Source organism: Solea solea, chromosome 6 (genome assembly GCF_958295425.1).
Source record: "Solea solea chromosome 6, fSolSol10.1, whole genome shotgun sequence".
Taxonomy (NCBI): domain Eukaryota; kingdom Metazoa; phylum Chordata; class Actinopteri; order Pleuronectiformes; family Soleidae; genus Solea; species Solea solea.
In genome coordinates, this window is record NC_081139.1 from 18,893,799 (window position 1) to 19,002,602 (window position 108,804).

At 40.0% G+C, this 108,804-nt stretch overlaps 3 protein-coding genes across 4 annotated transcripts; 2 read left to right on the plus strand and 1 right to left on the minus strand.

The window, feature by feature from the left end:
* The first annotated feature begins 11,979 nt into the window (after positions 1-11,979).
* On the plus strand, positions 11,980-39,861 carry LOC131460744 (uncharacterized protein KIAA1755-like). 2 transcript variants are annotated; one of them, XM_058631500.1, is made up of 24 exons: positions 11,980-12,284; positions 21,229-21,426; positions 21,665-23,219; positions 25,572-25,763; positions 25,991-26,114; positions 27,145-27,238; positions 27,335-27,421; positions 27,537-27,653; positions 30,161-30,259; positions 30,358-30,506; positions 31,276-31,414; positions 31,937-32,059; positions 32,263-32,460; positions 32,625-33,589; positions 34,147-34,396; positions 35,036-35,125; positions 35,679-35,903; positions 36,338-36,508; positions 37,052-37,229; positions 37,331-37,447; positions 37,531-37,770; positions 37,953-38,230; positions 38,399-38,457; positions 38,977-39,861. In XM_058631500.1, exons 1-23 carry the CDS (start codon positions 12,282-12,284, stop codon positions 38,435-38,437), a joined length of 5,631 nt encoding a protein of 1,876 aa, XP_058487483.1. In that variant the 5' UTR covers positions 11,980-12,281; the 3' UTR covers positions 38,438-38,457; positions 38,977-39,861. The 2 variants fall into 2 exon arrangements, with proteins under 2 accessions (XP_058487483.1, XP_058487485.1); XM_058631502.1 differs by lacking the exon at positions 35,036-35,125.
* Positions 39,862-42,031: 2,170 nt separating this feature from the next.
* tgm2b (transglutaminase 2b) lies at positions 42,032-53,322 on the plus strand. The gene is made up of 13 exons (XM_058632663.1): positions 42,032-42,135; positions 45,897-46,076; positions 47,090-47,308; positions 48,390-48,508; positions 48,938-49,066; positions 49,155-49,332; positions 49,452-49,584; positions 50,212-50,315; positions 50,416-50,655; positions 51,021-51,296; positions 51,377-51,537; positions 52,293-52,429; positions 52,826-53,322. Exons 1-13 carry the CDS (start codon positions 42,126-42,128, stop codon positions 52,974-52,976), a joined length of 2,037 nt encoding a protein of 678 aa, XP_058488646.1. The 5' UTR covers positions 42,032-42,125; the 3' UTR covers positions 52,977-53,322.
* Positions 53,323-55,574: 2,252 nt separating this feature from the next.
* Positions 55,575-71,782, minus strand: vstm2l (V-set and transmembrane domain containing 2 like). Its single transcript, XM_058631924.1, has 4 exons — positions 71,489-71,782; positions 58,994-59,154; positions 58,021-58,065; positions 55,575-57,303 (listed from the first exon to the last, which is right to left on the minus strand). Exons 1-4 carry the CDS (start codon positions 71,601-71,603, stop codon positions 57,016-57,018), a joined length of 609 nt encoding a protein of 202 aa, XP_058487907.1. The 5' UTR covers positions 71,604-71,782; the 3' UTR covers positions 55,575-57,015.
* Positions 71,783-108,804: the final 37,022 nt, after the last annotated feature.

Here is a 108,804-nt window from a genome sequence, read left to right on the forward strand (position 1 = left end):
AGCAGGTTCTCTTTGTGAAATGCTCTTTAAAAAGCTTTAATGTTAACCCTCTTATTGCAGGTATTACATAATCTTTCCTCCTGTAACTGCATTAGACTGAGCAGGTTTTCCTAGTTTTTTCTTTGTATCTTTTATCTGCATCCTTGAAAGTCCCTCTTAAGAAATACAGACTCAGTATAATGTGTGAGAAATCATGTGGTTGAAATTTGGTAGAAGCTTCCATTTTAGATACATATAGCTGGAAGATGTGACATTGAGCTGTTTCTGTTGGACATACAGACAAAAGGCAGTTTGACAAAGTAGGTCAACATAATTGTCAAGGTGGTGAAATCCATTCATTTGATCCTGTGGGTCACATTTCCTACCTGTGGGCCCGTTAGTCTTCAAAAAACCAAGTAGTTTCACTGACTTTTGGCCACTGACATTGACAAGAATGTCCGAATGTAAGGGTTGTTGTCTCTGTGGGTCTGTGGGATGTGTTGAGTCATGGAGACTAAAGGTGATGACCTTTTAATAGCTTCCCGTGGCCGTCGTGAGGGTCAGCTGCTTCTTCATAACGATGCCTGCTTCTTAACTTTGGTATGGGAACAGAGATAGATTTTTACAACTTTAGCAATATGACCTGGCTGAATGGATCATAGATGTAAGCAGTGTTGCTCCCTGTGTCCTTTCATAATTTGCAGTTGTTAAGCTGTCAAAGAGAGACACACATTCGTTTCTCTCTTTCCTGTTTTCACTGCTACTGAAACTAATCTGTGTCTAGGTGCTTCAAGGAAATGAGAGGTATAATTATATAAGTAGATCACATTTTATTTACAAAAAACCTCACAATGTTTTGCCTCTCCCTTGCTTACACTACTTTATTCAGCAGTTTTCCCCAAACCCACTTTCTAAAGATGACAAACTGTCATGACCAAATTCAAAATAGAAATTGTCCACAGTGTAGCATCTATTTTACAGCCATGTCTGTAACCCAGCATTTCCAAGAAGTGTTTGGTAAATGAATTAAAACTTCAATGCATAAATGTTTGAACCATTTGCACATAATTTGTTTGGGGACCCGCCCAAAAATAAAGTCTCCAGCAACACAACTGTGGGCCCCAACCCAGTCTCTGGGATTGACTCGTGTTTGATGTAGCAACTGTTTTAAACCTGGATTTTCTATTATTAGTTGGTTGTTTTTTTCCTTTCCAGCAGATGCATCGTCACATTTCCCACTTAAAAGCTTTTAATGTCTTCTTGAACGGAAAGCTTCTCAATCCTGGACAAACACAGGCACAGGTGTGTCAGTAAAAAAACATGAAAGGGAAGAAAAAAGGGGAACACAGACACATGCACCAGCTGTATGCAGTGTGTGTGTGTGTGTGTGTGTGTGCATTTTATGTGTTATTATTTAAAGTGATATTTTGGAATTTCAGACATGCAAATATGAGTTGTGTAGATACTGCTATGTGACACCTACTTAAAGTAAAATTAAACTCAGCCCAGGGACATTACATTTGCTGGATAAATTAATGTTACAAGTTAAAAAACTGATGGTTTTATTCCATCAGTATATTATGAACGTGTGTGTGTGTCTGTGTGCAAATGTGCAAATGTGCAAACATGTCTGTAAAGACCAGCCTCTGCTACTGATGTCTTTGTCAGGTCGATTGTTTACACAGCTGCAAGTACACACACACACACACACACACACACACACACACACACACACACACACACAAACAGAGCTACGTACATTTTAAATCTTAGTCCTGAAATTTACCACTTCCTCTGAAATGAGGTTATCCATCATTCGGGCCAAGTTTTGGTCTCAGAGTTTACGAAAAAAAAAGGTTTTAAACCAGGGGTGTCAAATGTACGGCCCGTGGACCAGAACCAGCCCACCAGAGGGTCCTATCCGTCCCGCAGAATGAATTTGTGAAAATTTCACATTATGATTAGAATCTTATGGCTGTGGCAAAATGTTTTGTGGCTTTGTAGATATACTGCGATCTGTAAATTGTAATGCACATGTGTAAATGGTAAACTTGGACAGGGGACCTGAAAATGTCCCCTGTTAGCATGGAGGTCCCCTGTTGGTGATTGTGTAACGACGCCGAGGTCCAGTTGGACAGGCGCGCACACACACAGACACACATATACACATACACACATATACGTGTTATTGCATTACCACATTACAAGATTGTGTTTTATTTGTCCTTCAGAGACAACCTCATAGTGACGTGTACACCTGGTTAAAAACAGTAAAACTAGGGAAAGACAAATGTTTTGATTTGAGAGTTTGCCATGTTTGGAGTTCTGTCGTTTGAGTCCTAATTTTTGTTGACTCAGTTGACTTTGCAATTGTTTTTTTTTTTTATATATAGTAATATACGTAATGCAACTTCTTCTGGCCTCCCTCAACATTGGTGTTAAACATCAACGTTGAGGGAGGGCAGTATACAAATTTTGATTTGTTACTTTTGATACCGAGCAATAAGTAAATGAGTATAATTTCTTAAAGGACTAATGTGTCATTATACTTATTAGACTTCCAAAGTAACTTGCCCAACACTGCCTATGTTAGACAACTTCTCTCGCTCTCTTTCTCTCACTCTGTGTGTGTGTGATGTTTTTTTATATCTTCAGACATTAATCTCTTTGATCTCCAGTGTTTTTGTTGGGCAGAAATACTGTGAAGCTCCCACAATGTGTTACATTATGTATTATATTTCTATCACTTTTGCAATTCATTGATTTCCTTTTCTGTCCACCTCCACATCAGCAGCTCAAACCAGATCCTTTATCATCCACAGACAGATGTGAAAGCGTTTAGGTCATCCAGATGTTCTTTTGGGTTGTGAGGATAATACCTTAGAAGGAGGCAGGTGAGGAGAGGGTCATGAGGCTGTTAGTCGCTTGTCAAAATGACATCTGGATCAATTTATACTGCAAATGGAAATGACTGCCTTCACCTGGCAGCAGGAAGGAAACACTTATCATTAGCCCTTGTTTGGTTTGGTCTCATTTCACGGCATCATCTTTGTCTTTTTTAGGAGACGTTGCTCATGAGCCTTATGTGTACTGTCAGCTCTTTTTCACTGCAGATGCTTTGAAGTCACGAGATGATGTTGATACAAAACAGAGCAGTGAGAGGACACATACTTTCTCTCTCTCTCTCTCTCTCTCTCTCTCTGCTCTCTTGCTGTGTAGCAGATTCTTCCAGTCTGCTTCTCAAGTTACAGTCACAAGTGAGACAGTTGATGTTAGCTGACATCTAGTGGTGAAACATGTACATTGCAGGTCTGCTGCTGAAGTTCTAACTGAGCATCAGAATGGGGAGAAAGGCTCATTCAAGTGACTTGGTATGGTTGTTAGTGTCAGACGGGCTGGTCTACTGGGATCACAAACATTTCTGCTTTACAGAGAATGGTCCGAAAAAGTGAGCAGCAATTCTCTGGATGGAAATGCCTTGTTTGAGGCCATAGCTGAGTGATTCAAAATGATATAAAGGCAACAGCAATTCAAACAGATGGGCTACAGCCACTCCTGACACTTGTCTAGTGGCTAGTGAATGTATATTCAAGTATGCTGTCTTATTTAAATGCTGTTTAAATGTACATTACAATGTGTTTTCCCTGTCCATTAAGGGACTGTGTGAAAGTTTCAGTGTAGTGAGAATTGTGAGAAGCTGAACCTCATGTTTCAATGTGGTTGCTTTGAACCCTCCATCCAAAAAAAGAAAAAGGGCTGCAACATACTCATAACATGCCAAAATGATATATCAGTATTTATTTGGGGTGGTTTGTTTCATCATGTACCCCTAAGCTAAACCTTTACAGACGTCCTAATATCCACAAGTAGACATTAATAACATCCTGATGTGTTTATGGACCCTAATGTAAGTGAAAGCCGAATCTTTGATGTCTGTTTGTTTCACAGTATTTATGATGTTATGTTAGCGGGCAAAGCTTTTTGACTCCCCTCCCCCTTCCACTAATTTTCATACAGTCCCTTAGCAGTGGCCTTTCTTCACTGATCTCTATCACAGGAACTGTAAATCATGGTCTTACTGAGCATTGGGCAGGACCTGAAAACTTTCAACCTATTACTTGTCTGACTTTATGGTCAACCAAAACATCTGCTGCACTCACAACCACAACAAAGAAGAGCAGCAGGCACTATTGGGACATGGAGAACTCAACACAACTGCCATAAAACCACAGTTTCACATCAGCAGACCGGCCTCGACAAAGTCAAGATGGTGTCAAAAAAAAGTGGGGAAAAGGCTGAAATAGTTTGGGAAACAAACTATTGTTTTTTTGAAATATGAACGCAGGAAATTACAAGAGGTGAAATCAGAGGGAGAGGATGAATTGTTGAAAAAGGACATAGTACAATAGGGGTTTTGTGTGTCTCAGGAAAGGATTATCTACTTTGACCAGTTCAAGTTCCAGACACCAAGTAATAAATCAGAGAGATTTGCTCCACTCAGACACTGTCACCTCCCAACAGCTGCATCTGCACTGCTTACTGCAGGGAAAAAACAAATAACAGATGGGATAAGGAATAAGGAATAAACAGAGGGCGAGGACTGGAGCACAAGGAATTCATATGAGAAGATGTGACAAGAGAAGAGAAGACACATTCAGACGAAAACAGGGGAAAGTAAATAGAGTTCATCAGAGCAAAAAAAAATGTGATCAGAGTAAAAGGATCCCAGTGGAAACTGAGGTGACATTTGACGAGACAGATGCTGCAATGAAAGAGGCGAACAGAAGTGGGGAAAGCTGACAGATCAAATTTAAACACTCATGTGCTGTGAAAAACAGAGTTAACTCTCCTGTTTACTCACACGTGAATCACCCCATGAATCAGTTGTTGTTATTCTCCTCCTACCACTTTGACTTTTGTTTGTTTATTGACACACCTAGTGACCACCAGCAACTTAAACCTCAGTTTGTGACTACAGTACACACCGGTCAGCCGCGATATTAAAACCTGGAACTAAAGTTTTAAAGCTGCAGTGAGTAACTTTTTGCTGTTTTTTTGTTTTCTCATTATTAGTATTCTGCGTCTTTCATCTAAAAACAGACTCTGTCAAGCAATACTATCAGACCAGGCTGAATGGGCGTTTATGTATATACACCAGCAGCAAAGGGCCAATCGGGGGTAAGAAGCATGTATTTTATAAGCAGTAGATTTCATACTCCAATCTGTTTGTAGCAGTCTGTCATAATTTGTCTTCCTGTGCTCAGTGTGACAATGTCACCGGGCGACACGAGATCTAAACACTGGTACTGCGAAACACACAGAGAGATTAAGTGATACGCTCAGTGATGGGAATAATGTTAAAATATACGGCACATTACTTTTCCCTCATTGAGATGAAAGGCAAGAATGTATATCAAAAGTTCTAAAACATCTGTTGTGTTTCATTGTTCATAGTGATGATAATATCAACATTAATGTGTCACATCGTCCCACGCCAACATTAAAATAGTCTGCATTAGTGTACAGTGTTTTCCGTTAATAATGTATTCTATTAGGTGTCCATTTCATTAATTTAACATATTTAGTATTCAGTTATATTATGAATAATTGAACATACAATTGAAAATTGAATTTAAAGTTTTCAAAATTCAAAAAAAGTAATCAAAATTCTTTGAACATCAAAAAAAAGTAAGAAAGTTACTTTCCCTGGCAACTAGTTACTTTTAAGATGTAGTAATTCAGTTACTAACTCTAACAGTTACTTTTTGGGGAGAAGTAACTATAACTAATTACTTTTTAAAATGAACACCAACACTGGATAAACTTAATCTCTCAGTGTGAACTCATTTGCTATTGTTTGAATTTAATTGATTTTTGTTCATACTTTCAGGTTCAGGTATTCCCCTTTAGAGCTTGAATAACTCAACATTGGTTTGGCTGATTGTTGCATGTACTGCACACTCCAGCAGTCAGAGTAAGAAACATCAGGATGTCTCCTCTAATCTGCTTTTTTCCCACACAGCCACACTCACACCTGTTCCTTAACTTCACCTGAAACAACATGGTCTGTGTATGTCTCTGACTCAGCTGCATGTTTGGATCTCCCCGTTTCCCATGGCCCAACAGCAGGCATTGTTTTTAAATACCACACTCCCAAAACACCACTGTGTCGACAGCTTTGCTTTGGCAAACAAGAAGAGTTGAGAGTTAACCATAAAAAAAAGAGAATTGTGTGACGCACAGTGTTTTGTCAAGGCTTTGGTAGAAAAGTGGTGTTGATTTGATCCATTTGTTGATGATGAATTTGAATACGATAATGTAGAGCTTAACATGAAAAGATGTCCTAATGTCTTGCATGGCAATAAATATTCTTAGAAAACATGTCAGAAAAATGGGAGAAAAAACAGCAACATCAAAAAACAAAATGAATAATCAAATGAAAATTATATTTAAAATTGGTCCCATGCAGTAAATAATTATAACCATATTTATCAGTAATTCATCACACTGCACCATCTTGACTTTTTTTTCCCACACTGATATTAATAATGGAATGTAATAAAAAAAATGACATGACATGAAACCTTGAAAGCAATATATGGGCAAAAGAAGAACCACTGCAACAGATGTTCTTGTCCTTCTGTACAGACTCTGCACAATGATATGTGAAGACGTAACAGTTACATTTTATAAATATCTTAAATCTTCATTCAAAGTACTCTAGAGTACAATGGGTGTACTGGAGTGATAGAGCGGATTCAAGAACAATCATCATTTTTAATTTTCAATCTAGAGATATTGGTGTGTGATGATCAGTAAATTGAAGTATGTGTGACTGAGTCCAGACATTGGAAAAGGATATTATAGTGCCTCAGTTTGCAGTCATTTTTCTTTTTGTATTGTGAATTTAACACCTGCTTCCAACACTCGACCAGCGCCCAGCAGTGACCAGCTGAGGTCAAATCCTCCCAGCACTGTGGCTCTCAGAAAACACATCAAAACAGAGAGGAACTAACCAAAACATATGGAACTACTCAGTGGCTCTACCACGAGAGTTTGACATATGATTGTAATCAATATTGCATCTAAATGCCTACTTGTTTCTGTGGACAAAATAAAAGAAGCTTTCAGAGCCAGAAAAGCTCTGTGAAATATTTAATTCAATTAAATGTTCCACAGAAAAATATTTCATTTGACACAACTGTCTCAGGAGGATACATTTCTCTTTAAATCTTTGCAGTCTTTACTTACTATGCCGCTGTAACTTGAAGTGATATCAGTAAACTTCTTCGTTGACAATTATCCACTTGCATGTCCAGCTGAAGTCTGCAGAAGGAATACAAAACAAATATGGTTTGTGAGTTTTTTTTCCCTGCTAGCTATGGCTGGGATGTTCCCAGTTTAGGATGCCTTGAATGTATCATTCCTCTCCTGCAGAGAATGCACGGTCCATTATTCCCAGCATTTGATCTACTAAGCTCTTACAGACTCAGGCTCTATCCTGGATTGCAGTGGAGACGGGTTCACTGGCAAAGCTTGCAGTTTTCCACAGGAGAGTGAGGATCATATTGTGGATATGGAATAAATGGGATTTTGTGATATGACAACATAATGATAGTATTATGTGGGACACATTGTGCAATTAACTGAGCGATTAGCTCTTCTTTGAACCACAATGTTGTCAGTGACACTGGCCATTATACTATATTCTACAAGAAGTGTCATTTTAAATAGATTTTCAGTAGTATGCCATTAACAACCCTCCCTTGTTCCACCGTTTAAATGTGTCTGTCTTAAAGGTGCAAAGTCTAATGTGACCGGTGTATTTTAACTTCTCTTAAATTAACTGTTAGGGCTTTAAACACAGCAAGGACGACTCAAATGATCAAGTCCAAAGTAGGATAAAAAAGGAATGTACATTATTCCACAAATAAAAGACATTCTCAAAATCTATACTTAAAAAAACTTAACTTTTACTTGGTGACATGGTTCTTGGACGACAGGACTGTGACGCAAGACATACAAAAACGAACTGACACAGGACAATGGAAACGAGGACTATTTATACATGAGGTAGGGGAACACAGGTGAAACCAATGAGGGGCAGGTCTGGCAATCTCAATGGAGGGAAAAATCACACAAAGAGAGGAAATCAGGATCTGAAAACAGAAGGAAAAGATGAATCCAAAATAAAACAGGAAGTGCATGACAGGACTGGACACGAGTGACTTTAACTAAACATGAAAACATGAACTAATCAAGACATGACAACACGTGAAACACGAAACATGATCACATTACAACATTAACTGGATATATGGGTGAGTCTATGTGTGTAATATTGTGTTACCCATTCATTTACTATGCCATGTTTCAGTTCCATGAAAGTGGTGATTGGCAATTTCATTTGTGCAAATACTTTTACCTTAAGATGTAAAACACAATGTTTCAAAATAGACCGAACACTGGACAAAATCTTGACATGTTTCGTACAAATTTACTGTGTTTTTTTTTAAGTCGTCTGTGAGAAGCCAGATGCGTTTACATAAATGTGAAACTGCACCGACAAAAGGACGTGATTGTATGCCAGCAAGCCCTCCTTTCTGTATTCAAATGTGATGTTTCATTATAAAATCTCAGTGGGAACAAAGCTGTTAAATTGGGACAGATGGAGAGCAAATTAAAGTGTTGGAGCCGTCTCTGTGCCGCCTTTTATTAGCCATAAAAAAACGGAGCAGGATAAGGAGAACCCAGACTGATGGATTAACATATTTAAGGAGGCAAATATTTTGGGAAGATGTCACGATGTATCATTCAACAGCACCTGAATGAGAAATGAACGACAAGCACACACATGCACGGGCGTTCCCCGCTGGAATGTACATTCAATGTCCTTGAATGTACGTCTTTTCTCCTCAAGACCCTCATTTTCTCCCTTTATTCACAAAGTGACACACCACTCAAAATATGCTTTAACTCCGCTCTTTAAAGAGACGCTGACACATCCCTCACAAAAAACACGTGTGGTGTAGACGAACGTCAGCAGGGAAGAAGCTTGGACATCTATCCCTTGTGTTTGCTGAAAGAAAAACCCAATGTGTAAATCACAATCCTGAACCCCGCCAATCTTGACTGACATCGGGCAGGAAAATGATGTCACAGTCACAGCAGCAGATCTCCAGACGCTGATAAGGTCACTCTCCCTGGGAAAGTGAAAGACGGGAGAGACAGATAAACCCATTGTCTTCTATTTCTTCCCTTCTTGTCCCATCAAGACAGGAGTGAACACAGCCAAAAGCTACTCACACATCCATCACCGAGACGGCAAACTTCAAAATGATGTCACTGAGACATGCTGTAGGTGTTTGGGTCAGGTCCAAGAGCAGTGTACACTCAGGGAATGAGCTTGGCTAAGATGACTCTCCTCCTGTTGTGTTAAATGAAAACAACCCATGACACATAAAGTTAATGAATATAAGCTCAGAGAGCAAATGTAGTCAGGTAATTGATCCAAGAAGTGATGCAGGAGGTAGATTGCCAGGGGCAGAGTTGCTGCGTTCCAATTGTGTAATTGACAGTTAGTGTGTACACTCACTGTGAGTCATGTTTTATAGACTGTAGGCTGCTGAGTCTAAGTGCACACGGGGGGTTATGTGGGCAAATGTTAGATTGAGGTAAATACTGATGAGGTTCTGCTCATTTGCCGTAAGGGTCTCCCACTCACAAGGAAGGAATTAGACACGGAGCAATCTGGGTCCAATCCTGCTGCGTTTGCGTGCAAGTGTGTGTGTGTGTGAACATATGTGTTTATTATCTATATTGACCAAATTGCTCATACATGTGCATGTTTATACGGTTGCTTAATGAACCCATGTGGGCGTGCGCGCCAGACTTCCTGGATTTGGCAGTATCTCCAGAACTCTCACTCCCTATCTCTGTGTATGTTTCCCTGTCTAGTTTTGTCTGGTACACATGCCTTTGTTCCTATGTGTGTTTATGTCTGCAAATGTGAGAGCATCCTATCAAATCTCCATGTTCACTGACTCACACAGAGCACAGGACTCCCTCCACCCCCTTCCACTGTCTCACTGTTGGTTCAGCCCATCTGGTTTTCATGAGGGACGGAGCTGTGGCCCGCTTTCATCCTGATCAGTTTCAGATTCACTGTAGAAAGATTAGCCTGGACTTGTCTGGACCTTCAATAATAACTTTAGAAAAAACTAGATTGCTTCCATTTCTAATAAATCAATGAGACTCAATGATATTTGAAAAAAAAAATACATATATATATGTATATATATATATATATGTATATATATATATATATATATATATATATATATATATATATATATATACCCACCCCCTGTACCAGAGTCCATAGAGAAAATCAGTGATTTTACATCACAGCACACAGGTGTTGTGAATCGACTGCTGCCTCCGTCAATGTGTTAGAGTTCACAGTGTATGAAAGTAATTTACTATCTAAGGAATATTACATTATATCAGTGTTACACTACATATTCTACACCATTTGAAATACAATTGAAATTGAATTGAATTTACAAAGTTAATTAGGCCAAAGTACATACAGTATATCCTTCTGTAAAGGTGGTAAATTTGGTCTTAGGTAGATTCTGTAGCTGTTGGATTGTTGTGTCAAGGAATAGGCTTATAAGTTTAAATATTTGTGATCGAGCAGATAAACCAGAGGTTGGTGTTTAAAGCAGTGCATCTGCTGCTTCTCTCTCTGTCCTCTTAATCCCTTCTAAAAACAGATGTCCACATCAAAGCTTCAATCCTTTCCCAAAGGGGAAGGTGAGAGTGAAACAAAGAGAATAAAACGGGGAAAAAAAGAAAAGAAACAGCACATTTTAAAGATCACCTACATGTTTTTGTGGTTTAAGAGTGAAAGACAAATTGGCATGGCTTTGGTTCCGCGAAAGAAAAACATGCGAGGAATGTTCAAGAGAATGCACTTTGTGCCGAGTGGGAGACCGCAGATACAGTGAGAGTCAGTCAGAGGAGGACGCTCACAGTTTATGCTTCAAGCTGAAACCTTACCTCATGAATAACGATGTCAGGCAACATATTCTGCCGTTTGGATTATGGAAGAGATGAATTTCAGGAATTCAAATAGACAGAGAGGTTGAAGCAAAAAAAAAGTTACCTGCTTGTCTAAACCATCTCGCGCCTATACTCATCTCTGGCCTTCAGCCGGCACAAATAAACGCTGACCTGTCAATCTTTTTTCATTGGAATGTCTCAGTGATGAGTCTCACGTCTTTGCAGCAGCAGCTCTTGGGTTTCATACTTTGTATATCTTCCCACTCCAGATGTAAAATGTAGTCCAGAGGGTGTAACCCTACATTCCTCTGGCCTAATGCACAGTTATAGCCACACACTCTTCACATGCTTGCTGCTGCTGCTTGGCTCGGACCTCTGCAGGGAAGCCCTTCCGCTTTGATATGAGTGAAAGACCGCGCAGTCTTCTGGAAGACAACTGCTAAAGAGAGGAAATGAGAAAGCCTGAAGCAGACATTGGAGGTCTGTAAAGGACGGGAAAGAGAGAGAGAGAGGAGAAAGACTGACTTAGCCTTATGAGAGCTCCCTGCGATTAAAATAGAAAGGAAGGGGCCACAGATGAGGGTCTGGATTTTCTGCAGCTCTGCTATAATGTGCCGTATGAAAGTGAACACATCCGTGTGTTTACAGACAGGACACGGATGTGGGAATGTGAAAAGTCTCACGCGACATAAAAGTAACACACGGATTCAGAGACTTTTTTTCTTTTGTTTGTCCAATTGTGAAATATATATCGAGTGTGTGGTTAGGTGTGTGATAAAGCCTGTGTGAGTCTGAGAGAGAGAGAAGAAACTGAAAAGACTTGAGGGGGATTTCCTCAGAAAGGGAAAACTTTTCTCCTCCCAGTCTCAGACTCTCTCTCTCTCTCTCTCTCTCTCTTGCCTCCTCCCCTCCCTCCCTCTCACCCAAACACTCTCAGAGAAGCCTGAGAAGTGAAAGAGGCGGATCAACAGGCAGCTTGACAATTTGCTGCATTCTGTGCTACACATTCTGACGTGTGGAGAGTCTGCGGAGGCTGGAAATGACTTTTTGCGTACTTTTCAACCCATACAACTCACTGTCATGTGGATGTACTTCAGCCACCTTCTGCTGCTGATACACTCGCCATGGCAGCTCTATCAGCACAGTGTGTAGGGAGGCTGTTTGAGCAGGAATATCAGGAACTAAAATGAAAACAACGTTCTGCCTGAGAGAACAGAAGAGAAACTCCAGCAAAGATGGTGAAGTAGCACCAAGTTTTATTCATGGTTGTCATTCTTGTCTGCTGTTACTTTCTGCTTTAAAAGTTGGACTGCTCCACTGACCCACTGACTGAGCGTGTGAGTGTGTGGTTGGGTCATGTGTCTCTGAAGTTCTGATAAGCCTGGTTTGCACCGAGCAAACAACACATCCCTGCAAAAGCTTTAACTTGTTTTTTTTTTTCCTCCCTCAGTTGTGTGATACTGTGCACTACAGCACAGATGCAGTCTCTTTGTTACCTTTTCACGAAACCTTATCTTTGTGGCATACAAAGGCAGCACAATGCTCATGTCACCATGCTCTTCGAACCCTTTTTTCTTGTCCTGAACACAGTTGGTGGTGGTTTGTTTTCACATCAACAAGCCTGCAGCATCTCAAGCATTGTAAGTGCATGCACGCTGACAAAGAGACACAGAGAGGCACATTGTCTTTTGTTTCAGTCCTTTAAGTCTTTTGATTAGTACTTAGTTCACTGAGGCAGACGGAACCCTTACTTCAGTTTAGAGAGGTCTGTTGTTCAAAATAGCGTTTTTGACAGCTTTGCATGTGCACATGATTGAATTCCTAACGTCAGTGTTGCGGGTCCCATAAAAAGTTCAACCACTCACTGGGCTTTAATGACTGGAGAGGAGAAGTCTAATCCTGGTAACAACAGGAGCAAATAATGACAGTGAAAGAGCCACATGATGGGAACATGTTGGACTCTGACGACGGGTTTGCGGGAGGATGTGGCCTTTTTGAACTTTTGTTTACTGCCTGTTGTCTCAGGGGAAATTGAAGATAAATAAAGATTATTATTGTATGAAGACCTTTGGTGAATATCCATCTGAATTCCTGGGGATGGAGGATTTATGTGCATTTACATGGAAGGTATTCAGACTCATAATACCTCTCTAAGTGTTGTGGATAAATCATAAGAAGGATGTTTAAAGAAATCCAGACTTGGCTGCTCTTCATGGCCATCACTGCACTTTGTCTTCCCTTCACCTTCACTGCAGCTCTTGTTTGACCAGCTTTTACAGGTTTGTTTTTCTTTTTGCATGACTGATGTTGTCACCCGTTACCACCCACCAACTTACAGTCATGACCCCTATTGTCTAAATTAGTAGATTTACTGTGCTAAACGCGACCAGGGGTTTCTATCTTGTGCAAACACTCAACAATCACACAAAAGCCAGAGTGCTGCAGTGCTGCCGTGCACTTTATTTGCATTTAGTTACTGTGTGATGGGGGAAACCAAGAGTCACTTATTCACCAGCAAGGTCAAGCACAGTCTTCTTAAGACCTTGGGGGTTGTTTTTTTCAGTGGACAATAAACTTGGTGACATGGTGCAGGACAGATCTGCAGTAGCATCTGTTGCTGTATTCAAAGTTTATTCAAGGTTAATGCAAATCATCAAAACCTGTGCGAGAGTTGTGCTTCTTTGTATAAGACATGTTTGGCGTAAGCTCAATAGACCATTAATTCATTCACTGTGTCACGCAAAATAGTGCAAAAGTCCAATAAGACAGATCTTTTTCAACCAGCATTCATTGTCACTTTGTTTGTTTCCTTCAATATTCACCTTATTTGCTGTAATGTCTGTAGGATTGCAAGTCCTAAATTCAATCTGCATGTGTCTCTTTCCTGGAATTAATTCCCTTTAAAGAGGCAGACTTTATCATTCAAAATTACAATTTGAACCAATACAATTACCAATTCACAAATTCTATGTTTGATTATCCTGTGTTCTGTGTGTCAATTAAAAAAGGCAATATAAGAATGTAGGAAACAATGCATATATTTTAGTTGAAATTAAGCATAGTAGTAGCTGGTATTTCGATTGTTTCGTATGTACTTGTTTTAAATCTATAACACAGCAAATATTCACCTGAAGCTGGACATATTGACTCAAATCACAGACGCAATTAGATACTTTTATGTAAAACCTCCATCTCTACAGGCTGCAGCAATGTTTGAGCTGTGAAACCAAAACAACAGCTGAAATATGCTTAAATGTCCCATAAGACATAAAACTAGATTAGGATTTTATTTCCACATCAATGGATCATGACTTCATGCTATTATCTCAGCAGACACAGTGGACATTTTAAGATACTTTAAATCCACCGTATGAATTTGAACTTGATATTTCAACTGTTGGAAACTGTTGCATGATGTTAGAGAGCATAGACACACAAGGCCACATCTGTGTCTCTCTGTCTTTGACAGTCCTGGGAAAGTCATCATTAGCTCTATTCCCTGCCTGTAACGAGTCATCGCATCTTTATATCATCTGTGCTCCAGTCATACTTTTTGCCCACCGCTCCACTTGCTGTGATTTTGCGCAATTGCTACAGAGCCAGACAGAGAGAGAAGATCTAAACATGGAACTGCTGTGATTTATAGAGAAAATAGGAATAATTGCAGACATGTGCTTCCCGGTGCTGTATGAGCCAAATTATTCCTAATTTTCTTAAGTCAGCAAGTAAAGGTTCGCAGAGTTGTCATAGCACTGAGCTGAGTTTTCACTGTGTTTATTGTCTATGTACCAGCAAAGTGGGTCAAACGCAATAGAGGCTGTGCAGTATATTTTCAAAACAGAAGCTTTGCCAAGTGTTCGGGGGAAAACGTCTGCGCAATAGGCTGCGTCTGAGTACATTGTCTCCAGAGAGTCACAGCAACATTATCATTTCCTTCTCAGACTGCTAGAGTGTTTGTTGTTGTGGCCTCCTCTGGAGCCATTTTTGTGAGGAAACAGTTGTATTTTAGCGACTTCAGTGGTTGTGACACACCAGTCCCTCAGACATAAAGATGAGTTTCTGCCTGCTCACGACCAAAACCAGTTGAACAGCTTCAATCGCATGTGTGAAGGAGACCATGACGTGGCACCTGGCATAAAAATACATTGTCACTGAGGTGCTCAATGATTAAACATCTTAGTTCAACCTCTTAGTGCCATAAGTAAGTGTAGTTTGCTTTAATGCTATAGGTAAAAAAAACAACCCAAAACATTTCCTGTTTCGCTTTCTTCCATATGTAGACTGCTCTTGCTTTGTTTGGAGATGTGCACTGTAGGGCTAAAACATGTAGAGCAAAACAGATGTTTCGTTTTGATTACACTTGCAATAAACACCATGTACGAAACAAATACCTTGTGTTACGGCTTTTACAAGGCATTCCATTACTTCCTGTACTATTAATGTTTTTCCAATTTCTTTTTTTTTTTTAACATAATGAGATAGTCTGGGAGCAATTACTGTGTGTTGCACTTTCCATCAACAAAACATCTGTAATAGTTTGCCAGATGCAAACTTTGGGAATGAACTTCGAGTCAGGAGACACTGTCAGCATGAACGTGCTGTACTTCCTTGTCTATTATACCACGGTATTTTGGTAATTTCTCAAATGTTACACCTGTCTCATCCTGTTGTGATTTTAGAAATATGCTGGGATTAGAGGAACAATGGGAATATTGCTGTGTCCTAAAAGCAACCTCAGGACTGAGCATAGAGCGGGCATTATTTTGAAAGACGTCTTTTGAAAGTTGCATTTCATAAAGTGTGGTTGCAGCTATGAGTCAGCGCCTGAGATTTCAAAGGAGATGACAGCAGAGATTTATGAAAGATTTACACACACGTGGTTCATTGTTTTACAAAGACAAATAATATTCCCAGAGTGACTGTGTACCACAGGGTTGTTTCAACAATTTCAGGTTTATTAAAATACACGTTCATTCTCTGTACTCCCATGTTGTAATTTAGTTTGAATAAACACTTCTGAGACGTTTTCTCAAATACTGCATACTATTGTACACTAAAATTGACAAAATATCCATGAGCCAAAATACTTTGAGATCTCCTGTACTACGAAATGAATATTTAGCAGCCCTGGCACATTATTTGCCTACCAGCGAACACACACTGTGTTTACTCCTGGCAGAAACAACTTTAAAAAGGAGCTTTTTTTTTTGTAACAGGTTAAAAGGATTTAGAAAGGTTTAGCTGAATGGAGGGCCCCTCTGCTGAGTTTAACAAGAGTGGATCTCACAAAGGCAGCACTGTCTTACTCTCTGCCAAACAGGAGATACTGAAGGTTCAAGAGGGGAAGAGGGGAGAAGAAGGGGGAGTAATTGAGACACCCATTACATGTTTTTGATCATAATAACACCATGACTATGATTGTGATAATGATCAACATCATCTCAACGTCTTTTAATTTTTTTGTTGTTGTGTAAAACCAACAATGGCAAAGCAAACACCGCAAGTCCATTTATTATGGAATTTTTAAATCCACAACTGAGAGAATGAAAATAAAATTTGCATATTCCCTTCCTCCCACATTTGTTGTGGGCTGGTGTCAGGTCCCATCAGCCCTGCATGTGTCACCACTCTGACTCTCTTTTGTTTTGGCTGAGTCGGTGATGACTGAGCCTCTGCTTGGACACATCTGCAGGTCCATACTCGCCAGACGGAGGCAGTTTTCAGGATTTACCAGAACATCTTAACTCAGCTGTCACTTCTGTTTAGTGCTTCCTTTTTTCAGCCCTGTGGGGGAGTGACAGTGACGTCCATGTCTTTATGAGGATTTCAGCAAAATGTCCGGTTCAAGTAAGAGACATCACATTAGGAGCTGGTGTCCAGTTTACAACAGTCACATTCCGTGCAGATTATCTTTGCTAATCTTTTGACGCATTGTGACCAAAAACACATGCACACTGTGCATTGCACAGCTTGACAATTTGTTTACACTGTGGCTCAAATCTGACTTTCTTTAGCCAAAGCCCAAGGCAATACAGGAAAACCTGTAATTACCTGCTTAATACTCAACACTGCAAATCCTGCCAGCCTTTGCTAAATGGCAGCCCAGACAATGGAGGAGTGAACTTTTATAACAAATGTCCTTTGTCCACATTAGAATGCCAGTTCAGGTCCAACAATGACTTTCTTTTAGAGACCGAGGCTCTTTCTAGAATTAAAGCATGCAGGGACACACTGGACAATAATCAGCAGAGGGAATCCCCTTGTCTTGAATGTTCAGAGGAGGCGGAGGTGGAATGAGCTCATCAGGCAGTTGGTGACCAAACCTCACAGTCTCTCTTGATCAAAGATAAACACTATGAATGAATGCATACTCCATGTTTTACAAACAGGAAGGAATGAGAACTAAATGATTGTGTTATCATAGCAATGTAGGGAAACTGACATACTGCAGACAAAACAGCAGCAGGTACTGTGGACAGACCTTCAAAGTCATTGAAATTTTACAATGTTAAAATTATTACATTTTATTACAGCAATAGTCATTAAAAGGAGGGTCAATTTTAGATTTTTGCCTACAGACATCTTGCAGTCAGACATCCTTCATCATCCAGAAATATTGTGATCAATGGCTTGTAGTACAGTTCTAATATGTTTGTGCAGTTTATTACACATTAATTACACCTTTTCAGCAACTATCTAATCAGCAAATCATATGGCAGCAACACAATGCATTTAGGCACGTTGTCAAGACAACAAGTGTGTCAGAATGGGAAATAAAGGTCATTTAAGTGACTTTGAAAGTGCTGTTGTTGTCTGTGTATCTCATAAAAGACTGATCTACAGACTGATTTGAAATGATGAAAAGCCAATAGTAATTATACAACCATAAAATCATGTCAAATCATGAAGCAGCAGAAGACCACACTAGATGCCAGGCCTACCCAACCTTTATTAGGTGTTGTGTATCTAATAAAGTTGCTGTGGGGTGAATACAGTATGTAGATTTGCTTGTTGACTGACTTGTGAAAGTGCATACAGTAGCTAGCATGTTTTAACTAGTACATGTATAATCTAGGGCCAAAAGTTCTACCATCACTTGTTTAAGACTGTATTTATGACAACACTTTTGATTATTACTATTGATTAAAGTCATCGTGGTCAAACGCCAAAGCAAAAGTACCAAACATTAACACTTTGTAAACCATTCACAGTTCAGGCAGTTGTCTGGCGGTTTGTCAGGAGAAATGAGATACAGAAGAGTTCTCAGCACTGGCAGGCCTCCCTCGCTGCCCTCAGTCAATTTGGCCGTCTGGCCTGTCTGAGCTGGATCCAGCTGAACGGTGCTTAGTAAAATCTCAAGAGGGTTTCACTCGTATGAATATCACTAGCCAAACCACCCACAGAGAGGACCTCCTGTCAGGGGAGGGGATGTCTCATCCTTTTAAACATCTTTGTTCTGAGAAGTTTCTTTCTGCCTTTGTGTTAAAGGAAAAAAAGGCTTAGATGTGAAAAGATTTTGTAATAATGTTATTATAATAAGTCACTGAAATTCCAGCTCATGGTTTTACTGTAAAGAACTGATTATTCCACAGAAGAGACGACATGCTCTAGTACACACGTCACTGCACAGTCGTGTGCACGCTGGGAAACTGCATTTCTTCTAGGCCTGTATGGTACCTTCACAGTGCTGTGTTCAATTATAGCCATGACCTCAGGTTTACACTCAGACATACAGTAGAACCCAGAGTTGAATAGCTGCAGTCAGTCTTAAAACAGCTGTGTTGCATTACCATTCAAGAGCCAGCCTCAAAGGTTCTCTATCGTCCACGTCCTAATCTATTGTGACAGATGTGCAATATCTGGAAAAGAAAAGCAGCGTTCCTTTCTGCTGAGGACATACAATATCTACAAGAGATACAAAGAGTCAGAAGACTGTACGCTGGTCGAATGAAATATGTTGATTTGTCATTAACTGCTGTTGGTTTTGTCCCTTTAGCTTATTTTGCAGACACTTGCCCTGCTACACAAGACCAAATATAGTTAACTTTCAATTCAAAGGCTGAATGATTTACTGAAATATTCTGTAAATCACGAACAGCAGTTAAAGTTTTACGACCTTTGTTTCTCGTGTTTCATGTCTAAAGCTCCTCACAGAAATATTCATAAGCCAAACACTCAGCACAGTCCCAGTGCTAACCAGTGTGAGGTCTTTGAAGCTGCAGCACTTGTGTTTACATTGGTCCAGGCTCTGGTCCAGGCCCTGGTCCTGCTCAGGCCATCAACCTAAATGAGGAAGGGGCTCCTTTGTGGGACTGGGATTTTTACACAGCAGGGTACTGTGAACTGATTGTATGAATAGCACGCCTGCTGTGGTTGGCAGCAGAGACCTGTCCAGATGCAAAGCAAGTGAAGTCCTTCCTTTTATCATATGACTCAACGTGAATATTATTCCTCTTCTTTTTTTGTATTACAAAGCGACACTTGTTTGACTGTGTGTGGATAAGAACACCAAGTCTACAGTAACCGTCAAAATGAAACAAAGTGCAAGACCCATATCCATCACCATCACCAGACAATTTAATATTAAATTGTAGATACATTGCATTTTAGGCCCCAAAGACATTAATCAGGGATGTGCTGATGATCCAGTCTGTGTAGAGAGCGAGAGGATTTAAATCCATCATCGCGCTAAAATACTAATGTTTAGTGATCATTAGCAAGTGTTCGCTTACATGCTAAAATGGTAAACAGTGTAAGTGGTAAGCGAAACTCAGATGCCACTACATCCTACACACCGGTCTTTACATTTTTGAAATTGCATTTGCAGTACTCACCATTTAGATACCATGGTTGGTTATTTTTATAAGCTCTGTTGGTCAACACAAGGTTTTCCTTCATCTGTATAATTAGCTGGACGGAACCCATAGCTGGTATTAGCAGCTGCAAATTTGTGTGCACAGTCAACACTTTGCCGAAATGTGCTGACATAAAACTGTCATTAACACAGTTGCTTTTTTATGGCCATCTGTGTCAGAACCATGTGCTTTTAAGAGCTTTGGGGCGTTTGTGTCACTCTTAATAAAGTTCTGACGTTGACCCTGGTCTGTTACAAATGTACCATCTCAAATGAAGCGTATTCTGGCCAGACATGAAACAAGTTGCACTCACACTGGCAGGACAGACTTAATCATCTCCAGATACAGATGAAAGGCTTTGGATGAGGCTCAGAAATACCCCCAGTTGTAAACAGTTTTTAATTCATCTCAGAGTCCTACATTGAGTTAATAGACTTCGTTGTTGTGATGTAGGTGAATCTGATGTTTTGCTGCAGGATTCATTTTCTTTCAGATTTGTGCTGCTCAAGCAGAAAAGCAGATAATTCCCTTGTTTGTTCTTGATGCTGAAGCTGGAAACTCTTTGAGGCATTTAAAAAAAAAAAAATCACAGCTAGGTGAGAAAGGCCAAGAAAAATATCTGTTCTGTCATTTTGCATTTGCAGAGCTTTTGTTCTCGCATATCTTAGCCATGGGGATCTTCTTCAAATAAATCCATGTACTAGTCAAACCCACACAGGCCTTTGAAATTCACTGACATTACACACATGTAGTATATAACCAGTACTTTTACAGCCATGGCTGAGACAAGTGCACTGCTTCTCTTAAACATAGCAATTACCACAAATTAACAAAAGTATAGGTATAAGGCTGACATATAGCGGTCATAAAAAGCAGGCTGCAGATGCCCTGATTTAATGGTAGGTGATGTGATTCCTTAACCACCATTAAGGAACCAAGTCTGGTAAACTTATTTAAAGGGTACTTTTCTTTGCTGCTCCAACTGTGACCAGATGCAATTGACGTGAATTTTCCAGTAATAACATACAGGCAAAGTTGTAATTAACCGGAATTACTACCTCACAGTTGTATATCTCCACCAGCCAGCCAACATGCAGAACATTACACCCCACTGTGACTTTGACTTTTGACCTTTTGGCCATATGTCAAAGGCTTTCTAATTTTACCTTTCTAATTTTAGTGATATTTTGAAATTATTTCAATCATCCTTGAGTCAATATTTGAAGTTCCTCCAAGATATTACCAATATACTGAATCTGTTATTTCTGAAATGCAGCACCCATGTAGAATCTCATCTCACAGCCATCCATCTCTTCTTCTCCTCTAGAACCCAGAATCACTGGACTCATCCATCCAGAGTGCCCTCTCTGCCCTCTTCCCACCTTTCGAGGCAACAGCACCCATCGTCCTCAGCCAGTTGTTTCGCACTATTGAGGAGCGTTACCATGGCGATGCACTGCAATGCCTGCTAGACTTCCTCATCCCCTCCAAACACCTGTTGGAGAGTGTCCAACAGGCAGCATGTGTAAGCATCTTGTATTCAAACTTCTAGCAGTTTGCTGAAGTATAACGCTTTAACCCATGTGTCTGGACAGCATCCTTTGTCTTAGTACTCGGAATTTTAAGCTGCTTACATGTTTAATACAAATGTTAAAATAAAGGCCTATGAAACAGGACAGAAAAACCCATAAAAACTGCAGTGAGAAATTATATTATGTCGTGAAATCTGATTGTAATGATTTAAAATTTTTATCTTTCTCCAGGCCGGATACTCGGATGTGGTTTTCCGCTGCGAGGGCTGGCCTCTTTGTCTCCATGACAAAACTGTCATCCAGTTAGCACCTGTAAACCCTTTGCTTCTGCGTCCTGGAGACTTCTATCTACAGGTGGAACCTTTTGGGGACCAAGCAGCTCGCATTGTCCTCAAAAGTCTTTTGGAAGAGGGTTGTCGAGAGGTGGAGGAGACCCCTGTGCCTGAAACGTCATACCCCTGCATTTTCACTGAAGAGTGGTTGCAAGACATCAATGAAGGACGCCATGGAACTCCTCTGTCACGTTGCTTGCTTTGCACAGATCAAGGAGTAATCAAGTTGCCTTGGGCCAAAATAGCTATTCCAGAGTTTTTGGACAAGCCCAAGATTATGCCCACTTATCGGGACACTCAGCCTGAGCCACAGATAATCTCAGCTCCCTTGCATTACAATTCCTCCACCCTGCCAGTGGAAGCCATGATTTTGCCTGTAAAAGACAGGTCGTCAGCGTCTTTGAGACCTGCAGGCTGTTCTTCCAAACTTGTCAAAATGGCCCATGATAGACAAATGCCCAAATCATGCCCCAAACCTTCAGTCAAACCTGTAGGTTGGGTTTCCCCAAATACCTGGGACAGTCGTAACTTTGGAGAAATTGAGGGTGATTATGTAGACCTGGTGGATATCCCCAAGGGAAAGGTCTCTGTGGAGACGCAGAGAGACAGCCATCCAAATCCACCTAATATGGCTTTGTTCAAACCTGTGAGACCACCTCCACCTGTACCCCTTGGGCACAGTGTTCCCTGTGGACGCACACTTCAGTGTACAGACAGAGTTTGTGTGCCATGCAGCCAGACCAATCTGGGTCAGGAGCTCACTGATCAAGACTTGAGGTGTAGGTACAGAGACTCGTACCTAGCAGCACTGAGAAACCCGGTCCCTTTTGAGAGAGGGAGCAGAGATCTCCTGTCTTCTCTGGAAGAAGCTGGCCTATGTGCAGAGGCGGACCTAATGTCCAAGGGCACATTTGAAGCTCCAATCGATGAACTGGGAAGCATTTATAACCACTCTAAAGAGGCTGTGATTCGTGATAAGCTCTGCCAGTACAAACCCTGCTGTGAATCATCACCAGAATCTCAGCTTAAAAACCTTCCTACAAGTTCTGAGTCTGAAAACCTTATGAAGGAATCGCCCACTATTTTGAAATCAACGCCAGGTTTGAGCCAGAGTCAGAGAATTCAGACAAAACTTGTTTCACAACAATTAGGACATCATGTCCGCTTGCATTCAGGATCAGACGTGTTCCTGGAGACCCGTGATCGCGACATGAAACCACAGCAAAAGGTGGAGGTGGTAAAACCATCAGGGAAACACAAAGTCAAGCAGAGATCTTTGTCCACTGTGTCAGAGACGCCTAAAGGGAGTCCACTTCTCTATAAACTCAACAACAGGAGCCAAAGTGATATTTGCCCTGAAGCAATCACCAGCGTGATCCAGTGTAAAGGGGGTGAAATGTTGGATCACATCATTCCGAGACTGGAAAGGCTGACTGGAAAGAGTCCAAAGAAAGGTAAGCAGAGTCAGCCAATTAAGACTCTTGAGGTGCCACATAGTTCACTAGGTGAAGTTAGTGTCAGTGAGGCTATGGACAACTGCAGCAGTTTGTGTTTGGTTCCAGTCTGCAGATGTTTGCTGTGTCTTCCTCTCTTTTCTTCCTGTTTCATGCTTATGCTGTGCAATCTAGGTTCAGTGTTTAAGAATAAGTGGCATCTTAAGGCAAGACTGCAGATTTTAACAAACAGAGGACTCCTAATGTTTAGTGATCATTAGCGTGACTCCTTAGCGTGACTAAGATCATTAGCGTGACTAAGTGGAGTGACTCCTCCACGTACCTTTCCCATTCCCAAGCACATCAGGTAACTACGGTGGCCTTTGTATACCAAAAAGGATGTTGTCCTTCTTTGTTTGCATAGGAAGCTTCTGCTTCAAAACAGTTAGCTGGTTCGTCCATATATATATACATATATATATATATATATATATATATATATATATATATATATATATATATGTATGTATATATAGGTATTATATTAAATTCCTGCTGATAAACCCTCCTAATGTTACAGACTGGACCTTTAAAGCCCCAAAAATATCTTGGAAATGGGTTTTTAATTCTCTACATATTTCCTTCATATGCTTGCCCGCACATACTGTTTGTACATTGTTATTATTTCAAACAAAGCCATGTATTGTGTTGCTGAACGATGAATGATAGACGAGCCTCTGGACATTCACACCAAACAGCCTGAACCGATTGAATCTCAGCTGTGACCTTGTGTGCCCGAGGGAGTGCACTACACTCAGAGTTGCAGTTCAGAGGGACTTTCTGGAAAGAGGGTTCAAAGTTTAAAGGTCAGGCAGGACCAAGAATGATCTTCCTCCTGAGATCCTCCCACTGCCGTCTGGGTCCTTTGGCAGAATGGCTGCATTCACGTCATTCCCTTTACTGAGGGAGTGAGCGGAAATAGCACGCTGCACCCTACTGACAGAGAGGGCCTGAAAGAGCAGAGAATTCCTCTAATGTAGATAGACAGCGTAACATGCAAGAAGGAGGTTTCTGTGTCCCCTGCACCCACTGACATGCACCCTCATGCCCTCACAGGGCCATGTTGAGATCTTGACTGGAGACATGCTTGTCATGAACTATTAAAATGGCAAAGAGAGAGGGAGCACAGGCGAGGCTTTGTTGGCTGTAAGGAGAAGCTAATTAGGATGTGTGTAATCAAAGCCAGGCTTAGTAGCCAGGCCAACGCAGTGTTTTGTTACAGAGTTACTATGTCCCATGTTAAATCTTTGTCTGCGCACACTTGTGCAGCTGTGTGGAGTGGGTCTGTGTTGATGCGAAGCTATTAAGAGTTGCAGAAATTCATCTGAATGTTTCCGTGCACATGTATTTAGACTAGTGTCCTTGTCCCAGTATGCAGGCACAAGAGGGTGAATCAATATATTGAATGAATTGTGTCTGCCTCTAGACAGGTGGTGAGAGGCACTCTTTGAGGTTGGAAGTATCAGGCATTTTCTTGTTGACTTACTGTATTTCGTCACAGACTAAAGCAAATTTAGCTGGCAGTAGTCATATTGATTGCTATTCCATTTCCTTCTAACGTTCATTAACTTTGAGATATATACTCATTTAAGTCTCCTTGTCAGTCCAAACATGCAGCTCTCTGGATTTCACCATGTTCTTCTTCTTCTGTGTATACATGCAGAAGAAATTTGAGTCCAACTGAGAAATTCAATTTAGTGCCATTTTAAATTAAAAGTACTTACACTTACGAGAGGACACACGTCAGCGGGCTGAATATAAAGTTGGTGCTCTATAACAAATCTTAATTCTATGTGGTTGAAGAATGCCCTCAAGATAAAGACAGATGGATTTAAATTAAATCAAGGTACAGACTGGAGAAGCTCTCAGAAACTCTGCCAAGGCAGCTCAGTTTCCCACAGTGTCAGTACAGGTCAAGATCCAGATTTCAGCCAAACTACATCGTGACATAGATCCACATGAGTAACAGGTTCATGTTTTTTTGCCAAGCTATAATGACATTTTTAGAAAAGTTAATGTTGAAAGAAAATGTTGAAAACTTGGAATACATTGGATCTATATCCAGATCACTACTGAAACCTAATCATGTCTTTCTTGGGCCATAACCTACATCCCCAGACTATTTAACCAGAATCAGTCATTTACTTTTTAAGATATGCTGCTCACTATCAGAGACTTGACCAAAAACATAACCTATATGCGAGAGATAACACATGAAGTACAATTTTCTTACAACTTTTTCTTCTTTTCAAGCTTTCAATTGCTTTTGTGGGAAAACGCATATTGTTGCATTGTTTTTGTGTCTGCTCACAGACTCCCAGCCAAGTCGGAGTGAAGCTCTCTCCGCCACAGATGGAGCTGATTCCAGAAACCACAACACAAAGATAGAAAAGCCATCTTCTCTGCAAGCTCAGATTCCTGACACTCCTCAGTCTCCACAAAGAGAAGAAGCCAAATTCAGAGGCATCTGTGGCCTGCTTGAACTGGGCATTATTTCTTTACCAGGTACGTCACACTAATGTGTCTGACATCCCATAATTAAAAGTGGCTGGTCATAGAGTGCAAATCATCTTTTCCTGTATAGTGTAATATAGTGTATAGTGTTATTATTGTTCATTTATTTTCAATGTGTTGTTGCTTATTTGAATGAACTCGTAGTAGATCCTTGTTTTCTTTTTACTGTAAAAATATTTTACATGGCACTATTTTGTCTCTGTCCTGGTTGTCCTTAGGCAGCAGGGACAGGACAGGCAGAGCGGTTGTCGAGGTTCATGGTGACCGGAGGGAGTGGAAGTCTCCTCTTGTTTCTGCTCAGAATTTGTGCGAATTGCTGCTCTACCTACACTCCATACCAAGGTATGATTTATGAATTAAAACCAACATCAGATGCGTGGAAGCAAACTGACATTGTCATCTAAGCTGACTGTGCATCTCCAATTGTAGTGTTGTAATAAAATATATGACCAGGAGAGGGCAGCAAATCTTTGCTTACTTCCAAAAATGTACTTTCTGTACAACCCATGGTCCTTAATCCAAAAGAGTTTCCTGATGTTTTACAACTAATAAAACGAACATTTGTAATCATTCTGTCTTGACGTATGCTGAGCCTTTGCCAAAAACGTGCCACTCCTCACCCTCAGGTCTTCAAACAAGCACTTCAACAGCGTTGTTGTTTACACTGGGTTTAATGGAGTCTTTGAACTCCAAAAAGATATCCTACCACATGGCTTGGCATTCTTTTGTCCCCCTCTAAAGCGTCAGACTCAACAGGTCTGTATTCAGGCGGACTGCCAACTGTCTGGCATGCAGAGCCTTGCTAGAATTAGCAGCCAAGTCTGAGATAGATTCAAACAGCAGTAACCCAAGAAGAGGGCATTAAAAGGGGGCAGCTGTGAAGGTGTTGAGGAAGTCGATCAAGATATGTGAAGAAGAGGTTGATAAGTGAATAAAAGGTGGTTGGATTTAGGGTCAGGTCCAGGCCTCAGCCCACAAACTGAGGTCAGCTGACTACCTCACTACAGTATACTGCATGTGCAGGTTTTTCAAGAATATTCGAACATTACAATATCACGATTCATCAAACTGTGAGTTCAGGGAGCATGAGTTGTCATTTTCACATGACCCTAAGAAACCTTGCTGGAGAAGACTTAACACGGTGGAACCAACTCTGCTATCATAAATACAAGATCTTGGCGAAAAATGAATGCAACTGTGGTTTGAAATAAATAGGATTTCATAAGCTATGCCACAGTGAATAGCATAATCAAGCTTAAGAGGCGCGAGTCAGTTTGTTCGGGCAGTGTATAAGAATGTTTCTGAATTATGCATTTATCACATCAAGACCAAGACCACTGTGATGAATGACATGAATGGATGTTCTTCATAGAAAAGATGTCCGGGAGCTGGGAATGACTCTGGTCATCAATGCCAAGAAGAAGCCTCCTCCACTTCACCTCTACAAAGCTCTGCTGATGGCTCAGGTTAAAGCAGCACACGTGCATGCACACACAGTCAACCCTAACAGTTTTATATAGATATAGATATAATTTCTTTCTTTAATATGCTTCTTTCTGCAGGAACAAGCTCTTCACGCAGTGCACTGTATCGTGATACTGATGGATAAAGACACTTTTCCACGCCCTGAAAAACAGCCCGGGCTGCAGGTCAGAAATAAAAAGAACATCTTTCATGTCGTCTTTATTTTAGTCGGATCTGACACCAGAGATGAGTGCTATTTTATACTTCCTTCCCGACCAAGCCCTTTTCTTTATTTGTCAGATGGACCTGGTGACGTCTATGAAAGCTCTAAACAAGACAGTGGAAGCCGCCCAGCTGACACCCGACCTGGGCGGCACCTTCACGTACAGCCATAAAGACTGGATGCAGTTCCATCAGGTACTGACTGTTCACCACGTGTCTACATTTTTGCTGCAACTGCGGCATCACATCCCACAGTCACATTGATGAAGGGTTTCCTGAAGATTCAGCGCAGTTTATAAACACAGCTCCCCAACTGGAGATGATTTGTGATCCACGCACCCACACTGCAGCATCCATCATCTCTGCTGCGTGTAGCTTTAGCCTTTGAGTGGAGGGAGGACATGGACCATGGATAAGAGTCTTATCTAAATGATGAATGTGATTATTAAATATCGCAACATAAATGAGAGAAAAAGACAGGCACTGGTTTCTATTTATGTAAGACTGTTCTGCACAGACTGGTGGAAAATCAGGAGATGAGCAACCGCTGTTATCACTCTGTAATTCCACGGTGTTCTCGATGGTTATTAAAATATCAACCTTTATTTAATGAGGTAGTCTGACTGAGATTAGAATATCTCTTTTGCAAGAGAGGCCTGGCAGAAGGCAGCACATTTAAGGTGTTTACAAACCAAATAAGAAATTACAGTCAAATTTACATTGAAGTCATACTGTGTAAGGTTTAAATCTAAACAAAGGTCTGTTAAATTTATACTGCTGTTTAAAAGTCAGTCATCTTCACACAACTCTGTATTTCTCAGTACAGTGGTGGTCTCATCTTGTGTCGTCCAGCAAGATTCCCGCGCTGCTCAAAAAAAGTGATTTATTTTATGTTAAGACAGTATGAGGGAATAAATGGCTCTTACCCCCACCTGCCCCAGTAGTGCTGTTGTATAAACACAAATGCTCCCTCAGTCAGGTCTGATAGTCGTGCTCTACAGTTTTCAGATTAAGCACGCAGGATAGAAATACTGTTAAATTGTTTTTTTTTCTTAAAACCAAGACACACCCATATAAAATAAAATAATAATCCTAGAATATTCATACAAAAGAATCCATAAACATCATAAAATTGCCAGCATTCCGTGATTATACAGGACAGTGGGAATCTGTTAAAACATCTGCCAGACTTGCGTGACTCCCAAGTTATTCAGACTTCCCCTAAGAACATCCAGTGAGACCAGCTTCATACGATTCAACTGTATTTGCAAATAATTCCAAACTGATGAACAAAGTGGAACGCCCTTTTTTTCCTCAATTTACTTGGGACATTTAAAGAATAAATAAATCCTGAGAGCAAATGGCATCATTTTCACCAATTTAATGTAGAATGTAGTTGTGAGTTCTAACCTTTGCAGGGTGCATTTAAAACCAATTATTCTCACTTGTCACACCCTAGATCCCAATTATCACTGTTCCAGTAGCAGAGCCTAACTGGCCAAGACAAACACAGAGGAACTGGCTGTTGATGGCTTATCACTCATCTCACTTGTCAACAACTATTTATAATCTAAGACATTTTAACGGGACCTGTGTATGACAGAATGGCTCATTTCTCTGTGGAGACTCCGAAAGGTCTATTTAGTTGGTTGTAATATGCCTTCTCACCACTAGATGGCAGTGAACCTAGAAACAAAACTTTTTTTAACTGATAAATGTTCAATGTTTTGTATGTCAAGTGTCAGGAGATGTATACCTTCTCAAGACATCAAGCTAACAACATAAACAATACAACATGCACAGGGTAAAGGTCCTACAACTGCATTTCTCTATACTGATATAAGAATAAATAATTCTAAACTGAGTTTTCACCTTTTTAGCTGTTAGTTACTCAGCAAAAAAACTGCTTTTGGAACATTATTCCTGTCATAGTGCAGTTTTCTAAAAATTGCATGTGGGTCACCGACTCCACTAAAGAACTTCAAGCATTTGTCACACTATTGTCACTATGGATTTTAAAACCACCAGCACAACAGCAGTAAAAATACATGTACATGTGCTAATTTCACCCCGACAATTCCCCGATCACATACAAACACGGGTCCACCATGTTAGTGTCCTGTTGATACATACAGTATAATCTTGTAAAAGATTGTCACAGGAACTGTGTCTTCTGCTGTATACAACCTTGAGGCTGACCTTTTACTGCCTCTGTAAAAGGTCCAGTGTGTAAGAATTAAAAATGTCTAATGGTGAGACTGTAGACCGTTGTATATTAATTGTAGCAGTCACTCAGACCATCCGAGAATTGCAAAGAGCCGCTGTAAAGCAAGGCCTTTGCCTAATGTGCACATAAAAAGCTGATTCAAAGACACATTTTTAATTTAAAGTGATTATACACGTATTCAAACAGTCTTAATGTAATGTAATGTAATCTGGATCAATCAAAAAAGGCTGAGAGAAAGTGTGGTTGGAAACAGTGCCAAGGAGCAGGTTTATGCAGAAAAATGTGAACATGTGTTCTTACAAGCTGAGAGCTTAAGCTTATAAAGACACCTCAGGGCAACTGTGAATGCCCTCTGGATGCTGCCGCCTGTGGTGCTCCCTGTAGGCCACTTATGGCAGATATGTAGTTAGTTGCTCACCTCGAAGAAGCTCACGACTTCATTGCAATCTAATATATGTTTGTTAATCTCTTTCAGAAACTGGTTTCCTTCATGGGTGACTTACGTGGGGCAGACAGCTTGTTGCAAAAGGCCATTAGTAAAGTGGATGGCAGCAAACAGACGGACTCTGCCCAGGTAAAATCTCCACATTCATATTATGATATACTGCATTTACAGTATTTGTATCTAAATGTGTGCATTTGTGTTGATGGTGACTTTGCTAATGTTGACAGGATGTGCAGCAATGCATTCAGGAACAGAAAGCTTCGATGAAAGAGGTACTGGAGGACACGCGACTGGTCACTCTGCAAAGAGAAGGAGGAGCTGCACTGGCCCGGATGAGGAGAGAGGAGTTCAGGTTTCCTCACTCTGAAGACTATAGGTATCAGATAATAATTAAGAATACTTATACTCTGCCTCTGAATCAGTACAGTATGCAGTAAAATACACAGAAACAGCATTTAAATATCACTCCATCAGCCTTGTTTACACTGATCCTGAGGGTTTTTCATGTCGTGGAATTGCTTCCATTTATTTGACAGCTATAGCCACTAGTTTACTGATTAGTGTAACTAGTTTACTGATTACAATTATTAGGTGTTGGTAATATTTTCTCATCGGATTAGACGTCAGGTGTAGACGTCAAAATGTACGCATAAAACTAATATCAGCATAACAAAACCAATACTATGAGGGTGCAGAGGCATTGGAATCTAAACATTTTTGTAAAGATTATGCATTATCATTGATACATTACATAATAACATATCATAAAATCCTTCTTGAATACACATCTTTCTGCACAATGAAACACCTGTCATACTGCTTAATAAGGTCATCTGCACATTCATGCCCCCGCTGTAGAAAACAGATGCTTCTATTTCACAGCTGTGTTTCAAATTATAGTTAAGGACATAACATATACATTGTATACATCATACATCATATATACATTTTAATTGATCATTATGTAATTAAATAATTCTGGATACTGGACCTTTCTGCCATTCCAAAAATATGGTACAGGCTTATCAGTGAGTTGAGAGACTACAACATTTGCCCAAAAATACAGTCTAAATTATGACTGATATCCCAACATGTGTGTCCTTGTTTGCTGTTGTTTTATAATATGTGTGTGTCTTTCCCTGCAGAGATGGTCTGGACTCAGTTACTAGTCTGTATAATCAGGTGGAGGAGAAGCTCCACGTGCTGGTGATGAGATCGAATGAGTCACTGCAGCACCTCGAGTTCCTCTTCAGGCTCAGAGAGATGGAGGCCAAAATCACCACGGTACGAGCAGCTCTTTCAGTCTGTGCACAATCCTGGATCCTGGATATAAGAAATGGATGTCCTCCAGTTGCATTTCCATTTTGAAAGGTTTTTGAGAATTGCAATCTCCTTGGTGCCATGTCAGTTTTTTAAATGGGGGTGTCACCTGCAACCAGCCTACTTATTAGGTGATACCAGCTGTCAATCACATGGAGTCTATTTTCCTCTCAAAGGCAGCCTTATTCCAAAAACAGGTATTATGGTCTGTTGAAGAAAAACTGAAACTAGTGATTGAGACCATTAACTCTTTAGGAAAATGTTTGCTGACATTATAAATCAAGGGAGAAGCAGACTTTTCAAACTGGAAGGCTGCATCCATTCACAGTCTATGTCTACAATATGTAACAAAGCAACTGGAATTCATTAATAATGGTGTTGCAGCATGAATTTTTCCATACAGTGTGACTGTTAACAAGGAAATTCCCCCCGACAGTTTGCTAAACTCTAAATCAGCATTGCACAATTCTGCATCACATCCTACAGGCTGGGGTGTGGTTCAATACAGACGGAGAGCAGGGACTGGTGGACTCTTACACAACAGATGATACCCTGGTATGCTCTGAAAAGGCCTTGCAACACTTTGAAGAGTTTCTCGCTCAGTCTAAGGTATGACTCCGATCTATAAAAGTGGGTTCCACAGAAGCGAATGCTGTCCTTATTTAGCCCGTTGTATCTCTCTTCACATACCAACATGTTTCTGTTTTTCTCTCACAGCTGTAATATTTGAACGAGTGCCGTGATAACATTAAATTGTAGATTAGGAAATTGCTCAAAGGGAGTTCCACATGACATCTCATTGTTTATCTCAGGACAAACAACAGCATGCCTTAACCCTAGTGATGGATGCAGAGGGAATCGTTGCCACCAGTGACTCCAGTCCTGCAACAGATGTTTTTCGCACGCTGATCAGTACATTCAAATCCAATATCGACGGTTTTATGATGCGGGCTGAAATGAAGTTCAAAGAAGTGAAGACAGTGGTGCAACTGCAACGTTTCTGTCATCAGGTTTGTGTGTTGTTTTTTTCCCCACTTTTCGTGTTTTTAAGCATACTTTAAGATATATCTTCCTTCTCTGCCTGCACTTGCCTCATGTCAGCATATTTCTAACTGATTTGTTGACCTTTAAATATAAAATGCTATATTCACTTCTTCTTTCTGTCTCTCTATAGGCATCCATCCTAGCCAAGGAATGCAGGGATATTTTGGAGCAGGTAGAGCAGGGGTGTTACTCAGCTCAGACCTTAAGCACACTCCAGATGTATGAAAGGAGATTAGGTGGCGAATTCTCCACCTTGCACTTCCAGGCTCTGAAAGTGAAGGCCTGTGGATCAGGGGCCTCTGGGGTGCTAAAGGTGTGGAATGCTGCATGGGTCCAGTGCCAAGATGTCAGGCAGCGTCTGGAGGAGATGCAAAAGCAGCACCGGGTAGATATGAAGCAGTCCCAGCAGATCACAGCTGCAGATTCTCAAATGAAAGATGGGGTAGCAGAGAGGGAGGAAAGGGATGAGACGGGGGAGGATTACTACCCCATGGCAAAGCAGCCAACTTCTCCTAAGAGAGTAAGCTCCTCAGAAAATGTGAGAGAAAACATCACACCAGGTTTCAGCCACGATTTAAAATCAGACACAGATGAATACGTGAAAGGAGAATCCCAAGTGAAGAAATCGCCTGATTCAACAGCAACGAATGAGAACATTGTTCCTGTGGTTCCACAAAACTGTGACGTTCACCCAGAAAACACATGGAGGCCAAGAGAACACTACAGTGAGGCAGATCTGAGGAGAGCAGATCCTACTGAAGTGTGCAAGGGTTTGCAATCGCACAAAGGCCTCGGTCGGTCCTTGAGCGAGGGATCATGCGTTAGATCTCACTTGATGATCTTTTCACCTTTGAATGTAAGGCACAAACACTGTCAGGGCAAGACACAGGTGCTGGAGCAAAATCTACAGCCTTTCCAAAATCTGTTCATTTCCCGCAAAAAGAGTTTACAGACAGAAAACTTGAGCTGCAAGTCTTTTAGAGACAGTAACGAGGTGAAGGGAGAAGGATGCACAGTCTCCACTCAGAGCCTCAAAGAACTAAAGACCCCGGAGACGTTACTCACACCAACAGAACACAACGGCAGCAGTGTTTTGTAAGTAACTGCCCTCCTTCATATATGATTTAAAGCTCAGTGAGATACTGTCCAGGACTTACCTAACCCTCATGCTTTTTCATATTTTATTATTTTTAAATAATTTCCAATTTTGTTCCTATGACGTGTCCATAATACTGTAAGCTGTTACAAAGTTACATTCATTACCTTAAGTACATAAAATGTACCCATTGAAACCCATTATACCCATTGTCCTGCCCCTCATTAGAATATAAACATAACATGCATTCCACATTAATATACTCCTTGCCTCAAAGTTATGCTTTATATATTATATTTGTTTAACGACATACTGACCCATAATAATGCAAAGGAAATTATGAAATATATGGAAAACATGGTATCATGTGTGTTTTAAACTAGTAGTTGAAGAGTCAAAATATTTGTATATAAGTGATCAGGTGATGATGAATGACGCTTAAGTTATATCCACTAACAACATCATACATCCAGCACACAAATTACATGAAACATCACTTAGTTTAAGTTATGCACTTTAATAAAATCAGTAATCTTACATTTTTCATGTGGTACAGGAAGCTGAAGAAGATCATGGAGGAGCTGCTGACCACAGAGAAGGAATATGTGAAGGCTCTGGGTTATGTCCGAGAGCACTACATGCCCGAGCTGGAGAGGGCCGATGTCCCTCAGGACCTCAGGGGCCAGAGGGGGAGCATCTTCGGTAATCTAGAAAAACTGCACGACTTCCACCAGCATCATTTCCTCAACGAGTTGGAGAGCTGCATGAATGAACCCTTCAGAGTGGGACGCTGCTTCCTACGACATGTAAGTGCCTCTACATGAGTTACTGTGAACACATTTTAAACTTTGCTCCTGGAGTGTGGTTTATTGGAACTGTTGTTGTTGTTGTTTTTTTCAAACATTCAAACCAATGTGTGTGTTCATTTCCATGACTCCATGAGTTGGGTTTTGGCAGATTTTTGTCTGTGTAATGTTAAGTAGCCGTCCATGGTTTCCTGGTTTGCGCCACAACCGCGATAATTCAGCATAAGCTATTGGTAAACAAAAGCTCTTCCAGATGTGTCCTGTTTGTGCACAACTGCTCATTTAGCTTCCAGAGAATCTTTTGATAATATCAAAATCCATTTGTTACGTACAAAAAACAGTGCTACTGTTACGGGAAAAAATGTTGTTGAAGACTAGGAGACAAGATCTCAAGTTAAGACAACAGTTTTAACCTTGTAACAGAGTTACAAAGAAGTGCTGGAAGTGTCATGTGTCAATAGCTAATTTGGAGAAGTTAAACAGTCCACAAGGAAGTACGACAGCATATGAAGAAGTTCAACAGTTCATGTAGTAAAACAAATCTATATGTCAGTGGAACAGTTACACACACATTACACCACACAAGTGGTGATGATTATGACAACTGATGATGATTTAAATGTATCCCTTTTATTTTAGAGAGAGAGCTTTGCTTTGTATGCCCTGTACAGCAAGAACAAACCACAGTCTGATAGTCTTCTCGTCAATCATGGTCAGGCTTTCTTTAAGGTAAGTACCACAGCCAGCCTCTGCTTTTCATTTCTCTACTAAAACGACATCTGGAGTTTTCTTACGCTTACGCTACTGGACCCAACAATGCAAACACAGACACTCAAAATCAAAGTGGCGCTACATACGGCAGTCCACACCTCGAATTCAAAAGCATCAATGATGTGTCACCTGTGACCACAAGAGAATGGATCAGTCTTTGCATGCCCGGTATTTAAACACAGTACCTGCTGATGTCATGGCTGTTTGCCCGGACACAATTATGTGACGTGCCCAATGTCGACATGTTGGTGTCTATTTCCGTGTGTGTGTCCTTATGTGTCTCTGTGAGTGACAGAGAGAGTGAAGGGGGGAGTGAGTCAATGTACATTCACACTGCTGTAACATGAAATCATACATGTTAGTCACGTAATAATACATTGAAACACAATTTCCAAACATATCAATTCCCCCTTAAGGGATAATTAAAGTATCCTGATTGTGAAACTGCAGCTTGACACTCTCTCTCTCTCTCTCTCTCTCTCTCTCTCCTTCTGTTCTGCTTGTACACCAGCAAAAACAGCTAAGGCTGGGGGATAAAATGGACCTGTGGTCGTACCTGCTGAAGCCGGTGCAGCGCATCAGTAAGTACAGTTTGCTGCTCCAGGACATGATGAGAGAGTGTGGTCCAGGACAAAGCAGAGAGATGGCTGAAGTCAAGGCTGCACTGGAAGTCATCCACTTCCAACTCCGCCATGGCAACGACCTACTGGCGATGGACGCCATCCACAACTGTGACGTAGGTTTCCTGTCATTTTGTGAACCCTATATCAGACAATAAATTAATAAAAATAAAACAATCAGGGCGTATATATTATATATATATATATATATATATATGTATATACACATATTCAAGGATATATACTGCAGGTTTAGTGTTTGATGTGAAAAGAACGACTTATCAGCAACGTAATTGGAATTGGCAGAGGAGGGAAACAGGTACAGGCAGGAGTATGGCATCCACTAAGGGTAAGTGTTATTTGATGTTGTCAGGAAATTCCAGCCCCATTCCCGCAAATTCACCCCTCCACATAACAGAGTTCCCGGCCAACATCCAACACACTTTCCATTGAATCCCATACAGATGATGATAACATTGTTATTTTTCCTGAGCAGTAGCATGAGCAATGCAGACGTCATACAATGAGTGTGTTTTTTTGTGTGCTGCAGGTTAATCTGAAGGAGCAGGGGCAGCTGATACGACAAGATGAGTTCCTTATAACATTCAGAAAGAAAAGGTGTTGCCGCCACATCTTCCTTTTTCAAGATCTCATCCTCTTCAGCAAAACTCGGAAGACGGATGTAGGAAATGACACATATGTGTACAAGCAGTCATTCAAGGTACTCATAATGTACACACACACAGTTGTGAGTAGGTATATTTAAGCAATATCTCATGACATGTTATGATGTCATGGAGTGTTGTTTGGTGTGACTGATTATTATCATCATCATTGTTATTATAATTATTGTTGTTTTTTGTTCTATGTTAACAGTGTAAGCTCAGTGGACATGTATTACAGCTTTAATGTGCGCCTCTACTTGTGCACATGTGCACAAGTGTTAAATTGAATTTCCATTACTCAGCCAAACTTCCAAAATTCCAAGTAACTCACTGGCCGAGGAGACTGCACATGAGAATTGGCACTGGACTTCCCATAACACTCATCAGCATTAACCTTGAATAATCCTTTTTGTCAGGCTGAATGATGATCTACTGCCATAAGAATCTATCAGTAGTTTCAAACCACAACCGTGTGCACAAGTGCACAAAAAGCAGTTTATTGGGCCCTCTGACACTTTGTATAACCCTCAACAATTACATCGCTTGGCTGCAGTTGAAAGAGGAAAACATTTTCAAGGTTTTTCTTTGTTTGTATTTAGACATCAGACATAGGAATGACCCAAAACAGCGGTGACAGTGGCCTGTGTTTTGAGATCTGGTTCAGGAAGAGAAAAACCCAGGACACGTACATACTCCAGGCTGTCAGCAGCGAGGTGAAGGAGGCTTGGACCAAGGACCTGGAAAGGATTCTCTGGGAGCAGGCGGTGCACAACAGAGGTGAAAACAGGCACCACTGATGTTGACCTCAATGTGTATTGATTTGCATTCATTTTTAATGTGTTTCTTAAACAAATGGGCTAATTTGACATGTTTTTCAGAGGTCCGCATGCAGGAGAGAGTGTTCATGGGTATTGGAAACAAGCCTTTCATGGACATCCAACCCAGCGACGCAGCTATCAGTGACAGAGCTGTCAACTATGTACTGATGGGAAGAGGTACATCACTCACTCACTCACTTAAGTCTGGAGGTATTTTCACAAACCCTCTGATAAATTCTATTTTTATTTTGTCTCCGCAGAAAACAAAGTGCTGTGCTCTGTGGGATCAGGTGGGGGACAGGATGGACGGTCAGGGGGGCGTCCAGAATCGGTGGGCTCAGCTTCCTCCACTTCCTCTGGAGAGAGCCATGTTTCCCCTGTGGGATTCCAGTGTGGGCCAAAGCGGAGGGTAGACATGGGGGTGCTTGCGGGATATGTATCGCCCCCTGGAGCTCTGGAGGATGACCTCGACAATGAGAGTGGGAGTCAGAACTTAGTATGTAAGTAAAATTTACTGCATAAAATCAGAAAAAAACATAAAAACATCAAATCTGATATGTTTTTACATAACAGACTTTTTACATAACAGTTGCAACATTCACTTTTTTGAAATGGCAGTTGGTCGGTCTGATATCAGTATCAGTAGTGTCACATGTAGAGTGAAGTCTTCCCTCTGTTCCAGTGGACAGCTCTGAGTCGTCCGGAGAGAGCGTGAGTGGCTTCAGCAGCTGCAGTCACGGCTACCACTCTGCCATCGGAGGAGAAGTGGAGGACGCCTCCTCTGTCTGTGCCTCCATAATCACTGTGAAAGAGGCCGGGCTCGGTCAGCGAGCTGAGGCGACGTCAGCTCTCCACAAACCAAATGTCCTGGCAGGATCCCCAGACAAAACCCAAGCCCCAGATGCAACAAATCCTGAACTCAAACCACAGTACAAGACCAAGGACCTTTCTTGTGGCAAGGTGCATTTCAAATCTCTTAACCAGTACTTATTCATGTGATTAAAATCTTTAAGGACCGAATTTGACCTGAATGTAAATCACTGACGGTGATTAATCACTCTTTTCTGAATATAGGAAGTGAAGGTTGTGATTATTACTACATTAATAATGTTTTCCTGGATCTCTCAGGTTCAGAACACGAGTGTCGGGAAATCCACTGAGGTTTGACCTTTGACATCTGGTATAAGGTGAGTAAATATAAACAAATGTTACATATTTAAACCATTGTAAAATGAGTTCACACAATCCAGGTTAAGCCCATCAGCTCCGCACAATTATCTCCGTATGTCTCTGTAAAGCAGAGTTTAGATCTTATCTTGCGTGGTGACATTTCCGCGCTGCACACAGGAAGTGATTTGATAGACAAAGGCAACATTGTGCTAATAAAGTCAGACGGCTGCAAACAGGCTGGCGGATGACTGAAAACACAATGAAAAGTTCCAGAAGTGATTTCTACTGATAAAAAAAACCTGGTTGTTCAGCAGTTTGAGGGGATAAATACTTCTTGCCTCTCCCGTCCCTGTGCAGCTGGTGCATAAACACAAACACTCCCCTCAGTCTGGTCTAATACTGTTGCTGGACAGATAAGGTTCCTTTTCATGTAGACTTATCATAGGTTGAATAAAATAATCAAGCAACGATAGTAACTGTACTATGTGATAAGGAAATGTTTAGACTTTAAAATGTTTTTGTTTTTTTTGCTGCAGATCTTGAAGCGATCCAAGGAGAGCCACGAGAAGCTCGTCCGATGCCAGCACAGAAAATACAATTTAAACTGACCCTTTTGTTGTGTGATCTGTGACTGTAACACATTACTGCTCTGTAAATAATCCTTTTAATGTCACCACTAAAAAGAAAATGTCTGTGAATGCAAACAAACAGTGCCACATTCTTACCTGACATGGCTCTGCGTAGTAGATTGTAAATTCAGTGAATAGTTTCTTAGAGTCTGTGCTTACGTGTCATTTATAAAAACAAAACACCAAATTATACTGCAATTTGATAATGTTGAGGTAAAAGCAGCACATAACGTCTGTTTTGCTTTTTGTACAGTTTCATTATTTAGACACTTTCACTCTGTCTCTCCTCTTAACGGTTTTGTATAAACCTATGTTGCTCTGAAGATAAAGATCTGTGTAACAGTTGAAATACAGAATATTTGCAGTAATTTATGCTTGTGTTGTACGACATCATTTTATTGCAATAAACCTAACCAACTGCACTTACAGATGGACTGAAAATCCTGAGCTTAGCAATAGTTTCTGGAACTTTTCTAGATTTGTCAACATGCTTGGCACACGATGGCATTTGTATCATAAGGAAAATCAAAGGCTAATTCACTCTCAACATTGTGACTTCTGTTGCTGCAGTATGAAAAAAAAAACAACTTGTCCCCAATTTATGAAAGTTTAGTTTGGAAATCATTGAGTCAGTCAAAGTAATACCACAGTCAGCTTTGTGAATCATGGTTAACTTATCTTTAACCATTGTTATAATCATGCTTGCCCGTGTTACTGTAGTCACCTTTTTTATATTGCATAGTGTTTTTTTTGTTAATTTAATCACATTTTAAAATGTCAATTCTCTCTTGATTTGTTGTCTTTTCTTTGTTCACTTGATTACGTCAACTTCTATCTAACGCCCCCACCCCTTCCTTGGAAGTGAGTTGAGGTGATAGATGGCACAGCCTCTCTGAAATATTCAAGCCTCTCTTGGCAAAGGCACCGAGTCATTTCCACAGTGTGGGTTTTGGACAGCGCTCTGGCTTTGGTTTCTCTTCTCTTATTCACTGAATTCATTTTCCTGACATAATGTCCGACTGTGGAGCCAAGACTCATGTTTGTAGTTAAAACCACATGACTGCCTTCACCCTTAACTTGTATTGCCAATTAAAATGCCAAAATTATTACCGACATAAGCATTTTTGGTGCATAGTTGTAGTAGTTGTCATATGTTATAGTGAAGACACACGATAACAACTTCAGCAGGTTGAATTAGCCTTTACTCTTATATATATATTTTTTTTTATATATAGTATTTATTATCATTGCACACAGGAGAAGGAAAAAGAAATGTGAACATGGATGCATATTTAGATAGGAGCGGGGGGATTGGGTAGGAAACCCAGCCCTTCCCAGGATTTGAACCAGCTACCTTCTCATTCATTTTGTCTTGGCCATAGCCAGAGTACGTGCAAAAGGGAATAAAAGGTAATTGAGGGAAAATACTAGCGACAAAAAGGGTTCATCATGTGGACCCCAATGCAATCAATTATAGCAGAAAAAAACTTCCCCTCATGCAAAATCACTTTGTGATGCTACCTCCCTAAAATAAGGCTTGAAGAGTTTAGGCAGCATCCTGTGGAATAAAACCCCTATTAAAGGTGATGATTGTTCAATAAAAACTAAAGTTCTCAAAGTTAAACTTGAACTTAAAATAAAATAAAATGCTGTAAATTTCTGTTGTTGCATTATGGTTAAATAAACATGTTCCTGTTTAAGAAAGTTGAGTGAGGGAAATCAAATTAAAAATCAACAAAAAGCTAACAGACAAAAGTGTACTATTTAAAATGACTCAGTGTCAATAGACAGCTGCACTGTAGTTAATAATAGATGTTACTCAAACAGGAGCAATTAATATATTCACCAATGGATTAATATCAGTGGTTTAGTGTTACAGTAAATAGATGCACATGTTGGAAAATTCTTCACCTTTAATCTGCAATTAGAGTATAATCTCTTTGGCTTTGCACCCAGGATGTAATGAAAACCTACAAACTGTGAGGTGATAATCTTTTATTCAAACAAAGGCTAAAATATTTAAATATTTATTTCGATTTTTATCGTATAATTAAAATGTTTTATCAACTTGTTACTGATCACAACGATAACCACAACCTATGTATAGGCTTGTTCTAATAATGATAATAATAATAATAATAATAATAATAATAATAATAGCAATAATAAATCCATGTCTGGATCGCTACTAAAGTCTATTATCTTCTTTCTTGGGTCACAGACTTTAGTCAATCAAAATACCAAACTTTTTGAGTTATGTTGCACACAATTAGATACACAAACCTGGATAAAGCATAAACGTCGCTAAAGAGCAAAAAAGTGAAACACTTAATTTGCTAGGAAAATAAATTCTAAATCACCTGCATTATTCATTCACTACAGCCTCATATTGATAACATTCCTACATTTAAAGGTGTAAAATTGAGGTGAAATCATTTCCATTTGACAGAAATTGAAGATAAAAAGATTCTACTCTAAAAAAAAATAATTGCCTGATGGTTGTGCAAATTGTTGTTTTGCATTATTTCAGAATTAGTCTATTATATTAATATGAGGAGTTGGGCCAGCTCCACCATGTTATTAGATTAGCCCAGGACAAACTAAATATCTTATTTTAAGTTTTTTATAATAAGTGAAGGAGAACTGCATAGGTTTGGAACGTCATCTGCAACACCCAACATCATCAATAAATTGTACACACTGTGCCTTTAACTGAAACAAAACCACAACTGTGACCTCGCTGTGAACTACACTGTTTTATTAATTCATCAGTAAAACACTTTTGCAACAATTAAAGACTGTTCAGTGACGTCATAGCTGAGCTAGCGTTGTCTGCAGTGATGAATCACTGATGATACACATGTGTGCCCTCCCTCGCCCCATGAGTTGCTTTTTTCACCCCCCACCCCTCTGGAGGGGAGGGTCGTGTCACGCCCACAATCAGCCTGACTGCAGTGGAGGACCATAAATAAAACCCAGATAACGACAGGGTGAGAGACATTAGTCCCAGTCTGAGCTGGACACTCACTGAAGACACAGTCAAAGACACAGCAGTCATGACTCAAGGTAAGAGAACATTAAGTTTTCATTCATTTGTAAAAAAAAAAAATAAGGTTTTATTTTTACTTTTTCTGAAGCTTTACAAGAACTAAAACTGCTCACTGTTACAGGGATAGTTCAGTTTGTGGGGTTGTATGATACATACTTACTGTATGCATAGTCAGTGTGTTACTGTATGTACAATAGACAGCATTCAGTGTGCTGCCTGTTTACAGAGGGAGATGAGAGAAACTTAACTTAACTTAAGTACATTTTATATCAGAAAACTGCTTTTGATATTTAAGTACAGCAAGTGTCAAAAAATAATCCATATTTATTCACTGTGTGTTGAATACATGGAGCTTTTTGAACGTTCTCACAGGTTTACTATGCTGTCAGACGGCAATTTTCTTTGGGAAAATATTTTCTCAACACATTCCTACAGTATGTGCACAAGCACAACAATATAGACGCAGCATTGATGATGAAGATGATGATAATGCAAATCAGCTGTTTTGGTTATAACTTCAAATAGTGAATTCACAGCATGGTAAATCAATTGAAGGATTCCAAATGTCATTGACACTTTTAATGTGTTATTATTTAACAGGTGGGGCCTTGTACAACAAGTTATGTCTGCTTTTCCTCTTAATCATGAATCACTACACCTTTAATGCCTTTTATTGACGTGTGCAGTTTTGTTGTTCCTCTCCGTGTAAAATAAGTGAAAGTCATGTTGGGCTTTCACTGTGTGAGAATAACAAAGGTGACAAATGTGAGGTGACGACATCTGTTCACCTCATGCTGCTCTTTCAAGCAAACATTCAGAGATCTAAAGACCAGAGCATCTGAAAAATCTTTCACCCCGATGTTTCAGCGGAGGGCTGTTGCCTTGGGACTTAAATGCCTGTGATAGCAGCTGAGAGCCTCCACCAGCTAGCTGCAGTTATCTTTACACACACACACACACACACACACACACAACAAATAGTTTGCTTTAAGTCCTTGCAAACTCATTCAAACATCCCAAACCTGCAGTTTCACTCATCATTGTCATCAGACGTCACATTATAGCTGTCATATTTAAAATATTTTTGACATTTTATGGACCCAGGCAACTAATCAATTTATCAAGACAAATATGACGGATTGATCAATCATTAGGCAAGACAGCTTTATTTATATTAACAATGGTACAAGGGCAAATCAATGTGCTTTACATTATAAACAAATTTCAAATTTTGGAAACATTAAAATGTACAATTTCAACCAAACCCAATTATAACTGGAGCAATGGAGCACAAACTATGATTGTGCAGCATGAAACAACAATTTAAGTGCTGATAAAAATGCTTTAAAAGAGCTCAATCATAAACATATGAGAAAAAGCAGTGTTTTTAACCTGGATTTAAAAATATTCACATTTGGTGTTGATTTCGCTTCCAATGGGAGTTTGTTCCACTTTTGTGCAGCAAAACAACTAAATGCTGCTTCACCATGTTTGATTTAAACTCTGTGGTCAACTATCTGACCTGAGTCAGTTGATCTCAGAGCTCTACAAGGTGTAACTTCTTTTAATATGTCATTATTATATGTATTCTGGACCTAAACCATTTTGGGATTTGTTGACGAACAGCAGCAGAACTTTAAAGTCTATTCTAAGTGACTGGAAGCCAGTGTAAAGACTCTAAAACTGGAGCAATGTGCTCTGATCTTTTCGTTCTAGTTAAAACTCGAGCTGCAGCGTTCTGAACGAGTTGCAGCTGTTTAAAGCTTCGTTGCAGCCGACATTGGTTTAATCTTTCATAGAGACTTTAATTTTATTCATTAAGAAATACGAATGTGGAAAATAAATGTGTCTTTTTTTAACACCTTTGCAGAATGTGTATATATAGATGAATAGACAGTAGAAGTGTCTGTGATGAAGTCCATGAATCAGCATGGGTGTTACCTGCAGGAATGAAAAGTTCTTTTTCTTATGTTGGTTGTTTTTGTATTTATTTTTCCAGGATTTAAAGTCGACCCATGTTGACACCAATGACATTTAGTTTTACTTGCCTTATTAGGCTCATGCTGGCGTCATTGCTGCCAGAGTCGGCTGCTTTGTGGGAGTTAGTGGGAGCGAGGAGTGGGCATGCGAATTATGTAAAGCTGAGTGAAGGAGTCAAGGTCACGGCTGAGGAATCTCTGCCTTCTGCTTTTTATATCAGATCGTTGAGCTGCTGCAAGTTATGTGACCCTATAGAATACACTGGCGGCTAATGAAATGTATTCACTTTGGCTTCGCACCACTTATGCACACCATCTGGAACAGAGCACAACGGCTTCACCTCAAAAGACTTATACTGTAACTGTGAAGTTTGGAAGCAAATCAAACTGAAGTTCCTTTACACCGCTCATGAAACCACAGTAAGGCTGTAAGGCAAATCATTACAGAGGGGATGAGGTCATTCATCTCATTGCATCATCAGGTTCTGGGTCACAGTCTTTCATATGTTATTCATCATTGTTTTTACATTGTGGACAGCTGAGCATCTGTTTCAATGGATATATTACCTTGTGTTTTGGGGTGTGATTAAAAGCTCACTGCTCCAAAAGAAAAAGAAAACAACATAATCTTAATAACTTGAATACATACCAAGTATTTATCTAATTAGTATATTGTTCAACGCAAACCCTGTGCCATCAAATGTAAACACCAAAGTCTTCTGCCTCCAAACCTCCAGCTGACTTTGGATAGGTATAGCATTATAGTCATCTTGAAAGCATTTATCACAATTGGAAACACAAACAAGACCCTCATGGTTAGTGGCCCAAGGTTAAGATTAGTAAAATCTTAGAGCCTTGAGAAGTAGAGGAATGACCCCCCACGGAATTCATGTAAAACAGCAGGAAGTGTTTGCAGCTTTGTCTTTGTTTACTTAAGTCAAGCCCAGCCGTGACTCCACCACTTCCTGCCCGTTTCCAGGACTTTTCTTTTCTGAACTAAGGTACGACTTTTGGGAGAGACACTGACCTGTGGATTATTCAGTAGTGTTTCTTGTAGTTTTCCTACAAACAAGAAGTCCAATGAAGGGATTCACTAAGTCACACTTAGTGCAGTGGAGAGAGGGAGGGGATTTATGTTGGCACGTTTCATTGGAAGTAACTGTCTGTGTGTCTATTCTCCTCCTGTCACAGTAAGTTCATAGAAAACCTTGTGTGACACATTTTACCATAAATGACTGCATGCGTAAGTCCACATAATTTGCTGCGGTTGTTAACCACCTTTACAAATATTTAACCAAGGAAGGAAAGAAGCACACTTTTAGAAAATGTAAAAAAAAAAACATATTCAGTGATGCTGCATCATCATCAACAACAAACAAACAAACCACCTTTTACTGTCAGGTGAGGTGAAGGATGAAGAGGCCAACTGACATAACAAACAACATAAGGAAATCTAAACTCTCATTAAATGTAGTTTATAGTTCTCCACAAGTCTGTTGTGAAAGTCCAAGCGTCTCTGTCCCACACCTGCTAAACATTTTACAGCTCCATGAAGACTTTACTGTGGCCATTGAAATACTCCATAAACTTATATCCTCCTATTGGAATAAGGAAGCATGGGCGAGCAGAAAACAGATGTAGTGCATATGTTTTACACAGTGTAAAACAATTCAAGAATATGAAATTGAAAATGTTCCTCTCCAACACTTGAATAAGGCTGCAAGAATAAAGTATATATGATAGTGCATGAAAGCGGCATTTGTTTTAATGTTTTCTTCTTCTTTATTCCTTCAATGAAGTTCTGGATATCGAACGCTGTGACCTGGAGAGTGAATTCAACAACACTGACCATCGCACTGATCTCAACGGTGTAGATCGTCTGATCGTGAGAAGAGGCCAAGTGTTCACAATCAGCCTGTATCTTCGCTCCGGGAATTATCAGCCAGGACTCAGCTCACTTGACTTTGTTGCAGAAACAGGTATAACTCCTTCAGTAACTCTATACTTATCATAATCTCTAATCATCATATTCTAATATCTGCCAATGACAATCTGTGTTTGAGTTACTGAAACAAATGTTAAAGGAGAAAGTTGGAAAAGGGACCTGGAGTTGTTATTTCACAAAGCTATGCAGGCTCACCTGAGTGGCTTAGTGGAAGCCACACGAGCACTATGTAACAAGGAGTTACACAGTGGAGCTTTACAAACAAGAGGAATTTCTGACCTTTTACTGTTGGGTTCAAAGTTATGTTTATAATGACCTTGCAATGAGGGGGAAATATGGAAAACACTGTTTGCATCATGTCCTTGCACTGAGAAAAAGGAAGGAAGGGAAAGAGGGAATTTTCCCTTTTCTCTCATCAGTTGCACTGCTACTGCCTTTTACTTTGAAAGCACTTCCATTACTTGCAAGAGGTTCTGTTGTTGTTTCCATTGTTAAGCTCAACCTCTCCCTCAAAGCTGTGCGGGTAGATTTTGCTGTTATTGTTGGGAGCCCCAGATACTTTGATTCCGAGAATATGAAAAAAAAAATACACTGCAAAAAAATCTCTTCTCTTCTCACTCCTCTCCACTCTTAATATTTGGATAAAGTTGTCATGTAGCGTTTGATAAGACAGTGGTTGCTCGCCATGCACAACAGGAAACCATGTGAATAATCACAGATAACATTATCAGCCTTTTTAAAGTCAAGTACATTTTAATGGGTTGGAGAGGAATCATCAGGCCCACCCATTGAGAAGGACATCAGACATCATTCCTGTCCTTTATGAATGATTTTAAATTCATGTATTTTTTTTTTACACAATGTACCTTTAAAAGAATTCAAAGATCTAATGTGGGAGACATGACACTTAATTAGGTACCATTATATAGTTATTCTGTCCGTACATGAGAACATTCCTCAGATGTTTGCTCTAAATTTAACATGGTTTGGGAAAAGTCCCATTCCCACACATGCAGGATTCTAATATCTTCTGTCGCTGTTGTGCAGGTCCTCAGCCACATGAGCAGTATGGCACCAGGGCTGTATTTGGTCTGTCTGCCAACGTTGACACTTCCCGCTGGAGCGCCGCTATCATCAGTCCTCCTGGGGACACGGTGGCCGTGTCCATCTGCTGCGCCCCCGATGCCCCTATAGGCCGCTACACACTGACCCTGGGTCATTCAGCGCGGATCGAGTTCATTCTGCTCTTTAACCCCTGGTGCCCAGGTGAGTGAACAGACCATATGTCATGTTGTCATGCCATGAATCCTGTGTTCTTCTCCAAAGTGCTTTGTTGATCATGTTTCATGCCAGAATGGGATCATGACGGCAGATATTCAGGAGCCGTGGTGACATGATTTTACTGGAGGTACAAGGCTGCAAGTTCACCATGATTTCAAAAGGAGTAGTTTGACATTTTGGGAATCGTTTACATGAGACAAATCACTCCAGTCTTGTTTCTTTTTCATAAATGTAAAGTCACTTAAGCAGCTGTTGGCTTGGCATAGCGTTAAGACCTGAATTTAGAAGGGTACCAGGTAGTCTGGCTCTTTCTTTCTAGTTAAAAAACCTTTGTGCAAGCATCCTAAAAAGGTCCAGTGTGTATGGACAAATGACACCTAATGATGAGACAGTTCCTCCACTTACCCAGTCCTTTCATCAGGGAACTGTTAGGGCCTTCACCTACCCAAAAGAATTTAAACACTCACAACACTCCATTCTTCCTTTCTCTCTCTCTCTCTCTCTCTGCTGCTTCCTCTTCCTCCTTTATTTGTTTAGGAATTGTGTTTATGTGGGCAGAGCCATCTGTTCATTTATGCTGCCATAGATGGTGTTGCAAGATGTTGGTCTTGATTAAAGCAAGCCTTTGCCTTAAGTACATATTAAAAGGCAAATTCTTAGGCTTTCATTCAAACAGATTGTACTTGCATACAAACTCAAGAGTTGTATATTAAATGCCTATATATAATAAACTCTAAACATATCTTGTTTTTTTTATACAAAAAAAGTGCAATTTTACTTTAGATACAAAAAGATAAGGCCACAATGTGTGGATTCCCCCTGATTCTACAGTGTTAGGAAAGCTAAAACTCATATAGAATGAACATGTATGAGACTATATGACCTTCTGATCTTTCCCAGCACGAAAGTGTCCTAAAGCAAGGAGCTATTCTTAAAGGAAACAATGCTGTAAATACGTATGTATTTTTGTCTCCAATGCTAAAGCCTACCAGCCTACTACATGTCCACCAGTTTGGACATGCAGGGGGACAGACGTTGTACTGATGGTAATGTGTCCTGGTCACAGGTGATGCAGTTTACATGGAGGATGAGCAGAGTTTGGCAGAATACGTCTTGTCTCAGGATGGGATCATTTTCCGAGGAAGTTACAAGCATCCCATAGCTACTCCCTGGAACTTTGGCCAGGTACGAACACCAACACCGATGCTGTTCTCCTCACACAACATCATCATGCATGCTAAGACAAGCAGGCAAGCCAACATCGTGCTGGAGTAATGAAGGAGTGTGTTGACTCTGATAACAGGGCAATAGCCACTTATCACATGACTAATGTGTTCCAGAACTGAAATGCCGAACTGTAACTCCCGATGAAATTAAATATGTATGTCTTACAGCAGGCAGTCTCATTTAGCCTCTGAAAAATTGTTATCTTTTTGTCCATGTTTTCTTATATAGCTGATACAGCTGAACTTAGCATTAATAGTGGGTTGCTTTCTCCCAAAACAACAAACACTATTTGCTGGGTTTTTACATTTGTTTCAAAACTTGACAAAAAGGGACATGCCTTCAAGTTGACTAAGAGCGAACGTAAAGTATATTTTCCTTTTTTTTCAGTTTGAAAGTGGGATTCTTGACATCTGTCTGAGGATTCTGGATATGAATCCTAAATGTCTGAAAAATCCTGGCAAAGACTGCTCAGGCAGGAGAAATCCTATCTATGTGTCCAGAGTGCTCAGCGCTATGGTGAGACATGTTTATTTTCTGATTCTTGTGCACTTTTCTGTTTAGAAATAATTTATTTAATATTAATAGTACACTCCTTTCCTTTCAGGTGAATTGCAATGATGACAAAGGGGTGTTGCTGGGAAAATGGACAGATGGTTATGAAGGAGGTGTGAGCCCGTTGTTCTGGAGAGGCAGTGTGGAGATTCTGCGCAACTGGGACACGCAAGCTTGTCAACCTGTGCGCTATGGACAGTGCTGGGTGTTTGCTGCAGTGGCCTGCTCAGGTAAGATAGAGCAGAGTGCAGTTTGGCAGTCTATCACTGAACAGCAAACTTGATTTGTATCAAACAGATGCAACATATCGTGTAATGTAAGGTTTTTGTTTTTTTTTATTCCCTGTCAGTTTTCAGAGCTCTTGGCATTCCCTGCCGAGTCGTCACCAACTACATGTCAGCCCACGACACCAACAGCAACCTGGTTATTGAACGCTTCATCAATGAAAATGGAGAACTCATTCAGTCCAGAGAAATGATCTGGTAAGTACGCAAACGGTATATGTATGTTGTACCACAGCATGGATTTGAGGCACATACATTACAGTAAGAAATTATGTAAAGTTAACAAATGTAGATTTATGCGTCATATTAATGCAAACCATATAAAAAATGATAATTCATTTTAATCCACTGCACCTTATGTAAATAGTTTGTGTTTGTGTTACTGTACAAGTGTTAAGTGAAATTAAAAAACAAACAAACTTTGAAATCTACTTCATTTTTGGCAATTGTAAATTAAATTAAATATTTCTTAGGGAATAAGGAGACATTTGTAAAATTCCCCTGATTTGACCATTAAAGCTCTAGTGTGTAACATTTAAAACTGGTACTTTGCCAAATTCGTTGACACAATGCTGATTTATTACCAGTTACTCTGATGTCCACAGGGGGCGACACTGGAGCTTTAACTGGAGATAAATACTGTATACTTAATGTTAACATCAACAGAAGAGATTTACACCATTGTGGGTTAGTTGTGCTTAAATCAGCTTTTTAGTTAATGACACCTGAAGAAGAGCAGGCAGGCAGTGTTATGATTAAATGGTCACAAAAGACAGATAAGTGTAAATACAGGAATCAAGTTGATGGTGTGTAATAAATCCATAGGAACTATCACTGCTGGGTGGAGAGCTGGATGACCAGGCCCGACCTTAAACCTGATTTTAATGGCTGGCAGGCCAGCGACCCTACACCTCAGGAGAAAAGTGAAGGTAACAAACTGCACCACGGCATTCATGTTGTTGTTTTCATTCAAAAGGGAAATGCTCATCAAATTTGATCATTTGTCTTTATTTGGGCATTTTCTCTCAGGAGTGTACTGCTGCGGCCCCGTCCCTCTGAGAGCCATCAAGGACGGAGAGCTCTTGTTTAAGTACGATGCCCCATTTGTCTTTGCGGAGGTCAACGCTGATGTCATCACCTCCATGAAGAAGAAAGATGGCAGCACTTCGAAGGTCACTACTACTACAGTAGTGGGCCAGAAAATCAGCACAAAGAGTGTTGGCAGTGACGCCAGAGAGGATATTACTCATCTTTACAAGTATCCCGAAGGTAGGGACACAAATCTAATTCCCAAAATGTCAAAACTATGGATTCATTCCAACTCTTAAAAATACAGTGTGTAAACTTTAAATAAATCACATGCAATCCACACAATGCTGATTACATTCCTGGCATTCCCACGCTGATTTATTTTATGTCAAGACTGACCGAGGCAAAAGGGGGAAGCATGATCGCAGCATAGTGCTGCCGAAGTGAACCTGCAGCAACAGGTTGGAGTATGGTTGAAAGCAGCAAGAAGCACTCATTTAAAGTTTCAGAAGTGGATTCTACTGCTAAAAAACATGGATGTTCAGCAGTATGACGGTATAAACGCTTATGGCAGTTCGTTGTGTGATTTTGTTGCATCCGCATAGGTTCTGATGAAGAGCGGGAGGCTTTCAAGAAAGCCAACCACCAAAACAAGTTGCTCCACCAACAGCAGAATGAAGGGCTGCACCTCACCATCAAGGTGACGGCAGACATGAGGAAGGGCTGCGACTTCGACGTGTTTGCTGTGGTAACGAACAACACGCAAAGCGCGAAGAAGTGCCGCTTGGTGTTTGGCTCCTGCGCCGTGTCCTACAATGGCTTCCTGGGACAAAACTGTGGCTTTAAAGACCTGCTCAATGTTGAACTCTCACCAGGAGGAGGTGAGACCACCAAGCCGACCACGTCGGTGCTTTACATACTAAACTGGTGTTTTTAAACATGTTGTCCCCTGTTTTTCTAGAGAGGCGTGTTCCACTCAGACTGAACTACTCTAAATATGGAGGCCAAATCACTGAGGACAACTTGATTCGTTTGGCGGCTCTGTTGTTTGACTATGCCACCAAAGAGGCAACGCTGGCAGTGAGGAACATTGTGCTGGAGAATCCTGACATTAAAGTCAGAGTGAGTAGACAAAAAAAAACACTTAGGGCACTTTGGTTCAGCTTAGTATCTCCTGCAATTATTGCCCTTTCAATTGTGAAAACTCATTCAACTCACTCAAGCCTCATTTCTGTCAAGCAATACAGTCCAGTTCAGCTCACCATGGTGAGGTTTGGAATGGTAAACCCTGGTATTTCTTGCTATTCATCCTCCGCTATATATATATATATATATATATATATATATATATATATATATATATATATATATATATATATATATATATATAACACAAACGACATTCAATCCACTCTTAGACTGGCCAAGTAATCAACCTGTACCATCCAACGTTTTGGCACAGTTCCGTTGGGTCACGTAGTACGGGGGACAAAGGATGGAGATAGCGACACTGCAGTCCAATGATTAATCAACAGAGAATTGTCACACCAGGTCAACACTGAGAAAACGCTGCAAAACAAGTGTCCCCTGCTCCAATTCTGCCCCACACTTAGTGTTTATTCAGTTTATACTTGAGAGCCTTTGGACACTATTTATACAGTGTACTCTTTTCCGTGGTGAGCTGAACTGCACTAGTCCTGCTCGGTGGAAATGCAACAGGAAATAACACTGAAGCTCACATTCAGCTGTGAGTGATGTCTACAACATATTCTGGCTATAAAAGTTCTGTTTATCATTACAAGCACCTGAGCCCTAATAAACCTGCACTCTGCGGATACTTTGATTGACTAATATCTGGAGGTGGCTGTGCTCTGCAGATCCTGGGTGAACCAAAGATAAGTCGTAAACTGGCAGCAGAGATCACCCTCCACAATCCACTGCCCGAGCGGCTGGAGAACTGCTGCTTCAGCATCGAGGGGGCCAACCTCACCGGGGGCCGTGTGATTTCAGAGAGGTATGAGAGTCTCAATGTAGGAAGAAACTGTAAGTGTATGAAATGCTTGTGTTCTCCATCATGAAGCGGCTAATGTCCTGCACAAGCGCATCAGTCGACTTATCTCGCCCGTACCATTAATTGTATACTTTGGTCGGACCAAGTAGCCAGTCAAAAACGTTGCTTGAATGCAGCTTTGAACTGCATGAGCACGAGATTATATTCCGTACAGTTGTTGGCCAACAGCAGTCATGAAACTGTGAGCATGTTGTACCTCTTGTTTAGTTTAGTCTCCATAATAGTCATAAATGTGTCTGTCAGTGATAATCGATTGTCAAAATATTTATGCAATCGGAGGACTGTGATAAAGTCCTCCCTATGTGTCACAGAAGTAATGTTTAAATATTTATCCCACAGGCTGGGCTCCTCAGTGGGACCAGGGGAAGATGCTAAGGTGAAAATTTACTTCACTCCCAACCACTCTGGCCTGAGAAAGCTGGTGGTCGACTTCAACAGCAGCAAGTTGTGTCACGTCAAAGGCTACAGAAATGTCATCATTGGGAAATAGAGCGTTACAGCCTCTACTCACAGCAGCTTTTTTAATATATTTTTTAGCCATTAAGCAAAGCATGCTTTTGTGCACAGTTTTAATGCATGAAGAACTTTTCCTATTACTATAGGTTTTCATTTTTTTTATGCTGTACATCTGTTTTTATTGAGATTATTTGATTTAAAATGTAACCAGAGAACACTTTGTATTATAAATTTAGGCTGGCTAATATGTGCATGCAAATCTTTTTTTATCCAGAATCTGTACTGTTTCTTCTCACAGTCTGAAGTGAAAGGAATAGTATTTTAAGTACCATGTACCATTTTTTTTATACTTGTGCTGCAATTAAAAGGTCATATTATTATCCCACATTTCATTATTTTGTAGGAGCATTTTCTTCTATGTGTTATGTTTCAGGATTTTGGAAACTAACAAAATAACAAAATACAGCACAAACGCACCTTTATGCTTAAGAACTTAATTAAGGGAGAAACAACACTTGCACAAAAACAACCAACCTAGTATTAGTCAAAACAGAAACTGAAGATGTTTACCCTCTAGTCACAAAACCCCACTGAAGAAGGAGAACTCTCCAACCTGCCTTTATAACCTCCTGCTTGGGCTGATTGCCCTCAGCTGTGGGAGAACACAGGTGCAGCCAATGAATCCTGATTAACCAAGAAAGCTGTGACTTAGAGTCTGAGTCTCAGTCTGTCTGATAAGGAGGTCTCTGTTTTTAAACCATGGCTCCTGTACTGTATTAGCAAAATGAGCATATCTTTAAAGAACTTTCAGTTTCCTTGTCCAGTGTGATTCCCTTTTTCCTCACTGCATGTTCCTTAAAAATAATGTGGATAATATTGATTTTATTATTTTAAAATCCAAGTGTCATTGAGTGAAACACAACGTATAATCACTGAAATAAGACAAAACCAACACGAGAAAGCAGTTGTTTCTCGTTTTAAAACTGCAGTGTGTCATTTTAAAAAAATATATAGTCTTTTATCAAACCATTGTCAAAGTAGTTCATACAATGCTGATTAAGCTCCACACAACTCTCTCTCTGTGTTTGTCAGTAGAGCGGTGTTTGGGTCTTGTGTTGCCCGGCAACATTAACACACTGCACATAGGAAGTGATTTGTTTCATGTCAAGACAGATGGAGGCAACAGCAGCAGTAATGTAAGATGTCTGTATGACTGAAAACACAAAGATACGCCCATAAACCTGCTTAAACAAACGCACCCGTGCTGGTTGTGATTTTAAGAAGTCTTACAGTATGTTACGATTTAGTTATAAAGCTCTTACATTATTAAGTTTCCTTTCTTGAAGCTTTTGTGAAAAAAAGAACCTTACACACAGTACTGAAATATAAGTATGTGTTAATGTGTGTGTGAGTATAGACAGAAGATTGGAGGATGTGCTGCTCTCTGCTGGCCACAAATGATATCTGTAACTGTTGGAGCGGAAGATAAAAAAGCATCTGCAGAATGCATTGTTGGTTCTGTACAGTAGCTGGCAGCAACACGCAACTATTTAACAGTTAACACATGCGTGGTGGTGGTATACATGTGAAAATGACACCAACTCCCATGATAAACATGATAAACAGTTTTAGATTATATAATATGCAATATAACTTTAACACACTGTTAAAATGAAGGACACATAATGATACAAGAGCTTACGCTTGCGTTTTGCGTTTCCATAAAATAAGAAATAGTTTCCTGTGACATGCTTGTAACATGTATGTGACAATGGTTTATGGTTCAGTGTGGTACATTTAAGGGAGGTTAATGGCAATTAACCTTCCTTATTTATTATCACTTTATACTTTATATATAAAAATGGCTTGGTTTTTCCAGCCTTAGAAAAAGGCTTTTTATGAAGGTTGTACTTTGCTTTACACAGGCTGCCATCTTGCTCCAACACATTTCTACAGCAGCTAGAATGAACAAAGAAGCCAGAACATTGTTTGTTTTTTTTCTTCATTTTGAAGCAAGAGGCTAATTATGCAAATTAAGAATAACAACAAAAGGATGTTGTTATTCTTAATCTGTGTAGTAACTGAAGACTAAAGGCCACCATAGTTCCCTGATATGCTCTGCTTGTTGCAATCTGCAGTCTTACTCTTATGCTGTTAATTCTTCCATTCTTTAAGGACAGTAAGTTTGATACAGTTTGGCTTCAACTCGGCGACACATAACAGTCATTTTCTGGAACTTTGAGGTGCAGTGGAAATGCAAACCACACAGATAGTTGGGAATTCTCTTCTCCAGGTAAATAAGTTCCTTGTTATAACAGTTCCTGTAATTGTTGGTGGAAAAGGGGCTAATGTCACTTCATGAATATGTTTCATGAGGACATGAGACATTAAGAATACATTTTATTCTCTGACTAAAGCCCTAACTTCGTGTAGAATCTAGTGTTGTGCAAAGCAGTCAGACTAATAGTTAACTCATATTTTCATGCTCGTATTTTACCAAAAACAACCTTGTGAAATGCTGCTATTTATATTTATCTTGTACTAATCACAGGTCATATGTTCTTTTCTTAAAATACAAATGTTACTTAATATTAGAGAGAAAAGCAAAATCAGAAATAAAAAGTCATCCAAATTCATTTCAAATGAATATATTTAACAGAACAGATACCAAACAGCAGCACTGAGAACAAACACAGTCGAAATGTAAATGACAAATATGTAAACGTTTAGGTGAACATTAGCATTTATACTGCGGTTGTGAAAATAATGACAATCATTTGGAGAGATTAACTGTGTATCTGGACTCCTTTGGTGAAGTGGTGCAGAGTATTTTTTATTTTAGAGACAAGAAGTTCAAGTGTGAAAATGACACAAGAATGTGTATCATAATCTCGATGTGAGGAACGTGTACATTTGTGTTTTCGTAAACATACTCGCTAACCAAACAAAATGCATGTGAGTTCATGTTCAGACAAACATTACAGGAATGAATATTTTCAGAAAAATGAAAATTGCTCCATTTGTTCCCTTTTTCCCCCTTGAAAGCATTTACATGAAAATACTGCTGCTTTTGGTGTATGTTTTAGTAAAATCAGAAAAACTGGCACATCGCAAAAAAAAAAGGAAAAGAAAGAGTAGTGTTGCGGATCAGTGAATGCCGACTATTCATTATTTATGGCAGCAATAATAATCCTCTCTCCACAGCCTTACAGCCATTTACTGCACTTTGCTTTGTGTGCAAAAGTTAAAGGTGTTTGAACAATGAATAAGTCCTGATCAAACAACATTTACTGAACGTGTTGCTATAGCATTGCTGTCACATATAACTAAGCAAACATAAGAACATAATCATACATAGCTTTAATAAAACTGTGCCCTTTACTGGCATTCAACAGCAATATTGAAGCTGCAGTGCGTCACTTCTGCTGATTGTTTTATTTTTTTGGTGTGACACTGTTGCCTTTACACCAAGAAGACCAGGGTTTGCGACCCGCTCGGAACAAGGGCCTTTCTGTATGGAGTTGGCATGTTCTTCCCGTGTGTGCGTGGATTTTCTCCAGGTTCTCCGGCTTGTTCCCACAGTCTAAAAACATGGAGAGGTTGACTGGACACTCTCTGGACATTTCATTGACACCCATGAAATAGCTAAGCACTCTGGTATTTTGAGCACTAGAATTTAGTTCTTACAGCTGAAACTTCTCGTGGGCTCCTCTTTGTGTTTTCTGTAATACTCTGTTTAAAGCCATTTAGCTTCTCTAGATCAATGTCGCTTCCTAATGTTTCCAGGTGACACAGGAACAAAACAGCAATGTACTGAGAAACACAGTGTTGTGTGGAGTTTTTAAGCTGAATCAGCATCGTATGCATTATTTGACAATGGTTTGAATATAACAGTTAATAAAGTTACGCACTACAGCTTTAAAGATGGCGTAGATAAATGAACCATTAAACACAAAGGGTCCAGTTACGGCCAATGGCTCAGGTCTATGGGGATGTGTGTGCTGATGATCATTCCTTCACCATGCGGACAGACAGACAGACAGACAGACAGACAGACAGATGGGCTGGCCACTCTACAGCACACAGCTCTCATTACAGTCAGTGGTGCTGTCAGTTGATCTCCTCCTTAATTCCCTGCCCACTGTCTCGTGGTGGGAGTGTGACCGGTGCCCCTGCAGTTTAATGTCATCCTGTCCCTGACTGCTCTCTGGCTCCACCTGGAGGTAGGCCCGGACCCGGTGGTCCTGCGCCACAGGGCCGCTGAAGTCGATGACGCGACATTCATATGTGCCCTCGTCGGATGGCTTCACGCTGGAGAGACGAAGCTTGTGGGAGATGTTGCTGCCGGCCACTTTTACAACCTGATGGGAAGAAAGAGGGTGTGCACAAATTTAGAATGGTGGTTCTATGAGTGTATAAAACTAACTCATGTCAGTTTATTGTTAGCAGTAGATAGTAGGCTCCTTTCAGCTCGACTCAAACGATTTGCAGCCGTCTCACTTTCAGGAGCACAACATTGCTGTTGAGCTTCAGTCTTGCCTTTGTGAGTTGTGACATAAAACAAATCACTTGCTTTGTGTGAACTCATTTGTCAGTGATCTGAATGAAACCGATGGAACTGGCACTCTTTTAGTGATTATATCTGTTGCATTTTTATTTATATCTCTTGCCAAAGTCAGCACGGCACACTGGTGTCCTTAGTGAGCCAAGTGTGAAGCCTGTCAAGCGACCCATTGGACAGTAATATGATAGACGTTCCGTGCATTGATTGGTAGATTTAAAAGTTATGCACTTCAGTTTTGAGGGGCTAAATTATGTTCATCCTCCTGTCCTGCTGGAAGCCATGCTATTAGCGAATGTCCGTGTCCCAGGTGGGTTCACGGAACCAGCATTGAACGAAGCACAGTCAGTGTTGATAATGTGTCAGTACCTCATACAATGACACTTGAAAAAACTTCCCCTCATATGATTGTATGATGTCAACGATGCAATGATTCATGGATGTAAATGGTTAGTACATAAACCTGGATGTCTTTAATATTCATGAAAAGTCACAGTATACACCACATCAGACTTACGCTAATTTTGGTGGCATCTTTGGACTTCTCCTCCAGTGGAACAACCTGCAGAAATATAAAGGATATTTTAGCAGCGTGACATTTTTTGTTTTGTTTTCCGCATTTTGTAACAAGACTAAACTGCCTTGGATTGCATACCTATCATTTCTCTGCTACCTGAGCTATATATATACATATATGCATTAAGTTCAAACGTGTGTATGAGCTAGTACGCTCCGAGCAGCACCATGTCTGTGAAAGTGTATGCGGAGGCACAGAGGTATTCTTTTGGGCATACAGTAGGTATGAATTATGCATGGAGCAGATGGAGATTTTGAGAATCTATTTCTCTCTCAGTGCCAATTATAGTGTCTTGAGGCACAACAGGGGAGCCAGAGTTCTCCCACGATGGGAGAGAGTCAACCTGTTCCCCCAGTGCTGGAAAATGCTAATCAGCAATTATCCCTTCATTTCAGTGCAAGTTGTTTTCTGCCACAGCTAATGTTGTATTTCTCTCTCTGCTGGGTACACAGTGAGTGTCAGTGTCCAAAATATGAGGCAACTGAAAAAAAACGAAAAAGAAAGAAACCTTAAAGCTGCAGGAAGTTACTGGGATTTGTGTTGTTGTTGATGCTATTATTGGGCCTCTGTTTGATCTTCATGAACAAAAACAATATAACATGAGTTGTATGATCCATCCTTCTTCTGAAAATAGGCTTTGTCAGGCAATACTATCAGACCTGACTTTGTTTGAGTTTGTTTGTATACAGCAGTAGCACAGGGGTGGGTGTTTATCTTGTCAAACTGTTTTTTGTTTTCAGTCATACTCCAACCTGTTTACAACTGTCTCCCTGTACCAGCACATTGTTGTTGTTGCCTTCATTTGTCTTAACATTAAACAAATCACGTGCTGTGTGCCACACAGGAATGTTGCCGAGTGACACGATATCTAAATACCAATATACTTTTTTAGATTAGATAGATTGTGGCTCACATAATTAGTGATCTGCGCTGACTTCTCTCTCCAGTCCTTGATGTACCACCACTGGATCTCCAGGGCGTGGGAGGGAGAGCCCGCCCCTCGGAAGGAACAAGCCATCTCTACATCTTCGCCGCTCTGTTTCGTGATGTCGTGTGGTACCTCTGTGAAAAGAGCTGCAAGACGGGGGGGGAGGGGACATTGCAGTGAATGACGGACTTCAGACATCCCCAAAATGACAGAGACACAACATTTCACTAGTGCCATTTCTGCATTTCACTCCTGCTAGTGAAAAACTGCATGATATCACAGCCAAATAAGTATTGCAAGACATAATTTAAGACGTTATCACCTTATCAAACTAGCATGATATTTGTGGAAGTGTTGTTCAGATTACTTTGTGGCCACTTTTTAAAATGATAATTTTCCAATGAGCAAGGCAAGAAACCACAGTGCAGCTTCGGTTTTCTTAGGACAAAAACTATGACAAAAACAGAGGCTCTTAGAAGCACAGCACCAACATCCAACCATCTACATGTTCTCCAGATCAGTCTTCAGAACTCATCTTTGCATCACATTAACACAAAACCTCTGAGTCTGCAGAGAGAGGCTCAGCTAAAACAGGAGACAGCAACTGAGCAAAATACTATTTGTGAGAAACTCATTCAGCTTCCAGAAACTCCACTGCAGGAATTCACCGTGATGGTGATGGGTTTATAAATATAAAATCACTATATCATAAAGCTGAAATTACCAAGCATGATAATGAACTCAGTTACCAGTAAGAAATTACACAAAATGAAACTTTATCAAAGGCTGACACTTTTAATTCAATTAACTTAAAATCAATCCAAACACAAAACACAACACCATTATAGTCAGCTTATTGTTCTGCAGGGCAATAATCATAAAATATTGAACACTCTAATCATAATATAGTCAATATTATATACTCATGTCTTACTGCTTGCTTTAATTAAGTACATTACTGGACTAAAACAAAATAATAATAGGAAAACAATTTTTTTGTATAAACTGTGGGAAGCAGAAGCTACTTTTAGGTCACTATCAATTCAGTCATGAATAAAAAAGAGGTTTGTAGACTTTCAACAAGTGCACCAATGATCCCAGTGTTCATCAAACAAAATCTGTTAAACCAAGATCACATGCACTGAAACACACTGATGTTTTACTGGTGAAAGCAAACACTCAGTTGTTTAAGGTCCAGTCAGTGTGTAACAATTACAGGGGTTTAGTGGCAGAAAGTAAATATACTCCTCATCAGAATGTTGGCCTAAATGTATCATCACTTTAAAAACAATAATCGTTTGGATTTCATAGTTTTAGATAAACCCTGGAGAGTACTTTAGGCAGGGGCCTTGCTTTTCGAGGGCCACTGCAGTATAACTGGACACAGAAGCCAGACTCTGCATTTCCCTAAATCTTAATACACAAAGGGAGAAAAGAAAATGGCATTTCTTTGGACCTTTGAGAGCCACTGGCACAGCTGATAAATGCAACGCTGTGTATGAATCTGCTTATATTACAGTATTACTATAACCCATTATGTTTTTGCTTCTGGCCACCTGGTGAGCATAGGTGCTCTCCTGAGATAACAGATTCATCAGAGTCGGTCATACAGAAAGACTTCCAGCATAAAGCTTCTGGCCATGACTATCGCCTCAGATTACTGAGAATCTTTAGAGCAGGTGAGCAATGAGAAAAGTTAGTCACCGTGTCTGTATGTGACATTTGCTTGGCACAGTGCAAAACTGATCCCCGGCATGAGCAGGAGGATAGAAAGAATAGAGGAGCGATAGAGAGGGCTTTGGTGTCGTTTTACTGACTGGGTCCACATGATACGTGCCCTTCATACACCTGTGCCTGTGGCCAGGCAGTGGCCTCATTTGTCAGGACAAAACGTACTGGAGGGATGGAGCAGTATAGGGGGCCAAGATGGGCGTGAGGAAGCAGATAGATGGAAATAAAAGAGGGTAAAAGCAGAGGTGAGGTGAGGTGAGAGTGAGGAGAAAGAAACCCTGATAGGAAAGGTGCAGGGGGTGAGCTGGAAAATCATGACTAAATAAACAGTGATTAAAGACCCTTTTGGTATCGCTTTATTTTAAGGTCCTCGTAATAATTAGTAAGCCACTTATAAAATGCTTATGAACATAAAAAGTCCAGTAATTAAATCATGATTAACAAATGTATTAACGTTTCCTTAAAGACTTGTCAAGGCCCTCGTTCATAGTAAGTAAGCAATATTTTTTTTCTTATTAAATCCTTATTCATGTCAATACATTGCCTTGTATAAATGTTATTCATTTTGATACATTCCTACAATATTTCAAACAACAATGACAGTGGTTACAAAGTCTGATTATTGTTAATAAAAATGATATGTATATTTATGACATTTAAACTGTATCAAGCTTTTAACAAGAGCATAAAGAAATCTCAAAAGCTATAGTGAATGCATTCATTATGCTTTTATTAACACTTATGACTCATTTATGTTCATAAGCATCCTATAAGGTCTTATAAGTGGCTTGTTTTTTATAATTATATCTCACATCACCAGCCATCCAGGTGTGCGAGTCCAAAGACAGTATATTCACAGATCATGGACCACTCTCAAAATCTCCCCTCGAATAACTTCAAAATGTCACAGCATTTGTGATATAATGACATCAGTGGACACATGTTACCTTCTTAGAAACAGTGTAAGTGGCTTATTATTTGTTAATTGCTGCTTATTACAAGGACACCATCAAAGTAAAGTGTTCAATGTTCACAGCATGAACTTCAGCTTATTTCCACCCAGTGCACATGCTTTCAGAAACTGAGCTAAAGACACAGCCCACATCCCCAACGTGCCACTGAGGGACCTGCTGAAAATACAACTACAGCATTTAAATGTATACATGTGTAATTCTTCAGCTGGGACATAAACAAGCTGTGGATGAACCAACTAAATCCCTCCGTATGAAGGATTTAGAGCAAATGTGTGAAAGGCTTTAATGATTATGCGTGGTGTTAAATTGTGTAAGCGTTGACATGACGGTCCGTTTCATTTGAACAGGCAGAATTTAATGACAACAACAAAAAAAAAACTCCCAGCACATAATGGCCACTTGAGAATAAGACCTTTAACTTTCCTTTCCGGCTCATCTATTATTCACGTTGTTATGGAACATGACATGAGATGAGGATGCAAATGGAGCCAGATTCAGTCGACCTCTCTCGTCCTTGTACCTTCACACTCTCACAGTGTAAATATTACAGACACAAGGACAGAAAGCACACTATTCTCAGAGCTGTCAGCTACAAATGGGTCATGAGAGATATACGTTGTACCACACATGGCCTGAAGCTACGACGCTCTATGTAACAATACAGAGACTGACAGCGGGATGAAGGTGGGTGTTAAGGGAACACGGCAGAGTAATAGCTGATGTCGAAAGTTCACTTTTGACAATGAAAACATTCATTTTGATAGACACACAGACTTTATTGTTCACCAAACTGGAACATGTTCTTGTCTTAGTAGTAAGAGCTCCCCTCCAAAAATCAGAACAAGCTTTTGAAAAGAGAGAGAGAAAGACATTCTTGCCTCTTGCTATGTTGTTTCAAACTAGTTTGACGTTCACAAAAGTTTATAAAGACATGATGGATTCAGTCATCACCTGTCTCACCTGCTGTGGTGAAGACGCGTGTCCACACTGATGCTGACATCTGCAGCTGCACACAAGAGCATGTCCCGGTAGTTACCAGAGTGACATGTTTATATCAGGTTATCTGGGCCAGTCCACTCGGCTGTGGGCAGTCTTTGCGCCGCAGAGTTACTAGTAATACTTTTGTATTGGAAGGGCATTCCTGTGTGCATGCATCACTATAGCGAGAGTCTATTTTAAAGATTTGTGCGCCCCAAAGGAACATGAAATACGCCACACGTTTTTAAGATACATTTGAATGCAGATTACGCACGATAGTCATGGACTGTATAATGTGTAGCTCGTTTATTTAAATTTTCTTAATTATTGTAGATGATTCCTACCTTCTACTTCATGTGAGACTGGTGGGGCAGTGTCCTCTATGGACCTCTATATAACTGCGATATTAGGGCTGTGCATCCTCAGGAATCTCACTATTCAATGACAATAATCATGTCAACGATTTGATTCCATGATGCATTGTATTCTATATGAACACTCATCAACAAATGCAACTGAAATGTTCCGTCCACTCAAACAAAACTAATGCTTCTGCAGTCAAGCTGCAGCTTCTAACAACAATGTTTTATGTAAATAATCATATACTGTCACTAGATGGCCGTAGAATCACCCATGTCCACATTTTAATGCATCTTAAAAATTATTATTTTCAATAAATGCACTATGCATTGGAAAGAGAATGTTACCTGAACAACACTAGCATTTCCTTCCAGGCATCACTGTAACAACCTGAGTGAAAGACTCTTAGCATGTGACACCATCAGGTCTTCCTTTTTTAGGTGGATAAATAGTTTTGCCAAATCACCGGACCGCTTACAGTTAACGCTGCATTTTCCGTCCATCAGTTTCTCGTCCACCAACCAACTAGCCAACAAATAAATTTTACCTCAACGACATCAGACATTAAAGTGCCCCCATGACAGAAACAAATTATATAAATCTGCTAATTAACAAAGGTAATCATCAGGTTTCTTGTCATTTTAGAGCAGGAATATACAAATCATCACCCACTTTATGTTTTCCTCATTAGCATGCAATGGCCCTTACAGTTATTTTCTATCAATGAGGTATTAAAACTACAATAATTCAGTTTGGATGACTCCACAGGCAAATAACAACAGTAATGTACCTTATTAAAAGCAATTCAAGATCAATCTATTATTTCATATTTGTATTCACTGGTCATTATTAAACAATTTAAACATCAAAATAAAATGCTATACATTTGCAAATACATTTTTGAAGTTGTCACATGTAAGTGACCCCATTTGCTTATCATTTCATTATAGTACGTTCAATTATGTGCAGGTCTTGTTTGATTCACCTTCTGTGTCATTTCAAACTTTTTAGATTAGTCATTTCTTTTCTTGTGCAGCTCTGTGAAAAGCAAATGAAGACATAAACACAAAATGTTCCTGCGCTAATTCTTTGTGATTGTGTTGCTCAGTGGGACAAATTTCCTGTGGCGCGATGTATTTGTTCAACGCCAGTGAAGATTGTAATCACAGCTGGCGTGATTATTCATTTTCATCTGATGATGTATGACTTTCCCGATAGCAGGAACATCAGCAGGGCAGCAGAACAAAGCAAGGCAATCTGCGGCGAGCATATCCATTTATGATTATAACAGCAAAACTGATTCATTTCAAAGTAAAGTAAAGGAAAGGCCGCTTTTTAAAAAACAAGCAAAGAGAAGCTTCTTTTTTGACAGATCGACAGCATTTGTGTTTGAAGTGGTCACCAATTTCTGGACTGTCAAAGCCAAAGCAATACTTGGTGACAGAAAAAGATGAAAATCACGTGATTAAATCATCTTCTTCCACTTTACATTATTGTTATTCAAAAGTGATGAAAAGCAGAGGAGGTGACAGCAAACTTATACTTCAGAACTTCACTGTGAATAATGCATATATGAGCAAACAGTGGTAATTATTTCAGTTTCCTCAGCATTCGATGCAGGTGTTGGCCCTTTTTTTTGTCCATGAGATACATTAGCAACAGCCAGAGGCAGAACACAGAGCGCAGCATCTGTCACTGTGAAAAGACTGAGTCTGCTCACACAAAGAAGGGGTTTTATGTGAGAGGCACGCGGCAAAAAAAACCATGAACAAATCAGTGTAATAACAATGATTAGGTGATCAACAATAAATTAAGGTTATTCTATTTTACTAATTCAGTAAAAAAAAAAAAAAAAAAGCAAAAACAGAGCAGGGCATACATCACTCTATTTTGTCCACACACATGCATAGGAGTCATAATTTGAATATACAGAAATTCCTGTTTGTGATGTTTGTATCATGTCACACACAAACAAGTTGTATCAGGCCACTCCAAATGAAAGTCATTCAAGTCTCGGTTCATCTTTCTTGCCAGGCGTGCAGCAGCGGTGAACATGGCAAACAGCCTCAGCCCCGCCCAGTGGACGGAACTGGACCAGATATTGGAATGTTTTCTGGTGTCCTTTAGGACACAGATGAGTCATTTGAAGTGTGCACGGAGGAAGTATGAAGGAAAAGTGGTGAAGAATTAATGAAGCTGAGGCTGTGTCTCTACAGCCATTTGAAACCACAGTGTGTGAAGCCAAAGTCAAGTCAAGGAGACAGTTGTACAGGGAGTCCAGAAATACACTCGGGAGAGCAGAGCTACAGCAGGACAGGCTTCATAGCTGCAAGGTAATTCCACCACTTTCCCATTTCCACACTCAGCCAATAAGACTGGGATTCTGCCAACTCAAGATTTTCCACATCTTCCCTTTCTTTCTTTGCTCTTTCTTAATCCCCGTCCCTCTCACCAGCTCAGTAACAAATCTCCTCCACATTTTTACTCGTCTCCCCTCTCAATTGCAATTTCATTGTTACTTTCAACCGATTAGTTCTTGTACCTGACTTTTCCACTCGAGCCTCTTCTGTACTCTCACCTAACTCAGCGCCTTCATTCACTTCCTCCTCCTCCTCTGTGTGCCTCTCTCGCTGTGTGGGCATTGTGAGTCTGCTGGCTCGGTCTGACATCAAGTGATGAATCCAACACTCCCTGAGTGGCTCACTTCATCTCCTGGAGCTTTGCCCACTGGCACTACAGCAGGTGTTCGCTGTCCTGGAAGAATGACCCTGCATGTGTTTCACCGGAGTGCAGAGCCCTGTGGTTTGTATTCAACAAACAACGCTGCACTGTGACTGTGAGAGACTAAACTCCCTGGACTGGAAATGCATGTGAGAAGAAGTACTGCATAACGACATTATTCGGTCGCAAATGAACAATGAACGCATGAGGTGTCGTTGTCAGTATTGGAAGGCACTTCATGCAGCACTGTCAGGACAGTTAGCACAAATTAAAGATGAAAGGACTGAAGAAGAACTATTTTCCGCCATAGACAGAGGAGGAGGACAGAAAATTGTATATTATACATTTATGAAAGACTCAACAAAATACTAAAAGTGATAATTCATTAGCAGTTTAAACACTTTAATTAAATTCCTATTTGAACACATCATGTCATGATATTTTTCTGTCATGATGGTCACATGTGTGTGTCATATTTGGTGATCACTGAATTACACATTATTACAGTGACTTGACCAACTAACATGACGGCAGTAGTTCCACTTAACTCGACCAAACATCACGACCGACATGGAGGTAAGGGGGCTGGGGCCATTAGGCTAGATGACGTCGAAAGAAGAAGACTGTAAACAACAAACTGCATTGAAGCAGTGAGAGTGATACTTGCCATTTTGTGTTTGGAAAAGCCTAAAAAGAGAAAGACTGAGGATGTGTCCTTGGATGACAAGAGGAGGACATGCAGAGCACATCGGGAAAGACAGAAAGAAATCTAACATGCCAGACTTTGTAACTTGCTAGGATGAAGTATAAGGGCCGTACTGAAGAAAAAAATATGATGTCAAAATATTTAGTTTCCTCCTTTTTTAACTTCTACTTTGTTATACAGAGCACACCGATGTAACCTTGCAGTCGACCATAACCAACCATTTCTTCCATCACAAAAGAGAGAATTTTCTCCACGTCTGTGTGATTCTTCCTTCAAAAGAGTTTTTTTTTCAAAGCCCTGATACTGATGCCACTATGGTGCTGATGTGCCAAACCAAAGTATAACTGCACAAGATGCTTCACATTCCTCATCTCGTTGCAGCTGATTATCCGAGATTGTTTTTTTGTTTTTTTCTTGTTATACTATGACTTAATGTTATTTTTCTTCAGTATGGCTCTAACACTCTGTCGTATGCTGCGGATGTGGCTGTAATTGGTGTTCACTACATGGGAACACAGGATCACTTTTCTGGGATGATGGGTCCTGAAACACTACATCTTTTATTTATTTATTTTTCTTTTTGACAAATGGTGACAAATGGACAAATTCTGGTGTCTCGCAGCAAATGTGTGGGAAGGGAAATTGCAATGATAATGGCAGCAACGGACACGGAGTTCGCCAAAAGTTAGTGAAACGACAGCCTTGCTGACAGCACTTTAAGCTTAGACTGGCTAATTAGAATTAATTACAGACTACTGCAGTACATATGGCTCCATACTGACAGGGGGGAAAAAAATAAAGACACGGAGAATAGTCTACATTTGACATGGTGGAGGAAATTGTTAGCCGTAAAAGCTACAGAGAACAGAGGGCGAGTACAATTTACCGCTAATAAAGAGGAAATATGAGCTGAGCTGAAACCTTGTGGATATTAAAATATCCTTTTGTTCTTGCTTCAAGCAAAGCAGCAGAACAACGGTGATGAGAGTACAAGGGCATTTCGGGGGTTTTTCATTGTGAATTAAGAAAGAATAAACTTGTTTCTTATTCTAACTGTTCCAAGCTTTCAATTAAAAATTGACCGGTCTGTGTAACACATCTTGTTGACTAACACACTGTCTCTGTCTGTCTGCAGAGTCCTTTGTCAACATCAGACTCTGACAAGTCTGCTCAGCAAACACTTGACTGTTACCTGACTTTAATCACAGCGGCGTCAGCAGAAATCAATAGCATAACCTCGGTAGAATTCTAAATCAACTTCTGGTAAAATTCCAAGGCCTCAATCTCACAGAGAAAAGAATGAAAAAAGACATGTGCTTCTGAGGTGAATGTGGACTTTCATTTTGAATGCTATACAGTGTTCCTGGCGAAGAATAAGTTTACTTGGCTTGGCCTTTTCTTCCTATAGGTTTTCATAAAAGCAGCACTGTAAGAGCTGCCTCTCCTCAGACACCCTCGTTTGAAGACGTGAGTACAGTGCATGCATTTTTAACGTGGGCTTCCTTGTCATTTTTCACTATATTTCTCAGCAAAGCGGCGGTGGAAGCGAGGCCTCGAGAACACAGAGCTCACAGCCGGAAAAGACTCATTAAAAATGAAACGGGAAGAAAATGATCAAAGAAAGCAACGTGGTGGAAGGACATAAAATATCAGTCCCCAAAAGAGACTGCTCAAGTATTTTCAAGTACCCGGCGAAATGAGAGGGATATTCAGCCTGAGTGCCAGAGCGAGGTCAATCCCTCACTCCTTTCTTCCCTCTTCCTGCTATAGTGTGGACTAGAGTTGCTCAAGAATGACTAAATTATAAAATGTCTTATAAGGAAGGTCTGCAAGTGTGTGTATTTGTCAAAGCATTAAAGGACGACGTATGTACTTGTCTGTATTTTTATTAACGACAATTACATAAGGCCGCGTTTGTCTGTCAGCTTTATGTCATTATATTCCTTTATTTAAATTGTTCCCATTGAAAAAAAAACAAACAGTGGTTTGATTCAGAAATACCTAAAGGAGCCAGGCACTGTTTTTACAAAACATCATTCAGTTTTTTAGGGAACACATTTGCTCAAAAAGTCACTTCAGTGCAATAGTATAGTCTTTTTAATGTGGAGGAAAGTAGAACTCTGTTTAATATCTCTCTGTTTCGGCGCAAGAGGCGCAATATACTTGTGTGTTTGTCTACATTTGAAATAAGTTATGGTTCTCATTTTTATCTACTCCACGTCCTGTAGATTTATTACAGAGAAAGGAGCACACACAGTCGTCCTGGTGGAAGAAATGTTGAAATCATTCACAAAGTTAAAGTACAAACTTTTTTCCCCAGAGAGTGTGCGTCATCTTCAGGACACGGCTGGTAAAACCAGGTTCATTAGCTTGCTACCTTTATGAGACACACCTGCAGGGAATTGCAGAGATTGAAATCCGCTCCAGAAAATACAAAGACATGAAAATCGGGCTTAACATCCTAACTTGCACTGTGAACAGAATCCCTGTGGGTAGAGGTATTTCACTAATTTGATAAATGGCTTTAATAATCAGGAAAGCCCCAAGGGGAAGAGTGAATGAAACAACAAGAGCCTGAATAAAGAAAAGAAAAAGAACTGCTACAGATATTTATTTTGATCTAGAATAATCCTGCATAAACATATAAATACATAATCAACAAGAAGACATTTTAGATTTTGCTGAATTTGGGTGGTTCAGTGGTTACAGCACTTGGCACTGGTCTAGAAAGACGTGTGTTTGTCTGAATTATTTTTATACCTGTTTATACCTGTGTTCAGACATAATTATTCATAGGCTACATTGAGGTTACCAGCTACAAATGTAATTCAAATTCTATGTATTACAAACCAGATTTGACGTTTTACGTTCACGCTCACACATTCTTTTTCTGCAGTGTCTGATTTGTGAGACCACTCGGAATTGAAGCGTGAGACGGATAAGATTAGATGTGTCTTTATTGAAACCTCATCGGGGAAATTCAGATACGCCAGCTATTCTTTGATCACAGTGAATTTGCTGGTGCTCAGCACGTGCACACATCAAGGGGAAAAATATGATATCTTGATAATCTGATCTGATTGTAGCCATAGATGATTCAAATGATATACGTGTGAATATTCACAAATGTTCCTTAAGGTTAATGCTGTATTTTATTTCAGAACCAGACAAACAAACACAAGTCTCCTTGAAGAAACAATCATTTGTTGGGACCTTCCACCTCCTTTTAAAGTGGAGGGCAAAAGAAAGAAATAACAGTGGCAACAGTTATCAACACAAGCAGCCCACACTCTGCGTCTGCAGGGTGAATTTTCCATAGCCCTTGGGGAAACAACATTCAGATTCTGTGTTTCCTCCCGGTGAGAGCGAACACAAAGTGGCATGTGGTGTTGGCAACACGTCCAAGCTCAGAGGTACTTTTAGGAATGCACACTACACCCCAGCTGGACTCCTCTGGGATGAAAGAAAACATTATGTTCTGCTGAACTACACTCATCAAACTACATTTCGCTGGGAAGAGTGGACACCAAGGATCATGCCACGTTCTTTTCCACCATTCTGATGCTTGGTTTGAACTTAAGCACCGTGTCCACACGCCTAAATGCACTGCCATATCATTTGGCATTAACAAGCAGTCGAACAGGTGCACCTAATAAAGTAGCATGTGTGTGTTGCTCATTGTGTGCTTTCATGAGCTAGTTCAGAGCTTTTCCAGTCAAATCTCTATCCAGTGTGTAACATTTAGTGAGATCTAATGTTGAGACTGTAACAAAATCCCTCTCTTTCCCAAGCACATCATGGAATTACGGTGGCCGTCACATAGCAGAAAGGATGTTGTTGTTTTTTCACTTCCAAACGCACATTCTGCACTCTGCACATTCTGGCTGGTTTGTCCATGTGAGCTGCAATACAAACATGAGCAAGAGCCATGGTGGTCTCTCCATAATGAAGAGAAAAGAGCGAGTGAGAAATCGGTGGATTAACTGGATAACCTTTGTGGGAAAAAATTAAATAAAATCACTTTGGGAGTCCACTTTAATCGTAAAGTTCATAAAATCAATATTTCTGTCCTGAGAAGGTGAGTTTTTCATTCATTTGAGAGATCGGTGAGAGAGGCTCATTTTTTTTTTTCTTATCCGTAGATCATGGCAACCACACCAGAGATCACTGCATCACCAGAGGAAGCAACTGAGTGCTTTTTTTTTTTTTTTTTAAATAATACCATCCTTTCACTATCATGCTCTCTCCTGCTGAGCCTACACCAGCACCTTCTGCTGTGACAGTGTGACTGTACAATCTGCTGCCCACCCCCCACACGCAGTCAGAGCTCCATTAAAATGAAAGCCCATGCAAACTGGCTGGGCTGGCTGTCCTCATTAAGAGGACACCAAGCAGAGGACTTGCAGTGGATCCCAGACCCTGCCAAAATTCTTTTAGTATTTAGCGTGACCTTCCTTTAGACTTGAATAATAACCCTGGCTCTCTTAAACTTAAAGTGGAACCCTTATTAAAAACAAAGCTGTTTGTCAGACTATTTCAGGTCAACAAATATTTGCTGTTGCAGCAGATTAAATCAAGACATGCTTGAGCATTGATCAAAGAATAGAACAAACAACAATGCTGGTGGTGCCCTGACACTTTTGCACAATATTGCCCATGCTCTAAATCAAACTAATAATCAATAGTGATGTGGGGTGTAAATGTGAGTGTGTGTGTGTGTGTAGCAGCTCTAAACTTATTAAAAGTGATCCGTCATTATTAGAGGTGTAGATGGGGATGCTTAACTAACTGAGACGATAATAAGACACTTTTATATGAAAACAAGGTAAAAGTGCATATTTGGAAGATATACACCTAGATGTACTGCACTGTATATATGCATAATAAAAATAATTACATACAGAAATAAATACAAACTGATAAATAACAACAATCACACTGACTGAACCTGTTATTTGTGATGTTGCCCCCCCCAAAACACAACAACAAGCACGGGCACTTACAACTTACCGTTTCCACTGACGTGATTATCCACCTTATTGTGGCCGACGTTGACAGCTGCGTTAAGTTGAAGGTAAAGTCCCGCATACTGTAAAATCCCCACTAACACTCCAAAGGTGCCCATGGCTTCAGCCGCTTGTTTGTTGCAGTTGTATGAAATTGTCACATTAGGTGGAGAGCATCGGTGAAAGATCCACGCAGCCGCTGACCAGCAGCCTTCACAGTCATAAAGCTCGAGCTGGACGTGAAGCTGAAGAAGGAGGAGAGGAGGAGGAGGAGGAGGAGGAGGAGAGGAGGGAGAAACGCTGCTGCTTCCCTCTGCTCTGCAGGAGAGAGGAGATGACGCGGAGGGAGATGCAGCGAGGAGGCAGGTGCGGCGGCTTTTACACCGGGAGTCAATTAAAGGCGGAGGAATCTCACAGAGACGTTGGTAACGTCTAACTTCAGTGTATGATCAGTAACAACGTGCTGTTGTTACCATTAAAATGAACATCACAATGTGAATGCTGCATCCTTCGTCTAAATACTGGCTCTGTCAAGCAATACTATCAGACCTGACTGAGGTGTTTGTTTAGAACCAACTGTTGAATTACAAGGTTTTTTTGAGAAGGATATTTCAACTCTCCAGGGCTCGGTATAGGGTCATGGTGGGAAAGCTTTTTAGAACAAACTTTGCGTTATTCATCATGTCATCAGTCAACAGATGAAAATGCTCACAGGTAGCGTAAAATGGACCATAATACCATAAAATGTTTACCTCCGTATGTTATATATAGACATTCTTGCATCTCTTACTCTTAGAAACCATTACAATTTATGTCTTTTTAAAAAGGGGGAGGGGCAGTTGCTATAGGCAACCAGTAAGAAGAACCAAGCAATATTGTAAATAGGTGAGGTATACCATATTATACCTCACCAAAGTACCATAGTATTACCATATTACCAACACTTAGAAACAAGAAACCAAATGTGAATATTTTCTAAATGTAAATTGTAAAAATCAAGGTGATTTAATAGCCTTGTCAGCACTGCAGTCGATCACCATAATTACAGTACGTGTGGGCATAACAGGATTGGTTATCTGAGCATGAGTGTTCCAGATGTTTCCTCATGACGTCCAGCAGGCAGGGAGATAAAAATTATGATTTTGCCCTTTAATGGTCATTGTTGTGAGCGCTTTCAAAGTGAACATAGATTAAAATAGATGCTGTGATTTTAAGATTTTAAAAAAAGACAGAAAAGTCATCAAAACCCAAAAATATATACGTTTTTTTTAAGTGTGTTGTGAGATATGAGTCTGTGTTAATCTGTCCGGAATTGACAGTGCAATACTTTCTGGGCTCAGTGAAAAGACTAGTGGCCTTTAGCTGGTGTTCTTTATTTCCCAGTTTGAGCAAGAAACTTCACATTACATCTGAAGCTCAATTGTCTCATCCTGGAGACTTGGAGATGAGAATAATCATCGCTGCGGTCTCCTCCTGTGAAAATACTAAAACAGTTCATCAGTGCAAGAGGAGCACAAGTTGCATCTCCATGGCAAATTTCTACAAGAAGATCAGATACGTTGCATGCAAATGATCTGACCTTTATGTAAATGCTTGTTTATCGTGTACTATATTCTCAGGTGTTTGAGTTTTCACCAATCCAGTCTAAAGATACATCTCCTCTATTCTGTCATTGTCTGATGTAAAATATATTGTAAGAAAATGATAACATGACACAAAAGCATGCATTTTTAATTCCAGTGTGTAAGTAATCATTATCAAAGGCAAGAGCCGTTTATCCTGTTGACCTTGATGCATCGGTGCAAGAGTGGGACATGTGCGGCACCCAGCATATCAATTCAGATTTCCTAATGGAAACAGCTGAATGTTTGATTAAAGTCTGAGCACATTTAAGCTGTTATTGTGAATACCCAGGTTTCATAAGATGTGGTAGTCCTGTGGGGCAGTGAAATTAGTTTATTTTTGTTATTTAATGAGATCTTTAATTCCAAGGCACCCGCTGATTTCTGTAAGTCTCAGCAATAATGGAAGATAATTTGTTTGGGGTTTAGACATTTGGAATATCTACAGAAGCCTGCACCCTCCAAATATCAGCGAGGACACATTATGGCGCTATGGCAGCACTCATCACTGCTTCAAAAGAATACCAGCTAACCTGAAAGGGCTTTGAGAAATGCTGCCATTTTACTCGTGTTTCTGTTTTTTTCTTGGCCGGTGCTGCTCTTCCTGTGGCTCTGATGCACAGGAAGCTGAGGGGGAAATTGAAGCTGATGTTTGGAGACATGAGCCCTTAAAACGGACACAACACCTGACAGTGGCTCTGCACTCAGCACCTGCCCAGCACTAACTGACTCAGACAGCTCCAGCAAGATGAAGTGTGTGTCTGTGTGTGTGTACCTGTATTTGTTACCTCTTTAGGAGCTTGTCTGGCATAATCGCTGACCTTGTCAGGACCAGTAGTCCTCATGGAGAACAAAACATTGTTCCTAAAGAGGCAGAACCTCAGAACCCTTTTTGAGAAACTGATTAAGTTAAGGGCTAAGATTTGAACTGTGGCTATGTTATGGTTAAGCAGTATCTGGTCATAGTTAAGGTAAGGGATAGCACTTTGTTTAAGCGGTCCAAATGAATGAAACTCAATGCAAGTGCTTAAAAGGATAGCTCTGTTTGTTTACTCGTCAACCTATCCAACAGTGGACCTCACTGTCATTACAGATTCACCAACAGGGGACCTCCATGCCAACAGGGGACATTGTTCAGGTCCCCTGTTGGTCATGCTTTAAACCATACTAAAATCCTGTTTCAGACCCTCTGATGATTTATTTTTTTTATTTTTGCCAATAGTCCTGCATGTGTGTGAGTGTGAAAGACCCTCCTCAGCACTGCCCCTGCTGACTGGAGCAGGTATCAATCCCTCATTCACACACATGATTTCTTAACACTCCTCCATTGTCTGAATGACTATTGAACAAACCACTTGTGAAGAAATCAGTCTGCTGAAACATAGTTCATTACCTTTTTAAACAAAATATTGTTGTTTTTATTATTAATTCTTAAACCGAATGATCTCTTAAAACATGGTTTATTATGTCTGTAAATCTCATAAAGGGTAAAAGTATATTAGATTTTAAAATTGTTCCATCCCAAGAAACTCCTGATAAACATCTACAAGCCCTGGATTCCAAATAACATTTTTAAATGTTATGTACACACAAAATGATCTGCAAATATAGGAATATAATCTGCTTGTTTGCACACACTACAGAAAGAAAGGTCCACACTTGCACTGTAATGATACAAACCTTTAAAATAATGTAATTTTCACACAAATGAATCCCGTTGGTGAGTGTACAATGACAGTCCCCTGTTAGCCTGATGAATGTGTTTGTGTGCATGTGTGTGTTGAAGATGATAGTTATAAGACCCATTACATTTAAAATGAAGGTTGTGAAATGGGGCTGTGACTCAAGGAGGGAGTGGATTTCAAAGCTGACAGCTTCCACTGAAGCTTCTTGACATTCATTATTTGTTGAGTTATCTTTGACACATTCAGCTGCTTCTTTTACCTGCTTCATTTACATAGCAGAACAGGAGTTTGCTCCTCTATCTGAGCAAATCATTTTGCTGGTTGCAAACAGTGACAAAAGATGGTGGCCTATATAAAGCAAGACCCTTGCCTTAAGTACACGATATAACAGCCGTATTCTATGAATATTAAAACCACCTTTTGTTTGAAATAAATTATACACTAATACAAACATACCTATGGCTAATATATTAAATTTCTGCCTTTGTTATACTGTTATACCCTGGACCTTTAAAAGATTTTCTGGACATCCCTGGGCTGTCATCATGCAAATACATTTCTCATGGTTTATCAGCAAATCAACCCTTCAACCTGCTGCTCTTTTCATACTCCTGCTCAACCCACTCAACCGACTCATTCAGTCGACTATGTGGTATTTTTGCATGTTTTTAAACATTGTGTTTCACGGTGCTCCAGAATTGTGAGCTGCAATTTGGCTCCCTTTTTCTGCTCCATCCATCTCTGTCCTTGTTACCTATGTCCTGTTTGGATCTTTGCCTCAGGTGCTGGTCTTCAGCTCTTTGTGTGAATCCTTGTCTCATGGCATGCCCTGTTCTGCCCCATACCTGCCTGTAACACTTCACTCCAGTAAAATACTATAGTGAAAATAAACCATCTCTCAAACCAAGAGGCAGTGTTGACAATAAATCCTTTAAACTGCATCAGCCCTCATGTCTGTGCTATGCATTTTGGGGGATTGGTTTTTTACCCAACACCAAGGGCTAAATGGTGTAAATAAAACAAAATGACAGGTTGCTATTAAAAACAAAACACCTGCTAACTTTTCTCAATCCTATATTTGTTGTTCTTCTAAATATTTCACTCTTGTAATTGTTACACCTCTTTATTTTTGCATGTGTAAATCATGGTGCGTTCAATATTTTTAATGTCTTTTGGGGTCCATCTTAACTGACCATTGCCCTCAAATTTGTTCTTGTGAAATGTCTATTACTTTTGTAAAAGGGCATTACATGTCACTTCATGATTATTAAACCAAGCTCCAAGTTTTGGAAGCTAAATAACTTCTGCTTCAATACAAATGCTGAAGACTTGATGGAGTTAAAGGTTGATTACTGTTGTTGTTTTCAGGTTATGCTATCCTTTGTGATTTAACATGGCATGTACTGTGACATTTCTTTTCTCCTTCTCTCATTGAGTTGGTCAAGTATAATGTCATGTTGATAGAGCAGGTATTGTTCCCAACGCCTATTTTGTAAGTGTGGAATGATAGTTTTGATTCCCTGGTGAACATTTGCAGGACGTACACTCTGTAAAAAGTGTCCCTCCTGTGAGTTAAATGGAAGAAAAGTTGACCTGAAATGGACAACATTGCATTTACCACACAGGAGAGAAGCTATGCTTTATTTTTAAGGATACTTATTTAAAGCAGTCTCATGCTAATCCCTTTGATGTTGCAGTATTTAATTGTAACTGACATGTGTTTAATCAGCTGGATGGTTAGTAGTAAAAAACAACAACAACATTGTATAGTTGATTTTGAAAATCAAATGCAGTATAGAACTTGGTGTCATGTTGAAAAATGATCCTTCATGTACAGCTGCCGAACCACTAGGGCATAAACTTTCAGAGTCATCCCTTGTTGCAGCAGTGGATGTAATGTCATTTGCCTCCACAAGAATCTAGAATGTTACACTGTGCCACAATTTTTCACAGGAAGTGTTTTCACACTCCATGGAATTCATCACTCTGCATTTAGACAGGTCATCGGCCAGCCTCTCGTTTCTGTCTCCACCTGTCATCTCACCGACCGTTCAGGAAAACTATGAGATGAAGAGGACCTCGGCACCATTTCCTGGTTCAGTGGCTACTGCCTCGCGCTCCACTAAATCTTTGTTGTTCATTTCAGGAACAAGTTGAACGGGCTGCCACTGTGAAGCGAAGATGTCAACGAGCATCTCGACAGTAGCAGGTGCAGGACGTTAACAATCTTTGTGTTCACTGACGTCCTTCTGAGGTTAATGTGGCTTGACAGAAACATGCAATGAATACAGATAAGGGTGTGGAGGTGAGGAGTCCATGTTTGCGACGAGAGGGAACGGTGAATAATTAGGAAAGTGCAAATTTGTAGAATTACAATCACGTTACTTTGTTGTTGTTTTTTTTAAATGGTAACAAATAATAACACATGAAAACACCAATTACATTTTCATTGTCCCTTCTATTTAATAATTGTAGTTACTGCCTCATCGATCATCTACTCTGAGATTACTTAAATGCCACAGCTGTGGACTCTGTGCCTGCCAGTGCAAGCAAAATCTATTTTGGACATTTAACAGTGGAGTGTTAATACAGCCTCATTAGCACAAGCCTCTGGCTCAGGAGCTGATACAGTTTCCTGTGCTCTCACTCTCACCAGCCCCTGGCATTTGAGCAAAGTGGGTACAGTCAACTGCTTTTTATCAGCAGAGACAGGTCTAGCATCCTACTGGCCATGTCGAGTGAGCAACCTTTTGATCAGACGTTCAAAAGCAACACTGACATGACATACTGTATACACCCATATATTAAACGTTTTAGATCTTTTCATTTTAAATATTCATAAAGTTCTTACTTTGAAGGCATCATTTTGATCGTCCTACTTAACAGCTGTTTACTTACCAGACTAGCAGGTAATTGTTGCAAGATCAGCATCAAACTTTATGCACTCCACGTGAGCTGTTTTTATTGTGGAAAATTCCAACACCATTATCATCTATTGCTTTGCCCCTATTTTGTTTCCACTTAAGTTAGCATGCTAACCAGGTAGTGTGTTTGGTTACTTTCTAATAGAAATTCGCAGCATTGGTCGGGAGTGCAGCTATAAGTGTTTCCATCCGTGGATCCACTTTTTAAAGATGTCAAACAAACGTGACCTTAATCACAATGTACATCATGACAAGAGCAAATTTGTGCATAATGTAGCAGCCAGTTTACCGCCATATCTGCGACACCTGATCATTTTGAATTGTTAAATGAATTTTGTTCAACAATTGTATGGTACAACTTCATGTTATGCAGGTTATTAAAAACATATACACATACATTTGAAGTAAAAGGTTGGTCAAAATCTTATCTCAACTCATCTGTGGGTCCAGAACCAGTCTTTGGGAATTAGTGGACAATAGAATTGTGTTGAAAAGGCAGGAAGCGCTGAAGCACTTCGAAAATGAGTTATAACTTAAATAGTAATTTGCTATTTATGACTGGGTCCCACTTTCCACCTATGCATGTCTGCAGAGGTCTGCTATGGTCCATGTGAAGTAAATGCGGACTGTACGCATTGACTGCTCATGCTCCCTGTCTCACAACATCTGGTTTAGGTCAAAAGAGACAGTGAAGAAGAGAGCAACCATGGGTGCGTTTGTGGGGCGGTACACTGGTACCCAAACCGCTGCTTAAAAATATAAACACATGCAAATAGAGCAAACTGCTGGTGGGAAATTCCTACAAAGACAAAGAGGGTCACTTGCTTTGTTTCACTGCTGGTGCATGGTGACCTCTTCTTGGCCACACATGGACATCGAACTTGTACCTTAGGTGGTGTTTTAATGAGTTTTCTTTGCTACTGTATATGTTATTTATAGTACTGTTTTTTTGAAAACTAAAACTAAAGTGTACAGTATACCAGATGTTTTCTTTACTCTGCTGACAACTTCCTTGCAAAACTTCTCTGCAGCAGCAAAATGAAATGCTATGACTTGAGTAATATTTTACCATACTGATATGTGCCTGACTACCGTCATGTTTTTTGCCGTATAAAGAGTTCATAACAACCCACTCCACTTTTCACTGGCATACAGTGTGAATCATATGAATATACTACTTCAAATAACCCACATTTAATCTCCTTGTCTTAAATTTATACCAAAGAGGCCTCACTGGAAGATCAGTCCCTGTGCTATGAGAAAACACCTTTTCATGTAATCACACGTATTAAATCTTTCAAAACATCCACCTACTATAGAAAATAAATCTAAAGGTGCAGGGTTTAATACATGAAGGGGAATTGAGCTCCATCTGCTCTCAGAAAACTAGAAAAAAAAAACGTATTATAAAAGGCAGAAGATGATGGAATTCCCAGTGTGTATAGAATCCTGCAGTATATTTGACATTCCTCCCATGTTCATCACTATTCCCGAGAGAGAGAGAGAGAGCAGAATTCAGTGTGCATTATGCAGAGTCAATCAATTTTGCAATTGCTAGTGTGTGCAGCTACTTAATTCCACCACTATAGCCTGTTGTCATGACAACACTTTATACATTGCCAAGAGGAAATGAGAGGTTCAACACTGAGCATCCACAATTTGATGAAATCCACTGAATACGCAGCAGCAGCTGTGAACAATATGGATCATGTTAGTGTTCTGTGACAAGCATTTTCTGGTGTGCATGAAAGCAACAAATCTATATCAAAGTCAAACTAAACTTAATCATGCAAGCAAAATAAATAACATCCACTCCAGATTGTAAATGCATGGTTTGTTTTATTGTCCAAGAAGCAAGCAAACAACACAAAGAACAAAGGAATCCTTGTCTTCCTCTTTAGCGCTAATACAATTACCTATAAATGAAAAAACCCATATATGATGATACACTATGTCCAAATAAATTAACTGATTTGGAAAATCAAAAATCAAACAATGAATGAATATATCCTACAATGTCTTCTCATATTTTGGCTGTTGCATGTATATAGCAAATAAAGAATGTGTCAAATGTACACACAAATGTTAATGCTCACTTACACGCACACACAAAGTGAACTGGCTCAGTGTCAGGGCTTGTAACAGATGGGCATTTATTACATTAACATATACAGTTTCATGTGCAGCAGTGCCAGACTCACCCAATAAAGTGGCATGTGCTTCACACAGATTCTCTGGTGAATTCATGTGTCTTATGAACAACAAGGGCTCTGGTGTAGCGTGTCAAGCTGTAAAGAAGAAACTCTGCAAACAGTCAAAAATCACCTACAGTCAATGTAGAGTGTCCACTTTGCCTAATCCCACAAATCTGCATGCAGAAAGACCCTTCTACCGACCAGGTCGCGAACCCGAGTCTTAGCAAGAGTGCTAACCACTACCTCAAATGGCACGCATGTGCTAAAATAAGTCTTTGCATGCGACCGCAATAACAACAGAAAAAGTCATATTTGTGAGACCACTCAGCATTGAAGCATTATAAGACATGATGCGCCATCATTGATCCTTCACAGGAGATATTCAGAAGCTACTGCAGAACATTTGTGGCTCTCGATGCTGACACTCATGCAGGTGCTGTCTGAACATGTGCATGTGTGAAAATCTGAATTGACGACTCATCGGATGAGATCTAATCACAACAATGAGGGGAAAAAAGGCATCACATATGTGTCACTTTAGCATGGTAATGTGAACATAGCCATACTTACCATTCTGCTTGACTCACAGCTGGAGCTCTCCCACCACTGCTGGCACAGACATGACTCTCTGTGGGTGATAATATTGTGAGCTATTCACGCAAACCTCAAGGTTGTGCTCACTGTGACCTTTGGTTTTAAACATCCCCAAGAAAATGTCTCGGCGAAATTTCATTTTTAGAATTCATTTTTTTCAGTTGATTAAAATATAGCTGAGGTCAGTAACTTTCACGTGGCCCCCTCCTGACAGAAGGCATTTCTGTGTCTGTCTATCAACTGCTTCTTCTGAGGTTCTGTGGGATTTTGTTATTTTTTTGCTGGAGGGGAGAATTAGTCTGTTGAGTGCATTCACTGAAGAAAGTTTCAGTTCACCCCATATTGAGCAAGGAATCTGACACACGCTGGATTACATGAACGCCTTGAGGAGACATTAATTATTCATCGTGAGATGCAAGACTTTGTTGGGTGCTCAGGTCATTACCTGCATTCACTGATCATAAAATACCAAATGTCTAAACTTTGCCGCAGATGTGGTAGATCAATAATTCTTCAAGGACAAGACTTTATTGTTGTTTATCTCTGCTGCAGGCAGCAGTTTCAGACAATAAAGCAAACTCTAATTTAGGCTTTGGCATGACATTCCTTTTATTATGCTTTAAATTTTGAAATGAAAATGTTATGGAGAAAAAAAGGAGACTGAAGTAGAGTTACACAGGACTAATACACAGGGCAAATTTGTTGTGGGTTGAGTTGTGACATATGCTCTAAAGTAGAATGCTGTAGTTGTTTTAAGGATCAAAACCAGAAGTTAAATAGTCCAATACCACAACGCAGAACTGCTCCGGTTGTGACAGAGGTGCCATTCACCCTTTTGTAAGTTGATGTACAACCAAAATTGTCTTGGAGATGTTATTTGAAGGTTGAAATCCTACTTTTTGTCACTTTAACCCTTTAGCACCTAAGCCTCAAAATGTCAGTCTATAAAAGGGCCAGAAAATGCCCTGTGATTGAGGGTTTTCGCCCATTTTTCTTTCTTTTATTGTTAAGACTGGTACTCCACAAAAAGCGGGACTCCAAAAAGAGTTCAGATTTCAAACAAAGTCACTTTACTGGTCACAAAGGGTGGTTTGGTACACAATGATCAATCAGTCCTGGCAACAAAAAACAGAACACAGATCACAAGGAATAGCTAGAGCGCTTGCGCTTTAGACACTGACTGACATAGGGGAACTGGCACAGAGGGAAGAGGGAACACAGCTTATATACACATGAGGTGGAGGGAGACACAGGTGAATCTAATGAGGGCGGGGCAGACAATCAAAACTGGAGGAAATGAGATGAGAGCTCAGTTTCACAATAAAACAGGAAACAGGAAACATGAAAGAAACAAACAAAAATGTGTTTCTTTCTTATATATCTTAAGGAATGCCGAGATGTATCAGTTATTTACAATTTAGAAAGAAAAAAAAAACACTGTAGTTGTACACAAACACCAGGCTTTGTGCGTCAAATTTGAAATTTGAGTATAAAACATATTTCAAATAACATTTGTTTTGTCTCAATGTCCAAAAACAGGGTATGTACAGGAGTTTTTCCAACTCTCTCCTTCAAACCATTGCGTGATTGCAGTAATGCAAAATGCGCTTTTGCAAACGTGTCGTCTGCGATACGCTCGGCGTTAAAGGGTTAAAAATAATTTTAAAAAAGTTTCAATTATAAAGTAAACTTAGCCCAAGGGAACTTATTAGGCTATACAGAAAGAATAACTTACATCATTTCTGATTTGTTCCTCTCATTGTATATAAAACTGTAAAATGCAATATGAATTCAGAAAAGAAGGCTGTGGATTTATTGAAAATATGCACATTTTTACCAGAACAGCAAACACTATTATACCGTGCACCAAGCAATTTTGACTGCTGATTCTGCTGTTTCATTTTGTAGTGTCTTAATAGTGTCACACATATGTTAATATAAAACCTCTTCTGACTTAGCATGCATGATATCTTATTTATTTCCATTTTACTTTATTTATTTTAATCAGTAAACATCTCGCATATAAGATAGACTCATAAGTCCATGAGCAAAGCGTATAAGATTTAATTATCAGGCACAAGTCTATATAAAATTATTATACAGAATTAAAATATACCGTTGTGGTCCAAAAAGTAATTAGAACCTAACCTGTGGATAATATTACTGAAAGCTTGCAGATACAAGGAAGCATTACATTCTGAGCATTATAATCCCATCATATGATATCACTCTGCAATATAGTGAACCTTAGATTTCATGCATAAGAAAATGACACGTTTGCTCCTGCTTTGCCCTGTTTTGAACTCATGTGCTCCATTTGTTTTTATGCAATTATCTCACAAACGCTCAGTTACAGACACATTTTTGCAGCGTTTGTGTGGTTGCACTAATATCAGCTGCGTGACAACTCCATTAGCACGGTTTAGCTTTCAGAGGTAAAACACAGGCAATCATTTCAGGAGTCCTGCGGCTCTGCCGACACTGTGATTAGCCTCAGCTTCCAGGTATGTAATGACCTGCCACTGCTACTAATTCATTGCACAGCAGAGACCGCGTTCACCCTCCTCCTCCTCCTCCTCTTTGACCCCAAGAAGACCTCTGTTTATATGATTCACAAGATCACAGACCTTAATGGAACAATATTATAAGGTCAGTGCTAAATGAATGGGCAACAAATACTCTTCTAACAAGTATGAGAAGGAAGTTTCATTGCTGGACTTCAGACAGCAGCCTGCTAAATGTGGCTTAAGTGATGGTGATGTGGTGTCTGCCACGTCAGCCATTGTTGGGTGCACATTCTCTGACAAAAAACCCATCAGTAACGGGGAGAACAACCTTGTCTGAGAGCTACGTTTGGTCTGTGAAGTGTTGGAGCTACATGTTAAAGGTGATTTGATTGGCTAGCACCTGTGCTGGGATATTTGCATTGCGTGCATCAACTGGTTCAGAATCAGAATCAGAATCAGAATACTTTTATTATCCCGAAGGAAATTGTTTACGCTTGAACTGATGCTTGGAAAGCTGAACATTACTCAGCCTCTTCCACATCATGTTCAAAGTGAATAAGAAGTGTTTATTCGTACGTGCATATCCAGCGTTTGTTCACAGTTAGTTTGATGTGATTTCCTTACACTTAAATAATGCTTTTCATTAAAAGTTAAGGCCACTTGGCCATTACTTGGATCTCTATAGTAAATTGTGTTGACCTTACTATGAGAGTAACGGCTATATTTGCATATTATTATTAATATTTGTTACATACGATTATCTGTTATTTGACATTGATATTGTATCTGCTTAAATTTGAGGTCAGTGCTGATTAATGTGGTCTGATCTGATATCACTTTCAGGATTTGGGGGCATGCTCTCTTTTATTCGTCTTTCATTTTATTCCTACTTTTGTGCTTTATTATTATTATTATTATGGTTGTTGTTGTCTATGTTCTTCATCAGTATATGAGTTGTTAAAAGTTGTGAAACTATTCAAAACTTAAGCAAGAACAATTATGGAACATTTAATTTAATCTTATCACGTAGCTCTTTTACAGGAAAAACACGTATCATTTCTGCATTGATTTATAAATGTGTTTCCAATTATGTCAATAATATTTGATGAATAAAATGATTTTGTTTGTAAGTGCTCTCAATGAAATGACCACATAAATCACAGCAAACAAACAGCAGCCATTGAAAGGGCAAATGTCATCAGGACAGAGGGTGTAAAGCAGCTGCGGGAAAGATTGCCTTCCTCCAAAGTTGTAATAAAACATCACTTCAAGTGGTTTCCTCGAGGGAACGGAGCAGAGCAGAGCAGAGAGCTGTGGTGAAAGAGAGGCGTGAGGCCAGAGGAGGCGAAGCACTGGTGCAGATTTAGAGATAGTGCTGCAGAATAGAGATTGATGAGGTGCTGAAGAGGGGAACAAGGGAGAGAGAGAGAGAGAAGCAGATGCAAAGACAGTGTAGTAACACATAGTGAAGGAGTTTAAACATTAAAAAAAACACATGTAATAGAGGATAATCTGATCAAGCAGTATGGCCCATTAAGGGATGTGTGCATCCCATGTGAGTATAAATTTGAATGGTGCATAAGCTGTGGAGTAACTGGTATAAGGTCCAATGCTGACCCTAACCCTTATGAAAAAGATGAGGAGTTATAATAGGTTAATAAAGACTTTGTAAAGAAAATGGCCAGGAAATCTTTGGCACACAAATTGTAGGGAACTGTGAAATTACTGATCCTGCCTATTGCCCTATGTCAGCTGAGATTGGCACAGCACCCCCTGCGACCGTCCTGGAGGAAAAAGTGGTACAAAATGGATGGATGGATGGATGTAGTTATTTCAATAGTTGATACTATTGCGTAAAGAATGTTGTTGTAAGTGACAGCTTGTCATAAAGCAAGGCCCATGCCTAAAGTGCAAGGATGAAAGGCTTATTCTTGACTTCAAAAAAAATGTATTATTCTTATTTTAAAGCAATTATACACTGATACAAATGATTCTATGGGTAATATATATTCAATTTCCACTAACAAACCCTTTAAATGTTGGACCTTTAAGATCGGAGAAATAGATTGTCCTATGAGTTACAAGCTGTAAACGAGTCTGTGATCAGAGAATAAGAATAGAAAATCCCAAATTCATCATCGTTCAGCCACTCTGACACTTCACAGGTTTGCTGTAACACACAACTGATGTTTCCTCATTGATCCATTGATCACCAAGGATATTGACAAGTTGAATCATTATAAACATATTTGGCATTATAGCGAAAAGGAGACAAAATATAGAGAAGTATTTAGAATGTAGGAGCTGAAAAAGGGAATCATTGCTTTCTGTAGTGTGTAACTAACTGTGTAAATGTGTAACAGAGATGTCAGATTCTTACTTTTGTCAAAATGAGTTCACACAAACCTAACGGCTCATAGTGTTAGGTTTGCTCAATTAGGTTCGTCACCACATAGCGACGAACAGATCTCATGTGATTCCTTGAACTTCTTGTAATGTTTGTGATTATGAAGTGAAATAACTGCAAACATGACTGAAAACACAAAGCAACATTTTGAAAGTGCATTTTGCTGCTCAACAGTTTGCCAGCCCCTGCACTGCTGTACAGTACGTTACACACACTTGAGATTTCAAAAGGATGCAGCAGACAAATAATCCAGTCCAATCCACTTCATTTATAGAGCATGTTTAAAAACAACACAGTTGTCCAAAGTGGTTTATAAATGAAAGAAAAGAGATTTTAAAAAATAAAATAAGGGAAAAACACAACATCTTACATTCACAAGAACAGAGAAAACAATTCTGCACAACACCAACAGCTTACACTGCATTCAGAGGCCAAGGAGAAGAAGTGCATTTTAAGACGAGCTTTAAAAACAGGAAGTGAAGGGGCGTGTCCAATATTAAAAGGCAACTCACTCCAGAGTTTGGGAGCCAAGGCTGCAAAAGACCAGGTCCCCTCTGAGCTTCAGCCTGGTTTTGGGTACAGTCTGAAGTAGCTGATCAGCAGATCTGAGCGACCATAGCACTGAAGTCAGAGAGGTAGCGTGGTTTTTAAATTAAATTGATCCTGTAATACACTAGGAGCCAGCGAAGTGAGGCCAGATTGGGTGTAATGTGCTCATGACTGTGTGCTCCAGTCAACAGGTGAGCAGCAGCATTCAGGACCAATAATGTCACATTGTTTCTGTTCACAAAGACCAAACCATGGCAGAATAATAACATCAACAAAAATCATTTAAAATTGTGCACAAAAGCTTAAAGTTGTGCTTTATTATTATTATTATTATTATTATTATTGTATAACTCTATCTGCATGTGCTTTTATTTTGTCATCAACAGACAACAAGTGTATTGTAGGTATAGCCTGATCAAACATTGTCCTAATGCATCTCATTGTAAAGCCAATTTATTTCCCAGGTTTTGCAGACAATAGACACACGTCGTCTCCAGTGAGAACACAGAGCATCTGTTTGTGATCCCTTTACAAAATGGATTGCTGCCACTAAAGTAACAACAGCTTTCAGAGGGATTAGCTCGACTGTGGTAGCAGATACAACAAACCACAATTTCACCAGTGGGAGAAACAGAATGAGTCAGGGTGTAATTAAAATTGGAGAGTTTGCCTGTCCGTGACACAGAATGCAATTCAGAGATGTTTCGCGAGCTCTAATCATTCGGTTGCTATGAGGAGCACATTCATGTGCTGTTGTGACCGTGAACAACCCGGATTAGAGGCTGAGGATCCCTGTGTGATGACTCAGTTGGAATGCAGTGTGTCTGTCTGCATACCAAACAGCTCGTTCTGGGGCCTGAAATTCTCTCAAATAAAGACTTGAATCACACATTGACCTGTCGTCATTGTGTTGTGTTGTTACACCTTTTTAAGACTGGGGAGAGAAAAAACCCAGAAGTATTAAACTTACATTGCAGCAATAGTCAGGTTTGCCATTGAGCCATAAGGAAAAATGTCTTATTGTTTGTCTTTCAATTATCTAGAGCTGATATCTGGATTGCATTCATTCATACACCAACTTGTTTGCAGCTGTCTTGCTTAACTACTGTTGCCTCTGTCTGTCTTGACATAAAATGTTCCTGTGTGCAGACGGGAAATATCACCATGCAACACGAGATCTAAACACCACTATAGACGAATCTGGCGAAGTACCGGAAGTAAACAAGCCGTCATTGCTGCGGTGGCGTCTCCCTCCAATATACCCGCGGTTGAATGGGAGTTGACATAAGAAGTGCACATTTCTACTTTTTATGCAGCATTAATTTTGACAACAATTTCTAGGAAGTCGGGAAGAACCTGTGCAATTCTCGGCTGCTCCAACAGCAGTGGGAAATTTGGATAAAAACGGAATGGGAACTACACAAACCTTTACCTCATGAAGTGTGCCCCTGTCTGCGGCCACACGGTCTAAATCGATTTCCTGGACGTGCAGAGAACTACGATGTTCGCCAGAAGTGGATCAAAAATAGTAACAGAGGGGACTTTGTTCCCGACAGCAACAGCACGATAACCTTTGGTTAACACTCGTCAATCTCACAATGAACAGCATGCGGCTGCCTAGGTTAACACAGTGAAAAAGTAAGCTCAGCTAACTTCCCTTAGCTAGCTCACGTTAGTCGAGTCTATTAAGGCTGCGTAAATTAACTCAATGTGGTGTTATTGTAAAATATGACGTTAGTTGCTCTAACTAGGGCAACCTAATGACCACAATGTATAATATTTGCAGTAATAGCAGCACCGCGAGATGGTGAAACACACAAACGGCTCGTCGGATTCGTCTATACTGACAAACACATAGAGAGGACTCATTTGACAATGGTTTTAAAGTAAAAGACATTTGTTTATATTTAAATGTTAGTGACTGAAGTAATGACGTGAGGTTATTAGCTCATATGGAAAAAATGAAATGCACTGAAACTAATTCCATATTGGATGTGTGTTAAAAGGTCAGTCTTTCCAGCATCCAGATATTAGATTCATAATGAGTCATTATAATAACCAACCTTCCATCAGACTCATCAGGCTTAAAGCATTAAATATTACAGTTTGAACATTAAAAGCCAGACCCATTTGTATGTCCGTGCAAATCCATGCCGTGAGTTTACCTGGTACACACAGCTGAAAATCTCTCTCACACACACTCAGCAGTTCATCAGCAGTTCTCTCTGATCTGTTCATTTGAGATCAAAAAGAAGTCAGAAACTTCAGAAATATTAATGCAACAGTGTTTGCACTTTGTGGGGATTCCAGTTTGCCCATAACATTTGTCAAGTGAGATAAGACGTTATTATTTGTGTATTACTATTAATATCCAATCACTTGGTCATATGAGATTACAATGTTCAATGTGTTGTTGTTGAATAAATTGTTGACTTGTGCTGCACATATAGATCTCAAAGGTTTTCTAGGGTAAAAGACTCATTGGTGGGAAACAATATAGGGATCCAAAACAAATCCCCTGTTTGTCAAATGGAAACTGCTTAAATTTGATGATCTGGTAGATCATCTGTTTATGTTATGTTTCTGGAATGCATTAGGATTAAAAAGAAAGAAATCACAATCGGTTACAATATTTATAATCACATCAAATGTGACATAATTTAGCCTTATTTTGGTTCGATTTCCATTCCATTTTTTTTTTTTCTTTCCTCTGCTTTTTGTATTACATGATGTATGCTAATTGTAATGTATGTAATGTGTTTTTCACTTCATCATAAATGAACACCGCTCAGTCTCCAAAACAGTTTCTGAATGCTTCACTGTCACTGTTTGGTTGTAGAAGGTTTCAGTTCTGCAGAGGTTATATGCATCATGCTGCCAAAATGTATTAATTTCTGTTAATTTGCAATACAACTCAAAGTCTCCTCAGAAAATGGTATCACATAAAGTCCACAACCTTTATCCTCTACCTGTCTTATTTGAACTTGGTAGTGTGGTGATGAGGCTGGATTTTTGTATTATTATTTGCAGGTGTGTCACTGTCAGACAGACATTGTCCCATTTCTCCAAGCATGTCTGATGTTCTGCGCCGACGGGACCTGCTGTGTCACTCGCCATCAGTCGAGCAAGTATCCAGGTGCACTTAACCTTGACGGGAAACAAAGACCCATAGAAACAAAGAAGGAAGAATCTTAGACGTATTCATAGATGCTAATAAATATCTGTGGAATCATAACCATCGTATTTACAGCTGCCAGACACTGAAACCTGTTAGTCGGCGACAAAAAGGTGCATGTAAATCCCAACAGCCATCAGACCTTTAAAATAATTTAATAAATTTGTACATAAATAAGAATGCAACAGTGAAATGTATTTGTATTATGCCCCCATATAAATAAATGTCCCTTTTACTCATATATAAATAAATAAAATAAATAGTTGTGATCATCACTTACATTATACATCCATTCATTGTCTTTATCCTCAAGGGGCTGCTGGTGCCAATCCCAGCGGACAAAGTGCAAAAGGAACACGGTCAATCTGGAGTGTCCAACTAACCTCAGCATGTAACCCCCCCCCCCCACACACACACACACACACACATACACAGAGAGAAGAACAACTGACCAATCCATTTAGGGTTTTTGAAGATGAACCTGTGCCTGGAGCTCATTTGCAGTGTACCACTTACAGTAATGGGCAGGCTGGTCAATGATTAGGTGAAAATCCAATACCAAATGTCGTTCAGTTGCTCTCGTGTACGTTCCTGTTTCAATCAGCAAATGAAGCAGCCTCAACGAGACGCGATAAAACTCATACATTTTAGTGCTCTCAGGCCTCTCCTCTCCTCCGTCAGCTAGCCTCTTTGCAGACCCACAGCCTGTCTGGCTGCATCAAGCTAGATTCCTCAGGGTTAATCAGTGTCACTAATGGAGGCTAAGCTGAAGCTGCCACCATTACCACTCGGAGACAGGAGGCTCATGGGCTGTGGGATTGTACAGTCAGGAGGAATTTAAATCAGGTATCATTCATGCTTGAAGGAAACAGGAACACTAAAGGAATACAATCACTTTCACAAGGACGGTTGATCTGAGAAAAGGCGATTACACCTGCTCTAGTGACAAAGAAATTACTGGATTTAAATAAGGTTTCATTGTGCATCTGAAAACCACCTTGTTTGACAAATACACAGGTTTTGACTGGCATCTGTCTCTTTACTATGTGAGCTCCCACTGGACACCCTGAGAGTTAAAGGAGCAGTGAGTAACTTTTTGTGCTCGACTATGCTTGTCGATACTATTCTATGAGTTTTTGAGACATACTCCAACCTGTTTGCAGCCGTCACACTGCAAATACGTTGGAGTTGGTTGGAGTAAAGAGACTCTCACTTCACCGGCACAATGTTGCTGGAATTAAAAGGAATCCGTTCCTGTGCCCACCTTTCACCGCATGTCAGCTGGTATTGGCATCAGCGACCATCATGTGGAGGATAAAGTGGTAGAAGATGAGGGAGCGTGAGTTCCCATGGCATGCGCAGTGTGGGAATCTCCCCGAGCAACACAATATCTTAACAAAGCTAATCTGAGAAATACAGACAGTCATGTGGAGCTGATGCGCTTAATTAGCTTTGTTTCAATTCATATGGTTTTACTTACCTTTATTTAAACAACTTTAAATTGTTCATACTGTGGCTAGGAATGTATTTGTTTTGTGTTAGTCTATTATTGTGTACCAGGCTTTGCTCAATAAGCAGTTAAAATACACCACACTTATGCTGTTTTTGCCATACACATATCAAGAATACAAATGGAGATTGTCTCGGTCAGATACAATAACAACATTAGAAATATTTCTGGAATATTTAGGTGAGGAGAAGAGTGTGAGCGCAATCACAACGGCTGCAGTTTAATTGTACTTGTTTGATTGTTCTATATTAATACATGCAATACATCACTGCATCTATCTCATCTTCTTATTTCTGCTTCTAGAAGTAATAGTTTGATATCATTTCCTCGTGTCTTAAATCTTTAATAGCGACTGTCGAACTAAAGCTTGACTCCAAAAAGATTATATTAATAATCACATTGCAGTTGAAATATAAATTAGATATTATCTTCAAACCCTTGCGAGCAGAGGTGCCTGGGTCAAGTATGCAGGCAAGACATTCACTCACTCACATGTCCTGCATTTTCTGATGTCATCCAAAATAGCCTTACTTTTCCCATTCTGGGGAAATTTGACTGGGGTTAGGATTGGTGGCAGGAAAACGTGCAGTTCAAAGCGATATTTGCAGAAATTTCAAATCCAGCTGATAAAACGGTTCCACCAAAAGCTTCAGAGCATCACAGGAAGGAGTCGGCGGTGATGCCAAGCACTTTGCATTCATGAGCAGATCTGTCGGTAAGGACACTCGAGCAATGAAAGTGTTGTCTTTCTCAGTTAAAGGTTATTCATAACTGTATGCTTATGGCGCTCTGTGATGTCCTTATTAATAAGCGGAATCCCTATGAGCTGAGCACATGGTGCCGTTGGCTGAATACTGAGTGAACTCTTTGATTGTGATTGAGATGCACGGTGGCAGAGCGTGGAACCAGTAAAGCATTGATCCATTGCGTGCAGCAGCTGTTGCTCAGAACATACAGCATTAATCTAAGTTAGTCAGGGCTCAATTGCCTTTACTCAGGCTCTCTGGAATAATTATCTTAGAGAGGGTAAAGCAATTAGATACAGACAGTGAGGAGGCTTGTGGTGAAGTTTACCCGCACTGGGTTGTTGATATTCAACACATTCCTTATGCAATTACAGTCTCATAAAGATAGGGCAGGATAAAGTAATTTGGTTCTGAAACACTTCACTTCAAACACTTCTTCATGCTCAGATAGCAATCCATCCATCTTCTACTGCTTTATCCTCCACATGAGGGGTGCTGGTGCCAGTCCCAGCTGATTTAAGGCAAAAGGCTGGGGAACACCCTGGAGAGGTTGCCAGTCTATCACAGGGCCACAAACAACCATCCACTCTCACACTCACTGACAGTCAATTTAGAGTGTCCAATTTGCCTCATCCCCAAATCTGCATGTTTTTGCACTGTGGGAGGAAACCGGAGAACCCGGAGAAAGCCCACGCATACACAGGGAGAACATGCAAACTCTATGCAGAAACGCCCAGGTAGCAATCAACAAATAAAAACAAGAAAATAAATCAGTCTGTAACCGTCACAATAATGTACTTATCACAACCAATCATTTCCTCTTGACTGTGGAATGATTTGTTGCTGTTTGTCACTAACAAAAAGAACTCAGTTTGCATGCAAGGGAAAATTATCAGTGGACTATGAATTGATTCATATAACAGTAAACATATTTCCTTCTTTAAAAGCACATGATGTCGATTTTGTAAATGATTTTCCTATTTAGAGGGAAATAGATGATAGAATACGGCCCATATGAGTCCACACTGTGTGATTGACAGCTGTCTGATCCAATAGGTGACTGGTTGCAAGAGATGTGAGTGAACCTCCGGATTCAGAAATGTACATAACGTCATTTAAATCACAAGTCTTAGTAGTCTGTGTTGCAACCGGAAGATCTAATTTATTTATTTATTTTTGTAAAAAAAAACAGTAAAGCAGCCAAAAATCCCAGTTCTCTGAAAACTTCCATTGTTTTGGGGATTTATTGATGAGAGGGTTGACGTGAAGGGCTGGGATGTACTGTATATGCAGCCTGCTATATTGGTAACATTTTCAGACTAACCAACCCTAGTTTTAAATAGTTGTATGACTAATTTTACTTTGCATGTTTGCATCATATTTTAGCTCAAACAAGACATGAGCCTTGTGACTTGTTTGGCCCGTGTGAGTAGCTGTGATAGTGGAAAAAAAGTATAATTCAAAAGACTTGACCTATGAAATAGACATGTTCTCATCAGATTGTGGGAAGACGTGAGCAGAGTAAGAAGATGGTGTCGTGCAAAGGTGAAATAAAAAGTAAGATGAAGTTATGAAGCTGTATCACACTTTCTTGTATTACAAGGGGTGCCGTAAGTAAGTATAGCTGCTACCTTTCATCCAAGGTTAATTTTGTTGCTGAAAACCAATTTGGGCTTTCGATTTTCAAATACAACTGTGAAAGTTAAGACACACAAACACACACAAGCACACACACACACACAAACACACAAATGGCTAAAAAGTGCAATTATTTTTGCACCTTTCATGAAGTGGAGACCTCCAGGAGAGTTGGTGGACTCCTGGTGGACTGGGACTGTCTGTATGACGAATGTTCTGCGGTTGAAGAGAGCAAATGAATTTTCTATATTTGTAGCTGATCACAAAGCAGCATTCAGTTCCCTTTGGACTAAGCACAGCGCAGTCTTGGTGGATCAGAGACTGCGCCGAAGAGCAAGCGCTGTCCAGCAAAACAAAATGACCTTTAAATCTGTCACATTGTCTCCTTTTTGTATATGCTTGCTACAGTAAAACACAAGCAGCAAGCAGTGAGGTTTTAATGAGAAATGAGTGCTACTGCTTGCCCTGTCACATGGAAAGCGCCGGTTTTTCAGATATGAGTTGAATTGTTCAGTTGCACCCTCATTGTTTGAAGACCACGCTGCATTATCTGTACCTAAAATAAGACATTTTAAGCAGGGTTTTTTTTTTTTACTAAACATGCTGAAAGAAACGTGCTAAATTGATTATTTTGCAGTTAGAATGTTCTGTGTACTGTAGGTCAGCCATTCCCAAACTTAGGGATCCAATCCAAACCAATACAACTTTATTTATAAAGCGCTTTAAAAACAATACCTGAAACAAAGTGCTGTACATCAGAGATGAATAAAACAAATAAAATATATAAAAACAACATAAGACCTAATAGATCTAAGAACAAACAATAAAATACTGTAGAAAGTATAACAACAACACAAATAAACAAGTCATACTCATGTCGCATGCCCATTTAAAACAATGAAAATCGTCTGCAGCCGAACAGAACCATGACCATCACACAAGCCTGTAGCATCAACTTAATCCATACACATTTTGTATTTCACAAAATGGTGAACAATAACATTTGAACTTTGAATTGTGCCTTTGCATATGGTCAATTGGATATAGTTTAGAGCTTTTCTTGATTACAAATCAGAACACTTCACAAAGTTCTACCATTCTCCCATTCATTTTCACATTCATACAGCAAATCTACTTTTTTCGATCACACATTTACCCATTCAAAAGCTGCCTCTACTGCTGCCACAAGTAACATTGGGTGTCCCGTAGCGGAGCTGGAGATCAAACCTTTCTACTATGATTGCTTGCATAACTTGAGTAAAAAAACAAGGTATGTGCTGTGAAAAAGTCTTAGGGCCACCATTAGATTTGTTATTTTAGCAATGCACACCCAAAAAATACAGGAAATAATGTAATGTATGTAGTTTTAAAATATATTTTCTTTTTAGAGGGGAAAATGTACTTAAAGTGATAAGTATTCGACTTTCTCATCAAATGTTATTGATAAAACATGTGTTTGTCCTTGTTTTTCACGTTGACAAATATCTGCTTGATCATTACATGCACTTGTTGTATGAGTTAAACTCAGTTTATTTACTCTATAAGACCAACAAGACCACTTTCAGTCACACATTCCAATCCAAATGCCAACGATCACATCATTTAACAGACAGAAGATGGTGGTGTACTGACGGTTTTGCACAGTATTGTAGCACTATAACATAGTTATAATAATCCATCCACATAAAAATGAAAATTTGAAACTTTTTAAAATGAATTATAAATATTTGATGATGTTTGATTATGATTATAATTATTAAATACAAAATAATTATGCAATTTTATTAGTTTGTATGGCCTCTCATAGCCCCGCTGCATACCTCAATGGCCCACCAGGGGGCTGCAGCCCAGACTTTGGGAATCATTGGTGGTGCATGTACTGTGGTATACCACTGGAATGTCACTCTTCACACCTTGTTGTACCACACCTGTCCATTAGGTGTCCTCAGTGACTTTCCAAACACTGGGACAGTCAGGTGATTTTCCACCTGACTGTCCTTGTGATCACTTTCCACACAGCTGCTGCTTGTTTGCTCACCACTGCCTGAGGGTTAATATTCATGCTCAAGGGTTTCTGAACCCTGGTCCTGGGGCCGCACTGCCCTGCGTGTTTTACAAGTTTCCTTGGTCCAACACACCTGATTCAAATAAACAGGTCGTTATCAGGCTCCTGCAGGGCTTGCTGACGAGCTGACAGACTATCAGCAGGGAAATATCTAAAACATCCAGGGCAGTGGTTCCTTGGGAACAGGATTGGTAGGTTTAAACAGTGTTGTCTGTCGTCTGTCACATTTTAAGATGCTGTATTTCTCTTTTTTTAATTTTCCCCAACTTCTCTCTGATGAACAAAGTTAGTATTCCAGTTTGGGTTTCAGCTGCCATCACCCTGCCGTAGTCTGATCAAATTTCTAAAATTCTGTAAAAGCGAATGGAGTGTGCAACACATCGGCTGGTCTCTGTAGGCTCTGTCTTTGATCATTTCACATTTAGCAACATGCTAATTAGGGATAATAGCCACAATTTGCAAAACTGGTCTGTGCACTGATAATTGTGCTGGAAATCACACAGTGTGATCTAGGCGTAACTAAGGTAATCATTGCTTCCTGGTGGGTGTCAACACATCGGGCTGTCACTGCCTTTTTACAGTCCCCTCCACTGCTGGCACTTCCCTACCAGTGTCACACTATCATTTTCCCCTCCAGCAGTTTTCAATTTAGATTGTTAAAACCAGCATGTTCTTTACAGACAGCAGGGACGTAAATCTGAAGAGCAGCTGTGAAAGCACAGGGACTGTATTTCCAGTAAAGCTTCTTGTTTTGACCCGTGGTCATGAGCCAGGCCAATCTGATAGAAGCTGACATCCCATTAGTCCTTCATGACCTTAAAAACACCGCATTGGGATTTGGTTTTCTTCAGCAAAGTTTATCCACAGCTACAACATCAGCTTTTTTTTTTTTTTTTTTTTTTTAAAGAAAACTGTCCAGTTTTACCCACAAAGTGCAACATTTTATTTTTCTCTTTTTTTAGGTGCACTAAAGCAACACTATTGTTTTTTGTTTTACTTTAAAATGGCTTCAGACTCATTTTGATGTCTCATTGACTTATAATGAGGGAGAATGGAGCCTCTTTCACTACCACTCTGCATCCTGAACCCCTGTCCTTGCATAATAGCTAAATTCAGATTACCATCAACATTTTTTCAAACCTGAGTCAAATCTGATTCATTACATATTTGATGGTTAACATTCATAAGTGCATGCACACAAATACCTTTGGGGCTTCACCAACAGAAAATGACATATTTGTGAGACCAAGATAGTGAAGCAGGAGACAGATAAGATACAACAAGCTCTATCGTTATTGATCCAGAAAATTCAGACACAGAAGCTTAATTGTGAGTGAGATGCAGCAACACTCAATGTATGCGTATAGGTGAGAAGCCACGTAAATGCTAATCACCTCTCTCACTCATATTGCATGGCCACATATCGGACATACTGCATATCTGATGTAAGACCACATGCTGAAGTGAAACAAATCAGGTATGTCTGTGTGCACACAGACCTTCTATTAGGAAAATTCCAGCCTGGTAATCCAAATCAAGCCAATGGAAGTTAAATGAGCAGGTAGAAACACTGTGAGTATGTTTACCTTGATGATGATTGGTGACTCAAGCTGCTACAATCAGGCCCAGAAAGTTCAAGAGAAACACTGAGCTGAGGGTGAGCTAAAAACACATCAAACATTTGCTTTCATCGTGCAGCGCTTCTGACAGCGACACCAAAAGTTCCTTAGTGTTGTTTTAATTAAAAAAAGTAATATTCTTGACAAGATAGTCTTCAAAACAGGCTAATACTTTGAGCAAACTTGGAGGGTACATCAGGATCAGGCAAGCGTGACAGTCAAAATTCACATCTAAAGCAAAAATGAATTGTATCAAACCAAGTAAACATAAACTGTCGACGACATGGCTGGTGAATTCAGCCGAGTCTGCCAGCGATTAGATTTTGCGCTGCAGACACGTCTGGCAAGGACACCGCCATCGCATTAAGTCGACCTCTAGTGGACGACGTCCAACATGGCGGCCACCGAAGAGCAGCTGTGTTTTGATTCGTCTTTTGCTTCCATTTTAAGTGAATCCCCCAAGAAAAAGTCATAGGACACTATCCATCCTTCCATCGATCCTCAACCACTTATCCGAAGTGGGGTCGTGGGGGTAGCAGCTTGAGCAGAGAAACCCAGACTTCCCTCTCCCATTATATTACTCCTACACAACTACATGCATATGTTGTTGTCGTTTTCCATCTCTCTGCATATGTCACCCAGATCATTGACTGGTCGTAGGTCTATCCAATTTTTTTCGATCGACACATGTTGGTCACACTTTTTGGAAGTTGGTGGTGACTACACTGTTGGATCCGCTTCTAGAACACCAGGGGGAAAAAAACCCGTTTGTGATGGCTTCCCTCTGTTGGGAGATTCTGCAGTTGGCCAAAAAGTTGTCCTTGCCAGACGAGCAAAATCAAATTGCTGCCAGACCCTGCTGAGTTCACCCAGGCTACACATACAGTATATATGAATCTCCTTTAACTTCTCACTTTTTCCCTGTTTGTCAGTGATGTGTATGAAGTGGTCACCAGGGAAGATTTTTCTTCCTCTGTGATTCTAGCTCTGCAAAGGAGAGGGCAAAATGAAAACCCTGAACAATTACCCAATCCCCACACTACGTGATATTTATTACCTGATAAGGTCAGTGCTCATTCTTTTCCCTTAAACACCACATCAGCTGTTGGCGAGCGGGCAGAAATGGAGGTTGTGCTGTAATGATCAAACACAGCGAGGGCCTGGACAGCGTGATCTCTGAGGTGCCTTAATGAACAGCAGGACCGTTTTTACCAGCACGTCATGAGACATCGTCCATCACTAGGACAGACTGAACACACCTGGGGTTTGATTGTGAAATGGTTCCATAAAATTGAGCTTCAAGTGAACTGAGCTGATCCTTCATGTTTTGCTGTTTTGCATTCTCCGATGGTCCTTGTTCCTGATGTAGTGACTCATTTGACTTCTATCTATATTCTCTATAAGAGAATACATCTGCAGATTATCATTGATTAGCTGCAAAGAAAGCGAATTCCAGATTTTACAGAACCTCAACACTGATTGTTCATGGCTGACTGGGAAATGAATAGAAAAATCAGCCTACCTCTCCCTTTATTTGCAATGTAACTAAACGTGCTCCTCAGTTAATGATACTACTTTTGTAAACTATGTTCTGACTTAGAGGAAAATAAAGGAACATCTATAGCACATATAGATCACATGAGTGTGATTGACAGCTGATATCTTTTAATAGGTGCTTGTCAAATCATGAATATTCAGAACAGTAGTTTAGATGCCTATGGGTGACGTTATGACCAATTTTAATGTTAATTTTTATTCTTAATCAAATACTTTTATTGGTATAAGCCACAGTTTGCTGGGATGGCCTGGAACAGACAAATCTTTATTTATTTTAGTTATTTCAGTTGAAGCATAACTAAGTTCCACCAAAGGGTTTAATGGAGGTGAAGGAAAGTACATGTGATGTGCCACAACACAGTAATATTCACCATGACAAAAAGATCTGACATGTTGTACTAATATACCCTCTTGTGCTGAGTTCTGTAGGTTTCACCAAAAAAAGTAAAACTAAAGCAAGATCTCATTAAAAGTTGCACAATTGTTAAAACAGTGCAGTTTCCTTTACTATTTATTTCCACTTACTCAGATTTGTATGCATGTGTTGTTACCACTGTTGCTCCAGGTTTCAATAGATTTTCACACAATAGATTGCTAAGTCAAAGACACCAATCAACATCAGCAAGCCCATTGATTTGTCTGATAATGAGTCCAGATAGCCACTTTACACAGGGTCCCAAGGCATATCACATCAATACCAATTGCATTTTAAAAACTTTTCTCCATGCACACTTGTATTAGGGAAATCCAGCATGATAGTGAAATCTAATGGTGGGAAAAATACAGGCTGCAGTATTTAAAGGCTCAAACTTTTCTCAGTGAAGAGGCTACAACTATAGCAGAGTAGGGTAACAGGCAAATAGACACGAAGGCTGAACAAGCAGAAACTTAACTAAATGATTCCACACTGACTAAACGAAGAACTCAACTTGAACGCAAATGAATTAAACGATGCAATGAGTTGCAGGTGCAAAGATGGGAGGAGTCACACAGGTGAGGGGAATGAGGAGGAGGAGAAATAGATTGACAGGAAGTAAAAAAAAACTGGGAAACAAGGAAGAGCTAACGAGGCAGATGAAGAGCAGGTGTGGAAGGAGAAAGCAGACAAGAGGATCAAAAAAAGACATGAAAAACAAGAGACAGGAAGTGGGAGGTTACATTTTATATTCAATATCTCCCAGATTAAAAACTAATTTGGCCAAAACATGCTGGACCTCTAAATCAAGCAATTATATCTATCATTTATTAAACTGTTATATATTAGAAAGACAAGGTACTCATCATATATTGCCAGTCGACTGGCCTGATTTCTAAAGATCAGCATCGGCTGTAGAAAAACTCCTATGAGTCAAATAGTGAGGTAAGTTTTGAGCTACGCAAGTGCTGGGAAAAAGTGTTTCTGATATTCTTTGGTCTGTTTAGTCACTGGGTATCACATGTGCCATTAGACAAAGCTCCCTGATATCCATACCACCGCCCAGCGGTGACCCGGTCCAATCAGTCATCAACAGCATCATTAAACATTTCGCCACATGTTCCAGGTGAAAGTGCGTGAAAGGCATTGAGCCACAGGTGAGAGAGCAGGTCTTATCTGGACCCTCCAGCTGTGCCCCAGTTACACATCATTGCCTCTCATATCAGAAATTTAGTTCACCAAGTTTAAAATTAGCCTGGGCATCTATCATTTCCCATCGGCTGCATCGGTGGGTGTTGGGGCCCTGGCATACAGGCAATCTGTCTCCTCACATTTGTCTGTTCCGCCTCAGAGCACCATCACTCAAACATACCGCCTTGTCACCGGGAGCTGAGGCAGTGCCTGAAGAGCTGAGAAATATTGCTGTAGGACATAATGGCAAACATAGTGAGTTAGTGCTCCCTCTGTGGTGAGCATCAAAACAGTGGCACAGGAAGTGAACAGCAAGATGGTTCACAACAATTTGACACCATAAATTTAAGTCCAATTTATTGATTTGATTGAGAGACTCTTAGTGGCAGATATTACATGTTGTGTGTTTAACTGAACAATCCATTAAAAGAAAGACCAAAATAAAAGATACTTCTTCCTCTGACTAGTTTTGTTTGCAGCACATTAATGGTGTCACATTTCACATGTGGATGACAAGGGGGTTAAAAAAAACACATCACAGGACCGACCAACTACTGTCTTTTATAAATTTAGTGTGAAAGAGGCTTCACATGCGTCATAAGACATTTAACACATGTTTGTTCAGCATTTTTTACACAAATGTGGCAATTTAAATCCACTGACCTTAGAAATGGGTCGATGAAATACCTGGTATGAACAAAGAGCTCCTTTAAAAGTCTTGTTACTGAGGTTGCACCGGCAAGAGCACAGCTGACATCACCATAAATCTCCCCACGTTTAAGAGCTGGAGAATCTGAACACTGGACAAGAGCTACAACATCAGCTGGAGGACACAGAGCTGCAGTGTTAACTCGAAGCAACCCATCACTTAGCTGCTGTCGACTATGTGGGTTAATGTACTGTGACATTACACACCTACCTCATTTTGCAGCACCTATACACAGTGGAATAACACACCTGAGGTCTTAAGAGTTTTAAATGCAGCCCAAAAGGTTTCCTCTGAAATTATCTTTTTTTAAATGGGCCTTTGCCAGATGAGAGCTTTACTTGATCTGCATATTTGAAAGAAAGTACTGCATAGTTTGCTTCTTTTGTGGCGATGAAACTGTTTGATGTTCTTTCTTTGATTAACTCACATTTGTGTATTTTTCTGCAGGCCACAGAAAAAGAAACTGTTTCCATTTGACTGACTCCACACACTCAGTTGCTGGTGTTTCCATTTGTTTTGCTGTTAATTCCAGGGGAACTGATAATTGACTCAAACATTACTTACACTACTCAAGCATTGCACAGTACTGACAAAACTATCATTCACTGATTCCATAATTTAGCAATGATCCAATACACGGACGGAAGTGGGGCTGATTACCACAAGCAAACTGAGATATACTGTATCATTTGAAAGAAAGATTTCACGGACCACAGTTGGAAAGCAATTTAAACCAAACAAATAAAGCTGAATTTGGAATGTTGTTTTTGTCACAAGTTTCGTTGATTGTGCTGAATGCTAACAAAACTTTCTCATGTCATTAAGTATGATGAATTTAGATTTGTATCTGTACTTTTGTCCTACTTACACGCTCATTATAGATACAGCAATGAGTTGTTGTTTGAGCTCAAGTGTTTTACACACTGAACGTGTAAATCATTTGAACCAGCGACCTTACGAGCCCAATTTATCTTCCTCATGGCCATATAAACTCATGGCTCATGGCTGCCTATAAACAGCAATTGTTTAACAGAGTGGGTGAAAGATGATTTATTGAGGTACAAGAAACCAAATCTGGATTTGACTTTGGAAAGCAAGGGGTTAATGTGCACATCAAAGGAGAGGGAACCTTCAAGTAAAAGTGTGCTTATATGAAAAGATTGGGAAACACTTGACCATTGGAGAACTATCCTGGTCCCAGTATAACAAGCTCAGGCAGGGAACCACTCCACTCAGTAGCCACACCCACTTTCAGCTTGCAAGTATTAGTTTCTGGTTTAGCTGGTTGCTAAAATGTTAGCATGTTGAGCTCAAATCCAAGTCTTCCTACCATTCATTATTCATTAACTTGACAATATTTAATTCTATGAGCCGACAGCATAAAATCGGTCTCCACATACGCGTTCTCTGCCATGTTTTTGTCACTGTTGTGTTATTCTTGTGTTTATCAGCTTCTTCTGTTATTTCCAGGAGTGGGAACTGTGTTGCATGTGCAGAGAGCCCAGGCCAGCTTGAGTGTGACTAAAGGTATTCATGTAGTAGTAATTTGACTCCCGGTACGATCTGGGAGTGTTAGTCACACTTTGAGAGATCCCATTTAGTACAATTTCAGTCACACAAACAAGTTTACTTGTATTATAAAAGTCTAGTTTTTGTCAGACTAAAGTCATGTGTTGTGTGTGTGTGTGTGTGTGTGTGTGTGTGAGGGCGTTTCTCCTGTTCCCTTTGTGAAAGCAAACAAACTTTGACTCCTTCAGTCAGACCGGTCTGGACGAGTCGAAGGGTAACGACCAGTATCAGCAGACAGACAGTTGGTGGCTCGACAATAAAACCATACAGTGTGGGCACATTAATCCTGAGCTTTGCCTTTCCATGGAGTAGGACTTACTTTTGCAGTTGAAATAAAAAATCTAAAACCATGGCTAAGCCCAGGCTCAGACTGAACAAGACTGAACAAAGAGGATCTGATCGGAGCGTCAGAGCAGAGGCAATTAACTTTATCCATGGTTTAGTGTTCATAAAAACAATTAAACATTATTAATAAAAATGTTCACGTTGGTTGAATTACACAGTTGTACTATCTGTACCATGTGACATACAAAATACCAATGATTATTCACCTGTTAAAAGTCTTGAAGATAAGTTATCTGTACCTGCAACCTAAGGGTAAGGGACTGTATTGACTGTGTATCCAGAATCTGAATCTATCTGTATTCTCATTTGTGTGGTTCTTCTGCTGTAAATAGTGATTAGTGGTTCTTACAATGGTGTGTGTTCTCTCAATCCTGATCCTGGGGAACCACTGCCCAGCGTGTTTTAGATGTTTCTCTGCTCTAACACACCTGATTCAAATAAATGGCTCGTTATCAAGCTTCTGCAGAGCTTGCTGATGAGCTGCCTATTTGAATCAGGTGTGTTGGAGCAGGGAAACATCTAAAACATGCGGGGCAGTGGTTCCCCAGGACCCAGACTGAGAAACCCTGCAGGAGGGATAAATGGTAACAGAGACAGAGGAATTATCACCAGCCATTACCAGGTAATCCCTAACCGTAATCTTCTTTATCTCCAGCCACAATTTAAATCTTAGGCCAAAACCAAACCAGTTCTTCAGAAATGAGGTTCTGCCCTCATTACGACCAGCTTTTGGTCTCCATGGTGACTACTGGTCATGACAAGTTCAGTGTTTATACCATGAAAGGTCCTAATGACATAACAAAATCAAGTATTTGCACGCACACACACAGTCTTGTACAGCATCTGGGTAAGGACACTTATAGACAAAATGCATTCCTTATCCCCTCACCCTAAACTGAACCAACACATATTAATGTCTAATATTTACCCTTAACCCATCATAAACATAATTCTAATCTTTAAGCTAAAACCAAGTCTTAACCCACAAAACGCCTTTTAAATTTGTGAAGACCAGACAAACAGAAAACAGAAGTAGGGTTGACACAGACACTAAGTGGTTTAACCCTTGCCCACTCTACACTCATCCGTGTTCCCGGTCGAGGTGGCTGGTTTTCACCAATATCGATCGAGGTGTCGCCGTTTGTGTAATGTTTATTGATCGTGGTGCTGGCGTAAGGTCCTCCTGGGGATTTCTTCCATCCCCTAACCCCTCCCTCAAATCAATAGCTTATCATTGTGCTTCTCCGTGCAGCCATAACAGCCGAGAAAACAAAGGCAATTTTCGATTGAGGATTCAGCCTCTTTATTAACTTTGCTCCGCTGTGCCTTGATTGAGATCACATGCTCGCTTGTGTTGCTGAAATCAGACTCAGTGATAATGTGAAAACTCAATAAATTATCTTTAGGCTCATTAATTGCAAATGTACCAATACATATTAAAGAGGCCATAGCCCGGAAGTGCCAATTAACGCTGCGTTTGGGTGTGTATCTGTGTTATTACCTCGTCTATGAAGCCCTAAATGTCCATAACAATCAGTTCAGCCACTTCAGGGTATCATTGTTTTCCTGAGCTCTACAAAGCAGCAAGGCACTTCCATTGACTAATTACGTCACTGGCGTATCTCACCACTCCTGTAAACAGCAGCACCTCCTAGTCCGGGCACTAGAGTCCGGGCATATCCGGTGACGTACTTTCAACCGTAGGAGAAGAAGAACTACTCTTGTTGTAGCTGCTGAGCGTATTGGTTGACAACATGTCGAAAAATGAGCAATGAGCCAATGAGCAAAGAAAAGCTCAGTGGATATCTTTCATATTTGATGGGAATATCCCTGCTACATTTCCCAAATACCTCCATGTATGCGGCAACCACTTCATGGAGGATTGTTACACAAACTTTGGGCAATTTAAAGCAGGACACAGCACCAAGCTTCACCTAAAGGAAGGAGCAGTGCCAACAATACGTATATTACAATATTTACAAACCGTAAAACTGTCTTTGTGTGCTTGTTCTGTCGTTTAGCATTAGCAATAGTCGGCTACAGGCTAAGCTACACGCGTTCGCTCGTGTTTCATTTGCATGTATGTGTGTTTATCATCTCGGTAACCACAACGTTATCCAGGCAGCAGTCTTTGCGATGGAGGTGGTTCACTTGTCACAGTGTCTTCTGATTATGGCGAGGGGTCGTGACGACAGCATTACTCAATGTTTTGATAATTAGCTAGCGGTGCATCCGCCTTTCCAGAGGGGGAGCTGCGGGTCTGAGAGCTGACGGGCCAATTACGTCACTTCCAGGTAACTGGCCAATCACAAGACAGTGGGAAAGCTCTCGTTGGCTGGCCAATCACAAGACAGTCCGTGTTCTGCGGGTGTGGTTTTGGTCTGAAACAGCACAGCTGACGAGAGCGTCAGTGATGAGACATTTACATCTGCTTGTTTGCAGCAACTAGGAGGTTTTTCACCATAAAAACAACTTCATGTTTGTAAGTACACCTCCATATCTCACATATAAGTGAGATAGGAACATACTATGGCCTCTTTAAAGTGAAGAGTTCACTGATCAAATAAAGACTGAAATTTGAACAAAAGTGGATTCATTTGTGACTTCAGATTCGTATTACTTGTTGTTTTGTTTGTTATTGTCATTAGTCCTCAGGTGTTTTTAAATACTTTGCCTATAAACACATACTCTAAGTGAGTGTAATGTGACACCTGGTCAAATGATGATGCTTTTTTGAAAAAATATCAGATGTTGTGGTGTTTTGCGTTTTGCCATTTGTTTTTACGGTACATTTTTATATGTTAACAGTGTGAAAGTATTTTGAAATATCACTATTATTATACAGTTAAGTTCAATAATTTTAATGTAGAAGCTTAAACAAACATGAATAAACAAATCAAGTGAAATAAAGCCCTCTCTTGATAGATGACTTTGCAACAAACATATAATAACTTATATATTAGTGACACAGAAAAACCTTCACCAATATGGTTAAGAAAAAAAAAACTACTGAAATGTGTGACTGACTTACAAATACACAACACGACAAATACTTCACCAAATAGTTGACATGTTGCTGTTTTTGTGATAAAGGCAAATAAATTGAAGTTTCTGTTACCAAACATCCGTGTGTGCTTTAATGGTTTATTTGTTGTGTGCTTGGCTTCACACATATCAAAGCATTGTTTATGATGGGGTCGTATAAAGTGATATGTGTGTTTGTTTCCCCTACAGAACTGTTTTGTACTTTGAACAAAACCATTTGCTCTCTTTGCCACTATGTCTTTCACATTATCCTCTAAATCACAGACTGCAGGTTTATGTCCAGCAACACTGCCGCAGGGTCTGACATCAAACACACACACACACACACACACCAACTAGTTTGCCTTTCTTCTTCTCCTTTCTCACACTTTCCTGGGTAAAGTCATTGTAAAGCGCATGCAAAGTTTCTCCTCTTCACATTGTACATGTTAAAAAATAGTGGGTGAGAACATACATGTTCACAAAGATTGTAAAGACACACCAAAGACTAAAAACGGTCTAAAATATGGTTTGATGACACACCTGAGCCACAGTTAGCTTAACTCATCACTGCTCACTCATCAGTTACTGCACCTGCCCCTACACTACTTTCTTTTTGTTTACTGGCTATTGCTGAGATGTCTTTGCCCCTAAAATGTCTTACCTTGATTCAAAAACACTTTGTATAAAATTCCTAAAGACGAGGAAATGAAGTTGAGAAGAAGAACAGAAAGAAGTGCAGACACTTGCTGTGATGCTGCCGGTACCACTGACAGAGAGGAAGACAGAGACAGGGAGCACAGCTGGAGCTGGAGCAGCTCTGTGTTTGTGCATAATCTGTCGTTAAACTAAAATCAAAAGAGTGAAAATGTTGCTTCTATAAACAACTGCTTTGACACCGGAGCGCTTACGTTAAGTCTGTACAAACACAGACTTTCATCCCCACGAAAGGGAGTATAGTGGGTACTGTTTGTTTCCTCGGATTGTCCACTTCGTTTGGGCAGGTGTGAGCTCATCCAAACTGTGGTGCAGACTAAACAAGCAAACTCAAACTTGCAGTTTGCTTGCAGGTGAACCCTTGGTTGGTTCACTTAGAGTGGCTAACAGATTACCCAGTGAACTAAAGCGAGGAAGTAAGGATAGGTCACTGCCTCGCCTGCTGCTCATACTGGGCAGCTTCTTGTGAAAAACCAATTGTGTTTGAACACCAAAGTTAAAACAAAAACCCCAAGACTGCATAAAGTTGGTGTTGCTCCATTGTTTGTTTTTGTGGCAAAAAGCTGGGCCGAAGGGGAGGGATTTCCATTTCCATTCCTGACCAATCGATGGGTTTTCTGGGTTTTCTTCTTCTTCTTCTTCTTGTGAAAGTGAACCCAACCAAATTAAGATGTGAAAGTCCCCCAGATTATCCTGTTGTAAATGTGCCATACAGCAGTGTTCCCCAACCCTGGTCCTCAAGGAACACTGCCCTGCATGTTTTTGATTTTTTAAGGGTTAAGACTTGGTTTTAGGTTTAAGATTAGAATTAGGTTTGTGTTGGGTTAAGGGTAAATATTAGGCATTAAGATATGTTGCAGTTTAGGGTGAGGGGATAAGGAATGCATTTTGTCCTTACCCAGATGCTGTACATCGCCACATATCGAATCCAACCTCCACACATGCATGAAATCTGAATCAAATCAATCAAAAAACAATATTTTGGCAATATTTTAGTGACCCCCTCAACATCTTACAAATCATTTTTCCAGGGCAGCTCATGTCATCAGAATCAGAATCAGAATCAGAAGAGCTTTATTGCCAAGAATGATTTGCACATACAAGGAATTTGTTCTGGTGTCATTGGTGCGTAACAAGCATACAACATTTTTAAAAAAAGTTAAGTGAAGTGATGTCATGGGTTGAGACCCCCCTGGCTCCCCTGTAGTTCGCACCATGAGTGTGAGTGTGTGTTTGGTTGCTCCAGTCGACAAGCCTCTAAGTGTCAACAAAGAATGTTGTTGAATTGTATATGATTTTAAACCAAATTTTCACACTTGACAACTTTTTGAATCACTCAAATAATTTTCATGTGGGCTGACATCTTCTACCACTTTATCCTCCACATGAGGTTAGCAGGGGGCGCTGTGCCAATCTGAGCTGATAGGCAGGGTCACACCCTGGTCAGATCGCCAGTCCGTCACAGGGCTACATAGAGACAAACAACTGTCCACTCTCACACTCACACCTACAGGTCAATTTAGAGTAAAATTTGTGATTAATATACATATATATATATATATATACATTTATACACAGGTTTATACTGTAAAGCCTTCAGCTGTGGCATATTTGTTTGTTGTTTCTTGCGAGTTTGTTAGGTGATGTTACCTGTTTGAGATATACTGTCTGGTGCTGCTGACACAAAGAAAGGGATAAATGTGGAACAATAAGACCAATGATCCTCTTCAAGGACAAAGAGCTTAATATAGAGCATTCTATATATCTGCCTCTGTGGGATATTTAATGGCCTGTGCTTTTCTGTGCTTTTGCTATACCCTTTGTGCTGTCAAGCACAAAATTACAGATCTAACACTCGGGTATAATCGTTGCAGCCTCTTTTTCTGTGTCAAAGGTATCAAAAAAATGTAAAGGCACTCAAAGTTCACTTTTGTTACATATGGTAAACAGCAGATAACCACATTATCACGCATGTAAAAAAAAAAAAGATTTAACACACAGGTGCACACGCCCTCTACAACACAACTGGTATGTGCTAGTCAGGTGGTAAATCAGACTTTCAAAACTTCTTGCCTTTTTTTCCATTCACATTTTATCTGTTATTAATTAATTTTCCAAAAAACATTCAGGGTTATATGTCTGTCCGTCCAGGGAGTTTCATCCATACGCTGTGGTTTCTTCCATTTTCTTTCCTCACAAAAAATGTTCAGTAGCCGAACTGGGGGTCTAAGGACAGAAGATACGATGATAAAGATGACCAAAGGATACTGGGATAGATTGGTGATCAACATCTAATCAGGTGTATTGGAGCAGGGCAACATCTAAAGCATACAGGGCAGTGGTCCCCGAGGACCAGGTTTGGGAAACACTTGTCCTAATTTCGTAATAATCACTGATCCAAGGCCAACATTTGGTCGATCCCTGTAATGCTTGCTGACCATTTAGGATCATCTAAGCCTTGTTTAGACTCACAAGAGGTACCGCAGTGCCAACCTCCAAAGATGAAGAGGCCAAAGAGGTTCAGTGGGCAAACCACATCAACCACAAGATGAGGTAT

Bases quoted from the DNA above. Each gene is read 5' to 3' on its own strand.
- LOC131460744 (XM_058631500.1), top strand. The intron at 27,422-27,536 runs GTCAGAAATAAA...TTTATTTGTCAG, and splicing joins AAAAACAGCCCGGGCTGCAG to ATGGACCTGGTGACGTCTAT. The intron at 35,126-35,678 runs GTAAGTACCACA...CTTGTACACCAG, and splicing joins ATGGTCAGGCTTTCTTTAAG to CAAAAACAGCTAAGGCTGGG.
- tgm2b (XM_058632663.1), top strand. The intron at 49,067-49,154 runs GTGAGACATGTT...CTTTCCTTTCAG, and splicing joins CCAGAGTGCTCAGCGCTATG to GTGAATTGCAATGATGACAA. The intron at 51,297-51,376 runs GTGAGACCACCA...CTGTTTTTCTAG, and splicing joins TGAACTCTCACCAGGAGGAG to AGAGGCGTGTTCCACTCAGA.
- vstm2l (XM_058631924.1), bottom strand. From the start codon at position 71,603: ATGGGCACCTTTGGAGTGTTAGTGGGGATTTTACAGTATGCGGGACTT. The intron at 59,155-71,488 runs GTAAGTTGTAAG...CCCGTCTTGCAG, and splicing joins TAATCACGTCAGTGGAAACG to CTCTTTTCACAGAGGTACCA. The intron at 57,304-58,020 runs GTAAGTCTGATG...TCTTCCCATCAG, and splicing joins AAGATGCCACCAAAATTAGC to GTTGTAAAAGTGGCCGGCAG.